This window comes from Drosophila rhopaloa, unplaced genomic scaffold, assembly GCF_018152115.1.
Source record: "Drosophila rhopaloa isolate 14029-0021.01 unplaced genomic scaffold, ASM1815211v1 contig_218, whole genome shotgun sequence".
Taxonomy (NCBI): Eukaryota; Metazoa; Arthropoda; class Insecta; order Diptera; family Drosophilidae; genus Drosophila; species Drosophila rhopaloa.
Window position 1 is genome coordinate 2,608,157 of NW_025335104.1, and position 144,179 is coordinate 2,752,335.

The window sequence follows — 144,179 nt, forward strand, 5'->3', positions numbered from 1 at the left end:
AAACTTTAAACCTGAAGGAATTGTCTCATTCTTACATTTTGCTTTAATACTCTAGCGCTGTCCTCCTCGATTCTCATAAAAGCATTATATATGCGCCCTGCATTTTTAACCTGAACGAATTGTCTGATTTTTGGACATGTTAATTGAACTTTCTTGATAGTACAGGTGCTCTTTTCCTCGATTCTCATAAAAACGTAGATCAGGGTAATAATAATAATGTGGTGAACTCGGTCCAAATTGTATATTTTTCAGCATATTTCGCACAGTGTATAAGCTAATGTCATCAATTTGCCAAGTCTTATTTATTTACGCATATCTTGATCAGGGTATCTTATAGCTTCAATAGGAAAAATTTTTATAGGCTGCGAAAATATCCCTTTTTTTTATTTTTATATGACATTTTTGCAGTATAAAAGCTATTGACATGACAGCTATACAAATCTAATTTATTTATGTATACCTTGCTCAGGGTAAAAGTTGTTGCCAATCAGACAAATATATACTACAGCTGCTATTTAAAAATGAAATTGATTACATATAGCTAATCTTTTTATACCCTTACAGAAGATATTATAATTTTGGTCAGAAGCTTGTAACGCGGTGAAGGAGACGTTGCCGACCCCAGAAGGAATATATATTCTTGATCAGGATCAATAGGAGAGTCAATATAGCCATGTCTCAGTTTAAAAGCTAGCGATCTGAACGGAGCGGACGTCTATATCCTATAGCTCCCATAGGAACAATCGGATATACCTTGCAAGAATTGAAGACATTTCGCGCAGTGTAAAAGCTACTGACATGAATCTATCCAAATCGTATTTTTTTATTCATACCAAAGCGCGTGCTGGTCGGACGTCTATATCCTATAGCTCCCATAAGAACAATAAGGTGAAATCGGTTAAAATTTAATGATTTTCAGGATATTTCCCGCAGTATATAAGCTATTGACATGAATCTTTCCAAATCGTATTATTTTATGCATACCTTAATCAGGGTATAAGCGCGAGTTACCGCTGATGTCTTCCTCATGACATCACCTCCACCTAAACCCCCTCGGGCATTATCCCACTAGCGGAGATGCCATTCAACCCGGACACCAAACCGCCGACACAGCAGACGGGATACCGAACCGAGTAAACAACTGGGCCACAGGCATCCGGCCGGGAACTGCTGACCTAAGGAGTTTCGCAATCTCAACATATGTACCCCACTCCCAAGTTAGCTCTCATTTGTATACTCAGAACAGAATAAAGTCAGTCTAAGAGTGACACTCGACCAGAGAAGTTTATTTTCATTGGAATATCAAATAAGCACCTATATCTATATCACTGTGACCAGCCACCTCCGGACCACAGACGTAATTGGCGCAGCCGGCATTTAAAAGAACAAAGGATGAAATTGACGAGGATCATCATTATAACCACCATGTAATAAATTGGGTAAGCCAAGGGGCAGAGTGAAAAGTGAAACAAAAGGGGCAAACGTTTTCGACAAAAGAAAAGTGAATAATGAAAAAAGAATAAATAAAACAACGATCTCAGTCAGCGAGTTAGTGAGGCCTAAAAGAAAAATTAATTATTATAGCAAAGTGTTGTGGACAAAAATCTTCCAACAGAAAATAAATACCTATTTTGTAACCGTCATGATAAATCCAAAATAATATACTAAACGAAATTCTATTTTCCTGCTTACTGTTAATCGCTGGGAATATGGCTAATTAAATGGGATCATTTTTCGTGTGTGTATCTATATCAATTGTGACCATCAATCGCTGATCGGCACAAAATGCATCGCGCATAAATGGATATATATAAAAAAAATCGTACGCTTAAAATTATATTTTTGCATCCATATCAAATTGTGATCATCAATCGCTGATCGGCACAAAATGCATCGCGCATTATATATATATATATAAAAAAAAAATCTTACACTGAAAATTATATTTTTGCATCCATATCAAATTTTGACCATCAATCGCTGATCGGCACAAGAATGCATCGCGCATTAATATGGATATTTAAATCAAAAAGAATTAATTATATATATGTACATGTGTGTTCATATCAATTGTGACCATTAATCGCTGATCGGCACAAAATGCATCGCGCATTATATGGATACATAAAAATCACAGTTCCAAAACAAAAAAAATAAACGAAAAAACGTACACCGGAAATTATATTTCTTTGCATTTATATCAATTGTGACCATAAATCGCTGATCGGCACAAAATGCATCGCGCATTATATGAATGCATAAGAAAAACAAGAGAGAACGCTATAGTCGGGTGCCCCGACTATCAGATACCCGTTACTCAGGTAAAGGGAGTGCGAGGGAGATGGAGATAGAAACTTTGATCACGCATAACTTTTTAACGAATGGTCCGATTTGAAAAATTTCTTCTACATTTCGATAGGTATTTATAAACATAATAAAACTTTTTTTACTTTTCCGAAATATTTAAATTTTGAAAATCGTATATAAGCGATTGTGGGCGTTAAAGGGGGCGTGGCACCTTTTTGAAACAAACTTGTGCTGCGTAGGAACTCCTCAAATCTACATGCAAAATGTCAATCTTCTAGCTTTTATAGTTTCCGAGATCTCAGCGTTCATACGGACAGACAGACGGACAGACAGACGGACAGACGGACATGGCTAGATCGACTCGGCTAGTGATCCTGAACAAGAATATATATACTTTATAGGGTCGGAAACGCTTCCTTCTAGCTGTTACATACTTTTGCACGAATACAATATACCCTTTTACTCTACGAGTACGAAAATGTATACAAATTTTATTTTTACGCACCCATATCAATTGCGATCATCTACAGTTGATTCACATTAAAAATGGATGCACTCATTTAAAATTTTTGGAGCCCCCACATAATTCACATCTGCATCCATACAAAAATGTGTATATTCATGGCCGGGTATTGTCTCCCTTTCCCCCGATACTTTTGGGTCTTAGACTCGACGAAGGGCAGCTACAATGTTGCAGGAAAAGAACACAAACTCAAAAACTCGCTGACTAGAGAAAAAAAACAAGGCAGAAAACTCATTGAAAAGAACACCTAAATTACCAACATTGTTGCCATTGCACTGCAAGGAAGAAAAAGAAAGAAAAGAGAATTAAAATCGAATAACAACTTTTTATAATACTACGTATTCCCCAGCGAACCCAATCACTTTGCCTCATGGTTGCAACGACACCACTATAAGACACACACACACACTAATATTGTCTGCATTACAGGTTATCAACATAATACAACGACACGAACAATAGTAACTAAATATGTATAATAAGCCTTATCTCTATATACCTATTTAGATTTACACTACATTATTACATATATAATAAGGAAAAAAACCTATTTTCTTAATACACTTTACCAAAAAAAAAAATACATTCCTAAGACAGCTACACTGAACAAAATTCTCACACGTGTAAACACTTAAACGGGAAAATTCTGATTAAAGCACATATATTGACCAGTATTTACAATTCAAAATCTTTTCGAAACCCTTAATTACGCAAAATCCTAGTACAAAAAACTAAATCTAGACTAGGCCTCAGGAGTAGTACCAGCTTACCTGAAATCAGAGAGGAGGAAATTGCCAATAGTGGCATTAACAATATAGGAAATGCCAGTACCATTTTTAACACGTCAACCACCACTACCCTAAATTCCACTCTAAACCCTACCGATATACTAGCTTTTGTCAGGCAATTACCTACTTTCGAGGGGATCCCGGGTACCCCTCAGAAATTTATTGTGCGCGTTGAGGAAATTATTATGTTGATAAGGGGTACGGACCAAACCCCATACGGACAGTTGCTATTAAGAACTTTGAGGAACAAAATTATAGGCAAGGCGGACGAGACCTTGAACATGTTAGACATTAAACTTGAATGGGACAGCATTACGGAAAACCTTAAACGCATTTATGCATGCAAAAAGACAGAACCGATACTCATCGCCGAAATTCAGAACCTCCCCAGTGGTTTGTCCCTGGGTAAATTATTCTTTGAGATCACCAGACTCCGTAGTGACTTGTTGTCACTCCTTGCAGACTCCGACCACGGAGTAAGTGCAGCATCAAAACGAGCTCTTTACGATGGGGTCTGTCTTAATGCCTTTTTAGTGGGGCTACGCGACCCACTCAGAACAGTCATCCGGGCTCGAAATCCGACAACGATCGAGACGGCTTATGAGTGGTGTCAAGCCGAGCAGAGTTTTATTTACCAAAAACAAAACAAATCGCAACTCGGACCGTAATAGGACCTACCAGAAGAGTTCGTATCAAAACAACCCTAGTGGCCGTAATAACTACTCTTCCAATACTCATGGGCAAGACTATCGGGGCAATTCTTATTCCTCGTCAAACCCATTCCGTCAACACTCGAACCAAGGCCAGAATCGTACCAATAACAACAGACAGAATAATGACAACAGAGCAGGGGATATAACACTGACCGAAATCCTTCACAAAGGTCTGCCTCCAACTTTAACAACATTGACGACAGCTCAAATTTTCAAAAAGAAGCCTCAACCGACAAGTCGGTTACATAAACAAACAAGAAAGGAAAGCTAACTTCGGGCGGAGCCGAATATATATCCTTGCAGAATATTCTATAAATTATATTCTCCAAAATTACTCATATGATGCATTCTTAATACTCATAAAAAGTCCCAACTTCTTAACTTTACAAACACCAAAGTTATGGCATTTCCGATCAATCAGTTTTATGGCGGCTATAGGATATAGTCCTCCGATCCTTATGAAATTCGGTAGGTCGGATTGATTAGCCAAAAATAAAACCCATAGAAAATCCCAACTTCCTAACTTTAAAAACACCAAAGTTATGGCTTTTCCGATCGTTCAGTTCCGACTTATATACTACCTGCAATAGAAAGACAACTTTTGGGAAAGTTTCAAACAGATAGCTTTAAAACTGAGGGACTAGTTTGCGTAGAAACGGACGGACGGACGGACAGACGGACGGACAGACGGACGGACAGACGGAGGGACAGACGGACAGACGGACATGGCTAGATCGACTCTCCTGGTGATGCTGATCAAGAATATATATACTTTATAGGGTCGGAAAAGTCTCCTACAATACGTTGCAAACTTTTGACTGAAATTATAATACCCTCTGCAAGAGTATAAAAAACGCACGGTCTGTCTCTTCCATATATAATTATCGATTTATCTAACTCTCCAGAACCACTAAAATTCCTCGTGGACACCGGTCCCACCTATTCCTTCGTGGACCCAACCCTTATTCCGCAAGGCGCCATACAAAAATTAGAAAATAATGTCCGTATCACAACAGTCCTGGAAAGCTGTTCACTGACCCGAACTGCTAATTTACCTATACCAGTAGAATTTAAAGAACAAGGCGAAATTCAGTTATTACTTTTAAATTCCACCCATACTTCGATGGCCTCCTAGGGATGGATTTCTTGACAGACCGAAAAGCGAAAATAAATATTGAAGAACTCAAACTCGAAACCCCATTTACATCGATTAACATTATAACGTAAATTAATAGAAGTACCGACGAACTTTTTATCCAGCCCCAAAGTAAAGCCATTATAAAACTACCACTCAACCTTAGTGAAGGCGATTTTCTCTGTAATTCTCTGGAGATAGACAGTAATCTTTCTGTTTCTGGGGGACTCTACACCGCCTCGGACGGACATAGCTTGCTGGAAATAACTTTGTCTCGATCAACCACTAAACGTGGAGCCATATAACAAGGAATGTTACGATCAGATAAACGGAGTAACACTTAATCCAAGTTACCAACAGATCAGGAGAAGCACAACCCTACGGACCATTTAAATGACGAAGAAAAGCAAGAATTGCTTAAAATTTGCAAAACATTTCAGGACCTATTTTACGACGACGGGACACCTCTCACATTCTCCAACACAGTTAAGCACCCCATCCCGACTACCGACAATATCCCCGTTCATGCTAAAACGTACAGATACCCTTATATAATATACATAAGGAAGAGGTCCGCAAGCAAATAGCAAAAATGCTCGCCATTCCCCTTGGGGCGCCCATGTTTGGGTAGTCCCTAAGAAGTCGGACTCATCTAGCCGAAAGAAATGGAGATTAGTAATAGACCAAAACCATCACGGACAGGTACCCAATCCCCAATATTAACGACCTTCTTGACAACATTGGCAGGGCAAAATATTTTTCCACCTTATATTCAGCTAGTGGGTTCCACCAAATTCAGATGGACCCTCGGGACATGGCCAAGACAGCTTTTTCGGTAGAGAACGGACACTACGAATTCATGAGAATGCCGTTCGGGCTAAAAAACGTCCCAGCTACATTCCAAAGGGTAATGGACAACGTACTAGGAGAACTAGTAGGGGACATTTACTTGGTCTATCTTGATGACATAATTATATTCTCTGCTTCCCTTCAGAAACACTTGATGGACATAAACTCCGTAATAACCCAGGACGGTATCAAACCAAATCCCGACAAAATAACAGCAGTAAAAAATTTCCCATGCCCAAAAACGACTAAGCAAATAAAATCCTTTTTAGGCCAGTTGGGCTATTATAGGAAATTTATAAAAGAATTTGCTAGAATTACGAAACCTATTTCCCGACAACTTAAGGGTGGCAAATCCGTCGTTATAGATGCAGAATTTATAGAGGCATTTGAAATTTGCAAAACCCTCCTAACGAACAACCCGATTTTACAACACCCAGACTTCCACAAACCATTTACCCTTACCACAGACGCCAGTAACTTCGCCATTGGAGCCGTTCTTTCTCAGGACCCCGACGGGTCCGACAGACCAATTTGTTTCGCGAGTAGAACCTTGAACGAGGCAGACAATAGAGAAAGAGATGCTGGCCATAATCTGGGCAGTTAAGTACTTTCGGCCATATGTGAATGGCAACAAGTTCAAGATCATTACCGATCATAAACCCTTAGTTTGGTTGCAAAATTTCAAGGGCCAAAACCCGAAACTCCTCCGATGGAAACTAACATGTTCCGAGTATGACTACGATATCGTCTACAAAAAAGGCTCACAAAACGTCATTGCGGATGCTTTAAGTAGAATCGAACCAAACACACTTATCAATGACGTTGACTCACATATTTTAGCCGGAATTTCGTTAGCTAAGAAGGTACTTAACACATTTAACATGCAGGTTATATTTGAAATCGGACAGACCTCCTCGGTCGCGGTAAGCACACCATTCAAAAATAAAAAACGGACACACATAACGGAACCTTCTTTTACCTTACAAAAAATCACAGATATTTTGAAACCCATTTTAATACCCAACAAAACCTTAGCCGTTCACTCGTCCGACGAAATTTTCGAAGTAATACAAGAAGCTTACTCAAAATATTTTGCGGACTCTCAACTGTATAAGGTTTACAGGTGTCTTATTGCTCTACACGAACCTGTTGACCCTGAGGAAATTAACAACTTGATAAGAACCCACCACTCTAACAACAATCATAGAGGGGTGGAAGAGATGTACCAGCATCTAAAAAGGGAAATCTATGTACCCCAATTAAAGTCTTTAATCTCCCAGAATATTCGGGATTGCGAAATATGCCTCACTCTTAAGTACGATAGGTGCCCACAGAAACCACCATTTGTACTGCCAGAAATACCAAATAGGCCACTGGATATATTGCACACAGACATATATACTTTTAATAATAATTATAACTTAACAATTATCGACCAATTCTCTAAATTCGCTCAAGCCTACCCACTCACCAATAGAAACTCCATACTTGTTACTAAAGCTTTCAAGACTTTCTTTTGCCAATTTGGAATCCCCAAAAAGTTAATACTTGACCAGGGAGCCGAGTTCTCTGAAGCCGTTTTTAAGGACTTTTTGGCACAATACAAAATAGAGCTTCCAACAATCAAGTAGTAACTCGACAGTGGAACGACTACATTCAACCTTACTGAAATCTATTGGATAATTCTGAGTAAGAGGAAGGAATTAAAATTAACCCTAGAGCATGACGAGATACTTTCCGAAACAATAATAACTTACAACAATGCGATCCACTCTAGTACAAATTTAACCCCCTTTGAACTTTTTAGTGGTCGCACACATATTTTCGACAAAACAGTTAAGTTCGACAATGAGCACGATTATTTACTAATACTAAACGAATTCCAAACTACCTTATATCCCGACCTAAACAGGCACATGGAGGATGCTACAAAAAACGAACAGACCGCCTAAATGAAAACAGGACAGACCCTTCTGACTTACCGGTTGGTATTTCTATCCTCCGCAAGGAAAATAGGAGAAATAAAATAACACCTCGGTTTAGTAAACACAAGGTTTTGCTAGATAGCGGGGTAACATTACGGACTATAAGAAAACAAAAACTGCACAAACAAAAAATTAGGAAAGCCACATTACAAACAGTTAACTCATAAACCTACTTTCGAGACTTGGACACTTTACTCACAATATAATTTTACAGATTGACCCTGGGAACTACTCAACGGTTCGTTAGTGAAATCCTGGACAATGATCAATCCCTTATAAAAATCAACTTGGGAACGGCGAGAGTGGTGAAGTCCTTTAAAATTTTTAATCTCGTCATTCACCTGAGCATATATGAAGACTCAGTAACTAAAATACACGAGGTGATAGGAAACTTACCCGACCAACAGGGCCTTGAAGAGCTGCAACATACATTATACCAAAAATTAGCTCAGGTTCAACAAAGATTAAATTCCTTGCTTCCTAACAATGGAAGAAGTAGGCCAAAAAGAGGATTAATTAATGGATTAGGCCATATAGTGAAAGTAGTCTCGGGGAATATGGACGCCTATGACGAGGCAAGAATAAACAAGGAACTAAGTCTCTTACGCGGAAATTCCGAATTTAACACTAATTTCCAGAACGAAACGCTTGTAAGATTCGAGGAGATAAATGAACATATTAACAGTGAACAGGTACTTATAAGCAACATTATAAACTCGTATCAAAATAAAATTTTTAAAGAAATAGATGAAGAACATGAGAACATCCAACTCATCCAACTCATCCAATATACAGATAGGATTAACTTCAATATAGACTTATTCTTCAATCACTTAAACAATATTGCGGAAAGCTTGCTATTTGCTAAATTAAAGTTATTCCCAAAATACCTATTAACTTCGGTCCAATTTGAAAAAATTAAAAATGTACTATCGGAACAAAAAATAGAAGTACAGCTAAAACACGAACTATACAATGTGCTTTCTTTAGAATCAATCACCCTTAATTAAACACTCATATTCCATATCAAAGTTCCAATTTTGTCAAAAGAATCTTATAATTTGTACCGTCTTATTTCACTACCACTAAACAAAACTATGTAAACTTACCCAATGTTATAATTAAGAACGACCTAGAAATTAAGATAATTGAGACACCTTGTATAAAAGTGGGAAGTACACACATTTGCGAGACTCCTCTGACACCCAATAATACAGAATGCCTTTACAACCTGCTGGACGATAAAGAAACGACCTGCAGCACAACGAACAGAGGCCACCAACCACAGATCTTCGTTCCTTTAAAAGGGTTGTTGGTGATCCTCAAAGTGGAGAATCTGAACATCACTTCCAACTGCATTTTGAGCAGGATCTTCAACGGTTCCATGCTTATAAAATACGATAATTGTTTTATCTCCGCCCACTCCGGCGGACCCCATTGTCACTCCCACCATACCTTCGTTATGGCCATGGTTCCATGCTAAGGGGGGAGGAGTTACCGCTGATTTTTTCCTCATGACATCACCTCCACCTAAACCCCTTCGGGCATTGTCCCACTAGCGGAGATGCAATTCAACCCGGACACCAAACCGCCGACACAGCAGACGGGATACCGAACCGAGTAAGCAACTGGGCCACAGGCATCCGCCCGGGAACTGCTGACCTAAGGAGTTTCGCAATCTCAACATATGTACCCCACTCCCAAGTTAGCTCTCATTTGTATACTCAGAACAGAATAAAGTCAGTCTAAGAGTGACACTCGAACAGAGAAGTTTATCTTTGTCTTTATTTCATTGGAATATCAAATAAGCACCTATATCTATATCACTGTGACCAGACACCTCCGGACCACAGACGTAATTCGCGTGCCGGTCGGACGTCTATATCCTATAGCTCCCATAGGAACAATAGGATGAAATCGGTCCAAATTTGATGTTCTAGAATATTTCGCGCAGTGAAACATAAATTGTTCCAAGTCTTATTTGTTTACGCATACCTTGCTCAGGGTAAAAGCTCTTGCCGATCGGACGTCTATATCTTATAGCTTCAGTAGGAAAAATTGTTAAGGGCTGCGAAAATATCCCTTTTTTCTATTTTTATATGACATTTTTGCAGTATAAAAGCTATTGACATGAAACTACGCAAATCTAATTTATTTATGTATACCTGGATCAGGGTAAAAGTTTTTGTTAAAAGTTGTTTTTTATGTATAATTACACAAAATTTGATTTTTTTTTATATTATTTGGGCCCTTTGCTGTTTACTTTGTTTATTAACGATCTTCCCTTTATCATAACACATTCTCGTGTACTAATGTATGCTGATGATGTTAAGCTTTGTTTATCATTTAATGATATAGCGTCGGGATTTAAATTACATTCAGATATTGATTGTTTTCATGGATGGTGTGAGTACAACCTTTGAAATTTGAACTGCCTTAAATGCAACATTATGACTTTTTATAGGGGTGCTCCTTTGTTTATCAGATACTTTCTTAAAAATACGCCACTCGACCGTATATATTCAGTTAACGATTTAGGTGTTCTTCTGGACCCTAAACTTAAATTTGACTGCCACATAATGTCCACTGTTAACAAAGCCATGAGTGTTCATGGGTTTATAAAGCGTTGGTCAAAAGAATTTGATGAGCCTTATACGACCAAATTATTATTTACCTCCCTTGTCCGTCCTATTTTGGAATATTGTTCGTCAATTTGGAGTCCACATTATCAAGTGCACATTGACCGTTTTGAGTCGGTACAAAATTACTCAAAAAATTGAAAAAAAATTAAAAAGGAAAAATAAATTGATTTTACTTTTTTTCTATTTATCAAAACATTTCTTTGAGATATAGTAATTATTTACTGTATCAGAATTACGCTTTTCGTTTTGTCAAAATCGGACAATAATATCATATAGCTGTCATAGAAACGATGGGAAAATATAGAGCAAAATCGACATAGCTTCATTGTTATTAGTAATATAGGCATAGAAATCGAAATGTTATAGTTTTGTAATAACTGCAAGGGTATATAAACATCGGCTTGCCGAAGTTTGCTTCCTTTCTTGTTTTACTTTACATTAACTTACTTTTTCACTGCTGCTTGCCCAAGCTATGTGTTTGAAACACAATAGATTAGAGTAAATAATCAGGTGTACAGGAGATCGACCTCGTTTTAGAGGTGTTTTTGTTGTTAAGAGTACTCGTATTTCTTGATAGACAACGGCCTTTCTAAATATATATTTCCAGAAACGGTATTACTTTTTTGAACATTTTTTATTTATTTTGTATTATTAAACACTTCCAATATAGTTGTGGTACTTTAAATAGCGCAAAGAACAAAAACTCGATGAGGCTAATTATAGAACAACCCAAACAAAGTTGACAAATGCCTCCAAAAGACACTGAAATGTGAAAGGGGAAAGTACTTTATCACTTCGGACAATTTTAAGAAAGAACATGGTTCTTCACATACCAATCAAGTCCACCCAGGTGTAAATTAAGTTTGTCTTGTACACCAGCATGGAAGGTTTCTTGAAGTACACGTTGAGCAGCATGCTTTCGCTTATGTTTGAGTTGGGTTGCAACCAGGGCTGTTGGACGCTCTTGCGCATATCAGTCATCAGGGTCAGGGACTTGCAATTGTGTAGGCACTCGCAGACTAGGCCGGACTCCTCCCTGTGCACGTAAGGATGCTCTCCAGGCTGCTCGAAGTTCTGCAACAGACGGTTGTGGGATGCCAGACAGGGCAGGTCCTTTAGCCGACAGGCGGCGTAGTCAGATGGCGGATAAAACAAGTCCAGGGAGCAGTTGCAGTATCGTAGCAGGTACCGCTGCTGGCACTGGGCCTGACAGTTCTCCAACATGTACTTCTGGCCTTCCAGGGTCTGAAAGTGCTCGCTGTCCTGTTCATAGTCCATAACACACCGCCGTCACCGCGACGGCATGCTCAATGTGCTCTCGTCGAAGTAGTGATATACCGCTGTGACAGCCACGTTAGTGCGGGAATGAGGCACCACCTCGATTGGGAACCCGAACCACACCGAGGATTCCACTACAGTCAGCTGTGAAATGTGATTAACACCACAGGCAACTTTAATTATCTGTGAGCACTTTTCCTAATTAGTATACCCTCATAGACAGTATTTTCATTTAAGTCAGAGGCTTGCAACGCAGTAAAGGACACATTTTCGACCGTCTCAATTTTATCTCTCTCTGGATGAAAATTTGTTCGTCTTTTGCAGGTAAAATGTACATCGGAAATGAAATCCAACGACTAAATCACATATCTTCCAAAGGATAGATCAAAATATTAACCGAAAATTATTTTTTATTTATAAACGAATATGCATAAAACGTGAGATAAGTTGCACAACTATAATATGTAACTGCCAAATAATGATCATAATATTACTTTTAAAATCATCACAGCCTCCTTGTTTAAAACCAGAATCGTTCGACCTGAGCAATAATAAAATTTTATGGGATCATTAAAAAAATTCACCCTAGATTTTTATCTCCATCAAATACTTTGTTATCTTTCAAAACAGTTATATAAATGAAAAAAGTTGGTATGTCAGCCCATTTGCCGAGAAGGCTTCTTTGTTTTAGTCTTCTCTTTATAATGGGTAGGAATGATTTAGTGGATCGGGAGTTTCTCTAGCGATCGAGATCGAGGGAAGAGCAAAATTTCCAAATGTAATTTATTTGTTCATATAAAAGTTTTGTATACCCTTGCAGAGGATGATATAATTTTGGTCAGAAGTTTGTAACGCAGTGAAGAAAACGTTTCCGACCCCATAATGTATATATTTTCTTGATCAGGGTCAATAGGGGAGTCGATATAGCCATGTCCGTCTGTCCGTCTGTTTCAATACCGTTTGCGAGCTCAGTTTAAAAGCTAGCGATCTGAAACTTTCACAGTCGTCCTTAAATCGGACGTCTATATCCTATAGCTCCCATGGCTCCCTATTGACATGAATCTTTCCAAATCGTATTTTTTATGCATACCTTGATCAGGGTAAAAGCGCGGGCCGATCGGACGTCTATATCCTATAGCTCTATATAGCTCCCATTGGAGCAATAGGTTGAAATCGGTCCAAATTTGATGTTTTTCAGAATATTTCGCGCAGTGTGTAACTTTCGTCAAAGTCTGCAAGGGTATTAAAACTTCGGCTTGCCGAAGTTAGCTTCCGTCCTCGTTTTAATATAAATTGAAGTGTAAATTGAAAATATATACAAGTAATAAATAAAAAAAAGCTTACTTTATTTTTACCAATAAAATTAAACGTTCAGAAAAGCTTTATAAATTCAAGAAATAATTTTCTTGATTTTATGGATCGGTCCATATATGGACATTTGTATACAAATATGTAATGAAATACCAAAAAATACACCAGAAAACTGTCATAATTTCGCTCTATATAGCTATTCAATAATAATTCTTGGCTGCTAGGGTATATAACTTTCGACTTTCCAAAGTAAGCTTTCTTTCTTATTTGAGTATATTTTAACCATTAATAAAGGAAGCAAACTTCGCCAAGCCGAAGTTTATATACCCTTGCAGTTATTACAAATCGACTAAATTTCGATTTAATTTTTTGATTGTTCTAATGGGAGCTATATGATATTAATGTCCGATTTTAATTTAATAGTATTTAAATATTACCGAATCCCAAAGATCAAAAAAAAAATTATAAACAACAAAGTTATACTTTTAATAATTTTGTTTCTATGGGAGCTACATGATATAGTCGCCCGATCCGGATCGATCAGACTTATATACTACCTGCAATAGAAAGACAACTTTTGGGAAAGTTTTAAGCAGATAGCTTAAAAACTGAGGGACTAATTTGCGTAGAAACGGACAGACTGACATGGCTAGATCGACTCTCCTGATGATGCTGATCAAAAAGATATATACTTTATGGGGTTTGCGTTGCAAACTTTTGTCTGAAAATATAATACCCTCTGCATGGGTATAATACAAATTTAAAAACATTTTATTTTGCTGTTTTTCTATTTATCAAAACATATAGTAACTATTTACTATATCAGAATTACGCTTTTCGTTTTGTCAAAATCGGACAACAATATCATATAGCTGTCATAGAAACGATAGGAAAATGCAGAGCAAAATCGACATAGCTTCATTGTTTTTAGTAATATAGGAATAGATGGAAATGTTATAGTTTTTTAATAACTGCAAGGGTATATAATTTTCGGATTGCCGAAGTTTGCTTCATTCATTGTTTTCATTTTTTTCCTATTAATATATGATATAGTCATCCGACGCGGTTTCTTCCGACTTATATACTACCTGCAATAGAAAGACAACTTTTGGGAAAGTTTCAAACAGATAGCTTTAAAGCTGAGGGACTAGTTTGCGTTTGCGGACGGGCGGACAGACGGACATGAATAGATCTGTAATTATAATACGCTCTGCAAGGGTATAAAAACATATCAGTTTGGCCATGCGGGGATACCCACCAAGAAGCCTTTTGATGCTGGATTACCCGGAGCATGATGTGCTTCTTGAAGTAGTAGTCTAAGAAGCAGCCCCGTGTTAATGCCAGTCTCTGTGCCACGACGCTGCTCTAGCTCATTGAAACCCAGACAATACCCAAGGGGCAGGCGTCGGTGTCGAAAAAGCTTGCAGCAATTCCGAGGCACTGTCTGCCAGACACAATCACCTAGGATTTCATCACATCTCCAGGACATCTCAGTAACAATTTGCGTGAAATTCAGGTGATTGAGATCTTCCAAGGGCTCACCTTGCAAGGAATCGAATACGTTGAATTTCTGAAAACTTAACCCATCGTAGGCGGTAAGAATACGATCAAAAAGTCGATCGTGGTCCGCTGTAATTTTATATTTCCTTCTAATTTCAGGTAGCCGAGACCAGTTTAGTCGGTTCTTGTTACAGATGATGACCACTGGAAAGGAGATACGATGAATGGAGGCATGCGAATGGGCGACAATTGTCTTGAAATGTTTATTTTCGTATCGCTCCCCCAACAAATAGCTAACGTATAGGAGAACACTGCACGCGCATATCAAAGCTATGAACCACAGAATCCTATCAAAAAGAATTAAATTATTCAGAACACTGTCTTTATTAGAAACTCTCACCGCATACGTCGCCGCATTGTCGGTAAAAAGAGTAAATACAATCCGTGTATGTGCGATCTGGATATGTAGAAATCGAGCAGGACAGTCCAATGAGTTTCGTTGTTCGATTTTAAATTACTTCCCGTTAAAGCTTCTGGACTTTGCCGTCGTGCACCAACTGGCACAACTAGCTTGACTTTACCAATTGGACGGGAAAACATTTTGTCGATTAGTCATATATAGGTGGGGCAATGCTTTTATAGCCATGCTTGAAGAGTTTCAAATCTTTAAGGGTTTTGGACATACACAAAAAAAAAATCGGCATTAGTATGCCTCTGTTTCGACATAAATTGTTTTAATAGTTTTAAAGAGATGATTATCTTAGAGACATCTTTCTAAACTATCAACGCTGTAAATAACAAGCGTTCCTTGGATATTTTCAATATAACATTATTTTATTGAATATTTATTTAATAACGTGTACGGAATATATTCTGTTATTCTTGTTTGAGGACTTTTTTATCTGATCTAAAATATATTTTATTTTAAATTTGAACTGTTTGAACTGAAATGAACAATTTTGGCAAACCAAAGTGTCAAAAAAAAAATATTTAAGTATTAAAAATATATAATATTAAAAACAGTACGCATAGCACTGACCATACATTTTTTGATCTTTCCTGGCAGATTATACATTTACATGTATATATTTACATATATTGTGATTCTGAAATTGATTATAATTACAAATTAAATTATTGTCACAATTTTGTTGATTATTGACACTCACTCAGTATCCCGGTGTGACCAGAACATTTATTGTAGGTATATTGGCATTTTAAGCCACACTTATTAGTTTGCGACTCACATTTTTTTTTGGTGTTTGTAAATAAAGAGTCACTAAAGCGGACCAATCCGAACCTATCATTGATTGCAGCCATCTAACTTACATTAAGTCGACATTAAAAATCTATGGATATTTGTAAGAATCGGACGGAAGCTTACTTGGGCGAGTCGAAATTTACATACCCTTGCTGCTAGGAGAATAATATGTTCTTATTTACATATATAAAAAAACTTTTTCAGGTGTTCAAAACATTGGGTTTGTTTACGTTTAAAGCCTAGTATCCACTTCGACGTAAACCGTACGCCAGTCATGAGAGAGAGCGAGAGGCAAACAGCTGGCGTTCACTTTTCGTCGGGCCTTTTTTTCACGTCAGTCTCCTGATCGACGAAAAAAATACCAGAAAATTCCATAGCGTTGCCAGTCTGCGGAAACGTGAACCCTAGCGAAAAGATTAAAAAATTTAATCTTTTGGCGTGCGCTTCTCACTGAACATTATAAGAAATGGAGGGAAAAACTCAAAAAACTCGCAAAAGTCGATTGCAGGTGTTTATATGTGAGGACAAAATAACATTAATACTATCTGGGGTGCCTCTTGTCAGAGCAAAATGTTTTTTAGGTCCAGAATGTACGAAAAAACACAATAAAAGTGCAGCTATGAACTTTAAATTAGCAAATAATTATCAGTACATTAAAAAAAACAACTGTTAAATTTAAATTGTATTGTTTTTTAATTTCTTTGTACAGCGGAAGACTTGTTTTGCCAAGGTAGTTGATAATATCTTTTAAAGGCTTTTTCCCGCAAATACGATGTTTGAATTTTAACTGCTTGTCAACAAGCCCAGCTGATTGACAGTACGACCATAGCACGCTTAAATCTGATGAACTCTCAAACTTTTGGTCACACTGGAAAGATTAAAGTTTTTACGCTAGCGTAATCGTTTGTCGATCTGGATACTAGGCTTAAAGAACAAATTTCGTAGCAATTATTTTTTTTGAAAAAAAGTTGTTTATACAAGAATTTATTAGTTAAGACTCTTAACTTAAGAGTTATTGAAAAGAGCCAATTCCAGAAAACAATATTATATATATTTTAATAATAATAAGGCTGTAATATTCGCTTTTGGATCTGCATTGTAAACAACGTAATCTTATTGGTATTGCATACAAAAATTGTAAACACTACAAATTTTTAATTTAATTAATTTTTATATTCCTTGGCTATCTTTTATAGTTTTTGGGATCTAATAAAATCGTTCTTTTATCTCTTTACTTTTAAAGAAGTACAATATTTGTTTTTAAACGCTACACATTACTTTTTGACTCTCCATAAAAAAGCTAAAATTAGTAAACATTTAAAAAATCTTAATTTTTGTTTTTATAAAATGTAAATTTAATAATAAACAAGAAATGAAGCAAACTTCGGCAAGCCGAAGTTTATATACCCTTGTAGTTATTACAAAACGACTACATTTCGATTTCTATACCTGTATTACTATAAACATTACAATGTCGATTTTGGGCTGCATTTTGCCATCGTTTCTTTGGGAGCTATTTTATATTGTTGTGGGATTTTGATAAAAATAAAGCGTAACTCTGATATAATATATAGTTACTATACTTATATATATACTACCTGCAATAGAAAGACAACTTTCTATAAGATACTAGTTTGCGTAGAAACGGACAGACGGACGGACAGACAGACGCAAAGACGGGCATGGCTATATCGACTCTTCTAGTGATGCTGATCAAGAATATATATACTTTATAGGGCCGGAAATGTCATCTTCACTGCGTTGCAAACTTTTGACTGAAATTATAACACCCTCTGCAAGGGTATAAAAATAACAAAATAACATTGACTGGGCTGCGGGTTAAACTAGTTATTAGGTCGCTGGTTAAACAAACTATTTTTAGCATCGGCTGAGATGATTAGCCATTTTAAAAAAGCAAACCCTTAAATAATTTTTCAAGTCGAAAATTTTCCTATTAAAAGAAAACTTATTTTTAATATATTATTAATTACATATTCAAAATGTAACATTTAAAACAGTCTCAAATAAGGTTTTTTTTTGTATAGACTATTAAATTTTTGATTTAGCTGCAAGGGTATAAACACGTAGGCTTGCTTTTTTGTTTGGGCGCAGGGTTCACACGCCCCATACCCACAACCTACTCCCTTCACATTGGATTGTGGGTCATTTTTAATCACTGTGTGCAAATCAATTGCGATTAATGGCATTCAATTGAATTTAATGCTAATTAGCTTTACACCTTAACATAGAGTTCAGACCCGTTCAGCCCGAAAAATGTTCGATTTTGTTCTTATCCTATAATATTGATATTATTTGGAATTAATAACATTTTTATATTTTATGTAGTCCTCGAGATATATGAGGACGTTCAGAACCATACCCCTAAAACTTGCACTACTACTTGCAAAACCACGTTTTGAAATGAACATCTTTCAGAATCGAGAAATTATATAGTTAGCTTAAAAGTTTAGTTTAGCTTAAAAAAGGTTTGACTTTAAAGTCAAAGCTTCAGCAGGCCTCTGCAGCTTTACAAAAATTAAATATTTTATATTTTATGCGCCTCCTTAAATTTTATGTTTTTAGAATCTTTTTGAATTCTGGAAGTTTGGTTTTTTTTTAATTTTTCAAATGAAGGCTTCTGGATGGGAATCCCCCTAAGGTGGCCATTAGCTGCAAATCAGGTTAAATCGTATGGGAATAAGCAATCGATTTATTTGACCTTTTGGTGACAGTTTGCTTAGCCATCGGGCTAATAATGGGCTGCACGTCAACGGCGTTTTGTGGCACGACAAGGCGTTAAATAGCACCCAATTAGCGCTGCATTTCAGCACGCACCAGCTCGAAATGGTATAAAAACCTGGCGTGCTCCTTGACCAGACTCAGTGGCTCAGATACAGACATGACGCTGTCTCACTTTTCCCCGCCAAAGCCACAGCCATCGCTTTGCTCAGTCCGCTTGGCAGTTGGCCTTGCGATTCGGCAAACGAACTACCATACATGGCCTGGATAGGCTCCTCAGTGCCCGGGCAAGTAAGTGGGAGCGCTTTGTCTGGCTGTGCACCTTTGTAAGTGCGTTCTTGGGAGCGGTTTACGTGTGCCTGATACTCTCGGCCCGCTACAACGCCGCCCACTTTCAGACGGTGGTAGACAGCACTCGGTACCCGGTGTACCGCATACCTTTTCCGGTGATTACGATCTGCAACCGCAACCGCCTCAACTGGCAGCGCTTGGCTCAGGCAAAGTCAAGATTCATGTCAAACATCAGCGACTCTGCCCAACTGTCCCTCTTCGAGCACATCGTGGGCAGCTACGACGATGCCTATTTTGGCCACTTCCAGTCCTTCGAACGGTTGCGCAACCAGCCGACAGAGCTGCTGAACTACATCAATTTTAGTCAGGTGGTGGACTTTATGACCTGGCGCTGCGATGAATTGCTCTCAGACTGCCAGTGGCGGCACTACGCCTACAACTGTTGCGACATCTTCTCGAAGCGGCGCAGCAAGAACGGACTGTGCTGGGCATTCAACTCCCTAGAAACCGACGAAGGCAGGAGGATGCAGCTACTCGATCCCATGTGGCCTTGGCGCACAGGATCGGCAGGTCCCATGAGCGCTCTCTCCGTAAGGGTCCTTATCCAGCCCTCTAAGCACTGGCCGGGAAACAACAAAAAGGCTGAATTAAAGGGCATCGACGTTATGGTAACCGAACCCTTCGTGTGGCACAACAATCCATTTTACATTCCCTCGAACACGGAAACTACCCTAGAGATTGAACCGATCATCTACTTCTATGATAATGACACGCGAGGTGTTCGCTCCGACCAGCGACAGTGTGTGTTCGATGTGAGTTAAAACCAACTGTAACTTGATTCACGTCAATCCCTAACATGCAGTTATTTCCGCACTTTGAATGCCCAAAGGATGAGCACAACAGTAGGGATTTCAAGTCCCTGCAAGGCTACGTATACATGATTGAGAATTGCCTTTCGGAGTGCCACCAGGAGTACTTGGTGCGCTACTGTAATTGCACAATGGACTTACTTTTTCCACCGGGTAAGCAAAATTGGCCAACAACTTTAGCTTATTGAATAATTGATATTTTGGCCAGGCCAATATCGGTCGTGCCGGGCGCAGGATTTGCTCTGCTTGGCGGAGCACAATGGTTAGTAGAGCCCGAACATTTCCAGCAAAGGCCCTATACTAATCATTATCACATATCTATATACAACCAGACCTGCTTCTTTACTCGCACCAGCCTGGCGAGAAGGACTTTGTGCGCAACAACTTCGAGGGCATGTCCTGTAAATGCTTTCGCAACTGCTACTCGCTTAACTACATCAGCGATGTCCGCCCCGCATTTCTGCCGCCGGACGTTTATGCTAATTCCTCATATGTGGATTTGGATGTTCATTACCGCTTTGAGACCATCATGGTCTATCGCACAAGCCTTGTCTTTGGCTGGGTAGACTTAATGGGTCAGTATGCCAAATAAAATCTCACTCTTCTGTTGTATTCCAATAAAAAGGTAATATTTCATATTCTAAAAGCACTAATCAGTAAGCTAGCCCTTATTTGAAGGCTTCCATGTCGTGTCGCGAGTTCTTGCAGAAAAATTTATATTTGAAAATTGCTATTGACTGTAAGCCAAATGCGGCTGGTCTTTACATTCAAAAAATTATTTATTATAGTAAATGTATGTAGGAATAATTCGTCGTTTTAGGTGGTGTGTCATAAATAATTTGTTGGCAATACGAGTTTGCCTGGTAATTCTGGCAAAGTTTGCTTGGCATCGGGAGAAAAAAGCCTTATAAAACCCTCCTACAACAGCTGAACAATTATTGTCTGGGAGCCACGTGATCAATGTGGTATGTACCCTGTGATTTTTGGATTTTGTCAATTGACGTCATTCTGCTTTACTCTTGACTGACCTTTCCATCTTTGCTCCACAGTTGCCTTCGAGATGTGCTATTCTGGTTATGTCCTCTTGCATTGATTCTGGAAAGACTAAAAGCTCTTTCGCAACATCATTGTGGAGTATGTTGCTTTAACGAAAAGTAATTTTTTAACTGCTTTAATCCAATCGTCCCAGTTCTGAGCTTCTCTTAGTCGATATTTTGCGGAATCTTCGATAAGAATGCAGTTTGGGGGCTGAGCGTATCTACATGTTTAATCTAAGCACCTCCTCTGTGTTGAACGGAAACCTAAAACTCCATAGACCGACGGGCGACTCTTAGTTGGACATCTTGTTTTTCATGTTCATTGCAAATTCCTTCATCGGTCACGATTGTAAAATTGGTTTATAAAAGGCATACACCACTTTTTAACGGAATATAAAGCTGACAAAACTATTGGTCATACGCGCTGTATTTCTCCTCACACTGGGTAGATTCCTACTCATGAATTCTACTGCACTCATACCAAAATTAACCCTAAAAACAAGAAAGGAAAGCTAACTTCGGGCGGCGCCGAAGTTGATATACCCTTGCAGAATATTATGTACATTATATTCTCCAAAATTATTCATATGATGTATATATGATCTAATGTTATATGATGTAACACTCCAGTAATAACGCGTGCTTTTCGGTTTAATATATTTATTTGTTCAGTCGTTGACCGCTCGCTCTCGTTGCCTATCTTCGACTCCTCCTTGAACTCAACATACGATGCAATCCACATTGCGTCGTGGTGAATTTATGGTTCCCTTGTTGGGCTCGAATTCCGAAACCCTGGTACAGGTTCCCACATCTCTCCTTTTTTTTCAGACGCAGTTTTAGTCCTTCCTGTGGCATCTGTGAGGTGGGCTCCGCATCAATTTGTTTGGCTGAGGATGATTAATCAGTCCTTTTCGGGGATTGGCCCTCCTCCGACTGAACTGCAGCAGAGGATTCGACTTTCTTGAGATGACTGACGTTCCTTGAATATGACTTTTTATTTCCGGTTACCTGAGCCACATCCCCGACTCTGCTGGTCACCTTGTAAACCGTTGGATCGAAAGTTGGTGTTAGTTTGTGGGGAAAAATAACATTTTTAATTAGAACCCTGTCACCTACAGTTAATTCAATATCTCCTGCTCTTCGAGCTGCATCTGTTATCTTCTTCCCTTTTTCTTTCTGGTACATATCCCTATCTCTTTCCTCCAAGTCCACACCATGATCCGAAATATCCTGAATTCCGGGAATTTTATCTCGTATCGTCCGATTGTACATCAGCTGCGTTGGAGTTGCACCCGTTGTACTAAGTGGTGTTACATTATACATTAGAACGAATTTTTGCAACTCATTCTTGTTGTTACTTCTGCTCGCATATGCGATTTTGAGACGTTTAACGAGTGATTTATTCATATTCTCCACCTCTCCGTACGTTTGTGGCCAATATGGAGGAGTTGTACGCAACTCGATCCCGTTTGTTGTACAACATTCTTTGAATTCCGCGCTTATGAACTGTCGACCGTTGTCTGCTGTTAATGTATGGGGAAAACCTAGCCTTGCGAAAACATTCTCCATCTCGGTTATTATAACCCTTGATGTGATGCTCCTCGTTATTTTGTACTCCATATATCGAGAGTAATAATCGATTAGTACCAAAATGTATTCTCCGTTTGGTAGCGGGCCTAACAGATCGGTTGTCAAACACATCCATGGGCCATTTGGAAACGAGTGCCTCTTCATTGGGGCCGGACGTACCGGAGCAGACACCAAAATGCAGCTACGACAGGTTTTTACGAATTCTTCAGCCTCTCTATCCATTCGTGGCCACCATACTTTTGAGCGGAGTCGCCGCTTCATTGCATTCTCGCCTGGGTGACCCTCATGTGCTAACTCCAACACTTTCCGTCGCAGATCTTTCGGAATCACTAGCTTTGTTCCTCTTAGCAGAATATTACCGAGCGTAGATACTTCAAATCGAAACGGATAGAATGGACTCGATGTAGCTAGCTTCTACGAATCCTCCTTTAGGCACGTCATTGCATCTATTATTTCCTCATCATGAGTACTACTTTCAGCTATCTCTGAGATTGATAACGAAACTGGTATTGAATTTGAGACGATATGAAATATGTTTTACTCCCCCTGCCAATCGAATTAGTTTGACTCGGTTTCCTGGGACAGTCTCGACATTGAGTCTGCGATGTTGGCTTATACACAACTCGGAAACTGTACGATTGTAGGCGTAGGAGCCACCTTTCGATGCGGGCTGGAGGTCTAGAAGTGGGCTTAAATATGGCCTCATGAGGCTTGTGGTCCGTTACTAGGTCAAATTCTAATCCGATCAAATAAAAATTAAACTTTTCTACCGCCCAGACTAACGCGAGACTTTCCTTTTCTGTTTGAGACTATCTTTTTTCTACATCTGATAAACTCTTGCTGGCAAACGAGATAATACGATAATACAATACGATACCAATACCGCACCTAAGGCTACTGGACTAACGTCCGCAATCAATTAGTCCGATCCGTTAAGGTAAAATAGGACAGCATGGGGACTACCGAAACCTTTTTCTTTAACTGATTAAAGGCTAACTTCTGCGCCTCACCCCATATGAATTTCTCGTTTAATTTGATCAATGCTCTCAATGGTTCTGTCGTATCCGCCAAATCGGGTATAAACTTTCCCACATACGTGACCAAACCCAAAAAACTGCGGACCTCTTCCTTATTTTTGGGTTCTCTAAAGTTTTGTATAACCTCAATCTTATCTGGATCCGCCTCAATCCCCTTGTCGGAGAGGATATGACCAAGAAATTTTAGTTTAGTTGTCCGCCAAACACACTTCTCCTCGTTGAGTAACACATTACGTTCCACAAAAACATTTTTCACCTTGCTCAGCGCCGTGTCGTGCTCATCGAGGGTATTGCCAAACACTATAACGTCATCAATATAGTTTATGGCATTTGGGCACTGTGCCAGCATTTCCTCCATCAGCCTCTGGAAAATCTCCGGAGCTGAGTTCACTCCAAATGGCAACCTCTTATACCTGAACAGCCCACGATGTGTAATGAATGTCGTTATCTCACGGCTCGAATCGTCAAGCTCAAGTTGGTGATAAGCGTTCTTTAGATAGAGTCGAGAAAAGTTTTTAGCGTTCTTTAGTTTGGTCATCAATGAGTCCAACGTCGGAAGAGGATAATTCTCCCTTCTTATGGCTTTATTTGCTCTGCGCATGTCCAAACACATTCGAATATCTCCACATTCTTTAAATACGATGACAATTGGCGATATCCAAGCGCTCGGCCCAGTCACTGGCTCTATAATATCAAATTTTAGGGCTTCTTCTAGTTTTGTGTTTACCTTGCGCTCCAGCACCGTCGGGACTCGCCTCATGGGTTGTTTGACAGGCACCACCGTTGGATCAATTGAAAGCCTTATCTGAACATCTTTCCATTTGGGGAACGCATCAATCTGCTCAACTCGATTTATGTTTAACCCTCGTTTTAAAACATTGAGTTGTATCGCGGTATCACATCCTAGTAGTGATTGTCTGCTATTTTCTATAAAGTAAAACGTAGCAATCACCTCCGGGTCCCTTCTTACACCAATCGGAACTTCAAATACCCTCAATATTTTGAGAAAGAACGGAACTGGTTCGATGATTTGGTGCGGATGTTGAAAATGGTTGCCTGGTCGTCGATTAGTTTCTGCCAATCTGCTTGACTGCATAGATTGTGTTTGGAACCAGAGTCGATAACCATTTCCATTATCCTGCCGCCGATTTTGCATGGAATAATATCGTCACTATCCCCTTTGGTGGCTACTTGAAAACAATCAGTGTTTACTGACTTTTCACCGTCGTGCACAGACTCACAATTAACCAGCCTGATGTGTGTGTCCGTACGCCGTGGGCGATTCGCCCTAGGCCCGTCCACGTCGTGGTTGGCCGCTCTTATTTTTGTCTTGCATCTCCGTGCAAAGTGTCCAATCTTGGAGCATTTCCTGCACGTGGCGCTTCTTGCTGGGCAATCTGGGCTGTTCTTCCGGTGTCCCTGTCTTCCGCATCGTCCACAGTCTTGCAGAGTATCAGGGTTTCGCGTCCTTTGGTGTGAAGCTCTCTGAATTGTGCTTTGTTGGCCAGCTGCACCCATCGTTTCCGTCTGCCTGTTAACTTGCTCTTCGATGTGACACATCTTTATAATTTCGTTTAAAGTGAATTCGTTCTCCAAGAGCTTCCTTTTTAAGTCCATCGGCGCCCAGACATCTATGATTTTGTCTTTGATACAAATCTCCTCAATTTCTTTCTTGGTTTCGTCGAAAGAGCATTTCGCAACTTGCCGACGCAAACGCATTAAAAATTCGGTAAAGCCTTCACTTTCTACAGGAACCATAGTTCGAAACAGGTGCCTCTCGAAAACTGAGTTCCGTTGTGGAGAAAAATACTCGGTTAATTTCTCCACTAGAGGTGTAAAAATGTCATTATTGGCTTCCTCGTCGAAAGGAACAAGTGCACCGGGTAAGTTGTACACCACTGCCTGCAACTGCGGTCCACCACCACTTCATTCTTTTTTTTCTTTTCGTGGTGTGTTTCGTCTCTTAAGATCTGCAGGAATTTAATCCGCACACTTGCTTTACCCACCTTTATTTCGTGGCGTGGTGGAAACTTTTTCCGTTTCCGTTTCCTTATTTCTTTTCTTTTCTCTTCTTTTCTTTTCTTTTCTCTTTTCTTCTTTTTTTTTACTTCATCAGCCTGAATTTAATTTACTCGTTTTGTGGCGTACCAAGCTTACATACACATTCACACATGTACTTACAACTGCACATCGCCTGTACATTTCGCACGTGCGTGCAGAAATATATATATACATATGTACCTCTATTCCCTTTTCACTTGCTTATGCATTTTCTCTTTACCTGTATTCTTCGGCAGCCGTCGTTTATTTTATTAATACTTAGTTTCCTTCCTTATCCGTCAGTAGTTCCGTAATGGTCTTTTATCCTCGTCGCCAATGTAACACTTCAGTAATAACGCGTGCTTTTCGGTTTAATATACATATTTATTTGTTCAGTGGTTGACCGCTCGCTCTCGTTGCCTATCTTCGACTCCTCCTTGAACTCAACATACGATGCAATCCACATTGCGTCGTGGTGAATTTATGGTTCCCTTGTTGGTCTCGACTTCCGAAACCCTGGTACAGGTTCCCACATGATGCATTCTAAATACTCATAAAAAATCCCAACTTCCTAACTTTAAAAACACCAAAGTTATTTCATTTCCAATCGTTCAGTTATATGGCGGCTATAGGATATAGTCGGCCGATCCTTATAACATTTGGTAGGTCGGATTAATTGGCCAAATATAAAACCCATAGAAAATCCGAACTTCCTAACTTTTCAAACAACAAAGTTATGGCTTTTCCGATCAATGGCAGCTATAGGATATAGTCGGTCGATATATGGCAGCTATAAGATATAGGAGGCCGATCCTTATGAAATTTGATAGGTCGGATTGATTGGCCAAACATAAAACCCATAGAAAATCCCAGCTTTCTAACTTTACAAACACCAAAGTTATGGCATTTCCGATCAATCAGTTATATGGGGCTATAGGCTATAGTCGTCCGATCCTTATTTTTGGGTTCTCTAAAGTTTTGTATTACCTCAATCTTATCTGGATCCGCCTCAATCCCCTTGTCGGAGAGGAAATTTTAGTTTAGTTGTCCGCCAAACACACTTCTCCTCGTTGAGTAACACATTACGTTCCACAAAAACATTTTTCACCTTGCTCAGCGCCGTGTCGTGCTCATCGAGGGTATTGCCAAACACTATAACGTCATCAATATAGTTTATGGCATTTGGGCACTGTGCCAGCATTTCCTCCATCAGCCTCTGGAAAATCTCCGGAGCTGAGTTCACTAAAAATAGCAACCTCTTATACCTGAACAGCCCACGATGTGTAATGAATGTCGTTATCTCACGGCTCGAATCGTCAAGCTCAAGTTGGTGATAAGCGTTCTTTAGATAGAGTCGAGAAAAGTATTTAGCGTTCTTTAGTTTGGTCATCAATGAGTCGAACGTCGGAAGAGGATGATTCTCCCTTTTTATGGCTTTATTTGCTCTGCGCATGTCCAAACACATTCGAATATCTCCACATTCTTTAAATACGATGACAATTGGCGATATCCAGCGCTCGGCCCAGTCACTGGCTCTATAATATCAAATTTTACGGCTTCTTCTAGTTTTGTGTTTACCTTGCGCTCCAGCACCGTCGGGACTCGCCTCATGGGTTGTTTGACAGGCACCACCGTTGGATCAATTGAAAGCCTTATCTGAACATCTTTCCATTTGGGGAACGCATCAATCTGCTCAACTCGATTTATGTTTAACCCTCGTTTTAAAACATTGAGTTGTATCGCGGTATCACATCCTAGTAGTGATTGTCTGGTATTTTCTATAAAGTAAAACGTAGCAATCACCTCCGGGTCCCTTCTTACACCAATCGGATCTTCAAATACCCTCAATATTTTGAGAGGTTGATCTGAAGCATAAGAACGGAACTGGTTCGATGATTTACTGCGGATGTTGAAAATGGTTGCCTGGTCGTCGATTAGTTTCTGCCAATCTGCTTGACTGCATAGATTGTGTTTGGAACCAGAGTCGATAACCATTTCCATTATCCTGCCGCCGACTTTGCATGGAATAATATCGTCACTATCCCCTTTGGTGGCTACTCGAAAACAATCAGTGTTTACTGACTTCACCGTCGTGCACAGACTCACAATTAACCAGCCTGATGTGTGTGTCCGTACGCCGTGGGCGTTTCGCCCAAGGCCCGTTCACGTCGTGGTTGGCCGCTCTTATTTTTGTATTGCATCTCCGTGCAAAGTGTCCAATCTTGGAGCATTTCCTGCACGTGGCGCTTCTTGCTGGGCAATCTGGGCTGTTCTTCCGGTGTCCCTGTCTTCCGCATCGTCCACAGTCTTGCAGAGTATCAGGGTTTCGCGTCCTTTGGTGTGAAACTCTCTGAATTGTGCTTTGTTGGCCAGCTGCACGCATCGTTTCCGTCTGCCTGTTAACTTGCTCTTCGATGTGACACATCTTTATAATTTCGTTTAAAGTGAATTCGTTCTCCAAGAGCTTCCTTTTGAAGTCCATCGGCGCCCAGACATCTATGATTTTGTCTTTGATACAAATCTCCTCAATTTCTTTTTTGGTTTCGCCGAAAGAGCATTTCGCAACTTGCCGACGCAAACGCATAAAAAATTCGGTAAAGCCTTCACTTTCTACAGGAACCATAGTTCGAAACAGGTGCCTCTCGAAAACTGTGTTCCGTTGTGGAGAAAAATACTCGGTTAATTTCTGCACTAGAGGTGTAAAAATGTCATTATTGGCTTCCTCGTCGAAAGGAATAAGTGCACCGGGTAAGTTGTACACCACTGCCTGCAACTGCGGTCCACCACCACTTCATTCTTCTTTTCCTTTTCGTGGTGTGTTTCGTCTCTTAAGATCTGCAGGAATTTAATCCGCACACTTGCTTTACCCACCTTTACTTCGTGGCGTGGTGGAAACTTTTTCCGTTTCCGTTTCCTTATTTCTTTTCTCTTCTTTTCTTTTCTTTTCTTTTCTCTTTTCTTCTTTTTTTTTACTTCATCAGCCTGAATTTAATCGGCTATCGATGAACGGACGCTTTACCCACTTACTCGTTTTGTGGCGTACCAAGCTTACATACACATTCACACATGTACTTACAACTGCACATCGCCTGTACATTTCGCACGTGCGTTGTGCGTGCAGAAATATATATATACATATGTACCTCTATTCCCTTTTCACTTGCTTATGCATTTTCTCTTTACCTGTATTCTTCGGCAGCCGTCGTTTATTTTATTAATACTTAGTTTCCTTCCTTATCCGTCAGTAGTTCCGTAATGGTCTCTTATCCTCGTCGCCAATGTAACACTTCAGTAATAACGCGTGCTTTTCGGTTTAATATACATATTTATTTGTTCAGTGGTTGACCGCTCGCTCTCGTTGCCTATCTTCGACTCCTCCTTGAACTCAACATACGATGCAATCCACATTGCGTCGTGGTGAATTTATGGTTCCCTTGTTGGTCTCGACTTCCGAAACACTGGTACAGGTTCCCACATGATGCATTCTTAATACTCATAAAAAATCCCAACTTCCTAACTTTAAAAACACCAAAGTTATTTCATTTCCAATCGTTCAGTTAAATGGCGGCTATAGGATATAGTCGGCCGATCCTTATGAAATTTGATAGGTCGGATTGATTGGCCAAAAATTAAACCCATAGATAATCCCAACTTCCTAACTTTACAAACACCAAAGTTATGGCATTTCCGATCAATCAGTTATATGGCGGCTATAAGATATAGTAGTCCGATCCTTATGAAATTTGGTAGGTGAGACTTAGCCAAAAATAAAACCCATAGAAAATCTCAACTTCTTAACTTTAAAAACACCAAAGTTATGGCATTTCCGATCGTTCAGTTATATGACAGCTATAAGATATAGGAGGCCGATCCTTATGAAATTTGATAGGTCGGATTGATTGGCCAAACATAAAACCCATAGAAAATCCCAGCTTCCTAACTTTACAAACACCAAAGTTATGGCATTTCCGATCAATCAGTTATATGGGGGCTATAGGATATAGTCGTCCGATCCTTATTTTTGGGTTCTCTAAAGTTTTGTATTACCTCAATCTTATCTGGATCCGCCTCAATCCCCTTGTCGGAGAGGAAATTTTAGTTTAGTTGTCCGCCAAACACACTTCTCCTCGTTGAGTAACACATTACGTTCCACAAAAACATTTTTCACCTTGCTCAGCGCCGTGTCGTGCTCATCGAGGGTATTGCCAAACACTATAACGTCATCAATATAGTTTATGGCATTTGGGCACTGTGCCAGCATTTCCTCCATCAGCCTCTGGAAAATCTCCGGAGCTGAGTTCACTAAAAATAGCAACCTCTTATACCTGAACAGCCCACGATGTGTAATGAATGTCGTTATCTCACGGCTCGAATCGTCAAGCTCAAGATGGTGATAAGCGTTCTTTAGATAGAGTCGAGAAAAGTATTTAGCGTTCTTTAGTTTGGTCATCAATGAGTCGAACGTCGGAAGAGGATGATTCTCCCTTCTTATGGCTTTATTTGCTCTGCGCATGTCCAAACACATTCGAATATCTCCACATTCTTTAAGTACGATGACAATTGGCGATATCCAAGCGCTCGGCCCAGTCACTGGCTCTATAATATCAAATTTTAGGGCTTCTTCTAGTTTTGTGTTTACCTTGCGCTCCAGCACAGTCCGGACTCGCCTCATGGGTTGTTTGACAGGCACCACCGTTGGATCAATTGAAAGCCTTATCTGAACATCTTTCCATTTGGGGAACGCATCAATCTGCTCAACTCGATTTATGTTTAACCCTCGTTTTAAAACATTGAGTTGTATCGCGGTATCACATCCTAGTAGTGATTGTCTGCTATTTTCTATAAAGTAAAACGTAGCAATCACCTCCGGGTCCCTTCTTACACCAATCGGAACTTCAAATACCCTCAATATTTTGAGAGGTTGATCTGAAGCATAAGAACGGAACTGGTTCGATGATTTACTGCGGATGTTGAAAATGGTTGCCTGGTCGTCGATTAGTTTCTGCCAATCTGCTTGACTGCATAGATTGTGTTTGGAACCAGAGTCGATAACCATTTCCATTATCCTGCCGCCGACTTTGCATGGAATAATATCGTCACTATCCCCTTTGGTGGCTACTCGAAAACAATCAGTGTTTACTGACTTTTCACCGTCGTGCACAGACTCACAATTAACCAGCCTGATGTGTGTGTCCGTACGCCGTGGGCGTTTCGCCCAAGGCCCGTCCACGTCGTGGTTGGCCGCTCTTATTTTTGTCTTGCATCTCCGTGCAAAGTGTCCAATCTTGGAGCATTTCCTGCACGTGGCGCTTCTTGCTGGGCAATCTGGGCTGTTCTTCCGGTGTCCCTGTCTTCCGCATCGTCCACAGTCTTGCAGAGTATCAGGGCTTCGCGTCCTTTGGTGTGAAACTCTCTGAATTGTGCTTTGTTGGCCAGCTGCACGCATCGTTTCCGTCTGCATGTTAACTTGCTCTTCGATGTGACACATCTTTATAATTTCGTTTAAAGTGAATTCGTTCTCCAAGAAATTCCTTTTTAAGTCCATCGGCGCCCAGACATCTATGATTTTGTCTTTGATACAAATCTCCTCAATTTCTTTTTTGGTTTCGCCGAAAGAGCATTTCGCAACTTTCCGACGCAAACGCATAAAAAATTCGGTAAAGCCTTCACTTTCTACAGGAACCATAGTTCGAAACAGGTGCCTCTCGAAAACTGTGTTCCGTTGTGGAGAAAAATACTCGGTTAATTTCTGCACTAGAGGTGTAAAAATGTCATTATTGGCTTGCTCGTCGAAAGGAACAAGTGCACCGGGTAAGTTGTACACCACTGCCTGCAACTGCGGTCCACCACCACTTCATTCTTCTTTTCCTTTTCGTGGTGTGTTTCGTCTCTTAAGATCTGCAGGAATTTAATCCGCACACTGGCTTTTCCCACCTTTATTTCGTGGCGTGGTGGAAACTTTTTCCGTTTCCGTTTCCTTATTTCTTTTCTTTTCTCTTCTTTTCTTTTCTTTTCTTTTCTCTTCTTTTTTTTTACTTCATCAGCCTGAATTTAATCGGCTATCGATGAACGGACGCTTTACCCACTTACTCGTTTTGTGGCGTACCAAGCTTACATACACATTCACACATGTACTTACAACTGCACATCGCCTGTACATTTCGCACGTGCGTTGTGCGTGCAGAAATATATATATACATATGTACCTCTATTCCCTTTTCACTTGCTTATGCATTTTCTCTTTACCTGTATTCTTCGGCAGCCGTCGTTTATTTTATTAATACTTAGTTTCCTTCCTTATCCGTCAGTAGTTCCGTAATGGTCTTTTATCCTCGTCGCCAATGTAACACTCCAGTAATAACGCGTGCTTTTCGGTTTAATATACATATTTATTTGTTCAGTGGTTGACCGCTCGCTCTCGTTGCCTATCTTCGACTCCTCCTTGAACTCAACATACGATGCAATCCACATTGCGTCGTGGTGAATTTATGGTTCCCTTGTTGGTCTCGACTTCCGAAACCCTGGTACAGGTTCCCACATGATGCATTCTTAATACTCATAAAAAATCCCAACTTCCTAACTTTAAAAACACCAAAGTTATTTCATTTCCAATCGTTCAGTTAAATGGCGGCTATAGGATATAGTCGGCCGATCCTTATGAAATTTGATAGGTCGGATTGATTGGCCAAAAATTAAACCCATAGATAATCCCAACTTCCTAACTTTACAAACACCAAAGTTATGGCATTTCCGATCAATCAGTTATATGGCGGCTATAAGATATAGTAGTCCGATCCTTATGAAATTTGGTAGGTGAGACTTAGCCAAAAATAAAACCCATAGAAAATCTCAACTTCTTAACTTTAAAAACACCAAAGTTATGGCATTTCCGATCGTTCAGTTATATGACAGCTATAAGATATAGGAGGCCGATCCTTATGAAATTTGATAGGTCGGATTGATTGGCCAAACATAAAACCCATAGAAAATCCCAGCTTCCTAACTTTACAAACACCAAAGTTATGGCATATCCGATCAATCAGTTATATGGGGGCTATAGGATATAGTCGTCCGATCCTTATTTTTGGGTTCTCTAAAGTTTTGTATTACCTCAATCTTATCTGGATCCGCCTCAATCCCCTTGTCGGAGAGGAAATTTTAGTTTAGTTGTCCGCCAAACACACTTCTCCTCGTTGAGTAACACATTACGTTTCACAAAAACATTTTTCACCTTGCTCAGCGCCGTGTCGTGCTCATCGAGGGTATTGCCAAACACTATAACGTCATCAATATAGTTTATGGCATTTGGGCACTGTGCCAGCATTTCCTCCATCAGCCTCTGGAAAATCTCCGGAGCTGAGTTCACTAAAAATAGCAACCTCTTATACCTGAACAGCCCACGATGTGTAATGAATGTCGTTATCTCACGGCTCGAATCGTCAAGCTCAAGATGGTGATAAGCGTTCTTTAGATAGAGTCGAGAAAAGTATTTAGCGTTCTTTAGTTTGGTCATCAATGAGTCGAACGTCGGAAGAGGATGATTCTCCCTTCTTATGGCTTTATTTGCTCTGCGCATGTCCAAACACATTCGAATATCTCCACATTCTTTAAGTACGATGACAATTGGCGATATCCAAGCGCTCGGCCCAGTCACTGGCTCTATAATATCAAATTTTAGGGCTTCTTCTAGTTTTGTGTTTACCTTGCGCTCCAGCACAGTCCGGACTCGCCTCATGGGTTGTTTGACAGGCACCACCGTTGGATCAATTGAAAGCCTTATCTGAACATCTTTCCATTTGGGGAACGCATCAATCTGCTCAACTCGATTTATGTTTAACCCTCGTTTTAAAACATTGAGTTGTATCGCGGTATCACATCCTAGTAGTGATTGTCTGCTATTTTCTATAAAGTAAAACGTAGCAATCACCTCCGGGTCCCTTCTTACACCAATCGGAACTTCAAATACCCTCAATATTTTGAGAGGTTGATCTGAAGCATAAGAACGGAACTGGTTCGATGATTTACTGCGGATGTTTAAAATGGTTGCCTGGTCGTCGATTAGTTTCTGCCAATCTGCTTGACTGCATAGATTGTGTTTGGAACCAGAGTCGATAACCATTTCCATTATCCTGCCGCCGACTTTGCATGGAATAATATCGTCACTATCCCCTTTGGTGGCTACTCGAAAACAATCAGTGTTTACTGACTTTTCACCGTCGTGCACAGACTCACAATTAACCAGCCTGATGTGTGTGTCCGTACGCCGTGGGCGTTTCGCCCAAGGCCCGTCCACGTCGTGGTTGGCCGCTCTTATTTTTGTCTTGCATCTCCGTGCAAAGTGTCCAATCTTGGAGCATTTCCTGCACGTGGCGCTTCTTGCTGGGCAATCTGGGCTGTTCTTCCGGTGTCCCTGTCTTCCGCATCGTCCACAGTCTTGCAGAGTATCAGGGCTTCGCGTCCTTTGGTGTGAAACTCTCTGAATTGTGCTTTGTTGGCCAGCTGCACGCATCGTTTCCGTCTGCCTGTTAACTTGCTCTTCGATGTGACACATCTTTATAATTTCGTTTAAAGTAAATTCGTTCTCCAAGAGCTTCCTTTTTAAGTCCATCGGCGCCCAGACATCTATGATTTTGTCTTTGATACAAATCTTCTCAATTTCTTTTTTGGTTTCGCCGAAAGAGCATTTCGCAACTTTCCGACGCAAACGCATAAAAAATTCGGTAAAGCCTTCACTTTCTACAGGAACCATAGTTCGAAACAGGTGCCTCTCGAAAACTGTGTTCCGTTGTGGAGAAAAATACTCGGTTAATTTCTGCACTAGAGGTGTAAAAATGTCATTATTGGCTTCCTCGTCGAAAGGAACAAGTGCACCGGGTAAGTTGTACACCATTGCCTGCAACTGCGGTCCACCACCACTTCATTCTTCTTTTCCTTTTCGTGGTGTGTTTCGTCTCTTAAGATCTGCAGGAATTTAATCCGCACACTGGCTTTTCCCACCTTTATTTCGTGGCGTGGTGGAAACTTTTTCCGTTTCCGTTTCCTTATTTCTTTTCTTTTCTCTTCTTTTCTTTTCTTTTCTTTTCTCTTCTTTTTTTTTTACTTCATCAGCCTGAATTTAATCGGCTATCGATGAACGGACGCTTTACCCACTTACTCGTTTTGTGGCGTACCAAGCTTACATACACATTCACACATGTACTTACAACTGCACATCGCCTGTACATTTCGCACGTGCGTTGTGCGTGCAGAAATATATATATACATATGTACCTCTATTCCCTTTTCACTTGCTTATGCATTTTCTCTTTACCTGTATTCTTCGGCAGCCGTCGTTTATTTTATTAATACTTAGTTTCCTTCCTTATCCGTCAGTAGTTCCGTAATGGTCTTTTATCCTCGTCGCCAATGTAACACTCCAGTAATAACGCGTGCTTTTCGGTTTAATATACATATTTATTTGTTCAGTGGTTGACCGCTCGCTCTCGTTGCCTATCTTCGACTCCTCCTTGAACTCAACATACGATGCAATCCACATTGCGTCGTGGTGAATTTATGGTTCCCTTGTTGGTCTCGACTTCCGAAACCCTGGTACAGGTTCCCACATGATGCATTCTTAATACTCATAAAAAATCCCAACTTCCTAACTTTAAAAACACCAAAGTTATTTCATTTCCAATCGTTCAGTTAAATGGCGGCTATAGGATATAGTCGGCCGATCCTTATAAAATTTGGTTGGTCGGATTAATTGGCCAAATATAAAACCCATAGAAAATCCGAACTTCCTAACTTTTCAAACAACATAGTTATGGCTTTTCCGATCAATCAGTTATATGGCAGCTATAGGATATAGTCGGTCGATATATGGCAGCTATAAGATATCCTTATAAAATTTGATAGGTCAGATTGATTGGCCAAAAATTAAACCCATAGATAATCCCAACTTCCTAACTTTACAAACACCAAAGTTATGGCATTTCCGATCGTTCAGTTATATGACAGCTATAAGATATAGGAGGCCGATCCTTATGAAATTTGATAGGTCGGATTGATTGGCCAAACATAAAACCCATAGAAAATCCCAGCTTCCTAACTTTACAAACACCAAAGTTATGGCATATCCGATCAATCAGTTATATGGGGGCTATAGGATATAGTCGTCCGATCCTTATTTTTGGGTTCTCTAAAGTTTTGTATTACCTCAATCTTATCTGGATCCGCCTCAATCCCCTTGTCGGAGAGGAAATTTTAGTTTAGTTGTCCGCCAAACACACTTCTCCTCGTTGAGTAACACATTACGTTCCACAAAAACATTTTTCACCTTGCTCAGCGCCGTGTCGTGCTCATCGAGGGTATTGCCAAACACTATAACGTCATCAATATAGTTTATGGCATTTGGGCACTGTGCCAGCATATCCTCCATCAGCCTCTGGAAAATCTCCGGAGCTGAGTTCACTCCAAATAGCAACCTTTTATACCTGAACAGCCCACGATGTGTAATGAATGTCGTTATCTCACGGCTCGAATCGTCAAGCTCAAGTTGGTGATAAGCGTTCTTTAGATAGAGTCGAGAAAAGTATTTAGCGTTCTTTAGTTTGGTCATCAATGATTCGAACGTCGGAAGAGGATAATTCTCCCTTTTTATGGCTTTATTTGCTCTGCGCATGTCCAAACACATTCGAATATCTCCACATTCTTTAAATACGATGACAATTGGCGATATCCAAGCGCTCGGCCCAGTCACTGGCTCTATAATATCAAATTTTAGGGCTTCTTCTAGTTTTGTGTTTACCTTGCGCTCCAGCACCGTCGGGACTCGCCTCATGGGTTGTTTGACAGGCACCACCGTTGGATCAATTGAAAGCCTTATCTGAACATTTTTCCATTTGGGGAACGCATCAATCTGCTCAACTCCATTTATGTGTAACCCTCGTTTTAAAACATTGAGTTGTATCGCGGTATCACATCCTAGTAGTGATTGTCTGCTATTTTCTATAAAGTAAAACGTAGCAATCACCTCCGGGTCCCTTCTTACACCAATCGGAACTTCAAATACCCTCAATATTTTGAGAGGTTGATCTGAAGCATAAGAACGGAACTGGTTCGATGATTTACTGCGGATGTTGAAAATGGTTGCCTGGTCGTCGATTAGTTTCTGCCAATCTGCTTGACTGCATAGATTGTGTTTGGAACCAGAGTCGATAACCATTTCCATTATCCTGCCGCCGACTTTGCATGGAATAATATCGTCACTATCCCCTTTGGTGGCTACTCGAAAACAATCAGTGTTTACTGACTTTTCACCGTCGTGCACAGACTCACAATTAACCAGCCTGATGTGTGTGTCCGTACGCCGTGGGCGTTTCGCCCAAGGCCCGTCCACGTCGTGGTTGGCCGCTCTTATTTTTGTCTTGCATCTCCGTGCAAAGTGTCCAATCTTGGAGCATTTCCTGCACGTGGCGCTTCTTGCTGGGCAATCTGGGCTGTTCTTCCGGTGTCCCTGTCTTCCGCATCGTCCACAGTCTTGCAGAGTATCAGGGTTTCGCGTCCTTTGGTGTGAAACTCTCTGAATTGTGCTTTGTTGGCCAGCTGCACGCATCGTTTCCGTCTGCCTGTTAACTTGCTCTTCGATGTGACACATCTTTATAATTTCGTTTAAAGTGAATTCGTTCTCCAAGAGCTTCCTTTTTAAGTCCATCGGCGCCCAGACATCTATGATTTTGTCTTTGATACAAATCTCCTCAATTTCTTTTTTGGTTTCGCCGAAAGAGCATTTCGCAACTTTCCGACGCAAACGCATAAAAAATTCGGTAAAGCCTTCACTTTCTACAGGAACCATAGTTCGAAACAGGTGCCTCTCGAAAACTGTGTTCCGTTGTGGAGAAAAATACTCGGTTAATTTCTGCACTAGAGGTGTAAAAATGTCATTATTGGCTTCCTCGTCGAAAGGAACAAGTGCACCGGGTAAGTTGTACACCACTGCCTGCAACTGCGGTCCACCACCACTTCATTCTTCTTTTCCTTTTCGTGGTGTGTTTCGTCTCTTAAGATCTGCAGGAATTTAATCCGCACACTTGCTTTACCCACCTTTATTTCGTGGCGTGGTGGAAACTTTTTCCGTTTCCGTTTCCTTATTTCTTTTCTTTTCTTTTCTTTTCTCTTCTTTTCTTTTCTTTTCTTTTCTCTTTTCTTCTTTTTTTTTACTTCATCAGCCTGAATTTAATCGGCTATCGATGAACGGACGCTTTACCCACTTACTCGTTTTGTGGCGTACCAAGCTTACATACACATTCACACATGTACTTACAACTGCACATCGCCTGTACATTTCGCACGTGCGTTGTGCGTGCAGAAATATATATATACATATGTACCTCTATTCCCTTTTCACTTGCTTATGCATTTTCTCTTTACCTGTATTCTTCGGCAGCCGTCGTTTTTTTATTAATACTTAGTTTCCTTCCTTATCCGTCAGTAGTTCCGTAATGGTCTTTTATCCTCGTCGCCAATGTAACACTCCAGTAATAACGCGTGCTTTTCGGTTTAATATACATATTTATTTGTTCAGTGGTTGACCGCTCGCTCTCGTTGCCTATCTTCGACTCCTCCTTGAACTCAACATACGATGCTATCCACATTGCGTCGTGGTGAATTTATGGTTCCCTTGTTGGTCTCGACTTCCGAAACCCTGGTACAGGTTCCCACATGATGCATTCTTAATACTCATAAAAAATCCCAACTTCCTAACTTTAAAAACACCAAAGTTATTTCATTTCCAATCGTTCAGTTAAATTGCGGCTATAGGATATAGTCGGCCGATCCTTATAACATTTGGTAGGTCGGATTAATTGGCCAAATATAAAACCCATAGAAAATCCGAACTTCCTAACTTTTCAAACAACAAAGTTATGGCTTTTCCGATCAATCAGTTATATGGCAGCTATAGGATATAGTCGGTCGATATATGGCAGCTATAAGATATCCTTATGAAATTTGATAGGTCGGATTGATTGGCCAAAAATTAAACCCATAGATAATCCCAACTTCCTAACTTTACAAACACCAAAGTTATGGCATTTCCGATCGTTCAGTTATATGACAGCTATAAGATATAGGAGGCCGATCCTTATGAAATTTGATAGGTCGGATTGATTGGCCAAACATAAAACCCATAGAAAATCCCAGCTTCCTAACTTTACAAACACCAAAGTTATGGCATATCCGATCAATCAGTTATATGGGGGCTATAGGATATAGTCGTCCGATCCTTATTTTTGGGTTCTCTAAAGTTTTGTATTACCTCAATCTTATCTGGATCCGCCTCAATCCCCTTGTCGGAGAGGAAATTTTAGTTTAGTTGTCCGCCAAACACACTTCTCCTCGTTGAGTAACACATTACGTTCCACAAAAACATTTTTCACCTTGCTCAGCGCCGTGTCGTGCTCATCGAGGGTATTGCCAAACACTATAACGTCATCAATATAGTTTATTGCATTTGGGCACTGTGCCAGCATCTCCTCCATCAGCCTCTGGAAAATCTCCGGAGCTGAGTTCACTCCAAATAGCAACCTTTTATACCTGAACAGCCCACGATGTGTAATGAATGTCGTTATCTCACGGCTCGAATCGTCAAGCTCAAGTTGGTGATAAGCGTTCTTTAGATAGAGTCGAGAAAAGTATTTAGCGTTCTTTAGTTTGGTCATCAATGAGTCGAACGTCGGAAGAGGATAATTCTCCCTTTTTATGGCTTTATTTGCTCTGCGCATGTCCAAACACATTCGAATATCTCCACATTCTTTAAATACGATGACAATTGGCGATATCCAAGCGCTCGGCCCAGTCACTGGCTCTATAATATCAAATTTTAGGGCTTCTTCTAGTTTTGTGTTTACCTTGCGCTCCAGCACCGTCGGGACTCGCCTCATGGGTTGTTTGACAGGCACCACCGTTGGATCAATTGAAAGCCTTATCTGAACATCTTTCCATTTGGGGAACGCATCAATCTGCTCAACTCCATTTATGTGTAACCCTCGTTTTAAAACATTGAGTTGTATCGCGGTATCACATCCTAGTAGTGATTGTCTGCTATTTTCTATAAAGTAAAACGTAGCAATCACCTCCGGGTCCCTTCTTACACCAATCGGAACTTCAAATACCCTCAATATTTTGAGAGGTTGATCTGAAGCATAAGAACGGAACTGGTTCGATGATTTACTGCGGATGTTGAAAATGGTTGCCTGGTCGTCGATTAGTTTCTGCCAATCTGCTTGACTGCATAGATTGTGTTTGGAACCAGAGTCGATAACCATTTCCATTATCCTGCCGCCGACTTTGCATGGAATAATATCGTCACTATCCCCTTTGGTGGCTACTCGAAAACAATCAGTGTTTACTGACTTTTCACCGTCGTGCACAGACTCACAATTAACCAGCCTGATGTGTGTGTCCGTACGCCGTGGGCGTTTCGCCCAAGGCCCGTCCACGTCGTGGTTGGCCGCTCTTATTTTTGTCTTGCATCTCCGTGCAAAGTGTCCAATCTTGGAGCATTTCCTGCACGTGGCGCTTCTTGCTGGGCAATCTGGGCTGTTCTTCCGGTGTCCCTGTCTTCCGCATCGTCCACAGTCTTGCAGAGTATCAGGGTTTCGCGTCCTTTGGTGTGAAACTCTCTGAATTGTGCTTTGTTGGCCAGCTGCACGCATCGTTTCCGTCTGCCTGTTAACTTGCTCTTCGATGTGACACATCTTTATAATTTCGTTTAAAGTGAATTCGTTCTCCAAGAGCTTCCTTTTTAAGTCCATCGGCGCCCAGACATCTATGATTTTGTCTTTGATACAAATCTCCTCAATTTCTTTTTTTGGTTTCGCCGAAAGAGCATTTCGCAACTTTCCGACGCAAACGCATAAAAAATTCGGTAAAGCCTTCACTTTCTACAGGAACCATAGTTCGAAACAGGTGCCTCTCGAAAACTGTGTTCCGTTGTGGAGAAAAAATACTCGGTTAATTTCTGCACTAGAGGTGTAAAAATGTCATTATTGGCTTCCTCGTCGAAAGGAACAAGTGCACCGGGTAAGTTGTACACCACTGCCTGCAACTGCGGTCCACCACCACTTCATTCTTCTTTTCCTTTTCGTGGTGTGTTTCGTCTCTTAAGATCTGCAGGAATTTAATCCGCACACTTGCTTTACCCACCTTTATTTCGTGGCGTGGTGGAAACTTTTTCCGTTTCCGTTTCCTTATTTCTTTTCTTTTCTCTTCTTTTCTTTTCTTTTCTTTTCTCTTCTTTTTTTTTTACTTCATCAGCCTGAATTTAATCGGCTATCGATGAACGGACGCTTTACCCACTTACTCGTTTTGTGGCGTACCAAGCTTACATACACATTCACACATGTACTTACAACTGCACATCGCCTGTACATTTCGCACGTGCGTTGTGCGTGCAGAAATATATATATACATATGTACCTCTATTCCCTTTTCACTTGCTTATGCATTTTCTCTTTACCTGTATTCTTCGGCAGCCGTCGTTTATTTTATTAATACTTAGTTTCCTTCCTTATCCGTCAGTAGTTCCGTAATGGTCTTTTATCCTCGTCGCCAATGTAACACTCCAGTAATAACGCGTGCTTTTCGGTTTAATATACATATTTATTTGTTCAGTGGTTGACCGCTCGCTCTCGTTGCCTATCTTCGACTCCTCCTTGAACTCAACATACGATGCTATCCACATTGCGTCGTGGTGAATTTATGGTTCCCTTGTTGGTCTCGACTTCCGAAACCCTGGTACAGGTTCCCACATGATGCATTCTTAATACTCATAAAAAATCCCAACTTCCTAACTTTAAAAACACCAAAGTTATTTCATTTCCAATCGTTCAGTTAAATGGCGGCTATAGGATATAGTCGGCCGATCCTTATAACATTTGGTAGGTCGGATTAATTGGCCAAATATAAAACCCATAGAAAATCCGAACTTCCTAACTTTTCAAACAACAAAGTTATGGCTTTTCCGATCAATCAGTTATATGGCAGCTATAGGATATAGTCGGTCGATATATGGCAGCTATAAGATATAGGAGGCCGATCCTTATGAAATTTGATAGGTCGGATTGATTGGCCAAACATAAAACCCATAGAAAATCCCAGCTTCCTAACTTTACAAACACCAAAGTTATGGCATTTCCGATCAATCAGTTATATGGGGGCTATAGGATATAGTTGTCCGATCCTTATTTTTGGGTTCTCTAAAGTTTTGTATTACCTCAATCTTATCTGGATCCGCCTCAATCCCCTTGTCGGAGAGGAAATTTTAGTTTAGTTGTCCGCCAAACACACTTCTCCTCGTTGAGTAACACATTTCGTTCCACAAAAACATTTTTCACCTTGCTCAGCGCCGTGTCGTGCTCATCGAGGGTATTGCCAAACACTATAACGTCATCAATATAGTTTATGGCATTTGGGCACTGTGCCAGCATCTCCTCCATCAGCCTCTGGAAAATCTCCGGAGCTGAGTTCACTCCAAATAGCAACCTTTTATACCTGAACAGCCCACGATGTGTAATGAATGTCGTTATCTCACGGCTCGAATCGTCAAGCTCAAGTTGGTGATAAGCGTTCTTTAGATAGAGTCGAGAAAAGTATTTAGCGTTCTTTAGTTTGGTCATCAATGAGTCGAACGTCGGAAGAGGATAATTCTCCCTTTTTATGGCTTTATTTGCTCTGCGCATGTCCAAACACATTCGAATATCTCCACATTCTTTAAATACGATGGCAATTGGCGATATCCAAGCGCTCGTCCCAGTCACTGGCTCTATAATATCAAATTTTAGGGCTTCTTCTAGTTTTGTGTTTACCTTGCGCTCCAGCACCGTCGGGACTCGTCTCATGGGTTGTTTGACAGGCACCACCGTTGGATCAATTGAAAGCCTTATCTGAACATCTTTCCATTTGGGGAACGCATCAATCTGCTCAACTCCATTTATGTGTAACCCTCGTTTTAAAACATTGAGTTGTATCGCGGTATCACATCCTAGTAGTGATTGTCTGCTATTTTCTATAAAGTAAAACGTAGCAATCACCTCCGGGTCCCTTCTTACACCAATCGGATCTTCAAATACCCTCAATATTTTGAGAGGTTGATCTGAAGCATAAGAACGGAACTGGTTCGATGATTTACTGCGGATGTTGAAAATGGTTGCCTGGTCGTCGATTAGTTTCTGCCAATCTGCTTGACTGCATAGATTGTGTTTGGAACCAGAGTCGATAACCATTTCCATTATCCTGCCGCCGACTTTGCATGGAATAATATCGTCACTATCCCCTTTGGTGGCTACTCGAAAACAATCAGTGTTTACTGACTTTTCACCGTCGTGCACAGACTCACAATTAACCAGCCTGATGTGTGTGTCCGTACGCCGTGGGCGTTTCGCCCAAGGCCCGTCCACGTCGTGGTTGGCCGCTCTTATTTTTGTCTTGCATCTCCGTGCAAGAGTATCTTGCAGAGTATCAGGGTTTCGCGTCCTTTGGTGTGAAACTCTCTGAATTGTGCTTTGTTGGCCAGCTGCACGCATCGTTTCCGTCTGCCTGTTAACTTGCTCTTCGATGTGACACATCTTTATAATTTCGTTTAAAGTGAATTCGTTCTCCAAGAGCTTCCTTTTTAAGTCCATCGGCGCCCAGACATCTATGATTTTGTCTTTGATACAAATCTCCTCAATTTCTTTTTTGGTTTCGCCGAAAGAGCATTTCGCAACTTTCCGACGCAAACGCATAAAAAATTCGGTAAAGCCTTCACTTTCTACAGGAACCATAGTTCGAAACAGGTGCCTCTCGAAAACTGTGTTCCGTTGTGGAGAAAAATACTCGGTTAATTTCTGCACTAGAGGTGTAAAAATGTCATTATTGGCTTCCTCGTCGAAAGGAACAAGTGCACCGGGTAAGTTGTACACCACTGCCTGCAACTGCGGTCCACCACCACTTCATTCTTCTTTTCCTTTTCGTGGTGTTTTTCATCTCTTAAGATCTGCAGGAATTTAATTGGCACACTTTTTTTACCCACCTTTATTCCGTGGCGTGGTCGAAACTTTTTCCGTTTCCGTTTCCCTATTTCTTTTCTTTTTTTTTCTCTTTGTTTCTTTTTTTTTTTTTACTTCATCAGCCTGAATTGGCTATCGATGAACGGACGCTTTACCCACTTATTCGTTTTGTGGCGTACCAAGCTTACATACACATTCACACATGTACTTACAACTGCACATCGCCTGTACATTTCGCACGTGCGTTGTGCGTGCAGAAATATATATATACATATGTACCTCTATTCCCTTTTCACTTGCTTATGCATTTTCTCTTTACCTGTATTCTTCGGCAGCCGTCGTTTATTTTATTAATACTTAGTTTCCTTCCTTATCCGTCAGTAGTTCCGTAATGGTCTTTTATCCTCGTCGCCAATGTAACACTCCAGTAATAACGCGTGCTTTTCGGTTTAATATACATATTTATTTGTTCAGTGGTTGACCGCTCGCTCTCGTTGCCTATCTTCGACTCCTCCTTGAACTCAACATACGATGCAATCCACATTGCGTCGTGGTGAATTTATGGTTCCCTTGTTGGTCTCGACTTCCGAAACCCTGGTACAGGTTCCCACATGATGCATTCTTAATACTCATAAAAAATCCCAACTTCCTAACTTTAAAAACACCAAAGTTATTTCATTTCCAATCGTTCAGTTAAATGGCGACTATAGGATATAGTCGGCCGATCCTTATAAAATTTGGTAGGTCGGATTAATTGGCCAAATATAAAACCCATAGAAAATCCGAACTTCCTAACTTTTCAAACAACAAAGTTATGGCTTTTCCGATCAATCAGTTATATGGCAGCTATAGGATATAGTCGGTCGATATATGGCAGCTATAAGATATCCTTATGAAATTTGATAGGTCGGATTGATTGGCCAAAAATTAAACCCATAGATAATCCCAACTTCCTAACTTTACAAACACCAAAGTTATGGCATTTCCGATCAATCAGTTATATGGCGGCTATAAGATATAGTAGTCCGATCCTTATGAAATTTGGTAGGTGAGACTTAGCCAAAAATAAAACCCATAGAAAATCTCAACTTCTTAACTTTAAAAACACCAAAGTTATGGCATTTCCGATCGTTCAGTTATATGACAGCTATAAGATATAGGAGGCCGATCCTTATGAAATTTGATAGGTCGGATTGATTGGCCAAACATAAAACCCATAGAAAATCCCAGCTTCCTAACTTTACAAACACCAAAGTTATGGCATATCCGATCAATCAGTTATATGGGGGCTATAGGATATAGTCGTCCGATCCTTATTTTTGGGTTCTCTAAAGTTTTGTATTACCTCAATCTTATCTGGATCCGCCTCAATCCCCTTGTCGGAGAGGAAATTTTAGTTTAGTTGTCCGCCAAACACACTTCTCCTCGTTGAGTAACACATTACGTTCCACAAAAACATTTTTCACCTTGCTCAGCGCCGTGTCGTGCTCATCGAGGGTATTGCCAAACACTATAACGTCATCAATATAGTTTATGGCATTTGGGCACTGTGCCAGCATATCCTCCATCAGCCTCTGGAAAATCTCCGGAGCTGAGTTCACTCCAAATAGCAACCTTTTATACCTGAACAGCCCACGATGTGTAATGAATGTCGTTATCTCACGGCTCGAATCGTCAAGCTCAAGTTGGTGATAAGCGTTCTTTAGATAGAGTCGAGAAAAGTATTTAGCGTTCTTTAGTTTGGTCATCAATGAGTCGAACGTCGGAAGAGGATAATTCTCCCTTTTTATGGCTTTATTTGCTCTGCGCATGTCCAAACACATTCGAATATCTCCACATTCTTTAAATACGATGACAATTGGCGATATCCAAGCGCTCGGCCCAGTCACTGGCTCTATAATATCAAATTTTAGGGCTTCTTCTAGTTTTGTGTTTACCTTGCGCTCCAGCACCGTCGGGACTCGCCTCATGGGTTGTTTGACAGGCACCACCGTTGGATCAATTGAAAGCCTTATCTGAACATCTTTCCATTTGGGGAACGCATCAATCTGCTCAACTCCATTTATGTGTAACCCTCGTTTTAAAACATTGAGTTGTATCGCGGTATCACATCCTAGTAGTGATTGTCTGCTATTTTCTATAAAGTAAAACGTAGCAATCACCTCCGGGTCCCTTCTTACACCAATCGGAACTTCAAATACCCTCAATATTTTGAGAGGTTGATCTGAAGCATAAGAACGGAACTGGTTCGATGATTTACTGCGGATGTTGAAAATGGTTGCCTGGTCGTCGATTAGTTTCTGCCAATCTGCTTGACTGCATAGATTGTGTTTGGAACCAGAGTCGATAACCATTTCCATTATCCTGCCGCCGACTTTGCATGGAATAATATCGTCACTATCCCCTTTGGTGGCTACTCGAAAACAATCAGTGTTTACTGACTTTTCACCGTCGTGCACAGACTCACAATTAACCAGCCTGATGTGTGTGTCCGTACGCCGTGGGCGTTTCGCCCAAGGCCCGTCCACGTCGTGGTTGGCCGCTCTTATTTTTGTCTTGCATCTCCGTGGCGCTTCTTGCTGGGCAATCTGGGCTGTTCTTCCGGTGTCCCTGTCTTCCGCATCGTCCACAGTCTTGCAGAGTATCAGGGTTTCGCGTCCTTTGGTGTGAAACTCTCTGAATTGTGCTTTGTTGGCCAGCTGCACGCATCGTTTCCGTCTGCCTGTTAACTTGCTCTTCGATGTGACACATCTTTATAATATCGTTTAAAGTGAATTCGTTCTCCAAGAGCTTCCTTTTTAAGTCCATCGGCGCCCAGACATCTATGATTTTGTCTTTGATACAAATCTCCTCAATTTCTTTTTTGGTTTCGCCGAAAGAGCATTTCGCAACTTTCCGACGCAAACGCATAAAAAATTCGGTAAAGCCTTCACTTTCTACAGGAACCATAGTTCGAAACAGGTGCCTCTCGAAAACTGTGTTCCGTTGTGGAAAAAAATACTCGGTTAATTTCTGCACTAGAGGTGTAAAAATGTCATTATTGGCTTCCTCGTCGAAAGGAACAAGTGCACCGGGTAAGTTGTACACCACTGCCTGCAACTGCGGTCCACCACCACTTCATTCTTCTTTTCCTTTTCGTGGTGTGTTTCGTCTCTTAAGATCTGCAGGAATTTAATCCGCACACTTGCTTTACCCACCTTTATTTCGTGGCGTGGTGGAAACTTTTTCCGTTTCCGTTTCCTTATTTCTTTTCTTTTCTCTTCTTTTCTTTTCTTTTCTTTTCTCTTTTCTTCTTTTTTTTTACTTCATCAGCCTGAATTTAATCGGCTATCGATGAACGGACGCTTTACCCACTTACTCGTTTTGTGGCGTACCAAGCTTACATACACATTCACACATGTACTTACAACTGCACATCGCCTGTACATTTCGCACGTGCGTTGTGCGTGCAGAAATATATATATACATATGTACCTCTATTCCCTTTTCACTTGCTTATGCATTTTCTCTTTACCTGTATTCTTCGGCAGCCGTCGTTTTTTTATTAATACTTAGTTTCCTTCCTTATCCGTCAGTAGTTCCGTAATGGTCTTTTATCCTCGTCGCCAATGTAACACTCCAGTAATAACGCGTGCTTTTCGGTTTAATATACATATTTATTTGTTCAGTGGTTGACCGCTCGCTCTCGTTGCCTATCTTCGACTCCTCCTTGAACTCAACATACGATGCTATCCACATTGCGTCGTGGTGAATTTATGGTTCCCTTGTTGGTCTCGACTTCCGAAACCCTGGTACAGGTTCCCACATGATGCATTCTTAATACTCATAAAAATCCCAACTTCCTAACTTTAAAAACACCAAAGTTATTTCATTTCCAATCGTTCAGTTAAATGGCGGCTATAGGATATAGTCGGCCGATCCTTATAACATTTGGTAGGTCGGATTAATTGGCCAAATATAAAACCCATAGAAAATCCGAACTTCCTAACTTTTCAAACAACAAAGTTATGGCTTTTCCGATCAATCAGTTATATGGCAGCTATAGGATATAGTCGGTCGATATATGGCAGCTATAAGATATAGGAGGCCGATCCTTATGAAATTTGATAGGTCGGATTGATTGGCCAAAAATTAAACCCATAGATAATCCCAACTTCCTAACTTTACAAACACCAAAGTTATGGCATTTCCGATCAATCAGTTATATGGCGGCTATAAGATATAGTAGTCCGATCCTTATGAAATTTGGTAGGTGAGACTTAGCCTTCTTAACTTTAAAAACACCAAAGTTATGGCATTTCCGATCGTTCAGTTATATGACAGCTATAAGATATAGGAGGCCGATCCTTATGAAATTTGATAGGTCGGATTGATTGGCCAAACATAAAACCCATAGAAAATCCCAGCTTCCTAACTTTACAAACACCAAAGTTATGGCATTTCCGATCAATCAGTTATATGGGGGCTATAGGATATAGTTGTCCGATCCTTATTTTTGGGTTCTCTAAAGTTTTGTATTACCTCAATCTTATCTGGATCCGCCTCAATCCTCTTGTCGGAGAGGAAATTTTAGTTTAGTTGTCCGCCAAACACACTTCTCCTCGTTGAGTAACACATTACGTTCCACAAAAACATTTTTCACCTTGCTCAGCGCCGTGTCGTGCTCATCGAGGGTATTGCCAAACACTATAACGTCATCAATATAGTTTATGGCATTTGGGCACTGTGCCAGCATCTCCTCCATCAGCCTCTGGAAAATCTCCGGAGCTGAGTTCACTCCAAATAGCAACCTTTTATACCTGAACAGCCCACGATGTGTAATGAATGTCGTTATCTCACGGCTCGAATCGTCAAGCTCAAGTTGGTGATAAGCGTTCTTTAGATAGAGTCGAGAAAAGTATTTAGCGTTCTTTAGTTTGGTCATCAATGAGTCGAACGTCGGAAGAGGATAATTCTCCCTTTTTATGGCTTTATTTGCTCTGCGCATGTCCAAACACATTCGAATATCTCCACATTCTTTAAATACGATGGCAATTGGCGATATCCAAGCGCTCGTCCCAGTCACTGGCTCTATAATATCAAATTTTAGGGCTTCTTCTAGTTTTGTGTTTACCTTGCGCTCCAGCACCGTCGGGACTCGTCTCATGGGTTGTTTGACAGGCACCACCGTTGGATCAATTGAAAGCCTTATCTGAACATCTTTCCATTTGGGGAACGCATCAATCTGCTCAACTCCATTTATGTGTAACCCTCGTTTTAAAACATTGAGTTGTATCGCGGTATCACATCCTAGTAGTGATTGTCTGCTATTTTCTATAAAGTAAAACGTAGCAATCACCTCCGGGTCCCTTCTTACACCAATCGGATCTTCAAATACCCTCAATATTTTGAGAGGTTGATCTGAAGCATAAGAACGGAACTGGTTCGATGATTTACTGCGGATGTTGAAAATGGTTGCCTGGTCGTCGATTAGTTTCTGCCAATCTGCTTGACTGCATAGATTGTGTTTGGAACCAGAGTCGATAACCATTTCCATTATCCTGCCGCCGACTTTGCATGGAATAATATCGTCACTATCCCCTTTGGTGGCTACTCGAAAACAATCAGTGTTTACTGACTTTTCACCGTCGTGCACAGACTCACAATTAACCAGCCTGATGTGTGTGTCCGTACGCCGTGGGCGTTTCGCCCAAGGCCCGTCCACGTCGTGGTTGGCCGCTCTTATTTTTGTCTTGCATCTCCGTGCAAAGTGTCCAATCTTGGAGCATTTCCTGCACGTGGCGCTTCTTGCTGGGCAATCTGGGCTGTTCTTCCGGTGTCCCTGTCTTCCGCATCGTCCACAGTCTTGCAGAGTATCAGGGTTTCGCGTCCTTTGGTGTGAAACTAGAGAGAATTGTGCTTTGTTGGCCAGCTGCACGCATCGTTTCCGTCTGCCTGTTAACTTGCTCTTCGATGTGACACATCTTTATAATTTCGTTTAAAGTGAATTCGTTCTCCAAGAGCTTCCTTTTTAAGTCCATCGGCGCCCAGACATCTATGATTTTGTCTTTGATACAAATCTCCTCAATTTCTTTTTTGGTTTCGCCGAAAGAGCATTTCGCAACTTTCCGACGCAAACGCATAAAAATTCGGTAAAGCCTTCACTTTCTACAGGAACCATAGTTCGAAACAGGTGCCTCTCGAAAACTGTGTTCCGTTGTGGAGAAAAATACTCGGTTAATTTCTGCACTAGAGGTGTAAAAATGTCATTATTGGCTTCCTCGTCGAAAGGAACAAGTGCACCGGGTAAGTTGTACACCACTGCCTGCAACTGCGGTCCACCACCACTTCATTCTTCTTTTCCTTTTCGTGGTGTGTTTCGTCTCTTAAGATCTGCAGGAATTTAATCCGCACACTTGCTTTACCCACCTTTATTTCGTGGCGTGGTGGAAACTTTTTCCGTTTCCGTTTCCTTATTTCTTTTCTTTTCTCTTCTTTTCTTTTCTTTTCTTTTCTTTTCTTTTCTTTTCTTTTCTTTTCTCTTTTCTTCTTTTTATTTACTTCATCAGCCTGAATTTAATCGGCTATCGATGAACGGACGCTTTACCCACTTACTCGTTTTGTGGCGTACCAAGCTTACATACACATTCACACATGTACTTACAACTGCACATCGCCTGTACATTTCGCACGTGCGTTGTGCGTGCAGAAATATATATATACATATGTACCTCTATTCCCTTTTCACTTGCTTATGCATTTTCTCTTTACCTGTATTCTTCGGCAGCCGTCGTTTATTTTATTAATACTTAGTTTCCTTCCTTATCCGTCAGTAGTTCCGTAATGGTCTTTTATCCTCGTCGCCAATGTAACACTCCAGTAATAACGCGTGCTTTTCGGTTTAATATACATATTTATTTGTTCAGTGGTTGACCGCTCGCTCTCGTTGCCTATCTTCGACTCCTCCTTGAACTCAACATACGATGCAATCCACATTGCGTCGTGGTGAATTTATGGTTCCCTTGTTTGTCTCGACTTCCGAAACCCTGGTACAGGTTCCCACATGATGCATTCTTCATACTCATAAAAAATCCCAACTTCCTAACTTTAAAAACACGAAAGTTATGGCATTTCCAATCGTTCAGTTATATGGCAGCTATAGGATATAGTCGGCCGATCCTTATGGAATTTGGTAGGTAGGATTTATTGGCCAAATATAAAACCCATAGAAAATCCCAACTTCCTAACTTTACAAACACCAAAGTTATGGCATTTCCGATCAATCAGTTATATGGCAGCTATAGGATATTGTCGGCCGATCCTTATAAAATTTGGTAGGTCGGATTGATTGGCCAAATATAAAACCCATAGAAAATCCCAACTTCCTAACCTTACAAACACCAAAGTTATGGCATTTCCCGGCCGTTCCGACATATATACTGCATGCAAGGGAAAGAAGGGTGTGTGCAAAGTTTCAATTCGATAGCTTTAAAACTGAGACTATAGTTTGCGTAGAAACAGACAGACGGACAGACGGACATGGCTATATCAATTCAGGAGGTGATCCTGATCAAGAATATATATACTTTATAGGGCATACTTTATAGAGATGTCTCCTTCACTGCGTTTCACACTTTTGACCAAAATTATAATACCCTCTGCAAGCGTATAAAAACAAGAAAGGAAAGCTAACTTCGGGCGGACCCGAAGTTGATATACCCTTGCAGAATACTCTGTAAATTATATTCTCCAAAATTATACATATGATGCATTCTTAATACTCATTAAAAATCCCAACTTCCTAACTTTAAAAACACCAAAGTTATGGCATTTCCAATCGTTCAGTTAAATGGCGGCTATAGGATATAGTCGGCCGATCCTTATAACATTTGGTAGGTCGGATTAATTGACCAAATATAAAACCCATAGAAAATCCCAGCTTCCTAACTTTACAAACACCAAAGTTATGGCATTTCCGATCAATCAGTTATATGGGGGCTATAGGATATAGTCGTCCGATCCCGGCCGTTCCGACATATATACTGCGTGCAAAGGAAAGAAGGGTGTGTGCAAAGTTTCAATTCGATAGCTTTAAAACTGAGAGACTAGTTTGCGTAGAAACAGACAGACGGACAGACAGACGGACGGACGGACAGACGGACGGACAGACGGACGGACATAGCTAGATCGACTCTCCTGGTGATGCTGATCAAGAATATATATACTTTATCGGGTCGGAAATGTCTCCTTCACTGCGTTGCAAACTTTTGACTGAAATTATAATACCCAGCAAGGGTATAAAAATAGAAAAATATTTCTTGAAAGTAGGCATCTAACCATAAATTTTACGGTATTTTTTCTAAAAATTAGAAAAAATGTGCCTACATTCATTCATGATGTAATTTTAATTCAGGATTTATGGATATTTATGTATGTGTATTACATATGTATATAATTTAAAGCACTTCGCTTTTCATTTAGAAAAGTTTGTATTAGTATTGCACTAATGAATTGCCAATATCGATTTCAAATGTAATTCTGTGGGGAAGAGAGAAATTGTGTACAATAATGATTACTTTCAGTTCTTACAAGTAAAATCCGATAAGTATCTTATCCGAAAAAACTTATAATTTTATTCGTCCGTCGGTGGGATTCGAACCCAGGTCTCCCGCGCGTGAGTGCAAATACATTGAAGACATTCGCGGTCACGCGCGAAGAACGCACGGCAAATTAAAGACTATATGATGGGGCGTTTGCGAATATTAGTTTAAAAAAGTTTTTAGAACTCGTTAAGTCGCAACTTTGAAAGTCAAAATATTTAAAATAAATTTTCTAAGATGATATTTCATATGACAACAAATATTTTTATTAAATTTTCAATAAAGGCTAAAACCTTTAGTCGTTCTAAGCATTACTTCTCATGTGTGTTTATAACACAAGTAAAAAAAAAGAAAAAAAGAAAGATGTATGGCCCGAGGGCAGCTGAAATTGAACTTGCGGCGTTTAGATTTCTGGTCAGACGTTCTAACCCCTAGGCTTCTCGGACAGGGATATAACAATTTTATGGTCAGGGTGTGATATTTTAGAAAATGTTTCCTATGTTATAGAAAATATTTATAAATTTTGGGATTTATTTTTATTTTTTAGAAAATATTCTATATTTAAGAAAGCGTTTCCATTTTTTAGGGTTATCTATTTTTTAAGGTTAATTTGAGAACATTTTTCTATTTTAGGGTAAATAATTTTTTAGGTCAGAATTCCTATTTTTAAGAAAAAAATTTATAAAAACAAATACCATTTTTACTGAAATATAGACATTCTTTCTTGGATTTAGGGCGAGTTTAGTTTATGGCGACAATTTCTACATTTGAGAAACACTTATTGATTCAAGAAAAGTTTTCTAGTTTTGAAAAAAAAATTCGTTAAAAATAGAAATGTTTTCTTGGATATAGAAAAAATAAAGTTTTATGGCGAATTTCTAAAATTTAGGGTTAATTTTGCTATGAGTATACCCTTGCAGTTATTACGAAACTACTAAATGTCGATTGATATGCCTATATTACTAAAAACTATGAAGATATGTCGATTTTGCGCTGCATATTGCCATAAATTCTTTGGCAGCTATATTGTTTTCCGATTTTAATTTAATTAAAACCGTAGCTCCATAATATTAAAATATTACCAAGTCCCAAAGAACAACAACAAAATTAAAAACAACAAAGTTACAATTTTTATACCCGTTACTCGTAGAGTAAAAGGGTATATTGTATTCGTGCAAAAGTATGTAACAGGTAGAAGGAAGCTTTTCCGACCCTATAAAGTATATATATTCTTGTTCAGGATCACTAGCCATGTCCGTCGGTCCGTCTGTCTGTCCGTATGAACGCTGAGATCTCGGAAACTATAAAAGCTAGAAGATTGGCATTTTGCATTTAGATTTTAGGAGTTCCTACGCCCCCTCTGACGCCCACAAGCCACAAGCTGTGGCCACAGTTTTGATGCTATTATGAAAATTTTAATTGATATGTATTTGTTTCGTCAATACCTATCGATTGGCCTAATAAAAGTTAGCCACGCCCACTCTAACGCCCAAAAACCCATTAAACGCTTAAGCCTGGCTAGCGCCTACATTTCCGCCTTTCATGGCCCGTGGTACCAATGTCTTGGGGTAGATGGCGCAATACAATAGCGCCATCTAACGGATGACTTTGGTACAGCTGGCCAAGGTGCTCAACAGAGTCAACGTTAATTCTCGATAAGGATTTCTATTAAAGGATTTTGCGATGGTTTTCATTTGTCAATACCGAACTATATCCCAAGAACTATGCAAATCAAATCCAGTTAGCCAAATTGGAGCTCTGAGTCAAACAATGGCGTATGTATGAATGTATGTAAGCGTATACCTATGTATGTATTTAATTCGAGCGGCGAAAAACATACAAGAAGGCATATTTATATTAAGTTGTTTAGCTTAGTAACGGGTATCTATTAGTCGAGGCACTCGACTACAGCGTTCTCTCTTGTTAAGAATTATTTTTCCGATTGTTCCTATGGGAGCTATATGATATAGTATACGGCTCGTTCCGACTTATATACAATATATGCAATAGAAAGACAACTTTTGGGAAAGTTTCAAGCAGATAGCTTTAAAACTGAGGGACTAGTTTGCGTAGAAACGGACGGACGGACGGTCAGACGGGCGGACAGACAGACGGACATGGCTAGATCGACTCTCCTGGTGATGCTGATCAAGAATATATATACTTTATAGGGCCGGAAATGTCTCCTTCACTGCTTTGCAAACTTTTGACTGAAATTATAATACCCTCTGCAAGTGTATAAAAAGAACGATTTTTTTTTAATTTTCGAAAAATTTTGGGATTTCTCAGTTTTTTTTTTTTTTGTGCGGGAGGCGGCTAGGAGCGCTGTAATTTTCTTTCTACTGCTCAAATCTCTATGAAAATTTGGGGAAATGTTCTCAAGAAGTTGTTCTTTAAGATAAAGCAAAAAAAATTTCCAATTTTTTGAAAATGAAAAAGGAATATAATCCCTTAAGGGGGGTACAGTTAATTCAGCGCAAAATCGGTCATTTTTGGATTTTGCATGTGATAGGGCAACATTTAAACAACATGTGTGAATTTTGTAATTCAAAAAAATTAAAAATTGAGTGAGATACAGGCAATCTCCGGCGGCGCCTCGAAGAAAGCACGTTTTGCGGTATACACGATAACTGGTCACAGAATCATTTGAACGCTATAGTCGAGTGCCTCGACTATTAGATACCCGTTTCTCAGCTAAACAACTTAATATAAATATGCCTTCTTGTGTTTTTTTTTGTTTTTTTTTTTTAACATAATGTGAATTATAGTGACCACAGGAAAAAAGGACAAACAGTTCAAATAATCAATTTGAATTCGGCGATCTCTTAGTGCTGGCAGCTTTACAGCACGAGCATCAGCACCAGCGCTGCTTTAGCGCAGGCCTGCACCAGCAGCTGTGTTTATGTTTATGTTTTTGAGTGCAATAAATTGACTAGAAATATTAAACATACATACTTATATTAGCTAAACACATACATTCTTAAATAATATTATGTATATTAAAGTCTAAATGTTTGCACAACACGAGTAACGGGTATAGCGAATAGCTTTCTTTGAAAGGAGTTATCTTTGCCGGGCAATTGCAACTGTGTACAATGTAAATACATACATATGTATATGCTTACATACATACACACATACGCCATACATACCTTTGCACGAATACAATATACCCTTTTACTCTACGAGTAACGGGTATAAAAATCAAAATGCGTTAGTTAAGGGCGGTACGTGTTAAAATTTTTCTTTTGCCTATTTTTATACCCTTGCAGAGGGTATTATAATTTTGGTCAGAAGTTTGTAACGCAGTGAAGGAGACGTTTCCGACCCTATAAAGTATATATATTCTTGATCAGGATCAATAGGGGAGTCGATATAGCCATGTCCGTCTGTCCGTCTGTTTCAATACCGTTTGCGAGCTCAGTTTAAAAGCTAGCGATCTGAAACTTTCACACTCGTCCTAAAACATGTGTACGCAGATCAAGTTTGAAAATCGCCCCGATCGGACGTCTATATCCTATGGCTCCCATAGGAACAATCGGATATATCTTGGACGAATTGATGATATTTCGCGCAGTGTAAAAGCTATTGACATGAATCTTTCCAAATCGTTTTGTTTTTAGGCATACCTTGATCAGGGTAAAAGCGCGTGGCGATCGGACGTCTATATCCTATAGCTCCCATAGGAACAATAGGGTAAAATCGGTCCAAATTTTATGTTTTTCAGAATATTTCGCGCTGTGTAAAAGCTATTGCTATAAATTTTTTCAAATCTTATTTTTTTATGCATTCCTTCATCAAGGTAAAAGCGCGTGCTGATCGGACGTCTATATCCAATAGCTCCCATAGGAACAATCGGATATAACTTTCAAGAATGGAAGATATTTCGCGCAGTGTAAAAGCTATTAACATAAATCTTTCCAAATCTTATTTTTTTATGCATGATCAGGGTAAAAGCGCTTGGCGATCGGACGTCTATATCCTATAGCTCCCATAGGAACAATAGGGTAAAATCGGTCCAAATTTTATGTTTTTCAGAATATTTCGCGCTGTGTAAAAGCTATTGCTATAAATTTTTTCAAATCTTATTTTTTTATGCATTCCTTCATCAAGGTAAAAGCGCGTGCTGATCGGACGTCTATATCCAATAGCTCCCATAGGAACAATCGGATATAACTTTCAAGAATGGAAGATATTTCGCGCAGTGTAAAAGCTATTAACATAAATCTTTCCAAATCTTATTTTTTTATGCATGATCAGGGTAAAAGCGCTTGGCGATCGGACGTCTATATCCTATAGCTCCCATAGGAACAATACGGCGAAATCTGTTAAAATTTAATGACTTTTAGGATATTTCGCACAGTATATAAGCAATTGACATGAATCTTTCCAAATCGTATTTTTTTATGCATACCTTGATTAGGGTAAAATCACGTGACGATCGGACGTCTATATCCTACAGCTCCCATAGGAACAACAGGGTGAAATCGGTCCAAATTTGTTGGTTTTCTGAATTTTTCGCGTAGTGTGTAAGCTACTGACATACATTTTTCCAAGTCTTATTTATTTACGCATATCTTGATTAGGGTAAAAGCGCTTGCCGATCGGACGTCTATTTCTTATAGCTTCCGTAGGAAAAATAGTTAAAGGCTGCGAAAGTATCCCTTTTTTTCCATTTTTATATGAAATGTTTGCAGTATAAAAGCAATTGACATCAAACGACGCAAATCTAGTTTATTTATGTATACCTTATTCCTTTCGCTACTTTTTCAGTTTTGGCAATTTCGTCAAAGTCTGCAAGGGTATTAAAACTTCGGCTTGCCGAAGTTAGCTTCCGTCCTCGTTTTTATTTTTTTTCTGAATGCACAACATTTGAAGAATATTATTTTAGATTGATCCGAGTAAAACTTCAGACGTTATAGGTAGTTGAACGTAGGTGAGTTAGCTCGATTTGTATTTAATTTTTGGGTGTCTAAAAACTTTAAAACGCTCTCCTGAAAAGTTGCCATTTCAAAGTCGGTGAAGACGATCCTGTAAGATCTATTGGACGAATCGTTTGCAAACTATTTCTGTACCCAAATCCTCAGATACTGACGTCGAGTTTTTTATTTACTAATTATTTTTCATTTTATAATAACTAATATATCAAATTTGTATGCTAAAATCACGTTTCTTCAAAGTGTTACCAAAAATCCAAAAATTGAATAAAAAACAAGAGAGATCGCTATAGTCGAGTGCCTCGACTATTAGATACCCGTTACTCAGCTAAACAACTTAATATAAATATGCCTTCTTGTATGTTTTTCGCCGCTCGAATTAGCTCCCGATTTTTATGTTAAAATCGGTACCCAGGGAGAATTAATGTTGACTCTGTTGAGCACCTTGGCCAGCTGTTCCAAAGTCATCCGTTAGATGGCTCTATTGTATTGCGCCATCTACCCCAAGACATTGGTACCACGGGCCATGAAAGGCGGAAATGTAGGCGCTAGCCAGGCTTAAGCGTTTAATCGGTTTTTGGGCGTTAGAGTGGGCGTGGCAAACTTTTATTAGGCCAATCGATAGGTATTGACGAAACAAATACATATCCATTAAAATTTTCATAATAGCATCAAAACTGTGGCCACAGCTTGTGGCTTGTGGCAAAATGCCAATCTTCTAGCTTTTATAGTTTCCGAGATCTCAGCGTTCATACGGACAGACAGACGGACATACGGACATGGCTAGATCGACTCGGCTAGTGATCCTGAACAAGAATATATATACTTTATAGGGTCGGAAACGCTTCCTTCTACCTGTTGCATACTTTTGCACAAATACAATATACCCTTTCACTCTACGAGTAACGGGTATAACAAAATCAACGTTACCTATAAAAACTAACAAAAATTGTTTTTTTGTTTTTTCTGATGATCCAGTATCGAGTTATGCTGTTCACCGCAAAAACTTTTTTCTTGGAGGCGCCTGCGGAGCTTGACTGCGAACGCCTCATTTATTTTTCGATGAAAATTTGTGAAAACATAGTTTAAATGTTGTACTTTGATACGCTTATAAAATAATTAATCTGACATTAACCGTGTCGTGTGACAAAATTCATGAAAATAGGCCTTTTTTTTGGCCGAATTAAAAATCCATCCGTCCGTTTCTACAAACTAGTCCCTCAGTTTTAAAGATATCTGCTTGAAAAAGTTGTCTTTATATTGCAGGTAGTACATAAGTCGAAACGAGCCAGATCGGGAGAGTATATCATATAGCTCCCATAGGAACAATCGGAAAATAAAAATTCCAAAAAATGATCACTTTTGTGGTTAATATTTAAATATTATGGAATTACGATCTTAAATAAATTAAAATTGGACAACAATATCTTATAGCTGCCATAGAATAAATGGCAAAATGCAGCGCAAAGTCGACACAGCTTCATTGTTTTTAGTAATATAGGCGTAGAAATCGAAATGTAGTCGATTTGTAATAACCGCAAGGGCTTATAAACTTCAGATGGAAGTTTGCTTCCTTTCTTGTTAGAAAAAAATTCATTGAAACTAGAAATGTTTTCTTGGATTTAAAAAAAAACAAGAGAGAACGCTATAGTCGGGTGCCCCGACTATCAGATACCCGTTACTCAGGTAAAGGGAGTGCGAGGGAGATGGAGATAGAAACTTTGATCACGCATAACTTTTTAACGAATGGTCCGACTTGAAAAAGTTCTTCTACATTTCGATAGGTATTGATAAACACAATAAAACTGAATTTTTACTTTTCCGAAATATTTAAATTTTTAAAATCGTATATTAGCGATTGTGGGCGCTAAAGGGGGCGTGGCACCTTTTTGAAACAAACTTGCGCTGCGTAGGAACTCCTCAAATCTACATGCAAAATGCCAATCTTCTAGCTTTTATAGTTTCCGAGATCTCAGCGTTCATACGGACAGACAGACGGACAGACAGACGGACAGACGGACAGACAGACGGACAGACGGACATGGCTATATCGACTCGGCTAGTGACCCTGATCAAGAATATATATACTTTATAGGGTCGGAAACGCTTCCTTCTAGCTGTTACATACTTTTGCACGAATACAATATACCCTTTTACTCTACGAGTAACGGGTATAATAAAGTTTTTGAGCTAATTTAGACTTTATTTGCACGAGAATTCAAAAAAATCCGTAGTTTCTCGCTCGGCTCGTAAAGTTTCAGAAATGGTGGGGTGTTTAAAATGCTTTTTATGTTTTCGAAGCTGAATAAGCACTGATCATTTAACTGAATGTTTTTTTTCTCTCGCGACATGTCTGTTTTATGAAGAATATCATTTACAGTTTTCGCTGCCAGAGAGTAGCCTTTCATGGATCAACGCAAATATGATGTTAGGCCCAAAAATCATTCAAGTGTCTTTCTGCTTTGCGCTACTGGGTAGTTGAAAACATCTTTGACTTTATCTTCTGTGCTTTCTCGATTACGTACCCTGGGAATGTAAGTTTTCGCCTTAAAACCTGGTCTTTTCCCTCAGCGCAGCCCTACTAAATGACCTGTATTCTCATCAATTGTTGGTATCCATAATTTTATTGGTCTTTATTAGGTCTCATAGTAGGGCTCCTAAATTACGATATAATACTGAACATGTGTTAACTCATATTGGCCATCGTGTCTTGTGTCCAAGGCAGTAAACTTTCTGGACTCTGCTTCGACTGGCACGTGAAAAAATTCGATGGCTTAGTCTAAAGTAGTAGGGACTTTTGAGCCTTGCTAGCGATCTAGCACGTCATCAATTAATACCATTGGAAATTCTCTCTCTTTATCTTTAAATTATCTTCCTCAAGCATGCGAATCGGTGCTGGTCGGGTCGTCCAGTATGTCGTACGGAACTGTGGGTAGATCTGTGGGCGAAACCCTAAAATACGTGCGCACACGTATGCGGAGATACAAGTTTTAAAGCGGCATATTAGTTATACGCAACGAGTGTCAAAACAATTCAGTTTCAGTTAGTTGACGGTGATGAAGATGGCTGTACATGAAAGAGATCAATTTAATTAAGACATTGCCATTAAATTATTTAAACAGCTGTTGAATTAAAAGTTGGCTTGGCTTAATAACATATTTTTAGTAACCCTTATTAAAAAGTTAATAATCTAATTCGGAGCAAACCACAACTAAACCAAATGTTTCATTTTTAATTTCCGCATGGCAGACCAAACGGTAGCACAAAAGTTTCTGAAAACATAACATTTCCATGCCATAGAAAACTGAAGAGCTTTATGTCTGCATGCACCTTTTGGCCAGCGTTGCAATTATAATGAACTATTCTGCACTCGCCAAAAAATAAACAATTAATAAAAGAATAAGTACGGAATATAGACATAGCTTCATTGTTTTTAGTAATATAGGCATAGAAATCGAAATTTAGTAGATTTGTAACAACTGCAAGGGTATATAAGCTACGGCTTGCCGAAGTTTGCTTCCTTTCTTGTTTTCTTATGGCTTTCAATATCCTTTACTGGCGCAATTTTTTACTCACACACAATGTGACTTTAAAGTCTTCATGCCATACTCGTTTCGAGCCATCTTTTTTCGACACAGAAGATGCGTACTCTGAGCAGCTAGGAATAACGATCCCTGCATCTAGCCATTCGTAAATTGCTCTTTAATTTAAACCCTGTTCTCGAAAGATGATCGACGCGGATGTTGAAATATTGGGACATCATCCAATATTATTTTCATTTCGATTGACGAGTTTATTGACTGTTTCGGTTTGTATTCCGGGTTTTGGACCTCAGTATTTTTAAACATTTCTAAGTGATTTAAATCGATTCTACCTACTGCTTTTTGTTTCTCGAGAATTCGGACTCCGTTTGCTCTTAACAAAATGTCTTCCTTCTGCTGTGTATTATTTCCAACAATATATACTGTAATCTTCCCCTTTAACTACTTGAAAGATTATTGTAAAGCTTATTTTGACAGCGAAAACGTCAAAACTTCCTGTAGTCCTCAATTCACCTCTTCCAATGCCTTTAAGATGTTAGATATTATTTTTATACCCTTGCAGAGCGTATTATAATTTTGGTCAAAAGTGTGCAACGTAGTGAAGGAGACATCTCCGACCCTATAAAATATATATATTCTTGATCAGAAAACTGAAGAGCTTTATGTCTGCATGCACCTTTTGGCCAGCGTTGCAATTATAATGAACTATTCTGCACTCGCCAAAAAATAAACAATTAATAAAAGAATAAGTACGTGTCCCAAAATAAAAAGATCCTGATGATGAACGCAAGAATGGATACATTTTTTTTATTTTGGTTAGATTTTAGTGTCTTCGGATTTCCGAGAACGTTCCGTTAAGTTTAGAAAAAGGATTTTGCATAAAAATGGATTTTCCCATTTATCATTTTTATACCCGTTACTCGTAGAGTAAAAGGGTATATTGTATTCGTGCAAAAGTATGTACCAGGTAGAAGGAAGCGTTTCCGACCCTATAAAGTATATATATTCTTGTTTAGGATCACTAGCCGAGTCGATCTAGCCATGTCCGTCTGTCTGTCCGTCTGTCCGTATGAACGCTGAGATCTCGGAAACTATAAAAGCTAGAAGATTGGCATTTTGCATGTAGATTTTAGGAGTTCCTACGCAGCGCAAGTTTGTTTCAAAATGGTGCCACGCCCCCTCTGACGCCCACAAGCCACAAGCTGTGGCCACAGTTTTGATGCTATTATGAACATTTTAATTGATATGTATTTGTTTCGTCAATACCTATCGATTGGCCTAATAAAAGTTTGCCACGCCCACTCTAACGCCCAAAAACCCATTAAACGCTTAAGCCTGGCTAGCGCCTACAATTCCGCCTTTCATGGAACGTGCTACCAATGTCTTGGGGTAGATGGCGCAATACAATAGCGCCATCTAACGGATGACTTTGGAACAGCTGGCCAAGGTGCTCAACAGAGTCAACGTTAATTCTCGATAAGGATTTCTATTAAAGGAAATTGCGATGGTTTTCATTTGTCAATACCGAACTATATCCCAAGAACTATGCAAATCAAATCAAGTTAGCCAAATTGGAGGTCTGAGTCAGAGAATGGCGTATGTGTGTATGTATGTAAGCATATACATACATATGTATGTATTTACATTGTACACAGTTGCAATTGCCCGGCAAAGATAACTCCTTTCAAAAAAAGCTACATTTAGACTTTAATATACATACATAATACTTTTTAAGAATGTATGTGTTTAGCCAATATAAGTATGTATGTTTAATATTTCTAGTCAATTTATTACAAGAAGGCATATTTATATTAAGTTTTTTAGCTAAGTAACGGGCATCTAATAGTCGAGGCACTCGACTATAGCGTTCTCTCTTGTTTTTAAAGTTATTAGTTTCCAAATTGATTTCCACAATGCGCAACACTTTATTATACCCTTGCAGACGGTATTTTTAATTTCAGTCAAAACTTTGAAATGCAGTGAAGGAGACATTTCCGACCCTATAAAGCCATGTCCGTCTGTCCGTTTCTATCTGCTTGAAACTTTCCCAAAAGTTAACTTTCTATTGCAGGTAGTATCAGGGACTGAAGAGAACCGGTACCGGTACCGGTACCGAAACCGGAACCGGAACCGTTTCCTTTTACGGAACCGGAATCGGAACGAAACCGAAATTTTAATTTTCGATGGAACCGGAACTGGAACCGGAACCGATTATTTGGCATACTGTGGAACCGAAACCGGAATCGAAACCGATATTCTTTTTTGAGAATGAGTCTCGGATTTTAAATCATAAAATATTTCATCTTAGTACAGTTCTAACAGTGCTCGCCATAGGGCAATTGATGAATATATACATATGTTGTCGCAATTACTTTTCTACACGATTATACATTAAAAAAAATGGAACCGATACTGGAACCGGAACCGATTTGTAATATTTTTTAGAAACTGGAACCGAAACCGGAATCGTTTTGCGATTTTTCTTAGGAACCGAAATTGGAACCGGAACCGCCAACAGATTTTTATAGGAACCGAAACCGGAATCGGAACCGGTATTCCAATCGGTTTCAGTCCCTGGGTAGTATATAAGTCACTCGGAAAAAAAAATTTAACAAATTATAACTTTTTTTTTTTTTTTTGTTCCGGTATTTCGATTTGGTAATATTTAAATATCATGGAATTACGGAATATAGACATAGCTTCATTGTTTTTAGTAATATAGGCATAGAAATCGAAATTTAGTAGATTTGTAACAACTGCAAGGGTATATAAGCTACGGCTTGCCGAAGTTTGCTTCCTTTCTTGTTTTCTTATGGCTTTCAATATCCTTTACTGGCGCAATTTTTTACTCACACACAATGTGACTTTAAAGTCTTCATGCCATACTCGTTTCGAGCCATCTTTTTTCGACACAGAAGATGCGTACTCTGAGCAGCTAGGAATAACGATCCCTGCATCGAGCCATTCGTAAATTGCTCTTTAATTTAAACCCTGTTCTCGAAAGATGATCGACGCGGATGTTGAAATATTGGGACATCATCCAATATTATTTTCATTTCGATTGACGAGTTTATTGACTGTTTCGGTTTGTATTCCGGGTTTTGGACCTCAGTATTTTTAAACATTTCTAAGAGATTTAAATCGATTCTACCTACTGCTTTTTGTTTCTCAAGAATTCGGACTCCGTTTGCTCTTAACAAAATGTCTTCCTTCTGCTGTGTATTATTTCCAACAATATATACTGTAATCTTCCCCTTTAACTACTTGAAAGATTATTGTAAAGCTTATTTTGACAGCGAAAACGTCAAAACTTCCTGTAGTCCTCAATTCACCTCTTCCAATGCCTTTAAGATGTTAGATATTATTTTTATACCCTATAATTTTGGTCAAAAGTGTGCAACGTAGTGAAGGAGACATCTCCGACCCTATAAAATATATATATTCTTGATCAGAAAACTGAAGAGCTTTATGTCTGCATGCACCTTTTGGCCAGCGTTGCAATTATAATGAACTATTCTGCACTCGCCAAAAAATAAACAATTAATAAAAGAATAAGTACGTGTCCCAAAATAAAAAGATCCTGATGATGAACGCAAGAATGGATACATTTTTTTTATTTTGGTTAGATTTTAGTGTCTTCGGATTTCCGAGAACGTTCCGTTAAGTTTAGAAAAGGATTTTGCATAAAAATGGATTTTCCCATTTATCATTTTTATACCCGTTACTCGTAGAGTAAAAGGGTATATTGTATTCGTGCAAAAGTATGTACCAGGTAGAAGGAAGCGTTTCCGACCCTATAAAGTATATATATTCTTGTTTAGGATCACTAGCCGAGTCGATCTAGCCATGTCCGTCTGTCTGTCCGTCTGTCCGTATGAACGCTGAGATCTCGGAAACTATAAAAGCTAGAAGATTGGCATTTTGCATGTAGATTTTAGGAGTTCCTACGCAGCGCAAGTTTGTTTCAAAATGGTGCCACGCCCCCTCTGACGCCCACAAGCCACAAGCTGTGGCCACAGTTTTGATGCTATTATGAACATTTTAATTGATATGTATTTGTTTCGTCAATACCTATCGATTGGCCTAATAAAAGTTTGCCACGCCCACTCTAACGCCCAAAAACCCATTAAACGCTTAAGCCTGGCTAGCGCCTACAATTCCGCCTTTCATGGAACGTGCTACCAATGTCTTGGGGTAGATGGCGCAATACAATAGCGCCATCTAACGGATGACTTTGGAACAGCTGGCCAAGGTGCTCAACAGAGTCAACGTTAATTCTCGATAAGGATTTCTATTAAAGGAAATTGCGATGGTTTTCATTTGTCAATACCGAACTATATCCCAAGAACTATGCAAATCAAATCAAGTTAGCCAAATTGGAGGTCTGAGTCAGAGAATGGCGTATGTGTGTATGTATGTAAGCATATACATACATATGTATGTATTTACATTGTACACAGTTGCAATTGCCCGGCAAAGATAACTCCTTTCAAAAAAAGCTACATTTAGACTTTAATATACATACATAATACTTTTTAAGAATGTATGTGTTTAGCCAATATAAGTATGTATGTTTAATATTTCTAGTCAATTTATTACAAGAAGGCATATTTATATTAAGTTTTTTAGCTAAGTAACGGGCATCTAATAGTCGAGGCACTCGACTATAGCGTTCTCTCTTGTTTTTAAAGTTATTAGTTTCCAAATTGATTTCCACAATGCGCAACACTTTATTATACCCTTGCAGACGGTATTTTTAATTTCAGTCAAAACTTTGAAATGCAGTGAAGGAGACATTTCCGACCCTATAAAGCCATGTCCGTCTGTCCGTTTCTATCTGCTTGAAACTTTCCCAAAAGTTAACTTTCTATTGCAGGTAGTATCAGGGACTGAAGAGAACCGGTACCGGTACCGGTACCGAAACCGGAACCGGAACCGTTTCCTTTTTACGGAACCGGAATCGGAACGAAACCGAAATTTTAATTTTCGATGGAACCGGAACTGGAACCGGAACCGATTATTTGGCATACTGTGGAACCGAAACCGGAATCGAAACCGATATTCTTTTTTTGAGAATGAGTCTCGGATTTTAAATCATAAAATATTTCATCTTAGTACAGTTCTAACAGTGCTCGCCATAGGGCAATTGATGAATATATACATATGTTGTCGCAATTACTTTTCTACACGATTATACATTAAAAAAAATGGAACCGATACTGGAACCGGAACCGATTTGTAATATTTTTTAGAAACTGGAACCGAAACCGGAATCGTTTTGCGATTTTTCTTAGGAACCGAAATTGGAACCGGAACCGCCAACAGATTTTTATAGGAACCGAAACCGGAATCGGAACCGGTATTCCAATCGGTTTCAGTCCCTGGGTAGTATATAAGTCACTCGGAAAAAAAAATTTAACAAATTATAACTTTTTTTTTTTTTTTGTTCCGGTATTTCGATTTGGTAATATTTAAATATCATGGAATTACGGAATATAGACATAGCTTCATTGTTTTTAGTAATATAGGCATAGAAATCGAAATTTAGTAGATTTGTAACAACTGCAAGGGTATATAAGCTACGGCTTGCCGAAGTTTGCTTCCTTTCTTGTTTTCTTATGGCTTTCAATATCCTTTACTGGCGCAATTTTTTACTCACACACAATGTGACTTTAAAGTCTTCATGCCATACTCGTTTCGAGCCATCTTTTTTCGACACAGAAGATGCGTACTCTGAGCAGCTAGGAATAACGATCCCTGCATCGAGCCATTCGTAAATTGCTCTTTAATTTAAACCCTGTTCTCGAAAGATGATCGACGCGGATGTTGAAATATTGGGACATCATCCAATATTATTTTCATTTCGATTGACGAGTTTATTGACTGTTTCGGTTTGTATTCCGGGTTTTGGACCTCAGTATTTTTAAACATTTCTAAGTGATTTAAATCGATTCTACCTACTGCTTTTTGTTTCTCAAGAATTCGGACTCCGTTTGCTCTTAACAAAATGTCTTCCTTCTGCTGTGTATTATTTCCAACAATATATACTGTAATCTTCCCCTTTAACTACTTGAAAGATTATTGTAAAGCTTATTTTGACAGCGAAAACGTCAAAACTTCCTGTAGTCCTCAATTCACCTCTTCCAATGCCTTTAAGATGTTAGATATTATTTTTATACCCTATAATTTTGGTCAAAAGTGTGCAACGTAGTGAAGGAGACATCTCCGACCCTATAAAATATATATATTCTTGATCAGGATCGCCTCCTGAGTTGATATAACCATGTCCGTCTGTCCGTCCGTCCGTCTGTCTGTCCGTCTGTCTGTTTCTACGCAAACTAGTCTCTCAGTTTTACAGATATCGAATTTAAACTTTGCACACAACCTTATTTCCTTTGCACGCAGTATATAAGTCGGAACGGCCGTGATTGGCCGACTATATCCTATAGCTGACATATAACTGAACGATCGGAAATGCCATAACATTGGTGTTTGTAAAGTTAGAAAGTTGGGATTTTCTATAGGTTTTATTTTTGGCCAATCAATTCGACTTACCAAATTTCATAAGGATCGGCCGACTATATCCTATTGCTGCCATATAATTGAACGATTGCAAATGCCATAACTTTGGTGTTTTTAAGTAATGAAGTTGGGATTATTTATGAGTATTAAGAATGCATCATATGCATAATTTTAGAGAATATAATTTATAGAATATTCTGCAAGGGTATATCAACTTCGGCTCCGCCCGAAGTTAGCTTTCCTTTCTTGTTAACTTTCAGCCCATCGAATTTCTTGAACACGTTATCCTTCTTGAGACTTAAATCGCTGCCAGAATCTATCATTGCGGTAAAGTAAATTTATGTACGCCAAAGTTTTTGTAAATAGCCCTTCCTCAATTACATTTTTTTCTTCCTTTTCTGCAGTGGCGGATCTAGGGTTGCTGGCGCCCGGGGCAAAGCGAAATATTTTGCCCCCTCCCTATTTGCTGTACGAATAACATTAGGAGTATTTTAAGTGTAAATAGGTTATTAATTATTAAAAGCTTATATGTTTGAAGAATTGTATTTCATATCGATTCTTTTGTCAGTTACAACGGAAAAAACATTATTATTTGTGTTTTTGCAAGACAAAAAAATATTACCTTTAGAATATTACTTTTCTGGCCTTGATTTCCGCAAATTCAGCAATAATATCATTGTAGTCGAGTGATGCTGCTACTTCATTTTCGATAGATAGTATAGCTAAATTTGACAGCCTGTCTTGGTTCATGGTTGTGCGGAGATAAGATTTTATCAATTTCAGTTTACTGAATGATCGCTCACACGAAGCCACGGACAATGGTAGAGTCAGCAAAATTTTCAATGCCGTCACAATAGTATAACCTAACACGTATACTGCTCGCTCTCTCTCTCTCTTTCTCTCTAAGCAAGAAAGTTTATTATGACGTTTCGAGCGTCCCTTTTCCTTTTGATCACATCATAAAACACTTACACTTGTATTCTATAGGGGATATGAATTCTCGAAACATATATTGCTAGTCGGACTCGATTTAGCGCCTCTTAGATTTGGCGCCCGGGGCGCTTGCCCCTTTGCCACCCCCCCCTAGATCCGCCACTGCTTTTCTGGGGAAGACTATTTCATTTCATCACACTGCTTAGCAATGTGACCAGATTTATGGCGATTGCAGAATATTACTTGTGTATTAAATGTGTCCAGTTTTTTGGGAAATGTTCTTTCTTTCCGCAGTTGTAGCACATTCTAGTCGAACTACTATGTATTCTCTTAGATTGCTTTTCTTCTTTACTTAGAGTATTTCCCCTTACTTTCTCATACATTTATATTTAAGTTTTTAGTTCTAATACGGATTTACCTCTTAGAATCTTGTTTTTATACCCGTTACTCGTAGAGCTAGAAGGAAGCGTTTCCGACCCTATAAAGTATATATATTCTTGATCAGGATCACTAGCCGAGTCGATCTAGCCATGTCCGTCTGTCCGTCTGTCTGTCCGTCTGTCTGTCCGTCTGTCTGTCCGTCTGTCTGTCCGTCTGTCTGTCCGTATGAACGCTGAGATCTCGGAAACTATAAAAGCTAGAAGATTGGCATTTTGCATGCAGATTCTAGGAGTTCCTACGCAGCGCAAGTTTGTTTCAAAAAGGTGCCACGCCCCCTTTAACGCCCACAATCGCTTATATACGATTTTAAAAATTTAAATATTTCGGAAAAGTAAAAATGCAGTTTTATTGTTTTTATCAATACCTATCGAAATGTAGAAGAAATTTTTCCAATCGGACCATTCGTTAAAAAGTTATGCGTGATCAAAGTTTCTATCTCCATCTCGCTCGCACTCCCTTTACCTGAGTAACGGGTATCTGATAGTCGGGGCACCCGACTATAGCGTTCTCTCTTGTTTTTCTTTTTATTCCCTTGCAGAGGGTATTTAAAGTTTAGTCAAAAGTTTGCAACGCAGTGAAGGAGACATTTCCGACCCTATAAAGTATATACATATATTCTTGATCAGCATCACCAGGAAAGTCGATCTATCCATGTCTTTCTGTACGTCCGTCCGTTTCTACGCAATATGGTCCCTGAGTTTTAAAGCTATCTGCTTGAAACTTACCAAAAGTTGCCTCGACCATATATCCGGATCAAGCGACTATATCATATTGGTCCCATAGAAATTTCCGTTAAAAATTTTTTTTTTTTAATGTGTTTTGCCGTTTTTTATATTTATCAAAATATTGCTTTGAAATATACACTGCTGGTCTTTGGTTAGACGCACTCAGTTTTCCACAAAAAATTTTTTTATATTTATTTTTTTAATGATTATTAAAAAAAAGTTAATATGCAAAAACCTTGGTTATTTAATAATACTTCAATTATAATAATCAAAATATTATAAAAATATAACATAAGTTGTGTTTTCAAACATTTTATTCAAGCAACTTAAAATAAGGCACATTTTTCTTGGTATATTTTTTTTTTTTTAAAAGAAGTATCTTATTTTTAACTTAAATTTGTAGTTGGTGTTAATATTTATTATTATTTAGTAATAACTTCATAAGAATAAGGTTTTGACTTGAAATAAACGACCTTACTACTCGAGCGTTATGAATAGGAGCATTGTCTTGTTGAAAAATCCAAGGAATTGGTCCAAAGAGATCATTTAATTTTGGAAATACGGACTCCAACAATGTTTTGAAGCGACCGCCGTTCATCTTCTGATCGATACAAATCAAGTCAATTGTTCCATAAAACGTGATGGCACCCCACACCATTACTCCACCTTCTCGACTTAAATATAGCTCATATTTTCGCAAATCGTGATAATAATATTGAAAGTCATCGGGGTCATCTAAATTAAAACGTTTTTCATCAGTAAAAATAACAGAACGCCAATCATTAAGCCGAGTGTCAGATTGATTCTTTCGCGAATCTTTGCGTATTGCATTCAGAGGAGGTTTTTTCTTGATTTTTAGACGCTTAAGGTGTTCTGCATTTCTGATTGTACGCTGAACAGTTTAAAGGCTTGCTTTTACTCAGGCTAATTCCTTAATGTTAGCTGCGGACTTAGTCGAATTTGATGCAATTCTAACAATTTTGCGTACTGCTGGTTCAGATAGTGCTTTTTTTTCCTTTGAAGTTTTTTCCATATTCCTCTGGATCTTCTAAATATCTATCAACAGTCCTGGAGCTGAGACTTATCTTTTTGGTAATGTTTCGATTGGACAGTCCTTGCGAGTGAAAAAAGTCTGCTTTTTGACGTTTAAGGGAACCTTCCCCATTCTCAGTTTCAAAAAAATTTCAAAAACTGTTGAAGATAAAGCCGATTTTTTTTTGGAAGCCTCAGGCGAAGGCCATAGCTTTTCAAAACTTTAAACGCGTTTTTCTCGAAACAGTATTTTTACGACTGGCGTAGGAGATTACTTAAAAACTATTAATCCAATCGGTTCCAAATTTAAATACGTTTTTCTATGCATATATAGCTATAGCATGATCTAGGATAAATCAAATCGGTGAAGATCTTCTTTTCTTTTTACCTTGATTTGTGGCTGAAAAAATTAAATTTTTTTCTTATTATTTAAGTCTTTAAATAAATGGATGCAAAGTTGCAAGCCTAAAAAATAATATATGTACATTTTCCAACCCATTGAAAAACGTCCAAATTTAAAAACGAGAATGAGGGGTCCCTTTAAATATAACTCTAAAACAATTTATTTGTTTCTTTTTAATATTTTCTCAATACAAAAAACTGCACTTGATTACGCCAGACAAAGAAATCTAAAGTGCGTATATTTCAATGACCAACGCGTGATTGCCATAAAAATTTCTAAAATCTTCGAAAGTACAGTTATTTTTTCGCAAATCAAACAGCTGTAAGCACATATTTTTCGAACAAGATTCGAACTCTGATAAAAAAAGCTTTTTGGACAATTAGAATAAGCATTATTATAAATATAGCCTTTTATTTAAAATAAAAGTTGGTGCGTCTAACCACTAACATATAGACTGGTCATTTCATACAACGAAAATGGACACAAAAATATTTTCGCGGGAGGCCCCAGGGCTTTTAGCGGCAGGCCCCGGACACTTTGTGTGCCTTAGGGTTTTTTTCGCTCACATTCTTATTCTCATTTTGATGCTCGCGCGCTCATTGCACGAGTTCGGTCGTTCAGTCGCAGAGAGGCGCATTTTGAAGAAGGTTGCCCTGCGCTTGAATTGGTCTTTGTATGTATGCGTGTTCATGCTTTCTCATACAGGGGTGCATGTGTGCGATCATTTCATTTCGATGCAGCACGAATATTTTGTCTTTTGCTACTTTTCTGACTTCGTACCCTAACAATATGGGCGTATTCACTATTGGGTTTGTTCGCGCACTTTGCGTTTTTTTGAATTTTGTTAACTAGTGTAAGGCGGGAGCGGGAGCACAATAAAGACTTAATCGCTCTCGCGAATTCGCCCCGTCTCTCGCGCCTTCGTTAAGTTAGGTTTAAGCGTCTATATATTGAAATTAAATGTCAGTTGTTATATGAACATCGTTCTGAGCTAACTCCTTTTCGTCGCCATCGCCAATAAAATAAATTTCCCCGCGTTCACAAAGTTTCGCGTTTTCATTAATAAAAAACCGTATTAGTTTTTCATGGTGACCCCGACGTGATCTGCAGTGGAAATCGAGTGTTTTTTGGTGAAAAATACAAAATTAAAACTAAATAAATCGCGCCGGCTTTAAACATTGAAGTTGTTGTTGCCGCTGCTTTAATTTATACTGTAATTCGTCGTTGCTGCCGCTGGACAATTTGACCGCTGCATTTCGTTAACTGGACCAGAAGTTGTTGTTGCCGCTGCTTGTCGCCAGTTGCTGCCTTTAGGAAGGGACATGGATTTAAAGAGGGAAGTTGCCGACGGATGTGTATCGTCCCACCAGGTATAGAGTGTTTAAAGTTGAAAGTTAATCTGTGGCGTGTCCTAAATTGTGTTTTGGCCCATCTTTCAACTTTTTGCATTCGTGTGAAAAATTCGGTAGATAGCGAGCATTCTAACCAAGAAATAAATAAAACTTGCATGTACTAACGATTATAATTCTGATATATACATCCATACATATTTACATACATATTTCGAATTATACATACATACATACATAAGTGAATCGCTTTGGACCAAAATAAAATAAATATTTGTCGGCATCCTGGTTTTTTTAAAAAATAAAATTCCCCCATTTCTCGTCGTAGTGAACACCAATTATATGTAGCTGTGCAAAAAATTAAAAAGGCAAAAGTTGAGAATTGTGAAAAGTTATAATTCGAGAATTAAATCCCCGGCAAATTTTCCGCCGCGCATTTTCTTCAAATTTCCCTTGCTTTTCGCCATTTCCCGCGCTTTTAAGCGTCAGGTTTATATATTTGTTGCCCTTAGTTATCGGTCAGTGCATCAGCCTCCGTTAGCATTGCGTTGAGCACCGCCAGCCGTACACACATACACACACACATAGACAGCGCAGCCCGGTTCTTTAGAGTTCTCTTTCGTCGTTTCGTTTTCGATCGCTGGAACGGTGCAATCGTTGCCGCTGCCTAAACGTTTGTTCGTTTTTTGGTGTTCGAGCTTGGCGTGTGCTCCCCTACACTACGTGCGCTCGGCATATTATATTTAATTATTAAATAATTTAGGATTCCTTAAATTAATTCTTTAATTCATTTTAAAAAACTCCCCTACACTGCTTGCGTTCAGCTTATTCCTCTCGTTGGTTATTATTATTTAAATTTAATAAATTTAAAAACAAAATTTTTTTGTACACACTTACATATAATTAAAAAAAAAAATAAATAAATAAATTAAATTTAAAAATCTTCGATACCAAAAAAAAAAAAAATGCCAAAATCAGAAAGCAACAACCAGGAAATCGAAGAGTTGAAAAACCAACGAGATGGATATATGAGGAGTATAGAGCGAACGCAAATATATTTAAATGAGGGTCGATTCTCTTTAAATACGGTTGAGTTAGAATGTCGATTGGAAATCCTAAATACGCACATCGAAAATGCTTCGCTTATACAAAATAAAATTGAAGCGAAAGATGGAGATGATGAGTACCGCGAAGAGTTCGAAGAGACTGCGATAATAGCAAAATCGTTGCTAATTTCCCTAATTGCGGAAACAAAGCGTAAGAGCGTTGACAATTCCGCTCCGCCGGCAACGCGCACACCCCAATGCCGTTTGCCGAGCGTCGCTCTTCCAACCTTCAGCGGAAAACATTCCGAATTTAAAAATTTTATAAGCCTTTTCGAAACTTTTGTTGACAAAGATGACACGCTGCACGATATCGAAAAATTCAACCATCTAGTATCGTGTTTGGCTGGAGACGCGCTAGGAACAGTCAGGGCATTCCAAGTTACCGCGGATAATTATCCAAAAGCTCTGGCTAGCCTAAGGCGGGTGTACGATAATGATTGTTTAATTTTCTTTGACAATATATCGACACTGTTTAATCTGCCAAAGATTTCCCAGCCATCAGCTACCGCCTTGAGAAACCTGATCGACACAGTCACAGCGCTGTACGACTCTCTTTTGTCCATTGGGGATGACAAACGTATTACGAATGCCATCCTCATCCATCTAGTAATGGGCAAAGTCGATGCAGGAACTAAAAGAAAATGGGAAGAACAATTGGATTATACCTCGCTTCCTCTTTGGAGCGAGTGTGAGTCGGCCCTGAACAAGCGCTATCAGCATATGGTTGCCGAAGAAGCGTGTAAGCCAAAAATTGTTCAGCAGAGCCAGGCTTATCCAAAGAAGAATGGAAACAGGAGTTTTTTGTTTGTTGCTGCCATGGACGACCGCGAAGTATGTGTGTTTTGCAACTCAGCAGAACATCAAGTAGGAAATTGCACTGCTTTTGCTGCCCTAACAGTTCAGCAAAGATTCGATTTCGCAAAAAAGGCTCCCTTGTGCATTAACTGCCTTCGTAAGGGCCACACGGTAAAAAGATGCAAATCGAAGAGATGCAGAGTGTGTAAGTCTTCACACCACACATTGCTGCACATTTATTCGCCATCAAATCTCGCGTTGCCACCTCCTCCTCAGCCCACGCTCTTGCAGAATACTCCATCCACTTCGCATGTTTTGCATGCGACTGCATCGGATAGAGTTATTCTTGCCACAGCCATCGTGAGCGTCCAAACAAAAAGTGGCGAATTAGTTTTGGCTCGAGCGTTGCTCTATTCTGGTTCACAAGTAAATTTTGTGACCGACGAGCTCGCTCAGAGACTTCAGATTAAGAGAGAGGACGTGTGTTTGAGCTTGCGGGGCATTGGTGGAACTAGTGCTCAAGCAACCAAGAAAATACACACGATAGTCAAGTCGCGAGTGGGTAGCAGTCAATTGTCGTCCGAATTTTACATACTAAAAAATATTTCTGGTTATCATCCGGATCAAACGGTGAACACCAGCGGCTGGAGGGTGCCTGAAAATATTCAATTGGCAGATCCATTCTTCTTCAAGCCCCAAAAAATAGACATGCTTATAGGCGCAGACTCGTTCTTTGAACTATTGTCAGTCGGCCAGATAAAGCAAGGGCCTGAGTTTCCCATTTTGCAGAAAACAGTTCTCGGCTGGATAGTGTCAGGGAGATGTGCCTCAGAAAAAATAAGAAATGCTGAAAAGTTGGTACATCTCAGCTGCCAGGAGGAAGTGTTGGAGTCAATAGACACAACCCTGCAGAAATTTTGGTCTGTGGAGGACTTGCCGCCCAAGGCCAAGGTCCATACTCCTGAGCAGCAACTTTGTGAGCAACACTTTGAGAAAAATACTCAAAGATTGTCGTCCGGAAGATTTTCGGTTCGTTTGCCGTTCAAATCTGACCCAAACACTCTTGGTTCATCATATGAAGTTGCGAAACGTAGATTTTTGTCGCTTGAAAGAAGATTATCCAAAGATCCTTCTTTAAAAAAGATGTATCTGGAATTCATGGAAGAATATGAAGCCATGGGCCACATGTCTTCCACTGACAATAAAATTCCAGACAGTTCGCACTATTTCATTCCGCACCAATGCGTGCTGCGACCTCAAAGCACCTCGACAAAGTTGAGAGTGGTATTCGACGCCTCGAGCCGTACATCGACGCAGGTCGCGTTGAATGACATCTTGATGGTTGGCCCCACCATTCAAGAGGAGCTGTATTCGACCCTTCTTCGGTTCAGACTGCACAAGTTTGCGCTTGCAGCAGACGTAAAAAAGATGTATCGTCAAGTAATGGTTGACGAAGCTGACCGAAACTTTCAGCTCATAGTGTGGAGACGAGATCCATCTGAGTCTCTAAAAATCTTCAAGCTGAACACCGGGACTTATGGAACTTCGCCAGCACCCTATCTGGCGATTCGGTGTTTAATGCGGCTTGGAGAGATCGCGCAGGATTCGTGTCCAAAAGCCGCTAAGGTCATTCAGAATGACATTTATGTTGACGATTTGTTGACTGGCGCCAGATGCGTTGAGGACCTGCTAAGCCTTCGAGACGAATTTTCTCAGGTATTGCAAGAGGCAGGATTTGAATTGGCAAAATGGTTTTCTAACTGTCCAGAGTTGTCCGCATCTGAAAGCGCTGTCATGCCGCTAACGGCAGACTCAGACGTAACTAAAACACTTGGCGTGGTTTGGTTGCCGGGTAAAGATTACTTTCAATTTCGGTTGGATGACTCTTTCCTGGATCTTCGTGCGATAAAACGAAACATACTGTCGGTGACTGCCCGACTTTTCGATCCGCTTGGCCTATTGTGTCCTCTAGTGACTAGGGCAAAAATGTTGTTGCAGGAACTGTGGCTTCGAAAGTTAGACTGGGACGAGTCGCTGCCGATGCAACTGCAGACATCTTGGGAAGCTTTCAAGAGAACGCTGTTGCAGCTGCCCAAGATCAAGGTATCGCGATTCGTTCATACAGACGCCAAAGTCCCGGCAGAAATACATGGTTTCGCTGACGCTTCCATGCGAGCATATGGAGCGTGCATCTACGTTCGAACTAGTACCGCTGAAGGTTTAAAAGTATCTTTATTGACAGCAAAATCCAAAGTAGCTCCCCTCAAGACGAAAACTTTGCCTCGCCTTGAGTTGTGCGCAGCTCACCTTCTTGCGGATCTTTATAATCGTGTAAGACCATTGCTCAATTTTCCGATTACAAAAGTGTTCCTCTGGACGGATTCGGAGATCACTTTGCATTGGATCAAAACGCATCCTTCGTCGTTGTCAGTTTTTGTCTCAAACCGAGTGGCGGAGATTCAAGAGTGGTCGGAAAAAGCAATCTGGAGATATGTCCCCACGAAAGTAAACCCAGCGTGACGTTGAGGAACTTACAGCCTCCATTTGGTTCGCTGGGCCGTCGTTTTTGCTCGATGCAGAAAAAGATTGGCCTGTAAATCGACACTTCGAAGTACCTGCTGATGTCGTGTCGATGGAATTACGCAAATCAGCATTGGCGCTTGTGGTAATTCCAGAGCCCAATTATGTGCTTCAGAAAATAGAATCCTTTTCGTCGCACATAAGGCTTCTAAGGGTTTTCGTGTGGGTCTTACGGTTTATTCAAAGGTGTAAAAAAGTGTCGCAGCCCTTTGAAAAAAGTATTACACCAAGAGAACTGAATTTTGCGTTTGAGAAAATAGTGGAAGTGATCCAATCTCACGAGTTCAGTGACGACATGGGTAAAATTCGAAAAAATAAACCGGTAGCAACGAATATACAAAAACTAAGCCCTTTTCTTCAGGAGAAAAAATTAGATTGGTGTTCCTCGACATTGCTGCGAGTTGGGGGTCGGTTATTGAATGCTCCTATCCCGTACGAAGCCAAATTCCCGTTGTTGTTGTCGAAAGGCTCACAGTTTGTTAAAACGTACGTGTCCTACCTGCACGTTACAAATTGTCATGCGAGCTCTTGTAAGTCTGTTGCGAGAAAAGATATGGTTGGTTAATGCGCAGGAAGTTTTCCGCAGAACAGTTCGTTCTTGCATTCGTTGCTTTCGGTGCAAGCCGCAACTCTTGACGCAAATCATGGGGAACTTGCCATCAGACAGACTTCGAGCTCTCCGCCCTTTTAATATCTGTGGTGTTGATTTTTGTGGCCCATTTAACACAACGTATCGTATCCGTGGCAAGCCACCGTACAAATCATACGTGGCATTGTTTGTATGTTTTGCGTCCAAAGCGGTCCACTTAGAGTTAGTGTCTGACCTCACCACTGATGCGTTTTTGTTGGCATTCCAAAGGTTCGTGAGTCGACGCGGGATTCCGGAGAAGGTGTGGTGTGACAACGCGACGAACTTCGTCGGAGCCGATCGCCACATGAGAGAGTTCCGGGCCCGTCTGGAGGAGCAGGGGGCGGTATCGCAACATTCGCATTAAGAAAAGGATGCGAGTTTGCGTTCATACCGCCCAGAGCACCTCACTTCGGCGGACTTTGGGAGGCAGGTGTGAAGTCTGCAAAGCACCTGTTCCTTCGGACGGTCGGCGAAGACATCCTGACCGCGGAGGAGCTCGGAACTCTCCTCACCAGCGTGGAGGCCGTGCTCAACTCCAGGCCCCTCGGAGCGATCTGCACGGATCCCAACGACGGCGAAGCCCTAAGCCCAGGCCATCTCCTGATCGGCGGGCCCCTCCTTGCTCCACCCTCAGCAGCGCTCCCGGACCAAGTCAGCCCAACCTGCTTACGACGATGGCGCAGTGTCTCGTGTCTCAGGCACAGGTTTTGGCAGCGTTGGTCCCGGGAGTACGTCTCGAGCCTCCAGGCGAAAAACAAGTGGCACCAGGAGGTCCAAAACGTCGAAGTGGTAGCTCTCGTCGTCGTCGCCGAGGACAACCTTCCGCCGCAGCAGTGGATGACCGGGCGGATCGTGGCGGTGCACGTCGGCGCTGACAGCAAGGTCCGAGTGGCGGACGTGAAGACGAAGGATGGGACGTAACGGCGAGCGGTGCATAGGCTGGCGGTGCTTCCTCTGCCATGCTGAAGACGGCGGTCCTTCAGAGGGGGCGGTGTTCGCGCACTTTGCGTTTTTTTGAATTTTGTTAACTAGTGTAAGGCGGGAGCGGGAGCACAATAAAGATTTAATCGCTCTCGCGAATTCGTCCCGTCTCTCGCCCCTTTGTTAAGTTAGGTTTAAGCGTCTATATATTGAAATTAAATGTCAGTTGTTATATGAACATCGTTCTGAGCTAACTCCTTTTCGTCGCCATCGCCAATAAAATAAATTTCCCTGCGTTCACAAAGTTTCGCGTTTTCATTAATACAAAACCGTATTAGTTTTTCAGGGTTAATGATAAAAATAAGAATATTATATGTTATATATTTTTTAATATTTCAGCATAAATTTAATATTGGTTTACAAATTCATATCAGTGGTAGCAGTAAAATGTTTTTCATATATATCAATCTACTGAGATACGAACAGGGCATATCGCAGTCGGTGTCTGCGCTTAGAGGTTGAGAAAACTTCAAACCAAATCAGCTTTGGTTGTTGCGGATGGTGCCTGCATACCCTACAGACGATAGAATTTTAGGGCGGACAGAGACAAGAACAGCGTTTTCGCCGCTCGAAAAAATATAGCATAGGAAAATTATCCATTTTATAATGCTATCCTACCAATAACAAAATTGGATAAATAAACTTGTATATTGTTTTAGTTTTCGATTGAAATTTAAATATATAAAAATCATTAAAAGCTAACTTCTTGATTTAAAATAGTAATACAAATTTCAGAAAATCACTTCGAATATTTTTGTCTGTACTTTATAGTGATTAAACAATTTGTTATTTTCCAAGATTAAAATTATACGATTATTATATAATATGTATGTATATTTATCGTTAACTAATCCGGACGGCGACTTTCAAGAATAAGCATACATAAAAAATTATATACAACATTAAATAACAACATCAAACAAAATTACCCTGCGAATCAAAAACAAAAATCAACCAAAGCTCATTAAACATAAAATTCAAAACAAGTTTCCTAAAAAATGTAAGCAAAACAAAAGCCAAACAGCCGTTATTGTCTCTGTCCTTGATAATTACCTTATTTTTGCGTCTGTAATCGATACAAAATCGATTAGTTTTTACTGTCTGTGGCTCGTAGTTTGATATTAGTTCACGAACTACTGTTTGCGCACTCGCACTGACCGCTTTGTTTATATTTAGTTCAGTTTCGGACACTGCGTCGATATTTATCAGGTTCATTTCAAAATCTTCAGTGTTGGAATGCACTTTTCGAACGCTTAAACCATTGCGACCGGATAGAATGTCAGCGTGTAAGCATAGTTCTTCTCCGATTATTAATTTTATATCGAAAAGTTTAGAAAATATTAATTTCCGTCGATTTCAATTGAAGGCATGAAGTGACCGATAAAGCTAATTTTGCTGTTAATATTACCGAAACCGATTATAAAAATGGCAAAGCTTTCGAGTTTGGCTTGTTCATCTCGATATACTAGTCTTCGCGTTTGATGTTAAACTTGCTGGACGTATCCAATGGAGCTAAACATTTTTATACCTTGGCAGAGGGTCAGAAGTTTGTAACTCAGTGAAGGAGACGTTTCCGACCCCATAAAGTATATATATTCTTGATCAAGATCAATAGGGGAGTCGATATAGCCATGTCCGTCTGTCCGTCTCTTTCAATACCGTTTGCGAGCTAGCGATATGAAGCTTTCACAGTCGTCATAAAACATATGTACCCAGATCAAGTTTGACGTCTATATCCTATAGCTCCCAAGGAACAATCGGATATACCTTGCAAGAATTGAAAATATTTCGCGCAGTATATAAGCTATTGACATGAATCTTTCCAAATCGTATTTTTTATGCATACCTTGACCAAGGTAAATGCAGTGCCGATCGGACGTCTATATCCTATAGCTCCCATAGGAAAAATAGGGTGAAATCGGTTACACGTCCGCGATATTTCGCGCAGTGTATAAGCTATTGACATACATTTTTCCAAGTCTTATTTATTTACGCATACCTTGATCTGGGTAAAAGCCGATCGGGCGTCTATATATTATACCTTCAGTAGGAAAAATTGTTAAAGGCTGCGAAAATATCCATTTTTTTATATTTGTATATGATATTTTTGCAGTATAAAAGCTATTGACATGAAACTATGCAAATCTAATTTATTTATGTATACCTTGCTAAAACATGTTGCCAATCAGACAACTAAATACTACAACCGCTATTTAAAAATGAAATTGATTTCATATAGCTAATCTTTTTTATACCCTTGCAGAGGCTATTATAATTTTGGTCAGAAGTTTGTACCGCAGTGAAGGAGACGTTTCCGACCCCATAAAGTATATATATTCTTGATCAGGATCAATATGGGAGTCGATATAGCCATGTCCGTCTGTCCGTCCGTCTGTCCGTTTGTTTTAATACCGTTTGCGAGCTCAGTTTAAAAGGAAGCGGTCTGAAACTTTTACAGTCGTCCTAAATCATGTGTGCGCAGATCAAGTTTGAAAACCGCCCCGATCGGATGGCTATATCCTATAGCTCACATAGGAACAATCGGATATAACTTGCAAGAATGGAAGATATTTCGCGCAGTGTAAAAGCTTTTGACATGCATCTTTCCAAATCTTATTTTTATACCCTTGCAGAGGGTATTATAATTTTGGTCAAAAGTGTGCAACGCAGTGAAGGAGACATCTCCGACCATATATAGTATATATATTCTTGATCAGGATCACCTCCTCAGTTGATATAGCAATGTCCGTCTGTCCGTCTGTCTGTCCGTCTGTCTATTTCTACGCGAACTAGTCTCTCAGTTTTAAAGATATCGAATTGAAACTTTGCACACACCCTTCTTTCCATGCACGCAGTATATATGTCGGAACGGCCGGGATCGGCCAACTATATCCTATAGCTGCCATATAACTGATTGATCGGAAATGCCATAACTTTGGTGTTTGTAAAGTTAGGAAGCTGGGATTTACTATGGGTTTTATATTTAGCCATATTTTTGGATCGGCCGACTATATCCTATAGCTGCCATATAACTGAACCATTGGAAATGCCATAACTTTGGTGTTTTTAAAGTTAGGCAGTTGGGATTTTTTATGAGTATTAAGAATGCATCATATGAATAATTTTGGAGAATATAATTTACAGAGTATTCTGCAAGGGTATATCAACTTCGGCTCCGCCCGAAGTTAGCTTTCCTTTCTTGTTTTATGCAAACCTTGACCAGGGTAAAAGCCCGTGCCGATCGATTGACATCAAATGCCACTTATTTGCTAGTGATGTCGTTCTTGGGTTGGACACGGTTCATATTGGATTTATTTTCAGCTGGCTTTTCTTTTTTCACATAGTTTTTCGAAATATGACCGAACTTGTTGCTTTGGAAGCACTTAAGTCCCTTTTTGCTGTTGCAGTCGTTGGAAAGGTAGCTTTTTACTGGACCGTTTTGGTTTATCATTGAGCTAACTTTCGATTTTCGATTTCGATTTTTGTTTATCACTTTCCGTTTGGTAGTCCTTGAGTTTATTTTTGAATTCACTTAAATTTCTTGCGCCGTACAATATTGATTTACTAACCGATAGTTCTTCGATCCCATCAATGCCGTACTGCATAAGCGCTTCTTTTAGACACTCCCACGCGAGGCGATGTCCTTCATACTATAGAAATATTCGACTTTGCGGCGTTTGGTTTCATCTAATTGCTTGTGAACTTGCTTGAAGCTTACATTAGACTGGAATTCATCAAGCGATTTTTAAGCGATTCCCATGAGTTTAAACCGCGTTCGTTGCTGGCAAAAAGTTTGGCTGTATCTTTTATCGATTTTTGAGCGAACACTAATTTTTGTAAGTCGCTCCAGCACATTAGAGTGCCGTATCGTCGAATTCGCGCAACCGTTCTCCACAGGTAAAACATCGGTACCATAAAAGACCATAAAATTGCAAAAGTAGCTATGTATGTAAAATAAACCCGTAGTCTTTTTAAAAAAGGCCAAAGAACAAATATGCTAAAAACTTTTTCGGGAGTCACCACACTCCCTCACCAGCGACCTTATTAATCCAATGAGAAACGGTAGATCGGACAGTTTTGTACCTGTCAAGAGTATTAATCCTCTATATTTTATATACGACCATATGGACTTTCCGTGGATTTTTCTTTATATTGTACGCCAAATTCCAAGCCCTTGTATTAAATATAATCTTTTGTTACTTACAGCTGTTTTAACAGCTTACTTACATACTAATGATATTACGTATATTAAACTATTTTAAAGTTATATTTTATATAACTTGTAGAATATTATTAATTTGATAAACAATTAACTTTAATATTGCACGCCAATTTATGCGCCAATATTAAATATATTATTATAAGGTTCTCAGCCCTTTAAATCTATACATAGGTAAAGTTACATACTTTACATAAAATACGTAAACACATTCCAATCGCGTTATATTATGCGCTGTAAATTTGCATTTTCTTTTTGACTAGTTCCCCCGATTAGAAATAATTTCATCGCCGTCCAAAAGTTTCCGAATTCGTGTTCCAGATTTCTACGCCAATATTAAATATAATCTTTTGTTATTTACAGCTGGTTTAACAGCTTACTTAAATACTAATGAAAGGCAGTGTACGTTTATTAAACTATTTCAAAGTTCTATTTTATATAACTTGTAGAATAATATTAATTTGATTAACAATTAACATTAATATTGTGCGCCAAGTTCCATGCCCTTGTTCTAAATTTATAAGCCAATATTAAATATATTATTATAAGCCTCTCAGCCTTATATATATATATATGTACATTGGTAAAGTTACATACTTTACATAGAGTAATGGAATATATATAGTTTGTGGATTAAAAATAATTCCATTGCATACTTCGGGTTATATTTTATATAACTTGTAAAGTAATAATATTTGGTTTATTCATATAATAATTCGCTACTAACTAATTATTTTTTATACATTTAGCCCAGGTAGAGCAAAATTCCGTCGTGATGACTGTAATGAGACTCATAAACGAAAGCTCTTAGTAAACAAAAATTTTAAAATGCCCAATCTATGCTCGTGTTTTGTTTCGTTGTTGAAACTCGTTCCAAAAGCGCCGTGAAGTCTAGTTCAGTTAGCTTCCTTTCCGTTACGGCTTCACTGGTTGAGCGGCATATATTAAAGTCACCCAAAATGACTATTTGATTTCTTACGCCTAACTCCTGCTCTATGCAGTCTACAAGTGCATTCCTTAACTTTGACACTGAATATGAAGGATTTCTGTATAATAATACATATATGATTTGAAGGTGTTTCAATAGTTCGGTGAAAAATTACTTTAATGTTAATTTCGCAATCCTCTTCGTTAAGAGTCCAACTTTCGACATCAGCCATCCGCAAATGTAATCCCTGAATGTTTTGATAGTAAACTATAATTTTCTCTTCGGGATTGTTGAAGATTTGCTTGTGAAACGGTATAAGATTCTTCTCAGTTCTGAGGCTTTTTGGCTCAATATAAACTAAATCTGTTTCTTCCATTTTCTTGGGGGAGAAAATTTTCCAATATTATATAGACGTGATTATTATATAGAGAGACCAGGCAACGGAAAGAGCCGCTCGGCTTATTCGATTTTCTACATTCATAACCACTTCGCTATATGTCGCTCCTTGAGTCTTGTGTATCGTTATGGCTTTAGCAGGTACCACTGGAAACTGGAATCGCTCTATCATAGTTCAGTTACTATTACCATGAAATGGAAATTTTTTGAAATTGAAATATTCTTAAAATTCGCTCTATAGGAGTCCAATTCGGGTGTGATTTGTTTGCTTTTTTGTTCGAGCTTCGGATCGAACGGATGACTCTATAAATTGTATCCAAAGAGTCGATACCGATCCTCTTGGTGTTTGGTCAATCTGCCTAAGTTCACCACTCCATTTACTAATCCATCACTCGTGTCAATATTCACTGTTATCATATATTTTGCAGAAGTTTTTAAGGTTAATCAATATGGGAGTCCTTAAGCATCCGACGTATGCCTTAACTTCTCCTAAATTTATTTTCAGTAGAATCCGAAGAGCCTTTCACTGTATCCTTTGTTGTTGATATAAACTTTTGTGTATCAATTTGCTCCAGTCTTAAGGGGGTATATACCTTTTTTATTTTCAAAAAATCGAAATTTTTTTTTGCTTTATCTTAAAGAACAACTTCTTGAATATATTTCCCAAAATTTTCATAGAGATTTGAGCTGTAGAAAAAAAGTTACAGCGCTCCTAGCCGCGCGCCTCGTCCCCGCCCAAACCCAAACTTGAAACTTTAAACGCAAATATCTCGAAATGGTTTTTTTTAAAAATGACTTTGCGGTGATATGGATTGGCGAAAAACTACTAAACCGATTTTCTTCAAATTTTTTTTTAAATGTTCGTAATGAATTTTATTAGTACTTGAACGATCGTTTTTTCATGTAAAAATTTTTATTTCGCCGAAATAAATAGTTTTGTACGAATTTTTGCGTCCAAAAACGTCATTTTTTGCATTAAACGATCCCGAATGCACAAAAAAAAAATTTTTTTTAAAACGTTCGTTCAAGTACAGGATACTACTTTAAACTAATGAAATATTTTTAATTTTTCGGTATCAGTTGACCCATTTGTCCTGGGGAATTATCACCGCAAGGCTCTTAAAAAAAAAAGGCGTTTAAGGGAAACAGCCACACCTTAAAAACTATTAAATATTTTTTCAAAAATTTTTGCATAAACATTGTCAACAATCTAAACTTTCAGAAAATATAATCATTCATTTAATAAAAACAATAGTTACATACATAAAAAAATCCAAACTTTCCTATTTTTTTCGACAAAAAAAGGTATGTACCCCCTTAAGTTATTATATGCGTTTGAATATAATAGTCGAATTACCTTTGAATTGTTTCCAAATCTCTGGAATAAATCTCTTTCTCATTTATTAAAGCAATGTCGCTATCTGTCATATTTCCCTCCGACATATTATTCACAGTTTCACGTTGTCTCATTATGTCCGTCAATTCAAAAAATTTAAACAAATCCCATAGCGGTGTTCCAATAATTCCAATTTACGTATCTTGTGTTGGGTTTTAATATCCATTTGTCACCAACCGGCTGAAGCTGATTAAGGTCTCCAAAAACTATTATGGAAATTCCTCCAAAATATTGGTCTGTTCTATAAATTTTTTTTAACCGGCAATCCAAATATGATTGCACTCTAGTTCCCACCATCGATATTTCATCAATTATAGTCAATTTTACATTCATAAGTTTCGAATTCTGTCCAATCCAGCAGAAGACTGGTTAATCACTTCGGGTAACGAAAACAATGAATGCGATAAATGTTCGAAATAATTCGACTCTTTCCAACTCCTGCTCCCCCTCCACTTTACCTATAAAAAATGTTCTTTTGATTCATATTATGCATTAAATCGGCATAATATTGACGTTGTTTACTATTAGAGATCGCACTAAACTACTAACGTCATCAACAGGAATCAATGGAGGAAATTTTAAGAGTCTTGGAAGATCTTCATTAGAGCTGGGATCAGTAGAGTTTTCTCGAAACACATTCGGATTCCGTTCATCTTCCTCTTCATGCTCCGCATACTCATCTTCTTCATTTGTTGTTTTGCAGACTTTTCGATCGTAGAGAGCGACAAAATCCGCGAGATATACTTGCTCAATACTTTCCGGCCTAAGTGTACGAATCATTTAATCCTGCGACGTATATATCTGTAGAGTCTGACGCTCCAACTCCTTTTTTGACTTGACTATTCGTACTCTTTGATCAGGAAGCGAGGTATTTATGAGCTTGCTTCTGTTACTGGTTTCTGACAAATGTAGCCCTAAAATATTGTAAACAGCTTCCTGAGCTGATATTTCGGTTTCATTTATGAATTTATTTCCAGAGTTTCTCCTTTATAGACCTATCGCGATGCCCTTCAAATAAATATTCAAATACTCAATGGTAGCAATTGTCCGGACGTGTCTCGAAAAAAAGTTGAATTGCGGTGCCCCTCATAACTCGGTGCTTGATCATATGAAATCAAAAAATTCAATTTCATCCGTTAGATAATAGTTTGCTCCTGGTAACGCTGTCGAGTTTTTTTTTTTAAATTCAAATTTTTTAATTTTTTCGAAGACTTGGAAGTAAAATTTTTTGGGAAAAAATCGGCTAATTAGTCATTGTAAAATCAAAATTATGAGCAAAAAAAAAAAACTCGACGGCTTTACCTTGTAAAATATGTACAGAAATAGTGTTTAAAATTTCAAAAGGATCGGTGCAGGAGTTTTGAAGTTATGAATGGCACCGACTTTGAAATGTGAACTTTTCAGAAGAGCGATTTAAAATTTTGGACACCCAAAAATCGAATACAAAACGAGCTAACTTACCTACGTTCAACTACCCATAACTTCGGAAGTTTTAACGCAAAAATTTTCTTCAAATGTTGTGCATTCAGAAGAAAAAAAAAATAAAATAAAAGGCAAACAAAAAATTGTAATACCTTACCCCCCTTAAGCAAGGAGGCACTTCAGGTAAGTCGAAGCCCTCCGATCAGCATAAGTTTGGTAATTTGCCTTTTGATGATGATGATAACCTAGAGGCTTGAATTTCGAGCTTTTTTTAACAATTAATAAAAAAAAATCGAATAGATATTTTTATTATCCGTTTTTATCATTTGATTATTAAACTTAAAGGAGTATTTGAGTACAAAAAAAAAAATTAATGAAAAGGAGGCTACTCAAAGAAAAAAGTCGATTTTTTTACTAATTTTTCCATTTTGTCGAATTTTTAAAAATATTATAAATTTAAAATTTTAATTTTTTGTTGGTTCCGGCGATAGAGATATATTAGATATATTATTAGATCTTGAGATATAGTGGCGACCGCATCAAAAAAGTAGTTTCGAGAAAAACGCGTTTAAAGTTTTACGTTAAGTTTCGGGCAGCGTAACTGATAGAATATTACGTATAAATTACATTCCCTTATCCCAGCTCCATACAATGATCTTCAAACGATTAGTGTAGTATACTGAAAATAAGGGTATTGTTATAGAAAGAAGGAGAGAAAGTTATTCATACTAAGGTAGCCCGGGCTTCCAGCCATTTATTCGTTCGCTCAATCGGTCTTGTGGCCACGTCACTAAAACGGCTTTCACATTGAAAATAATTTGAGTTTTGAAAAATCCTTTTAGGGAGATATTTATACCCGTTACTCGTAGAGTAAAAGGGTATATTGTATTCGTGCAAAAGTATGTAACAGCTAGAAGGAAGCGTTTCCGACCCTATAAAGTATATATATTCTTGATCAGGGTCACTAGCCGAGTCGATATAGCCATGTCCGTCTGTCCGTCTGTCCGTCTGTCCGTCTGTCCGTCTGTCTGTCCGTCCGTATGAACGCTGAGATCTCGGAAACTATAAAAGCTAGAGGATTGGCATTTTGCATGCAGATTCTAGGAGTTCCTACGCAGCGCAAGTTTGTTTCAAAAAGGTGCCACGGCCCCTTTAACGCCCACAATCGCTTATATACGATACATTTAAATATTTCGGAAAAGTAAAAATGCAGTTTTATTGTGTTTATCAATACCTATCGAAATGTAGAAGAAATTTTTTAAATCGGACCATTCGTTAAAAAGTTATGCGTGATCAAAGTTTCTATCTCCATCTCCCTCGCACTCCCTTTACCTGAGTAACGGGTATCTGATAGTCGGGGCACCCGACTATAGCGTTCTCTCTTGTTTTGAATATCAAAACTATAGAATTAGAAAAAAAAAGTTCCGATTTTCTCAAATTTCTAGACTAGAAGACCACCTAAGCGCGACATTTTGATAAAAATTCGTCTGAAATGTTTTTTCAAATTTAAGATATAGATTTAAAACATGAAATGTAGATATATATATATATATATATATAATATATAAGATAAAGAAACTTATAAATAAATCTGAAAAAAATATGTAATAGATTATGTTATGTCTACAAATGCAAATATTAAGCAAGAGCACCTATCTTTTAAAGATGAAGAAGTTGATAAATCCAAATCCAATCCGGTTTCCAATGACGTCTTGAAGATGACTGAAGGGAACTTGAAATCGGTTTTTTTTCCGGTATAATTTTATTGCCCAACCCCCTACGTTTTTATTAGAATCGAGGAGAAGAGCACCTGTATCATCAAAAAAAAGTTCAATTAACTTGGGCAAAAATTAGACAATTCCATCAGGTTTAAAATGCATGGCGCATATAAAACGCTTTTATGGGAATCGAGAAGGACATCGCCAAACTATAAAAAAATTGTAAAAATGAGACAATTCCTTTAGGTTTAAAGTTTTTGGCGCCCTAATAAAGCCTTTAAACGTACATATTGAAACCTTTAAAAAAATATTATGATTGGAGCGATTCGAAAAATTTTGGGAATGTTGAATTTACAAATATAACAACAGTGAACGCTATATTCGGGTGCCCCGACTATCAGATACCCGTTACTCAGCCAAAGGTCCGATTTGAACAATTTTGAATGCGTATATGGGTATTGATTTACATTTTCACAAAATCGTTTGAAATGTGTCTGCGTTGAAGTAAAAATGGTATTCATACGCACTAGTAGAATGTGTATGAAGCATTTTTACTCTCTCTCTTTAAAAATGTGGTTGCCAGAGCAACAGTTTCCGATTTTTAAATAAGCGCTATCTATTGGGGAAAACTTTAATTGGTTGTAACTCATTAAAAACTTATGAACAATTAATTTGAAAAATATTTGGGTGTTAAATGGAGAACTAGACAGACCTTAGCGTCGTAAGCTATTGTGGGCGTGGCACATTCGCATAAAAAACTTGCGCTAAATGGAAAGCAGCTTATAGCTTCCGAGATCACAACGTTTTTCAAAAAAATGTTCATGATGGTCAAAAATTAGGGCATTCCTTCAGGTTTAAAATGCATGACGCATATATAACGCTTATATGATGTTGCATTTCATGTTGCAATCGGCTGGAGGAAATAAGAAGGAGGTATTCGTTTTTGGTATCGATAAAGTTGGAGAGTGGCAACCCTTACTGAAGTGGCGCCCCCTTCTGCTCATGCCCTTGGCTATCTAGCTATTTAAACTAGCCCGGTTCGCTCTGGGTATGGCTAGGATGGCCTTGGATTCGTCCACAGACCCACTTTTGGGAGAGGGAAAGGGAAAATGGCGTGATGAGCATGACATTGCGTAGGTCAGGGATAGGGTTCAGCTGCTGCCAGACATCGAAGCCATGTCGACGTGATTTTTCTATTTGTTATCTTAGAATAGCCCAAGAAAAAGTGAGAGTGCGATTAGTGCGAGTGAAGTTAGGAAATAAAGTGCAAATTTATTTATTTTAGGTCCACTGGGGACCCTAGTACATAGGTCCATGGCAGTTTTCTTCGGTTTTCTTCTATTTGCGCTATTTTCCTCTCGGAGGAAGGGCAGCAGAAACACCTCGTGGTAGTGCTCAGCCACCAACAGCAGCAGACAGCAGCAACAGCCGCAGGCAGCAGCAACAGCCACCGGCAGCAGCAACAGCCGCAGGCAGCGATAGCCAGCCAGGTGGAGTAGCAACCGCCGCCGGCAGTTAGGTTATTTAACCACAACAAAATTCCACGTTACCTGGGAAAGTCCGTTCCGGGCACGTAGAACGCGAGCAGCACAGGGTCGCGACCCCGACCGTGCTCCTTCACCACGCGGCCTCTATAACGTCGCGGTCCACAGTGGCCAAAAGAGGCGTGGTATCGATCTCCGGACCGCCAACACCACACCTGCAAAAACACACATAACTAGCTATTTAACAATCTTTCATTTGTTAATTGTACTTACCGTTGTCAATCAATGCGGATTTACCTGCGTCCGTCCTTCTCGCCCCTCGTTACGTTCAGCTAATTTGGTCGCGGGAATCCCTAAAAGTGAGGGAAACACTCAGATCCATAGGCATTTATATCATATACTTACGCACGTCCCTTCTCATCCCTCGGAGCTCCCCAGGATCAGGTGGCCCCAAATGGTGCAGCAGTCCCAACAAAGCCGGCGCGAAGATTTGGTTTCGCGGTGACCGTAGCTAGTTTCCCGACCTTGTCGGTACTACCGCTGTGACCCCTTAATTAATTTCCAAAACGCTGGTGCGTTTAGGGTCCCGCATTTAAAGAAGCATCCTTACCTGAAATGAAAACAAGTTGTAATTATTAAATTTTAGGAAACAAATTTAAAATTATGGAGTAAGTTATTTACCTGTTGGGGGAGATGGGCCGGTCGTAGACCGCCTGGCAGTGATTCCGGCCGCTAACAATGCGCTGTGGCAACCACATTCAATGCTACTTTTCCGTCGTATTTGTCCCGATTTGCTTATTTTGGTTTTTTTTTATTTTTGGTATTAAGTTACTCTCAACCTCGAGCAGCTGAGAGAATTATTTGGCCTCCTCGTCTAAAAACGGGTTAACGCCATCTCCTATGTGTGGTAAAAACAATTGTAGGCGATGAATATCGAATGATTGATTGTATTAAATATGTTTGTCGACGGTCAAACATTGTGATCAATAGGTAGAATAAGTATTGTAAGAGAAATCTAGTATTTGTTAATTTATCCGAACTTGTATGGATTTCGTGGCCCTTGAAATGTGGGCTTACTAATCTCGGTAACATGGATGCCGCCACAAATTGTGCTTATCATTGTCTTGTGAATTGTAGGAGGGCACACTGCGGTAAGCTTAAGTTAGTTTGAAATGTATAAGTCTGATTTGAATTATTAACAGAATAAAACGCGCAACTGCCACACACAACCCGGCGCACGCCGCCCCTGAAGTCACCCTCTCTTCGGACCTACGCGTGTGGGGTAGCCGTTAAGAAGGCAACTCCATATGATGCAAGACAACTCTTTTTATTCGCAGTCCTAGGGAGACTGCATGTGCAACTTGCGCTGGAGGACGGTATGACGACCAGCTAGAGAGTTGCCAGGAGCAATACCCGTACCAGTAGAGGAGTCGCAGACAGCGACATAGAGGAGCGCAGCCAGCGCCGAACACTGGGTTCGGAGGGAGACGCAGACAGCGTCAGTTACGGAGTCGCAGACAGCGACAAGGAAACGCAGACAGCGTCAGTGAAGGAGACCGCAGGCAGCGGTCAGGAGGCGCAAGGAGCGCCAAGCAACGGCAGCCGCAGGCAGCGGCCAGAAGGCATAGGTGCCGCCATTTTGGAGAGCGCCGAGGAGCGCCATATTTGGACCTTGGGATGCAGAATTCCCCCAAGAGGAGTACGCGGCTGAAAGGAGGGGAAGCCACCCCTACAGCAGCGCGAGCGGATCAGTAGCCAGTGAGTAGTGGAGCAGAAAACCGGCCGCCATCTTGGAGCGGGCCACATCTAACGGTGAGGCCTCAACTAACGGGGTCGGGCCGGTCCCACAAAGCGGTGTCGGTGCGAGCAGTGCGGCCTGCACGCTGCCGCCATCTTGGAGTGGACCGCCATTGCTAACGACTAGCAGTCATCATGTGGAGCCACTGTGTGCTACAAGTGTTGCGCAGACAGCGCATGGATTCGTGCTACCGGGCGGGAGCATCCACAACGTGGCAACAGCATCGCCATTTGTGGGATCCTACGCCTCGATGACGCCGAATGGAATCCAAGGATCGTATGGGACAAGGAGGCTTCCGGACCTGCCTGTATTTGGAGGGCAGCCCGAGGAGTGGCCGATTTTTAATTGTGCGTTTGTGGAGACGACCCAAGCATACAACTGCACGGACTTGGAGAACAACCAGAGGTTGTTGAAGGGGCTGAAAGATGAAGCACGCGAGACGGTGAAGTCGCTGCTGATTCACCCTGGGAACGTCAGCGCCGTGATGGAGCAGCTGCGCTTTAGGTTTGGCCGACCGGAGCAGCTTATACGCAGCCAGCTGAACAGTGTGCGAGAGGTGCCGCCGATTTCGGAGCAGCACCTGGCGAGGATCGTTCCCTTCGCAACCCGAGTGAGTAACCTCACGGCCTTCTTGCAGTCAGCGAAGGCGGAGCAGCGCCTGTGGAACCCAACGCTAATGGAGGAGCTTGTGGCAAAGCTACCTACGAGCAAGCGAGTGGACTAGGCCAGGCACGCTGCATCGATCGAGCCCTTTCCCTTTACAGGAGTACGCAAACGTTGTGTGTACGGTTTTGGACGTCGAGGGAAAGGAGCCGAGGCGACGAGTTCTGCATGCGAGCGACGACCAGAACGGATGCGATCAACAGGATGATCGGCATGGAAGTTGTCCAATTTGTGGAGGGCAACATGGTGCGACGAGCTGCAGGGAGTTTATTGGAGCTTCGCCACCAGACAGAAGGAGCATGGTGAGGAGGCATTGGCTCTGCTTCACATGCTTACGGAGTGGACATACGACCAGATCCTGCGATGCATATGGCGAGTGCCAGGTCAACGGATGTCGTAAATTGCATCACCGTCTGCTACATGGCGCGGACGAGGAGCGAAGATGGCCGGCACGAGGTGGCTTTAGGCGCCACAACGGAGGAAACCAGCAGTCAGCAGTTTCCCGACGCGGCCCGGATAGGAGATCTTCGCCACGAGGTGGTTACAGGGACCACGAGGGGAGCCTGCAGTCGGCTGTCCTTAGAAACAGCGTGGAGAGAAGGGCCCCGCAGCCAGCGGAGGCGCCCGTGCAGAGGAATTTAAGCTGCGTTGACGCCGAGGGAGGCCGACTCTTGTTCCGTATACTGCCAGTAACGCTGTACGGAGCTGGTCGCCAGGTGGACACATACGCGCTCTTGGATGAGGGATCCTTACGGAGGGTTCTGGGAGTGCGAGGCGATCGTCGACAGCTGAACATTCAATGGTTCGGAGGAAGGGCCAGTAGAGAGCCCAGTAACGTGATGAGTCTGGAGATAAGTGGAGCTGGGAAGCCCACTCGCCACGCGTTGAGGAACATGTACTCTGTTTCGAGCCTGAGTCTGCCGATGCAGACGTTAGGCCGACGAGATGTCCAAGGCGTGCATAAGGATGCGCGTTTGCCGATGAAGCCCTATACCAATGTGGTGCCCAAGTTGCTCATCGGACTGGACAATGGACATTTAGGATTGCCACTTAGGACGAGGCGGTTTGCCAGAGAGGGACCGTATGCGGCCGCAACCGAACTTGGATGGGTTGTTTTTGGGCCAGTAAGTGGACAATCGACTACGCCGTCACCGAGGTCCTGCCTACTTGCCGTGTCAATGGACGACACGATGGAACAGATGGTGGAGGACTACTTCGAGATGGAAAGCTTTGGTGTGAAGCTCGCGCCACAGGTCGCAGGCAGCGATGACGCGCGGGCACAAAGGATCCTCGAAGACACCACGGTGAAAGTAGGGCGTCGCTACCAGACGGGATTACTCTGGAAGGACGACTACGCTGTGCTGCCACGGAGCTACGAGATGGCGCACAGACGGCTGATCAACGTAGAAAAGAAGTTGAAGCGCAACAGGCAGTTGGCGCTGGAATACAATCGTATCATCAAGGATTACGTAGCCAAAGGATATGCGAAGAAGCTGCAGCATGATGAGGTCGCGGTGACGAGCGACCGGCTATGGTATTTGCCACACTTTGGTGTCGAAAACCCGAACAAGCCCGGTAAGGTCCGGCTTGTGTTCGATGCTGCAGCCAAGGTTGGAGGAACCTCTCTAAATTCGGTGCTGGACAAGGGGCCTCAGCATTACAAGCCCTTGCCAGCCGTGCTCTTCCACTTGAGGGAAGGAACAGTCGGAGTCTGCGGTGACATCAAGGAGATGTTCCACCAAGTGCTGATCCGACCTGAGGACCGATGTTCCCAACGATTCCTTTGGAGAGATGGTGACGACGATAGAGACCCGGATGTGTACGAGATGAACGTAATGACGTTTGGAGCAGCCTGCTCGCCGAACGCTGCGCATTACGTGAAGACGGTGAATGCCCTGAAGTTTCGGGATTCACATCCGAGCGCAGTTAAGGCCATCATCGACCACCACTACGTTGATGACTATGTGGACAGTTTCGCTACAGAGAGCGAAGCTATCAGTGTATCTACCCGAGTGAAAGAGATACATGCGGAGGCTGGATTCGAGTTATGCCAGTTTTCATCCAGCTCACCCATCGTGGAAGCAGCGTTGGGACCACCTGGACGAGTCAAGAGCGTCGGATGGGGTGAGGCTGAGCAGAAGATCCTTGGAATGCGATGGCAGGTAGCCACGGATGACTTCAGGTTCAAAGTGGAGTATCACCGAGTGCCAAGTAGCGTTCTAAGTGGAGATAGAGTACCTACAAAGAGGGAGTATTTGAGCCTGCTGATGTCAACGTTCGACGCTGCTGTTGAGAGAGATCTGGAGGCAGAAGATCCAGTGGGACGAACCACTACCAGAGGAGATAGGCAAAGCCTTTGCAGCCTGGCGCAGGGAGATGGACGCCGTGGGCCAGTAAGTGGACAATCGACTACGCCGTCACCGAGGTCCTGCCTACTTGCCGTGTCAATGGACGACACGATGGAACAGATGGTGGAGGACTACTTCGAGATGGAAAGCTTTGGTGTGAAGCTCGCGCCACAGGTCGCAGGCAGCGATGACGCGCGGGCACAAAGGATCCTCGAAGACACCACGGTGAAAGTAGGGCGTCGCTACCAGACGGGATTACTCTGGAAGGACGACTACGCTGTGCTGCCACGGAGCTACGAGATGGCGCACAGACGGCTGATCAACGTAGAAAAGAAGTTGAAGCGCAACAGGCAGTTGGCGCTGGAATACAATCGTATCATCAAGGATTACGTAGCCAAAGGATATGCGAAGAAGCTGCAGCATGATGAGGTCGCGGTGACGAGCGACCGGCTATGGTATTTGCCACACTTTGGTGTCGAAAACCCGAACAAGCCCGGTAAGGTCCGGCTTGTGTTCGATGCTGCAGCCAAGGTTGGAGGAACCTCTCTAAATTCGGTGCTGGACAAGGGGCCTCAGCATTACAAGCCCTTGCCAGCCGTGCTCTTCCACTTCAGGGAAGGAACAGTCGGAGTCTGCGGTGACATCAAGGAGATGTTCCACCAAGTGCTGATCCGACCTGAGGACCGATGTTCCCAACGATTCCTTTGGAGAGATGGTGACGACGATAGAGACCCGGATGTGTACGAGATGAACGTAATGACGTTTGGAGCAGCCTGCTCGCCGAACGCTGCGCATTACGTGAAGACGGTGAATGCCCTGAAGTTTCGGGATTCACATCCGAGCGCAGTTAAGGCCATCATCGACCACCACTACGTTGATGACTATGTGGACAGTTTCGCTACAGAGAGCGAAGCTATCAGTGTATCTACCCGAGTGAAAGAGATACATGCGGAGGCTGGATTCGAGTTATGCCAGTTTTCATCCAGCTCACCCATCGTGGAAGCAGCGTTGGGACCACCTGGACGAGTCAAGAGCGTCGGATGGGGTGAGGCTGAGCAGAAGATCCTTGGAATGCGATGGCAGGTAGCCACGGATGACTTCAGGTTCAAAGTGGAGTATCACCGAGTGCCAAGTAGCGTTCTAAGTGGAGATAGAGTACCTACAAAGAGGGAGTATTTGAGCCTGCTGATGTCAACGTTCGACGCTGCTGTTGAGAGAGATCTGGAGGCAGAAGATCCAGTGGGACGAACCACTACCAGAGGAGATAGGCAAAGCCTTTGCAGCCTGGCGCAGGGAGATGGACGCCGTGGGACAGTTTCGATGTCCTCGCCAATATTTTGGGCATGGAGCGGTTCGGACCATCGAGTTGCACGTGTTCGTGGATGCAAGTCAATCTGCATTCGCGGCGGTGGACTATTGGAGGGCCACGTACGAGGATGGAAACGTGCTGGTTAGCTTCGTGTGCGCAAAGACGAAGTGCGCGCCCATGAGAACCATGTCGATCCCAAGGCTAGAGCTGCAGGCAGCGGTTCTTGGAACCAGACTGATGAACGCTGTCAAGGAGGAGCACAGTGTGGACACCAGCGAGACGGTGTTATGGACGGACTCAAAAAAGGTGCTGAGATGGATCGGCAGCACCCACCGCCGGTATAAGCAGTTTGTTGGCAACCGAGTGGCGGAGATTTTGGAGTCGTCGAAGGTTTCCCAGTGGAGATGGGTAACTACAGCTGACAACGCAGTGGATGATGCGACGAGGTCGCAGAACAAGGCGGACCTTAGCCCGGAATCGCGGTGGCTAAGGGGACCCGCATTTTTGAGGCAGCCTGAGAGCGGCTGGCCGGCGCCAAAGGAGGGGAACTAAGCGTGTTCCAGATGCGCCTGATGAAGAGGAGAGGCCCAGTGAGTTTGCATTGGTGGCCACAAATGAATTTGTCATTCCGTTTCAGAGATACTCGAGCTTCAGTCGCCTGGTGAGGACCACAGCCTGGGTCTTAAGGTTTGCGCGCTGGTGCCGCAAGCAGAGAAGCGAGCTCGAGGAGTACGGACTCACTGCAAAGGAGTGTGAGAACGCGGAGAACCTGTTAGTCAGACAGGCCCAATTGGAGTCGTTCCCCGACGAGATGAGGTCGGCGGAATGCGGAAAGAACGTCGCCAGCTCGAGTGAGATTCGAGGTCTGGCGCCCTACGTGGATGAACACGGAGTTCTGCGAACTTATGGAAGAGTTGATGCCGCGCTGTGCATGCCGTACAGTGCGAGGAGGCCCATGAAGCATCAAAATGTGGATGCGACGATTGCTCAGATCCGGACGAGATTCTGGGTAACAAAGATGAGACGAGAGATGAAGGAAGTAATCTCGTCGTGCAACGAGTGCAAGTTGCAGCGAACGCGGCCGATGCCGCCGATAATGGGACCCCTTCCAGAGGATCGATTGGAAGCGGTGGTTGGCCATTCAAATACGCCTGAATTGGATGCGGAGCTACCCAAGGAGGGTTCTACACGAAAGCAGTGGAGGATTGCCCGCATGCTGCGAGACCGTTTCTGGAGGAGGTGCTGGAGTACCTGCCTACGCTTGTGCGCCGAGAGAAGTGGTGCCGGAGAACGGAGCCCATCCGCCAGGGCGATATGGTCTTCGTCTGCGATCCGGCCTTGCCCAGACGAGAGTGGCGCAAGGGCATCGTGGAGGAGATATACAGCGGAGCTGATGGAGTCGTCAGACGCGCTACAGTGCGCGTGAACGACAATGGCCTATCTCGGACAATGTTGCGGCCCGTCTCAAAACTCGCGGTTTTGGATTTGAGTGAAGCGGTTCTTCACGGGGTCGGGGATGTCGACGGTCAAACATTGTGATCGATAGGTAGAATAAGTATTGTAAGAGAAATCTAGTATTTGTTAATTTATCCGAACTTGTATGGATTTCGTGACCCTTGAAATGTGGGCTTACTAATCTCGGTAACATGGATGCCGCCACAAATTGAGCTTCTCATTGTCTTGTGAATTGTAGAAGGGCACACTGCGGTAAGCTTAAGTTAGTTTAATATGTATGAGTCTGATTTGAATTATTAACAGAATAAAACGCGCAACTGCCACACACAACCCGGCGCACGCCGCCCCTGAAGTCACCCTCTCTTCGGACCTACGCGTGTGTGGTAGCCGTTAAGAAGGCAACTCCATATGATGCAAGACAATGTTGATGAATTTTAGTGATGATGTTTAATGAGTATGAGTATCGAATGATAGTTTGTGTTAAACATGTTGATGAATTTTGGTGATTGATGTTTAAGCCTAGTATCCAGATCGACAAACGATTACGCTAGCGTAAAAACTTTAATCTTTCCAGTGTGACCAAAATTTTGAGGGTTCATCAGATTTAAGCGTGCTACGGTCGTACTGTCAATCAGCTGAGTTTGTTGACAAGCAGTTAAAATTCAAATATCGTATTTGCGGGAAAGAGCCTTTAAAAGATATTATCAAATACCTTGCAAAGAAATTAAAAAACAATACAATTTAAATTTAACAGTTGTTTTTTTTAATTTTCTGATAATTATTTGCTAATTTAAAGTTCATAGCTGCACTTTTATTGTGTTTTTTCGTACATTCTTGACCCAAAAAACATGTTGCTCTGACAAGAGGCACCCCAGATAGTATTAATGTTATTTTGTCCTCAATTGTAAACTCCTGCAATCGACTTTTGCGATTTTTTTTTTAGTTTTTCCCTCCATTTCTTATAATGTTCAGTGAGAAGCGCACGCCAAAATATTAAATTTTTTAATCTTTTCGCTAGGGTTAACCCAAAGTTCATTTCCGCAGACTGGCAACGCTATGGAATTTTCTGGTATTTTTTTCGTCGATAAGGGACCGACGTGAAAAAAAGGCCCGACGAAAAGTGAACGCCAGCTGTTTGCCTCTCGCTCTCTCTCATGACTGGCGTACGGTTTTCGTCGATCTGGATACTAGGCTTTAGATTCGATGGGTTCTTTATCAAAGAAACGATAAATATCATTGTAATTCCTTAGTGTTGGAAAATGAGTGCGTGTATTTAAAAAGGCGGGACAATTAAAAATAAGGTGAGATGCATCTTCTGGTACGTTGCATGTGTCGCATAGATTATTGTTAATGACTTTCATTTTAGCTAGTGAGCATTTGTCAAAGCCATGACCCCTTAATAGACGGTTGATTTGCTTAATTTCTAACCGATTAAGGTTACATTTTTATCCTTAAACCAAGGCTTTGGAGTAACATATGTAAAAAGGCGAGTGAAACCTTTATCCCTTCCGCTGCAGTATAAATTATATTCATTTTCCCATTCCATGTGAATTTGATTGTATATATAAGTAATAGTGTCCTTCAAAGGCCAGCGAGCAAAGAAGAAAACACCATTGTCCTTGGCATTTTTAGCGGCAATGTCAGCTAATTCGTTATCTTCTATATTAACGTGGCTTGGAATAAAATGCATTTCTATTGAAAATAAAAATTTGGCGTTTTCGATTTTTTTTATGATTTGCTTAGCGATGTAGTTATCTGGATGAGATTTTTTCAACGATAAAACCCCATTGAGACTATCAGTTAAAATAGCAATTTTAAAGTATTGGTTATCTATGGCAAAATCGATGGCTTTATCTATGGCGATTAATTCAGCTGTGAGTGATGATAATTTTTTGTTTGTAAAGAAACTTTTACTGGTTTCTGAGCTTTTATGAACCTGTAAAATTTTCATTTACAGAGCCGTCAGTATAAAATAATTAAAAATTTTTGGATAATAGATAATTAATTTTTTCCTGGATATTTATTGGTATTTATTAGGGTAGGATTTGCTGATTTTTTATTTAAACAAGAGCCTTTAAAAAAGTCTGTGTCAGTTGTAATCTTGCGCGTTGAAATTAAAACATTGTCCAAAGGCACGATGGCGTCAAAGATGTATTTAAATTCGGAATATATTCTAGCATAGCTTGTGTTTTTAGCAATAAAATAGTTAGACAAAAGAGATGCTATAGGTAAACCGTATGCAAAAGTTTTGGCTAACTCTTTAGCAGTTAAAAATTTTTGTCTGAACTCCGGGGGAGTTCAGACGCTAAATTATAAATTATATTTATAGGAGTTGATTTTATTAAGGGGGTCTTCTAGTCTAGAAATTTGAGAAAATCGAAAAAATTTTTTTTTCATAATTCGATAGTTTGGATATTCAAAAATATCTCAATAAAAGGATTTTTCAAAACTCAAATTATTTTCAAAGTTATTGCCGTTTTAGTGACGTGGCAACTAGACCAGTTGAGCGAACGACTGGAACTTTAAACGCGTTTTTCTCGAAACTACCTTTTTTGATGCGGTCGCCACTCTAACTCAAGTTCTAATCAGTCGATTTACTTGAAATTTGGCATGAATATTCTTTAAATATATCGCTATCGCATGAACCAACAAAAAATACAAATTTTAAATTTATAATATTTTTAAAAATTCGACAAAGTGGAAAAATTAGTGAAAAAAATCGACTTTTTTCTTTGAGTAGCCGCCATTTCTTGAAAAAAGATTTTTTTTTTTGGTGGTTCATGCCATAGCGACATTCGTACTCATTAAGAATCTATCATTGTTTTATTTTTCAGATAATTACAAGCATAGATATCATGGCGACGCGGACACGGCCTCTTTTTTTTCCCCTCTTCTTCAAGAAGGAATAACTCAATGAAACCTAATTTTTTTTTTGAAATTTATTTTATGTACTCCTTTAAGTTTAATAAACAAATGATAAAAAAAACGGATAGTAAAAATATCTATTGATTTTTTTTTATTAATCGTTAAAAAAAAAGGTCGAAATTCGAGCCTCTAGACTAGAAGACCCCCTTAAACCAAGAGCACGTCGCAAATAAAAATTTATATGCACTTTTATCTTTTTAGAAACAACAGTAGAAATATTAGCAAATGATGAACATGAATACTCTAATTTAGAGCGTACAAAGGCTTTATAAAATAAAAGCGATTTATTAGGGTGAGCACCAAAATGACAACCACTGAGCATTTGCAGAAACATATTAGTTTTATTGGCTTTAGAAATAATCTGATCAATATGATTAACTGAGGAATTATTAGCATTAATAATTCTACCTAAATAGTTGACTTTTTCTACTTCTGATATTGCAATGTTATCACAGACTATGTTTGCAGGCTGTCTTCTTTTATTGAAATGTATGATTGATGATTTATTGGAATTAAAAGTAAGATTGTTGATATTGCACAAGTTATTGAAAGCATTTATCTTAAGTTATATATCAAGCTTTTGTAAACTGTCTATCATAACACACTAAAAAGAAATCATATGCATACTGGAAGAGTATACAGTTTTCGTCATTGATGGAATGAAAATCTATAGTATAAATATTAAAAAGAATGGGACTCAGACAACTACCTTGACATGCACCTTTGTTTACAACTATTTCTTGGTTATTACTTACTAAAACTCTTTTTTCTAGAAATTTTATTATGAACCCTATATATGCACTATCAAAATTATAACTTGTTAGCTTTTGACAGAGCAAAGGAATATTTACTGCGTCAAAAGCTTTACTTATGTCCAATACAGCGGCTATAACTTGCATTCTTTTTGCTTTAAGATTTGCTATATTATTTATTACGTCATTAATACACTGGGAAGTCGAATGATTTTTTCTAAAAACGTAAGATCTATCAGGTAACAGGTGATTAAAATTAATAAAAGATTCAAACCGCACTTTAATCATACCTTCTAAGCACTTAAATAAAATACTAAGAAGGCAAATCGGTCTATTGTTTGACACAATAGAGGCGTCTAAATTTTTTTCGGTACTGGAACCACTTTTATTTTGCGCCAACTATCAGGGATAGTCCCGCTAATAAAAATTTCATTTAAAAGGGATAATACATTTTCCAATTGATTATTGGGAAGGCTCAGAATCATTTTGTAAGAAATGTTGTCCAATCCTTAAGCTGAATTTGGGTTTCTAGTTTTAAGAAAAGTTATAAGATCATCTAAATTAAAGTTAAGACTAAAATTAGGAAGATCACAACTCGTTGGAATCGTGGTTTGAGCGCAATTTGTGGTATTTGGAATATTTGCTATTTGATGCAAAAATTCCTTATGTTTTGCTTCGTTCCAAGAGCTTTTAACCGGCTTAATTTGTTTATACATTTTAAGGTTTTTTATCTTTTGCCACATATCTTTTGGTGATGTTGGATTAGACAAATCGTCTGATAGATCGTTCATATTCAATTTTTTTACTTTAAAAATATAATTGAATTTTTTGAGTTTTTCCGGCTCGAGGTCAACAATTGAAAAATGTTATAAATAAAAGTTTTTAATTTTTATTTTTTATTATTTCCAATATATTTCGGTTGCACTTCGGCAACCGTCTTCAGGGCAACTATAATCAACATAAAAACATAAAATAACATAAATTTAGACAATATAAAACACAGCTTTAAAAATTATTACACCTACATAATTTTACACGTCTGCACCGTCGGACGTGGAGATTAATACTAGTTGTTATTAAGTAAGTGTCTGTAAATGTGAGCGCAATTTTCAACGTCTGTTTTGTAGTTCAGTCTTATGCTTGTGTGTTTGTTATATGTAACATTTCTATGGTGAAGCGTTTTTTGTAATGTTGTTCTTGTTCCAAAATAGTCGTTGCTTCAAAATTTGGTGAGTGACCGCTGGTTTTACAGAGGGCCATAAGTGCTGTTTTTTGTATATTAGCTTGGTGTCTTAATTTGAAGTCTGATCTGTGTTGTGATATTCGAGTTTTTAGTTTGGATTTAGTTGTTCCTACATATATACTGTCACATTTTTCATTTATATCTCCATTGCATGGTATTTTATATACCACATTGTTTTTGTCAAACATTTGTATTTTGGACTTGGTCTTGTTGAATATTGGTCGTAGGGTATTGTTGGGCTTGTGTGCTATTGTTATTTTTTGTTTATTGTAAAATTCTGACTTTTTAAGGCGTTCTGATAGTCTTGGTATATATGTTACGGTCATGTATTGTGTAGGTTCTCTACATTTTGTTTTTTGTTCCATGTTTTGGTGTCTTTTAATTAAAGTTCTAATTAGATGGTTTGGGAAGTCGTTGTCCTTTAAAATTTGTCTTATTTCATTTTTGGTTTCTTCATGAAAAATGTTGTCCGAAATGGCTAGCATCCGTTGTATACAACCTACCGCTGTACTGATTATCATTGTTTTAGGGTGTTTTGAGTTAAAGTTTATGATTCGTCCTGATGCATCAGCACCTACACAATACATGTCCGTAACATATATACCAAGACTATCAGAACGCCTTAAAAAGTCAGAATTTTACAATAAACAAAAAATAACAATAGCACACAAGCCCAACAATACCCTACGACCAATATTCAACAAGACCAAGTCCAAAATACAAATGTTTGACAAAAACAATGTGGTATATAAAATACCATGCAATGGAGATATAAATGAAAAATGTGACAGTATATATGTAGGAACAACTAAATCCAAACTAAAAACTCGAATATCACAACACAGATCAGACTTCAAATTAAGACACCAAGCTAATATACAAAAAACAGCACTTATGGCCCTCTGTAAAACCAGCGGTCACTCACCAAATTTTGAAGCAACGACTATTTTGGAACAAGAACAACATTACAAAAAACGCTTCACCATAGAAATGTTACATATAACAAACACACCCACAAGCATAAGACTGAACTACAAAACAGACGTTGAAAATTGCGCTCACATTTACAGACACTTACTTAATAACAACTAGTATTAATCTCCACGTCCGACGGTGCAGACGTGTAAAATTATGTAGGTGTAATAATTTTTAAAGCTGTGTTTTATATTGTCTAAATTTATGTTATTTTATGTTTTTATGTTGATTATAGTTGCCCTGAAGACGGTTGCCGAAGTGCAACCGAAATATATTGGAAATAATAAAAAATAAAAATTAAAAACTTTTATTTATAACATTTTTCAATTGTTGACCTCGAGCCGGAAAAACTCAAAAAATTCAAACATACATCAAAGGTCGCCTACAAACAAAATTACAAAAAACGGAAGGCACGCCGTACGTATACACCAACACAAACATGGGATATACGCATATTAAAAACCACTATAACAACTACAAGGACATAATAAACAAACTCCAGACAACATATAAAAAACAAGTAAAATTAAAAGCTGGTATTATCTTTTTGTTAAAATGTAGAAAGTCCCAGTTAATTCCAAATTTTTAAAGAATACAACTAAATGTAATAAGCTATTTATATTTGACAATGACGCACATCCAGACATTAGAAGAGCCTTAGCTAGACATTCACATATATTCCACAAGAAAGTACTAAACATTATAATAAAACACAAACATGACTTAATGAAGAAACTAAACAAAAGGGTAAAGGAAACCAAAGAAATTCTGGAGAGGCAGTTAAACTCAGCTGACTTACAAATGTTTATGAAGAGCGAGAGAAACGTCGCGAATAAACTAACAACAACATTGAAAGAGAGACATGAGAGGAAGTATAGAAGACTACAAAAGGAACGGAATAATATATTCACGAACAACAACAAAACGAACGATTGGTTTGTCAACAAAACGAATGTGGAGTTCCCGCCAGACGTGAAAGCACTTCTTGCAAAGGGTCCAAAGTTCGCGATACCAATAGAGAAGAAGAATTTCCCTCTCTTCAAGTATATAGCGGACGGAGAGGAATTGGTGCAAACTCTTACAGGTAAAGAGCAACAAGAAGAGTCACGCACTAAATTCTCTTTACTTATTAAAGATTATATGACGTCGGTTCGGGAAAGTGCAATAGATCGCGCAATACTAGACATAGTGGGGCAGACACGAAAATTTTTAAAGGAAAATGACGAAATACTAATTTTAACTTCTGACAAAGGAAACAAGACAGTTGCTATGGACAAAGATACTTACAATCAAAAAATGAATAACATATTGGAGGAAAGGAACACATATCGGATTTTACGAAAGGATATAACATCGAAACTTCAAACAAGAAACAATGAATTAGCGGAAAATCTATTAACAAAAGGACTTATTTCACGGAGCGAAAGGAATAAGTTAGTCACGACAACGGCATTACCACCACGCATATACGGACTACCAAAAATCCACAAGGAAGGGACTCCATTAAGACCCATATGTTCATCTATAGGATCACCATCACACGGACTTTGTAAATATATTTCAAACATATTAAAGAACATCACCATAGACTCCAACTACAACATCAAAAACTCAGTAGAATTCAAAGAAAGAATCAACAACACTTACATCTGTGATGATGAAAAATTAATATCATTTGATGTAGTCTCACTATTTCCCAGCATACCTATAGACCTTGCACTAGACACAATTAGAGAAAAATGGACAAAAATAAAAGAACACACAAATATGCCGAAAAAAATGTTTATGGACATAGTACAATTTTGCATACAAGACAACAGATATTTTAAATTTAATGACGATATATAGGAATGCCGATGGGATCCCCTGCTTCACCAATAATTGCAGACATAGTAATGGAAGAGCTATTAGACAACACTTTGAAAAAACTAGGACACAAACCAAGACTTTTGACGAAGTATGTGGATGATTTATTCGCAATAGTAAAAGAAGACGAAATACAAAACACACTTGACGCTTTAAACTCTTTCAATAAAAATATAAAATTCACACTGGAACAGGAAGAAGATGGAGGACTAGCATATTTGGACTCAATGGTTCACAGACAGGGGAACATTCTAAAACTAAAGTGGTATAAAAAACCAACAGCATCAGGACGAATCATAAACTTTAACTCAAAACACCCTAAAACAATGATAATCAGTACAGCGGTAGGTTGTATACAACGGATGCTAGCCATTTCGGACAACATTTTTCATGAACAAACCAAAAATGAAATAAGACAAATTTTAAAGGACAACGACTTCCCAAACCATCTAATTAGAACTTTAATTAAAAGACACCAAAACATGGAACAAAAAACAAAATGTAGAGAACCTACACAATACATGTCCGTAACATATATACCAAGACTATCAGAACGCCTTAAAAAGTCAGAATTTTACAATAAACAAAAAATAACAATAGCACACAAGCCCAACAATACCCTACGACCAATATTCAACAAGACCAAGTCCAAAATACAAATGTTTGACAAAAACAATGTGGTATATAAAATACCATGCAATGGAGATATAAATGAAAAATGTGACAGTATATATGTAGGAACAACTAAATCCAAACTAAAAACTCGAATATCACAACACAGATCAGACTTCAAATTAAGACACCAAGCTAATATACAAAAAACAGCACTTATGGCCCACTGTAAAACCAGCGGTCACTCACCAAATTTTGAAGCAACGACTATTTTGGAACAAGAACAACATTACAAAAAACGCTTCACCATAGAAATGTTACATATAACAAACACACCCACAAGCATAAGACTGAACTACAAAACAGACGTTGAAAATTGCGCTCACACTTACAGACACTTACTTAATAACAACTAGTATTAATCTCCACGTCCGACGGTGCAGACGTGTAAAATTATGTAGGTGTAATAATTTTTAAAGCTGTGTTTTATATTGTCTAAATTTATGTTATTTTATGTTTTTATGTTGATTATAGTTGCCCTGAAGACGGTTGCCGAAGTGCCACCGAAATATATTGGAAATAATAAAAAATAAAAATTAAAAACTTTTATTTATAACATTTTTCAATTGTTGACCTCGAGCCGGAAAAACTCAAAAATTCAAACATACATCAAAGGTCGCCTACAAACAAAATTATAAAAATATAATTGTTTAATGTTTTGTTGGCTTTCAGAAAATAATTTTGTTTTATAATACTTTTGGCGACTAGCGTTTCTTAATCTAAGCAATCTATCACAGGATTCATCCCAATATTTCTTAGGAGTGTATTTATTGTTTTGCGAAATATGTAAGGTGGTTTTAGAAACAATGTTCTTAGTTGTACTATACAGGTTGTCAAGAGTTGAGATATGAATTTCCGAGAAATCCGAGAGTACCTTCTCATGTAAAATTTTATGCTCAGTAATGGAGTTATTATTAAAAATTTCAATTATTACTGGGAAATGATTACTATTAGTTATTTTTGTGTTGATTGTGGACCAATTAAAATTGTAGTTGATTCTATTTACTAAAGATATATCAATAGCGGATGAATAGTTGGGATTTGTTGAAAAAGTTGGCGAGCCATTATTAATACAGGAAAATTCCGAATTTACTAAAGACCTTTCTAAAAAGATTCGTTTAGAATTATTAGATTCATTACCCGAAACTATTGATTTAGCATTAAGATCACCTCCTATCAAAGAAGTACCGTTTAATGATGAAACAAAAGTTCGAATATTATTATAGCTAAGCTCAAACGTATTAAGGTCCACATTGGGAGCAGAATATACACCGAAAACATTTATGTTACGACTTAGATTTAGAGTTCTAATACCAATTAATTCAATATTAGTGCTAAGATTTATTATTTCAAAACGTATATTTTTCTTATGTATATTCCAACTCCTCCATACCCGTCATTTCGTTCTCTACAGACAAAATTGTAATTTAAAAGGCTACACATTGAATTATCTTTGACCCAAATTTCAGATAAAATTGCAATATCAATATCATTATTTACCAGACAAATTTCTAGCAATTGTTTATTATTTTTAGAAGTAAGACTTTGTATATTATATTGTAGAATTTTCATTTTCAAGAAATAATAGTTGAAGAATTATTAGTTTTTGTTATAGAGAAAATTAAAATAATGGAAAAAAAGAAGCTTTAATAAAAAATATAAAATTTTAAATTATTTATTAATTTTAATTAAATCAATTCTGCAATTTGTTTGCGCAATTTTAGTATTTAATTCTTCAAGGAATTTTCTTGAATTAACATTGTTAACTTCGTTGTTTAAGTTTGATAAAAATTTGGAAATTTCAGCATGTAAATTATTTAGACCAGACTCAGCAGTTTCGAGAGCAGACTCGAACTGTGACGGTCTATTATTTTCAATTGGTGTAAAACGTTCAGATGAAATATATTCGTTTTCTTTCAGAGCACTTGTACAGGCTGCCATCTGTGCGTTTACATTTTCAGCTTTGTGGTTTTCCATGTTTCTAACTATTTTAATAAAAGGTTTATAAGAGTGGATTGTTTCTGCTGTTGATTTTGTGTTGTTATGCATTGGCGAGCTCTCATTACTTACTTTTTGCCAGAAGGGCTGAGGAAATGCAGTATGATCAAATGAATCAACTGTTTCAAATCTACCAAAAAGAGATGGATACCTAGCTTTAGCTTCCATTCTAGATAAATTTTCTACTGTCATACATTTTTGAATTGCAAATTCACGCTGTCTTGCTGGACAAGAACGCGAAGTCGAAACATGGTTTCCCTTACAATTAACACAGACAGTATTACTACAAATAACAGTGGAGGGATGCACTATGGAACACTTATAACATTTTTGCTCGTTTTGTTTGCAATGTTGTGCAAAGTGTTTAAATCTAAAACATCTATAACATTGATTAAAAGGAACAAAATTCGAAACAGGAACTTTTGTATATAGGAGAGTTATTTCAGAGGGAATTTGATTGCCTCTAAATAATAATTTAACTTTGCTGGTAGGTACTAAAATCTCTTTATTATTTTTATCTGTGGTGTTAATTCTAATCACCTCTTCGATAGGCATTGAAGAAATAATCGACTCCTTAATCATTTCAGTTGTAAAAGAGGTTGGAATTTGATATATTATTCCAGTTTTATAAATAAAGTGCTTACAAATTTTCGGTTCATATCCGTATTTGTCAAGATCGGAATTAACTAATAAATTCGCCTCTTTTGCTGATTTAAATTCAATTTTGCAACGCCCAAAGCCTATCTTTTGCACTGCGATAATACCAATCATTTTATTTTTGACTAAAATCCCGCTTAGCTCCAATGGGTTAATCGGCACTCTACACTGTTCTCCACTTGTTCTCTTCTTGTCCACATATACCATAAACGGTCCCTTATGATCACCGTCATATTCCATTTTCATTGCATGCTCTACTTGCTTGTTTTCCATCTGAATTCCAGATACCGTTTGGTTAGGGGTTATTGGCCTGACTTCCATTGGTTCTTCTACCATCTCTTCGTCGTTTCCTCCATTTCTTGTCCTTCTTTCAAATTTAGGTTTTTTGGCTTTACAAGCCACTGCATCCGAGGCCAGGAATTTCTCCTTGGCCGTGGAGGACATGGTGTTTTTTTTTTTAATTAGGCTCCTCGTATTGAGGCCTTTTTTTTTCAGCACTCCAGAAAAAATAAGAATTAGATCAAATTTTTTTAAAACTTTTATTCCACACTTTTAAATAATTTAAATCACACCGATCCAAAAGACATCTATTCACCACGAGGGGACAATCGATTCTGTTATTTTGGTTTTGTTTACTTTTTCGTTATTAGAGATGTTAATATTTGTAGAGTGAGACGTCGATAGTAATCGATATTGAATGTTGTGTAAGCTGTAGGGATATTGGGGGTACTCCTTCCGGAGCTAGCCGGAGCGGTCCCTGGACGATGCAGTTCCGTAACAATGAGAATTAAGAAGGACGGCACATGTACGATAGAAAATACATAATCAACAATGTACCCATTTCCCCTTTAACCCTGATCGAGGTATGGATAAAACAAAAAAAGAAAGCTAATATCGGGCGGAGCCGAAGTTGATATACCCGTGCAGAATATTCTGTAAATTATATTGGTTGGCCAAAAATAAAACCCATAAGAAATCCCAACTTCCTAACTTTAAAAACACCAAAGTTATGGCATTTTCAATCGTTCAGTTATATGGAAACTATATGATATAGTTGTTATAAAGGTAGGTCGGATTGATTGGCCAAATATAAAATCCATAGAAAATACCAACTTCCTAACTTTACAAATACAAAAGTTATGGCATTTCCGATCGTTCAGTTATATGGCAGGTATAGGATATAGTCAGCCGATCCCGACCTATATATTGCGTGCAAAAGAAAGAAGGGTGTGTGCAAAGTTTCAGTTTGATATCTTTTAAACTGAGAGACTAGTTCGCGTAGAAATAGACAGATTTGAAAAGATTCATGTTAATAGCTTATATACTGCGCGAAATATCCTGAAAAACATCAAATTTTAACCGATTTCACCCTGTTGTTCCTATGGGAGCTATAGGATATAGACGTCCGATCGGCACGCGCTTTTACCTCGATCAAGGTATCATAAAAAAAAAGATTTTGAAAGATGGAAGTCAATGTCTTCAATTCTTGCCTTCACGGTTACTTATGTTTTCGTTAATATAAGCAAATTTGCGCCTGTATTCATCACTTTCTTTGCTTATTTAAAAACCACTAAATGCGCACAGCCTCTTTCGGTTGTTTTCGTCTCCTTCACTTCCGAACACAAAATTGTGTAATGCAACAATGCTAGATTTGCTGCTCGATCTTAGAGTTCCGGCTATAATTCCTTTTTATTTAAGTTTTGACAAAAATTTGCGTCGTTTTTCGATTCACTTTTGCGATACACACACAATTCTGAAATACAGAAAAAGTGTTATTTTTCTCCCAGAGAGCCTCAAAATGTGGGGTTTTGGTTAAAATTTAATATAATAGTTAATTAAGGCTTAGGATAATTGATTACAGCTTCTTCAAATACAATGTCTAGAGGTTTTAATAGGTTTTATTTAATAACGAACGTCGTTGCTCTCGTCTTGATGCGTCGTCTTCGGCTTCCTTCATCAAACTCTCCGCTCGTCTTTTTGCCGCTTCATCTCGTCGTCTCGTCTTTTTGCTCTCGTAATCGTCTTTCTCTCTTAATTTGCGCACTCCTTTTCACCCCTCTTTAGGTTTTCCCTTTGCTGTTAAACTTATCGTTAGCTTGTCGTTACATTTAAAATAAAACTGTTCGTTACTTTTTAAATGGAAAATGTACTACTGTGGGCAAAAAGTAAGGTGAATTTGTTTGTTGTAGTGTTATTGGTTATATTTTAATTTCTTCTATAACACAACGATTTATTCCACTTAACATTGTTTGTAAGGTGAAAATTCTTTATTTATTTTCCTGAATCAATTTCATCCCCTTCAAAGTAATCCCCTCCCGATAAAAAAAATTATGCTAACGTTTTTTCAAATCCTCGAAACAGGCCAAATAATCCCTTTCCGGTATAGCCATGAGCGCCCTCGTCGATTCCGCTTTTATCTCTTCAATCGACTCGAAACGCGTTCCCCGGAGTGGTCTCTTGAGTTTTGGTAATAGCCAGAAGTCACACGGATCCAAATCAGGAGAATATGGTGGTTGCGGAACGATATGCGTCGAATTTTTGGCGATTTGGTCACGAAGAACGAGTGCAGAAATTGATTGTTTTCGGTACCAAACGAGATTTGACTTTTCGTAGGCCCAAACGGTCTTTCAAAATGGTTTTCACAGATCCTTCTGATATTCCGATCATATCAGTCAACCGACGATTTTTGAGCACTAATTCCTTCACTTCATTGACGTGTTGGTCATCTGTCGTCAACACGTTCCCGACCCTCTTTGAAGTCTTTGTACCACTTGTAAACATTTTTCAGGGACATGGTAGAATCACCAAAGGCCTTGCGCAACATCCTCAACGTTTCCGCAGCCGAAATTTCATTCCGCAAACAAAATTTGATGCTACTTCTCTGCTCAGTTAAATCAGACATTGTAAAAATCGACTAATGCACTCTTGATCCTTTGGTAAACACAAGCGTAAATACTGATACTGACATTGACATGAAATTACCGCCAGATGTCATCAACAGTCCTGCCAACTCAAGAAAAAAAGAACTAGTCCGCCATCTTAAGCCCGCGAATGTTTAATTGAAAATTCACCTTACTCTTCACCTACAGTAGTACATCAGACACACGCGCTTTGCAGGGGGCGCAGAGCTGCTTCAGAGTTGACTTCCGCTGCAGAGGCTTCCAGATCAGCGGGGTCCACATCCTAAGACCTTTACAAAGTAAAAACTAAAGAAAAACAAGAAAGGAAGCAAACTTCTGCAAGCCGAAGTTTATATACCCTTGCAGTTATTACAAATCGACTGCATTTTCCCATCGTTTCTATGGCAGCTATATGATAGTGTTATCCGATTTTAATTTAATTAAAACCGTAATTCCATAATATTTAAATATTACCAAATCCCAACGAACAAACAAAAAAAAATTAAAAACAAGAAAGGAAAGCTAACTTCGGGCGGAGCCGAAGTTGAAATACCCTTGCAGAATATTCTGCAAATTATATTCTCCAAAATCATTCATAATGCATTCTTAATACTCATAAAAAATCCCAACTTCCTAACTTTAAAAACACCAAAGTTATGGCATTTCCAATCGTTCAGTTATATGGCAGTTATAGAATATAGTCGGCCGATCCTTATGAAATTTGATATGTCGGATTGATTAGGCAAAAATAAAACCCATAGAAAATCCCAACTTCCTAACTTTACAAACACCAAAGTTATGGCATTTCCGATCAATCAGTTATATGGCAGCTATAAGATATAGTCGGCCGATCCTTATGAAATTTGGTACGTCGGATTGATTGGCCAAATATAAAACCCATAGAAAATCCCAACTTCCTAACTTTACAAACACCAAAGTTATGGCATTTCCGATCAATCAGTTATATGGCAGCTATAAGATATAGTCGGCCGATCCTTATGAAATTTGGTACGTCGGATTGATTGGCCAAATATAAAACCCATAGAAAGTCCCAACTTCCTAACCTAACAAACAGCAGAGTTATGGCATTTCCGATCAATCAGTTATATGGCAGCTATAGGATATAGTCGGCCGATCCCGGCCGTTCCGACTTATATACTGCGTGCAAAGGAAAGAAGGGTGTGTGCAAAGTTTCAATTCGATATCTTTAAAACTGAGAGACTAGTTCGCGTAGAAACAGACAGACGGACAGACAGACGGACAGACGGACAGACGGACAGACGGACAGACGGACAGACGGACAGACGGACATGGCTATATCAACTCAGGAGGTGATCCTGATCAAGAATATATATACTTTATAGGGTCGGAGATGTCTCCTTCACTGCGTTGCACACTTTTGACCAAAATTATAATACCCTCTGCAAGGGTATAACAACAAAGTTACCATTAAAAATTTTTTTTTTTTCGATTGTTCCTATGGAAGCTATATGATATAGTCGGCCGATCCGGCTCGTTCCGACATATGTACTACCCGCAATAGAAAGAAAACTTTTGGGAAAGTTTCAAGCAGATAGCTTTAAAAGTGAGGGACTAGTTTGCGTAGAAACGGACGGACGGACGTACAGACGGACATGGCTAGATCGACTCTCCCGATAAAAAAGTCCGCATAAAAAAGTCCGTTAAATTTGGATGGGGAACTAACTGGGAATTTTCGGAACGGCAAAACCTTATGGACCATCCGTTCAACGGATGGTGGATGGATCTCTGTGGGAATACGCTTTTAAATGTATTCTGTAAATAAATTTACCCTTTTTTTCAGTTAGCTTTGGTGGAATTGCCGGCTTGTTTCTGGGATGCTCCTTAATAAGTGGCATGGAGCTGGCGTACTTTTTGTGTATTGAGGTGCCGGCCTTTGGAGTGGATGGGCTGCATCGATACTGGAGGACCCGTCAACAGATGGATACGGAAATGACCACTCCAACGTTAAATTTCCAGCAAAACACACCCAGTCGGCTAATGGAGAACTACATTATGCAACTAAAGTCGGAGCAGGCGCAACAAGAGAAGCTTAAACAGAAGTCAAGCTTTTACAACTGGCAACGAAATACATTTGCTCAAAAAAATGTTATTAGAAAGTAAAAAACGAATTCAAAATGTATTTTCATGAAATAATTACGACGAGGGCTGTGGGTGAATGGAAAACGATCCAGATTCAAATAAATTAACGAATAAATACGTCGAATTCGTAATGCTGCCAGTTTACACAGCCGTTGCCTTGGCCTTGTCACAAAGCTTCAACGTGTGACATTGTTAATTCAAATTAAGCTTGTGCTCCCAAAGCGGGTTACCACTCCTGAAAAACCTGAGCCCGAAAGTAATTGGTAAAAAAATATCTCAAATAAGTAGCGTTAAGGCTTGTCGACCTTGAAAAGTAAATTATTATATCATCCAAAAAAATAATCAAGACTCTTAAGTCAATACACTTGCTGCCAAGATAGTCAAGCAGCCAGATAAAGACAGCAATCACAGTTTATAGGACAATTAGTGTAATCACCCATTACCAATATTGCAAAACAACAATAAATGCATTTCCTCTTTTAACCTTCTGTAAGCCTAAACTAAATCCAGTCAAATGTTTGCAACGCAGTGAAGGAGACATTTCCGACCCTATAAAGGAGTCGATCTAGCCATGTCCGTCGGTCCGTCCGTTTGTACGCAAACTAGTCTCCAGTTTTAAAGCTATCTGCTTTAAACTTTCCCAGAAGTTGTCTTTCTATTGCATCGAGCCGGATCAGTCGCCCGATCTGCCCGATCCGGGCTATTATTAACTCCCATAGGAACGATCCTGCAAAACCTTCTGGACGAATTGTTTTACAATTTTGCTAAATTCTAACGCTGTCGAGTATTTTTGTTTTTGGGAAAATGTATTATTTTAAAAACAACAAATAACTCGGAGTTTTGGGCAAAAATCAAGGCTTTTGACTTTCAAGTGCATTTAAAAATCGAAAAAAATTTAAAAATAAAAACTTGACAGCGTTAAATAGTGCAAATTGATTTTTTCAACTCAGATGATTCTGCGATTAGTTACGATGTACAGCGCAAACCACCTTTTATTCGAGGTGCCGCCAGAAATTGCCTATATTTCACTTACTTATTAATATTTTTGAACGCAGATTTTCACATATATTGTTTAAATGTTGTATTATCACATAGGATAACTCAGTTAGTTTTTATGAGTAATACTTATTGATTATTATTCATTCGAAGAAAAATGCTCTCCAGTGCGTCTGCTTATTTCACATACCTTTTTTGCTTTCCTTATCCGTCGAGAAAACGCGCAGTACGGCTGCCAGGAGGAGGATGTCTTGGCATAAATATCCTGCAAGAGTGCAAATATGAATAATTTTAATAATAATAATCTCTCACAAAGGCTTGTGGTTTTCGAAGACTGCTTGCAATAGTTGTTTCCAGAATCTGATATTCAGATTTTACGTAGACAACTTTTCTACTTTCAGTTTAAAACTTTCCTTCTTTCAACGTCACGCTTGCATCTGAAAATATAATCCAACTGTTATTTAAAAAACGGAAAGAATTGAAATAAAAAACAAGAATGGAAAGCTAACTTCGGGCGGAAGTTGATATACCCTTGCAGAATACTTTGTAAATTATATTCTCCAAAATTATTCATATGTTGCATTCTTAATACTCATAAAAAATCCAAACTTCATTGCATGCATTTCCAATCGTTCAGTTATATGGCAGCTATAAGATATTATGGGCCGATCCTTATGAAATTTGATAGGTCGGATTGATTGGCCAAAAATCAAAACCATAGAAAATCCCGTTCCGACATGTATACTGCGTGCAAAGGAAAGAAGGGTGTGTGCAAAGTTTCAATTCGATATCTTAAAAACAGAGAGACTAGTTTGCGTAGAAACAGACAGACAGACGTACAGATGGACAGACGGACATGCTTATATCAACTCAGGAGGTGATCCTGATCAAGAATATATATACTTTATAGGGTCGGAGATGTCTCCTTCACTGCGATGCACACTTTTGACCAAAATTATAATACCCTCTGCAAGGGTATGAAAACAGTTGCCAATAAATTTCTTCAATACTCTAGATTTTAATTCAAAAATAAAATATATGTTTATGTGAATGATTAAAAACTTTAGAGCAACAAAAATTAAATAATTAACACGTTTTTCTTTTTATGTAATGTATAATTTAGTAAAGTCCTTGCACTTTCCCATGACGGTGCAGGACTATTGTTATTAGTTGATGTAGTAGTAGTTTCCACCCAAAGTCCAGACTTAGAAATTTAAGAAGGCTTAGACTTAAATGTTAACGCAGTATTTTAATAGGGAATATTAACATGTTTATTAAACAAAAGCGATTTTCGTAATCATAAAAACAAAACAATTATTTAATAAAAACAAAGTGTACAGGCTTTTTTCATGCCGCAGCTTATTTCGTGCAGTTCATTCTACTTAACTTATAATTGGTAATTTAAAAATTTTCGATCACATTTAAATTTGGAGACTGTGCTGGCGTTATGAAGACATGAGGACAGTTTCAGACAAGTTAAACCTTCACAATTCCTGATGAATGCTTCGGATCGTTGTCCTGGTAAAATCGAAATCGATCGCGTATGCCCAGTTTTTCAGCAGTTTTCAGCAGGTTTTCCTTTAAAATCTGTAGGTACATCTTGGCCATCCATGATCCCGTCAATAAAAACGAGGTTGCCCCGCCAGAAGCTGCCATACAGGCCCGAACCATAACATGATCCCCGTCATGATTGACTGTAGCTTATAGGTGTTTGCTCTCTAGCTCTGTATTAGGAACAAGGGAGCATATTCTTCTTCCGATTTCTTTTTGGAATGACGTGTTATTTGCAGACGAGTCAAAATGTAACCTTTTTGGTTTAATATGTTTGGCGGCGACCTAACACAGGGCTCGAAAACAAACTCTTAAAAGCTACATTCAATTAAATGCTTAAAATTCATTTTGTAACATTTTCTTAAAATAAAATAATAGAGGAACTTCTTTGTCCAGTCATCGAGTAACATGTTCTTAAAATAAAATAATAAAGGAACTTCTTTGTCCAGTCTTGTAAGTATCTTTTAAGATCAGAATATTACATTTAATTATATTTACTAGCCTTCTTCGTCAGAGCTGCTTAGATTAAATTTATTGAGGTATTTACATAACATTTTTTCATTGGGCTTCAAATTTCGTAAAATGTTGTTTAGGTCCAGAATGTACGAAAAACACAATAAGAGTGCAGCTATGAACTTTAAATTAGCAAATAATTATCAGTAAATTAAAAAAAACAACTGTTAAATTTTAATTGTATTGTTTTTTAATTTCTTTGTACACCGGCAGACTTGTCTTGCCAAGGTATTTGATAATATCTTTTAAAGGCTCTTTCCCGCAAATACGATATTTGAATTTTAACTGCTTGTCAACAAACCCAGCTGATTGACAGTACGACCGTAGCACGCTTAAATCTGATGAACTCTCGAAACTTTGGTCACACTGGAAAGATTAAAGTTTTTACGCTAGCGTATTCGTTTGTCGATCTCGATACTAGGCTTAAAGGACAAATCAGAGAATAACGCTTTACTTTACAACAACTACCACAAAGGACCGTTTGTGGCTTACATCGACAAAATTGGTACAACTAACGCTGACAACAAATACACAAGAGCCCCAATAAATCCGCTAGAGTTAAATGCAGTACTGGTCAAACTAAAAATTAATGATATTATCTCGGTTAGCAAAATTGGCTATGGACGCTGCAAAGCTGAGTACAGATCAGCGATGGCAGCAAACAACATATTATCTTCCGACCTAAAAAATAATGGCTACGAACCCAAGATTTTTAAACAATTTATTTTTAAAATGGGCAATATTTTTAATATTTCCGAGCAATTTTCTGACGCTGAGTTCAAAGAGTATATTTCCTCACCAGTGCCGATTCACGACGTCATTCGTGTAAAGACGAGAGATAGGGAAAATAAAGAGAACTTTATTAACACTTCAAGAGTGAAAATTTTATTTAAGGGAGCCCAAATCCCAAATGAAATTGTGTTTTTGTACACAAAAGGTAACGTTAGTCCGACTGCAAGCAGCAACATATAGCGACCTCCCTCGAATGCCCAGCACGAAAGAGAGCGTACGCTATCCAAAAGTGCATGACATTAGAAAACCTCTCTCGTAATGAAACTAAGATTAGATACCCCTCCCTATTCCAAATTCTTGACGAAGTTGACACGAATGATGTAACTCAATTCCCACAACCGAAATGGCAGAGAAAATCTGCGATCCCCACTCAGCAAAATAATACTAAAATGGTAGCACAACATATTTACGCGCAAAATCCCTTTAGCAAAGTAGTTAGGAGTTCTCTTAACAGAACATGTGTACCTACCTAGTTTTACATCTCCACACGCTCCAGCTAGTCATGCAAGTACCGACAACGCAGCTCTTGAAGCTGTAGAGTTTAGCTTAAATACATAGATATTTCATCATTATACCCTTGCAGAGGGTATTATAATTTCAGTCAAAAGTTTGCAACGCAGTGAAGGAGACATTTCCGACCCTATAAAGTATATATATTCTTGATCAGCATCACCAGGAGAGTCGATCAAGCCATGTCCGTCTGTCCGTCCGTCTGTCCGTCTGTCCGTCCGTCCGTTTCTACGCAAACTAGTCCCTCAGTTTTAAAGCTATCTGCTTGAAACTTTCCCAAAAGTTGTCTTTCTATTGCAGGTAGTATATAAGTCGGAACGAGCCGGATCGGGCTACTATATCATATAGCTGCCATATAACTGAACGATCGGAAATGCCATAACTTTGGTGTTTTTCAAGTTAGCAAGTTAGGAAGTTCTATGGGTTTTAGTTTTGGCTAATCAGTCTGACTTACCAAATTTCATAAGGATCGGACGACTATATCCTATAGCTGCCATATAACTGATTGATCGAAAATGCCATAACTTTGGTGTTTGTAAAGTTAGGAAGTTGGGATTATCTATGGGTTTTATTTTTGGCCAATCAATCCGACCTGCCAAATTTCATAAGGATCGGCCGACTATATCCTATAGCTGCAATATAACTGAACGATTGGAAATGACATAACTTTGGTGTTTTTAAAGTTAGGAAGTTGGGATTTTTTATGAGTATTAAGAATGCATCATATAAATAATTTTGGAGAATATAATTTACAGAATATTCTGCAAGGGTATATCAACTTCGGCTCCGCCCGAAGTTAGCTTTCCTTTCTTGTTTTTAGTTAATAAATCTTCAAACCTAGTACCTGAAGCAAGAAACTTTTTAGAAAACTTAAGAAAAATAATTGCAATGACCAACTCAAAAATAGATTTCTTTAAAATAAATCAAGCTATTTATCATTTTTGATATTTATATTTATATTTTTGTTTTTTATAATTTGTCAATTTCCTTATCCGTCGAAAAAACGCGCAGTACGGCTGCCAGGAGGAGGATGTCTTGGCATAAATATCCTGCAAGAGTGCAAATATGAATAATTTTAATAATAATAATCTCTCACAAAGGCTTGTGGTTTTCGAAGACTGTGAGAATAGTTGTTTCCAGAATCTGATATTCAGATTTTACGTAGACAACTTTTCTACTTTCAGTTTAAAACTTTCCTTCTTTCAACGTCACGCTTGCATCTGAAAATATAATCCAACTGTTATTTAAAAAACGGAAAGAATTGAAATAAAAAACAAGAAAGGAAAGCTAACTTCGGGCGGAGCCGAAGTTGAAATACCCTTGCAGAATATTCTGCAAATTATATTCTCCAAAATTATTCATATGATGCATTCTTAATAATCGTTCAGTTATATGGCAGCTATAGAATATAGTCGGCCGATCCTTATGAAATTTGATATGTCGGATTGATTGGCCAAAAATTAAACCCATAGAAAATCCCAACTTCCTAACTTAACAAACACCAAAGTTACGGCATTTCCGATCAATCAGTTATATGGGAGCTATAAGATATAGTCGACCGATCCTTATGAAATTTTGTAGGTCGGATTAATTGGCCAAATATAAAACCCATAGAAAATCCTAACTTCCTAACTTTACAAACACCAAAGTTATGGCATTTCCGATCAATCAGTTATATAGCAGCTATAGAATATAGTCGGCCGATCCTTATGAAATTTGGTACGTCGTATTGATTGGCCAAGTATAAAACCCATAGAAAGTCCCAACTTCCTAACTTAACAAACAGCAGAGTTATGGCATTTCCGATCAATCAGTTATATGGCAGCTATAGGATATAGTCGGCCGATCCCGGCCGTTCCGACTTATATACTGCGTGCAAAGGAAAGAAGGGTGTGTGCAAAGTTTGAATTCGATATCTTTAAAACTGAGAGACTAGTTCGCGTAGAAACAGACAGACGGACAGACAGACGGACAGACGGACAGACGGACGGACGGACAGACGGACAGACGGACAGACGGACAGACGGACATGGCTATATCAACTCAGGAGGTGATCCTGATCAAGAATATATATACTTTATAGGGTCGGAGATGTCTCCTTCACTGCGTTGCACACTTTTGACCAAAATTATAATACCCTCTGCAAGGGTATAAACAAGAATGGAAAGCTAACTTCGGGCGGATCCGAAGCTGATATACCCTTGCAAAATACTCTGTAAATTATATTCTCCAAAATTATTCATATGTTGCGTTCTTAATACTCATACAAAATCCCAACTTCATTGCATGCATTTCCAATCGTTCAGTTATATGGCAGCTATAGGATATTGTCGGCCGATCCTTATGAAATTTGATAGGTCGGATTGATTGGCCAAAAATCAAAACCATAGAAAATCCCGTTCCGACATGTATACTGCGTGCAAAGGAAAGAAGGGTGTGTGCAAAGTTTCAATTCGATATCTTAAAAACAGAGAGACTAGTTTGCGTAGAAACAGACAGACAGACGTACAGATGGACAGACGGACATGCTTATATCAACTCAGGAGGTGATCCTGATCAAGAATATATATACTTTATAGGGTCGGAGATGTCTCCTTCACTGCGATGCACACTTTTGACCAAAATTATAATACCCTCTGCAAGGGTATGAAAACAGTTGCCAATAAATTTCTTCAATACTCTAGATTTTAATTCAAAAATAAAATATATGTTTATGTGAATGATTAAAAACTTTAGAGCAACAAAAATTAAATAATTAACACGTTTTTCTTTTTATGTAATATATAATTTAGTAAAGTCCTTGCACTTTCCCATGACGGTGCAGGACTATTGTTATTAGTTGATGTAGTGGTAGTTTCCACCCAAAGTCCAGACTTAGAAATTTAAGAAGGCTTAGACTTTTGACGACGTTATAATTTTATTTATATTTATTTATTTATAAAATTAAATATAATGGTTTCGGTTGACTCCAGTCGCCGGCCAGATCATAAAGTTAGAATCTATATACAGTGGCTCGCAGCGTATTTCGTGCAGTTACCTAAAAAAAGTTAAAGTCGTTATTCCTGCTAAACTAAGAACAGACAAATGTTAACGCAGTATTTTAATAGGGAATATTAACATGTTTATTAAACAAAAGCGATTTTCGTAATCATAAAAACAAATCAATTATTTAATAAAAACAAAGTGAACAGGCTTTTTTCATGCCTTAACTTATAATTGGTAATTTAAAAATTTTCGATCACATTTAAATTTGGAGACTGTGCTGGCGTTATGAAGACATGAGGACAGTTTCAGACAAGTTAAACCTTCACAATTCCTGATGAATGCTTCGGATCGTTGTCCTGGTAAAATCGAAATCGATCGCGTATGCCCAGTTTTTCAGCAGTTTTCAGCAAGTTTTCCTTTAAAATCTGTAGGTACATCTTGGCCATCCATGATCCCGTCAATAAAAACGAGGTTGCCCCGCCAGAAGCTGCCATACAGGCCCAAACCATAACATGATCCCCGTCATGATTGACTGTAGCTTATAGGTGTTTGCTCTCTAGCTCTGTATTAGGAACAAGGGAGCATATTCTTCTTCCGATTTCTTTTTGGAATGACGTGTTATTTGCAGACGAGTCAAAATGTAACCTTTTTGGTTTAATATGTTTGGCGGCGACCTAACACAGGGCTCGAAAACAAACTCTTAAAAGCTACATTCAATTAAATGCTTAAAATTCATTTTGTAACATTTTCTTAAAATAAAATAATAGAGGAACTTCTTTGTCCAGTCATCGAGTAACATGTTCTTAAAATAAAATAATAAAGGAACTTCTTTGTCCAGTCTTGTAAGTATCTTTTAAGATCAGAATATTACATTTAATTATATTTACTAGCCTTCTTCGTCAGAGCTGCTTAGATTAAATTTATTGAGGTATTTACATAACATTTTTTCATTGGGCTTCAAATTTCGTAAAATGTTGTTTAGGTCCAGAATGTACGAAAAAACACAATAAGAGTGCAGCTATGAACTTTAAATTAGCAAATAATTATCAGTAAATTAAAAAAAACAACTGTTAAATTTTAATTGTATTGTTTTTTAATTTCTTTGTACACCGGCAGACTTGTCTTGCCAAGGTATTTGATAATATCTTTTAAAGGCTCTTTCCCGCAAATACGATATTTGAATTTTAACTGCTAACCGTAGCACGCTTAAAACTGATGAACTCTCGAAACTTTGGTCACACTGGAAAGATTAAAGTTTTTACGCTAGCGTATTCGTTTGTCGATCTGGATACTAGGCTTAAAGGACAAATCAGAGAATAACGCTTTACTTTACAACAACTACCACAAAGGACCGTTTGTGGTTTACATCGACAAAATTGGTTCAACTAACGCTGACAACAAATACACAAGAGCCCCAAAAAATCCGCTAGAGTTAAATGCAGTACTGGTCAAACTAAAAATTAATGATATTATCTCGGTTAGCAAAATTGGCTATGGACGCTGCAAAGCTGAGTACAGATCAGCGATGGCAGCAAACAACATATTATCTTCCGACCTAAAAAATAATGGCTACGAACCCAAGATTTTTAAACAATTTATTTTTAAAATGGGCAATATTTTTAATATTTCCGAGCAATTTTCTGACGCTGAGTTCAAAGAGTATATTTCCTCACCAGTGCCGATTCACGACGTCATTCGTGTAAAGACGAGAGATAGGGAAAATAAAGAGAACTTTATTAACACTTCAAGAGTGAAAATTTTATTTAAGGGAGCCCAAATCCCAAATGAAATTGTGTTTTTGTACACAAAAGGTAACGTTAGTCCGACTGCAAGCAGCAACATATAGCGACCTCCCTCGAATGCCCAGCACGAAAGAGAGCGTACGCTATCCAAAAGTGCATGACATTGAAAAACCTCTCTCGTAATGAAACTAAGATTAGATACCCCTCCCTATTCCAAATTCTTGACGAAGTTGACACGAATGATGTAACTCAATTTCCACAACCGAAATGGCAGAGAAAATCTGCGATTCCCACTCAGCAAAATAATACTAAAATGGTAGCACAACATATTTACGCGCAAAATCCCTTTAGCAAAGTAGTTAGGAGTTCTCTTAACAGAACATGTGTACCTACACTCCCTGTGAAAAGTTTGTGCACACTCACGCTGGCACTAGTTTTACATCTCCACACGCTCCAGCTAGTCATGCAAGTACCGACAACGCAGCTCTTGAAGCTGCAGAGTTTAGCTTAAATACATAGATATTTCATCATTTTTAGTTAATAAATCTTCAAACCTAGTACCTGAAGCAAGAAACTTTTTAGAAAACTTAAGAAAAATAATTGCAATGACCAACTCAAAAATAGATTTCTTTAAAATAAATCAAGCTATTTAAATCATTTTTGATATTTATATTTATATTTTTGTTTTTTATAATTTGTCAATTTACTTATTTGTTTTTATTTATTTATTTAATGTTTATTTTTAATTTTGTTTTATGTCTATTTTATTTTATTATTTTTTAATCAACTTAACATGTCTTTAAAAATGCTGAAATACAATATTCAGAGCCTAACGGCTAATAACAACAAACAACTGTTAGAAGTTACTGTTTTTTAGTTAATAATGACATAGACATAGCAATGCTATCTGAAATCTGGATAAATGACAATTCCATGTGCAGCTTAGCAAATTACAATTTTGTTAGTAAGCCACGTCCTGATGGATATGGTGGTGTAGGAATTTATTTGAAAAAACATATCCGACTCAAACAAATTAATTGCAATACAAACCTAGAAGCAATATGCATTTGCACGACTAATTTGAAGCACAATGTCAGCATTTTCAGCATTTATGCAGCACCAAATTCGGACAATAGTTCCTTTGAGCAAGGCTGTAATGATATTTTTAGCATTGAAGCTCAATCAAAGGGACTAGCTATCATAGGAGGTGATTTTAAAGCAAAATCTAGTATATGGGGGAATAGGGTGCATGATGCAAGAGGTGGTATTTTGGAAAATGCTCTACTTAACTCATGTTTCTATTGTCTTAATAATGGCTCTCCAACATATTCACACAACCCTACATATAGCTCTGCAATAGATTTAACGCTTTCAAACAACAACAATTTAAACTTGAAATGGACGTCATTTAACTCGAAAATTTCAAATAGCAATCATTTCTCTATTATAATCGAAATATATCAATTTTCCTCTTCTATAAAATCAAAAAAAAACCTGACCACAAAAAAATTATTGAAGACTTTTCAAAAATCCAAATTTCAACTATAGAAAACTTAATAATTACTTCTAAGACAATCTACTCCAACAATTTAATTGACATAGATTCAAACAATAAACACTTACCTAAAAAATACTGAGACGAGAACTGTGACAAACTCTTTAGATTAAGAAACGCGAGTAGGCAAAAATATTATAAAACCAAACTACATGAAGATGCTATTGATTATATTAATAGCAATAAAAAACTAAATAACTATTTTTATAAGATGAGAAAAGTAAATTTAAATAATTTGGCAGTCGAAATTTCAAACCCCTCCTTACCAAAGAATATGTGGAATAAAATTAAATCACTTAAGCTCTACAAACAAATAAAACCCTCCAAAAGTGCAATATCTGACTCTGAACACATTGAATTTTTAAACCAAATAGCCACAGCCCCTAACACTGCGGAATGCTCAGCGAGCCTCTTCCGATTTGATCTTCTCTATACATATAATGACTCCAACTTCACGACACATTAACTTCTTGACTTTCTAAACACACGTAATCCTGACTCTGCTAAAGGACTAGACAACATATCTTACAGAATGCTTCTAGCACTACCACTGGAACAAATAGCAACGCCGGTATCCCTGCTTAATGAAAAATTAGACAATGGTGATATTCCAGATAGCTGGCGGAAAACTAAAGTTATTCCCGTTCCAAAAAAAAATCTTGACTCTTTCATCATAACAAATAACAGACCTATCTGCCTACTTAATGTTGTTTTCAAGTGCTTAGAAGGCTTGATAAAACTGAGAATGGAAGACCACATTAATAAAAACGACATTATCCTACCCAGATCTTATGCATTTAGGAATAATAAATAACATAGCCAATCCATGTAACGGCAGCAGTTTTAGATTTAAGTAAAGCTTTTGACGCAATTAATATTCCCATTCTGGGCCAGAAATTAATAGAGTTGGGATTTAACCACTCTCACATTAAATTCCTTAATAAACGTATTCTAACTATGGGACAAGCAGAAGTCACAGTGAGCAAAGGGGTCAGTCAGGGAAGCTGTCTAAGCCCAATTCTGTTTAATATTTATACAGCTGAACTACATAGTTTAAGTATTAATCTTGACAGTATCCTATTTCAATACGCCGATGATTTCTTCTTAGTTTGTTATGACAAAGACTTTTCTTCGGCTCAACAGGTAGTACAAAATAAAGTAAATAGTTTTAGGGTAATGTGCAATAAAATTAACTTAACGCTCAATGCGAACAAATCATCGACAATTCACTTCAATCTTAGAAGAAGGCCATTAAGGGTCTCGTGCAATAATATTATATTAAAAAATGTAGATAGTGTTAATTACCTAGGGAGGATAATTAGTGCCAATAATTCCTCTGTCCAACACATTAAAAAAACGATATCAAAATCTAATCAGACCAACATGTTCCTTCAAATGTTAAGTGGCTGCCGCTTTGGGGTACATCCAATAAAATCTTTACTCTTTTACAAATCGTTTATCAGGTCCAGATATGAATACTCTAGTGCTCTAGGGCTTATCAGATCTAGGCCAACTAATATAATTTAAAGCCTAGCAGCTGAACTCCCCCCAGAGTACAGAATCAAATTTTCAACAGCAAAAGAGTTGGCCAAAACGTTCGCTCACGGATTACCGGCAGCGAGGCTACTGTCCAATTCTTTTGTAGCCAAAAACACTAGCTACGGCAGAGTATATTCCGAATTTAAAAACATATTTGATAGCATAGCTCTTGTAAGTCTTGTAAGATTGTTTTTGATACCAACTTTTTTTAAGGCACCAGTGCAAACAAAAAAAGAGAGAACGCTATAGTCGAGTGCCTCGACTATTAGATACCCGTTACTCAGCTAAACAACTTAATATAAATATGCCTTCTTGTAATAAATTGACTAGAAATATTAAACATACATACTTATATTGGCTAAACACATACATTCTTAAATAGTATTATGTATATTAAAGTCTAAATGTTTGCACAACACGAGTAACGGGTATAGCGAATAGCTTTCTTTGAAAGGAGTTATCTTTGCCGGGCAATTGCAACTGTGTGCAATGTAAATACATACATATGTATATGCTTACATACATACACACATACGCCATTGTTTGACTCAGACCTCCAATTTGGCTAACTTGATTTGATTTGCATAGTTCTTGGTATTGACAAATGAAAACCATCGCAATTTCCTTATCGAGAATTAACGTTGACTCTGTTGAGCACCTTGGCCAGCTGTTCCAAAGTCTCCTATAGCTTCCATAGGAACGATTTTCTCAGTGGTTGCGTTCACAGTCATAAATTCATTTCTTGTAATCATAATAAGCTGAACTTTTTAATGTAAGTTATTTACAAACTTGGAACTGATATATAAATGTAGTGGAGTGATTACTGACTCCACCTCCCACGCCCACCTTCCCACCCGCCTCGGAACGGACTCACCGGCGTGATCCTCAGTCGGCGGGATTGCGGGCCTGTTCACTGGACTGTGCTGCTATTGAGGTATGTACATATTTCCGTTTGGATGGTTGCCTCCTATGGGTTGCCGGTCAGGTTAAGGCCGACTTCTCCGCCAAAAAATAGTTGCTTGTCTCCGCCGAAAAAAATGTTACCGGGGCCCTTTTGATGGGTCCCCGGATAGCCTAAGAACATAACAGTAAATAAAACAAGAGAGAACGCTATAGTCGGGTGCCCCGACTATCAGATACCCGTTACTCAGGTAAAGGGAGTGCGAGGGAGATGGAGATAGAAACTTTGATCACGCATAACTTTTTAACGAATGGTCCGATTTGAAAAATTTCTTCTACATTTCGATAGGTATTGATAAACACAATAAAACTGCATTTTTACTTTTCCGAAATATTTAAATTTTTAAAATCGTATATTAGCGATTGTGGGCGTTAAAGGGGGCGTGGCACCTTTTTGAAACAAACTTGCGCTGCGTAGGAACTCCTAGATTCTGCATGCAAAATGCCAATCTTCTAGCTTTTATAGTTTCCGAGATCTCAGCGTTCATACGGACAGACAGACAGACGGACAGACAGACGGACAGACAGACGGACAGACAGACGGACAGACAGACGGACAGACGGACAGACGGACATGGCTATATCGACTCGGCTAGTGACCCTGATCAAGAATATATATACTTTATAGGGTCGGAAACGCTTCCTTCTAGCTGTTACATACTTTTGCACGAATACAATATACCCTTTTACTCTACGAGTAACGGGTATAATAACTAATAAAATGAGTGCTTCACCACTAACTTACTTTATTTAATTTACTTCGCGGGCGCGGTTTAAGCTGTCTCACTGATCCGCAATATGGCAGCTACTGACTTGCACTTTCAGTCTCGCCTACCTTCTTCGCCATGTTCCCTTTTCCTCTCCCAAAAGTGGGTCATTGGACGAATCCAAGGCCATCCTAGCTATACCCAGAGCGAACCGGGCTAGGTTAAATAGCTATATAGGCAAGGGCATCCGCAGAAGGGGGCGCCACTTCAGTAGGGGTTGCCACCCACCAAACTTGATCGATATCCCTACCAAAAACGAATACCTCCTTATTTCTTCCAGCCGATTCCAAATTGAAATGCAACACCCAGTAGCTTTTTGTATTCGGGTACCGATAAAGTGATATGTAGATCAAAATACCAATGTAGTAATGGATACTAAAGATGTTTTCCGTTAGTGCTGACCGAATGGTTTCTTCAACAATCATATTCACACTCTCTGAATCGAAGATGTAACAGAAAATCTACAACGGTGTTTCAAGTTCCTTTATTCAATCTGGTAGTGAAGAATCTCCCGGAAAAGCTACGTCGTTGACATGCAACTGGATCGATTGCTGCCGCCACGTTATCTTAGCCGGCACCTTGCTTATTGATGTAACACCTGTTCTTAAATAAATTTGTTGTTTGAGCACCATTCTACAATTAAGTTTTCTTACCGGCACAATGGAAACCACCAGAAGAAGGCTCAGATGTACACACTGAATGTTCATTTGTCGGCAGTGGTAAACAGGTCTCTTTACAGGATTTTGGGTAACTTCCAGCCCATGTACCTTATCTTTGACATTATCAGCGGTGTTGTCTATAAATAAAATAGTTTCGTCGTCCTCCAATGCTTCTACCAAATCCAAGCTGCCTTCATCGTCATCACTAAAGTTACTCAAGAGTCCCTAGTCCGTCTCAACTTCATTGAGTAAATCAAGCAACTGTTCATCGGTCAACTCGGACCATTTTAGACGTCTACACATTCGCACTGCCATTTCGATTTTTTCTCAATATATCTTCAAATAAAAAAGTTAATAAACAGAAACAAACACGAAAACTGCATGCAGTTGTGAAATAAGCGCTGCTAAAACAGTTTGCGTGGAGTCCCAAAAGTGGCTCAATTTTACCGCTGCATCGCACTATTTTTAATAAATTCCAACTTGACTTGGTCTATAAATTATCTTACCTTTAATAACAATAACTTTTATTTGGCTGATTTTTAATTTACTTCACTTTTATTAATAAACAGAAACACAATTCGAAGCACACCAAAAAAAGTCCCGTTGTAAGGCTTCTAAGTCCTTTCAAAGCTTCCACTCATAAGATCACTTGTTTATTGCTTTACCGCTATTATTTAAGTGATTGAAAAGCTTCTCGTTTTTTTGATTATACATTTATATAATATGTAAGTGCCTTGAGGCACTCTTGGGTATTAGGTTAACAGGTCTAAGCAGAAGATGGCTTTCTGTTTTCAAACGATCTGCTCGCCCAGAGCGTTGTTTATAACCACTTGCATTGCATTCCTACGCTTTTTGGAATCCATAATATAGGTTGAATTTCAATATCACATTTGGAATCCGACCCCATGGGGTACTGGTTGGCTTTCCTATGAATACACAAACTGCATATTGCTCCTAGGTGAAGGAGAGGGACGGTCACTGACGGCCGCGCTCAGATAGACAGGGCACCCGTTAGAGGTGGGGGAATTGCTTGCGTGGACGATCTCAAGTGTTCCGGCTGCTGGTGCCAGGAGGATAGGGGACATTAGTAGAGAAATAATATTAAACGAAAGAAGTCGGAGTTTGGATCGAGAGCGAATGCAAAATTATGTAAAACATGTTGGCGCAGCGGAACCATGGAACAAGCTCCACCAAATAGGTGCTGTGACAAACTTAATTATTGGCACAGCAAGCATGTTGAACTTTAAGGCTATTTTTTTTTTCTATGCTTATATTAAAATAAAACAAAATATTTTTAGATAGAATCATTAATTTTTTGTTAAATAAAATGACTTCATTGATTTATCTTTTATAAATAATTTATTAAAAATAACAAGAAAGAAAGCAAACTTAGGTAATGACTACACTCCTATGCCTATATTACTAAAAACAATGAAGCTATATCGATTTTGCGCTGCATTTTGCCATCGTTTCTATGGCAGCTATATAATATTGTTGTCCGATTTTAATTTAATTAAAGCCGTAATTTCATAATATTTAAATATTACCAAATTCCAAAGAACAAAAAAAAGTTAAAAGCAACACGGTTTGCATCTTTTTTCCGATTGCTCCTATTTGAGCTATATGATATAGTCGCCTGATCCGGCTCGTTCCGACTTATATATAGTATTGGGAAAGGTACAGTTTTTGTTACCTAGGCAAGGTAAGAGCTATACCAAAAATAAATACCTAGGTAAGGTAAAGGTACATCATTTTCCCAGTACCTAGGTAAAGGTAAACGGTAAAAATATTGTTTGTTTAACATTTATGATTTGTTTGTATTATTTATTTATTTTTTTTATTACATTGGCGAATCAATTCAACTTAAAATAAGACTAGATTTCATCATTTAGTCCTCTTAAAAATACGTAACATTTTCTTTTTATTTTCTTACAACAATCATAATTTAAATGTTGTCTTTTTTAACATATGTGAATAATGTGTCGAAAAACTCGTCTCTTCAGCCTGTTTCGTTTTAGGGTTAGACCTATTAGACCCTTATTTGACCTCCAAAACTAAATAATCTTTTAAGTGGCGAAGAGCTAGGCAGAACTGTATTGTATTTTAGGAATACATCCAAAATGCGTTTATATTTATGTAACGCTGTTAAATTTTTGTCATGCTTAACGTGAGATATTGGTAGCATCTCCGCCACGATGTAGTCGCACACTTTCTTATTTAACCTGCAAATATTTAAATAAACACACATTATTATTATACATTGAGTTATTAAATTTTGTTTTTCAGCCCAGGTCTGAATTTTAAATTATTTTGTTCCTTAGAAAGTTCCATATCCGTCTTAGCTTTCATGGCCTCGTACTCCGTGTAACTGCTTGGATGAACCCTCTAAAGTTGTGGTTTTTTTAATATTACGTCCAATTATTTAAAAATATAGGCTTGAATAATTGACTCGTCATAAACATATTAAAATTATATTGGTCTTTGGTAAAAGTATCTATGTATGTCCCAACACTGCCTGCAATAGAAGGAAAACTTTTGGGTAAGTTTCAAGCAGATAGCTTTAAAACTGAGGGATTAGTTGCGAAGAAACGGACGGACGGACAGACGGACATGGCTAGAAAGACTCTCCTGGTGATGCTGATCAAGAATATACATACTTTATAGGGTCGAAAATGTCTTCTTGACAGCGTTGCAAACTGGCGTTCACTTTTCCTCAGGCTTTTTTTCACCTCGGTACTCAGATCTAGAGGTTTACGCCGATGGCTTGGTCGTCGGCGGCGGCGTGGTGGTCAAGAAAAGCCGGCGGCGGCGGCGTAGAGTTAAAATGAAAACGGCGGCGGCAGCTAAGCCGTCGAATTTGTCGGCGGCCGGCGGCGTACGCAGTAAATACAAAATTTTTTTTAAAAATAAAAGTTTCCTTAATTTTTTCAACTTTTATTTTTTTTTCTTATTAAACATAATAACATAATTAAACAAACATAAGATTTCAAGAAATTAAAAACAAATTAACACTTCTTTTTCTGAGAGATGGAGCTGAGACAATATCGATTCTTTTATTCGATTACTTAAAAGCATCAAACAAAATGCTATTGCGCCGAACGCCGCGGCCGCCGCCGCCGCCGCGCCGATATTTTCGTGATTCGGCGGCGGCGCCTTAAGCCCAGTATCCAGATCGACGAAAACCGTACGCCAGTCATGAGAGAGAGCGAGAGGCAAACAGCTGGCGTTCACTTTTCGTCGGGCCTTTTTTTCACGTCGGTCCCCTGATCGACGAAAAAATACCAGGAAATTCCATAGCGTTGCCAGTCTGCGGAAATGAACTTCGGGTGAACCCTAGCGAAAAGATTAAAACATTTAATTTTTGCAGTGCGCTTCTCACTGAACATTATAAGAAATGGAGGGAAAAACTCAAAAAACTCACAAAAGTCGATTGCAGGTGTTTACATGTGAGGACAAAATAACATTAATACTATCTGGGGTGCATCTTGTCAGAGCAACATTTTTTTTAGGTCCAGAATGTACGAAAAAACACAATAAAAGTGCAGCTATGAACTTTAAATTAGCAAATAATTATCAGTAAATTAAAAAAAACAACTGTTAAATTTAAATTGTATTGTTTTTTATTTCTTTGTACAGCGGCAGACTTGTCTTGTTAAGGTATTTGATAATATCTTTTAAAGGCTCTTTCCCGCAAATACGATATTTGAATTTTAACTGCTTGTCAACAAACCCAGCTGATTGACAGTACGCTTAAATCTGATGAACTCTCAAACTTTTGGTCACACTGGAAAGATTAAAGTTCTTACGCTAGCGTAATCGTTTGTCGATCAGGATACTAGGCTTAAGTCAGGAAATTTGGCCACGGAGAAAAGTTAAGTTTGCCCTCGAAGCGGCTTAAATTTCTTTCTTAGCTTTCCGAGCTCCGAGAGGGAAAAAAGGGCCAGGTAAGTACAAATCAATAAAGTATTATCACTTCTGCTAAGCCAGACTTCGGATTTCAGCCCCTGAGTTGCGCAAAGCAACTTCCTTCCCGCCCACGGATTGCCCAGACGACCGTTAGCCGCGCAATTTGGACATTTCGGAGTCACTGTGTCTGGCCTTCCGCATCGGTAGCAGAACAACCGGCCCGCTCGGAATGTATTCCTGGCCTTCGCACGCAACTCATCCAACTACTCTGCAGTCTCGGTATCAGCTGCCTCGCTAGCCCTGGCCTTCTCCGCAGGAGGATATCGCACAGGGTGCGCATAGGCCGCACATCTTTGTCGTACAACATCAGCACATCCATTGCGTAAACGCGCAAGATTCGTTCGCTCTCTCTCATGCCCTTTTTAATAATCTTCACCATCTGTAGCTCTGGCATTGGTCTTTTTAGGCGAGAGGCTAACTGCTGCTTCGCATGGACATAGTCTACTACGGCTTCTGCAGAAACAGATGCATCCTGTCGTGCTCCGTCTGGTGGCTTCGAAACCTATCCAGCTGCGGCCATCTGTCTACCCTGCAGTGACGCACGTGTACCCGTTGATAAGGCTCCCGCTCAGGCAAACAGATGTGGTCTCTGCGTAGACCATAGATAAGAATCTCATGTTATTTACCTAAACATAGACTTTGTAAAATAAAATCAGTTTTAATTCAGAACTCAACGCATGTAGATGTGTTTTCTTTTGGGTTGTCATCTAACATTTTGGTCTTTGAACCGTTCCTTAAGTTTTCCGGTTGTAGGTAAGAAGTTTAGATATAAACAAGCGCCTTAAAGAAACTATCTGTTGTGGTTGGTCAAAATAAATTCAGCACCTTAAAGACTTTTTCCGTTCTGGTCGCTAAAAATAATTGACCCATATCCACCCCACCCGCGGTAACGGATTGAGTATAACAATTATAAACGACGATTGAGTATAACAATTATAAATGACAACATAAATAGTCTTTTATGTTTAAATAAAAAAAAATTCAAATTTATAATAACAATTAAAAAAAGTGATATAGACTTGGATGAACTTTAAAAAGGAGATAAGCATAAGCAATCATCTTTAACTTAAAAAACGTACCAAAATAAAATAAACAACAAAATAAATCATCTTTTCAAAAATCTAGCAAAAAGAATCTAATGGTCAATATGTGGTTACCATTCCTTTTAAAGAGGATCAGGTTCTGGGGTATTCTAGAAATCAAGGCATTTTATCCGGTTGGAAGGATCTCACTTTGGAGGTATTTGGGAAGCACGGGTTAAGTCCGTAAAATATCACTTTAAAAAAATAATTGGGGATAATATTTTTACTTACGATGAAATGTCAACTTAGCTATGTCAAATTGAAGCTGTTCTCAATTCAAGACCCTTATACACTACAGGGAATGATCTTGATGATATTGAAGTCCTGACACCTGGTCACCTTTTAATAGGTAGGTCGGATTCATTGGCCAAAAATAAAACACATAGAAAATCCCAACTTCCTAACTTTACAAACACCAAAGTTATGGCATTTCCGATCGTTCAGTTATATTGCAGCTAAAGGATATAGTCGGCCGATCCTTATAAAGTTTGGTAGGTCGGATTAATTGGCCAAAAAAAAAAGCCATAGGAAATCCCAACTTCCTAACTTTACAAACACCAAAGTGTTTGCAAAGGAAGGAAGGGTGCGTGCAAAGTTTCAATTCGATATCTTTAAAACTAAGAGACTAGTTTGCGTAGAAACAGACAGACGGACAGACGGACATGCTTATATCAACTCAGGAGGCGATCGTGATCAAGAATATATATACTTTATAGGGTCGGAGATGTCTCCTTCACTGCGTTGCACACTTTTGTCCAAAATTATAATACCCTCTGCAAGGATACAACAAAGTTCCACACCCAATTTTCAAGGTAGAGTTGGAGCCGGAAAGTATGCACTTGAAAAACAATGGAGCTCACCCAATCTTTAAGCTTCAATATCTATTGCACCGTAGGATCACCGTTATGGAACCCCATAAGCGGAATGCAATGCATGAATTGTCAGGAATACGGGGATGCACATTCAACTGAGGCCTGCCCTATAAACAAGGAGAACCGCTCTGCCAAAAAATGTAGTAATTGTGGGGGAAACCACACTGCAAATTACAGAGGTTGTCCTATCTATAAAGAGCTGAAAAGTCGACTAGGCCAACATATAATTGCAGCTCGAAATCCTGTAACCCGAAACCATTATCCATATATACCATCGACCCGGGAGTTTCTTTTGCACAGTCGTTAAGTTATAACAACGGGACTTATGCCTCAGCAGCTAAGCTGACAGGTCAGCAAACCACCGCTGATACAGTGCGGCAACCAATATTGAACCAGAATCCAGAAACTACTGGCCAACATACAACTGCAAACACACAATTGCCTAACGGCGTAGAAGCAATACTGGTAATTATAACCACCACAATGGTAGCAATACAGCAAACGCTGCAGGAACTTATGCGCTCTCAAAATCTGCTTTTGGAGCTATTAATCAAAACAGATTTGCTTAAATACAGAAAGTACGTAAGCACTCATATTGATGGCTTCCTAAACATGTACCAAAAGGAAGAGATTGACAGCTCAGTTAAAAAACTAGTGTCTGTTATGTCACTAGCTGCACAACACTCCACTCCTATTATACCGGCTTGTAATCCTGATAACAACTGTCGGGCTTCTGGGCATATTAACGAACTTTTACGCAATAAGCGAAGGCTTCGGAGGGAGTGGCAAGCCCATAGATCGCCTGTCTCGAAGGAGCGGCTTAAAACAGCAAACTATCTTCTACGCACAGCCTTAGAGGATGAATCTAATAGATCTCAATTATACTATTTGCAGCATCTCTTCCCAAACAGCAAATGACATCCACTGTGGAAAGCTAAATCAGGTATATGTCCACCAATCGAAAGTGAGTCGCCATTACACACACAAATAAGAGAATGGGCTCGCAGCAATGAAGAGAGAGCAAATGTATTTGCCGCACATCTAGAAAACGTTTTCAAACCACTCCCACCAACAAATAGCTTTGCGCTCCCAACAAACATCTTTCCAGAGGCTACCCTGCCTATCATATTCCAATCAAGAGAAGTGATAAAAATTATAAGGGCTCAAGAAAAAAATAAAGCGCCAGAGAACGATTTAATCTCCCCTAAAATGACTATAGAATTGCCGAACTGTGCAGTAAATCTTTTCACCACAACATTCAACAGCATGATGAAATTGGGCTATTATCCACAACAATGGAAAAAGTCTGTCATCACTATGATCCACCAAGCCGTAAAGGACAAGTCCCAGCCTTCATCATATTGGCCAATCAGTCTCCTGCCGTGCCTATCAAATATATTTGAAAAGCTGCTCCTGAATTGTATAAAGCAACACCTACAGTCCCATAATGCCATTCCAAACCACCAATTTGGTTTTCGCGAGAAACACGGAACCATTGAACAAGTAAACCAACTAACCTCCGAGATACGAAATACATTTGTAAATCGAGAGTATTGTTCCGCAGTTTTTCTGGATATCGCCCAGGCCTTCGACCGCGATTGGCTGGACGGCTTAATTTCTAAAATTAAAACCTTGCTGCCACAGAACACCCATACATACTAGAGTCATATCTTGAGCATAGAAGTTTCGCAGTGCGATGTAAAGATTTTCTCTCCGAATACCATCCAACTAAAGCTGGAGTACCTCAAGGTAGCGTGCTTGGACCAACATTGTATATAATTTACACAGCAGACCTTCCGACAACCAGTTCTAGAGAAATGGCTAGCAGATTGGCGCAAAAGGGTTAACGAGCAAAAGAGTAAACACGTCACCTTTACCCTAAACAGACAAACTGGCGCCCTACTATCTCTGAACAACATTCATATTCCACAAACAACTGAAGTAACATATCTTGGAGTCCACCTTGAAAGACGGCTTACTTGGCGAAAGCACATCGAAGCTAAAAGAACACAACTTAAATTAAAATTAAATAAATGCCCGTTCTCCGCTAAAATTGGAGTACAAGGTACTTCTGTACAATGCAGTTCTCAAGCCAATTTATAAATATGGCTCCAAGCTAAGGGGAAACGCATGCGTTAGCAACCTAGAAGTAATACAGCGAGATTAATCAAAGATACCGAGAACTATAACTGGTGCACCGTGGTAGATACTGAATGAAAACATTCACAGAGATTTAAATGTGGGGTCTGTTAAAAACGAAATCGACAATGTAAAATCAAAGTACACGATCAACCTGGAACACTAGCCATTCACGACTCAGGCGAAGAGATCTCCCCACCCAGCAACTATAGCTAGGGCCGTTCTCCTACACCCAAAAAAAAAACCGAAAGTGTAATTTTAATAAACGTGTATTAAAAAGAAACTATCGACAGTATTAAGGACTACGTATTAATTCAATACCTGAGAATATAACGCCTATACTTTTTAGTGTCAATTCTATACCGAAGAGTCTACAATTCTAATATGTGGTGTAATTTTTATACCACATACAAATAAGTTTTCAGATTAAAGTTAATACTCCTGCCTTCAAGAAAAAACTACATGAAATCAGTATTATTTTATCACCAAATAAAATTAAACCTATACTCAGTAGTAGTAATTCAACACCACGTATTATAAGGTCCATAAGCCTAGTACTCATATCGACGAAAACTGTACGCCAGTCATGAGAGAGAGCGAGAGGCAAACAGCTGGCGTACACTTTTCGTCAAGGGTTTTTTTCACCTCGGTCCTCAGATCGACGAAAAAATACCAGAAATTGCATAGCGTTGCCAATCTGCGGAAATGAACTTTGGGTGAACCCTAGCGAAAAGATTAAAAAATGTAATCTTTTGAACATTAATGGAGGGAAAAATTCAAAAAACTCGCAAAAGTCGATTGCAGGAGTTTACAATTGAGGACAAAATAACATTAATACTATCTGGGGTGCCTCTTGTCAGAGCAAAATGTTTTTTAGGTCAAGAATGTACGAAAAAACACAATAAAAGTGCAGCTATGAACTTTAAATTAGCAAATAATTATCAGTAAATTAAAAAAAAACAACTGTTAAACTTAAATTGTATTTTTTTTTTAATTTCTTTGTACAGCGGCAAACTTGTCTTGCCAAGGTATTTGATAATATCTTTTAAAGGGTCTTTCCCTCAAATACGATATTTGAATTTTAACTGCTTTTTAACAAGCCCAGCTGATTGACAGTACGACCGTAGCACGCTTAAATCTGATGAACTCTCGAAATTCTGGTCACACTGGAAAGATTAAAGTTTTTAAGCTAGCATACTCGTTTGTCGATCTGAGTACTAGGCTATACTCTGAAGTTTAGAATTTAAACCGAAGTTTTGATTCTTGTCCCTGGTGTGAAACTAGGACAAATGAAACTGTTTGAACTTAAAACGCGTTACCCCATTTTATTGATTTTCGTCGCGTTAGTGCCTTATTGCCGTCATCGGGTTTCTGCATTCTGGTGAAATTCGTGGAGGTTGCAGACGTATGTACATACATATGTACGTACACATCCAAGTCAATTAAAATTGTTTTAATAATAAGGGCCATACAATTTGGTCCTACTTCGTAAATTAAACATAAATAAACGTAAGTACATTAACGTTATAATCTAACTGTGCAAAAATCGAAAGCAAATAGTGGTGTTTACAAGTAATTTGCGCAGTCGTAGATATACATACATGTATGTATGTTTGTATGTGCTCCGCCAACAGACGTATGTATGTATGTATATATATTCACATGTTTGTATCTATACGCGTGCGCAAATCACTAAAGCCTAGTATGCACTTCGACGTAAACCGTACGCCAGTCATGAGAGAGAGCGAGAGGCAAACAGCTGGCGTTCACTTTTCGTCGGGCCTTTTTTTCACTTCGGTCCCCTGATCGACGAAAAAAATACCAGAAAATTCCATAGCGTTGCCACGTCTGCGGAAATAAACTTTGGGTGAACCCTAGCGAAAAGATTAAAAAATTTAATCTTTTGACGTGCGCTTCTCACTCAACATTATAAGAAATGGAGGGAAAAACTCAAAAAACTCACAAAAGTCGATTGCAGGTGTTTACATGTGAGGAGAAAATAACATTAATACTATCTGGGGTGCCTCTTGTCAGAGCAAAATGTTTTTTAGGTCAAGAATGTACGAAAAAACACAATAAAAGTGCAGCTATAAACTTTAAATTAGCAAAAAATTATCAGAAAATTAAAAAAAACAACTGTTAAATTTAAATTGTATTGTTTTTTAATTTCTTTGTACAGCGGCAGACTTGTCTTGCCAAGGTATTTGATAATATCTTTTAAAGGCTCTTTCCCGCAAATACGATATTTGAATTTTAACTGCTTGTCAACAAACCCAGCTGATTGACAGTACGACCGTAGTAGGCTCAAATCTGATGAACTCTCAAACTTTTGGTCACACTGGAAAGATTAAAGTTTTTACGCTAGCGTAATCGTTTGTCGATCTGGATACTAGGCTTAAGGTGACAACTATTCGTACCAGTAGAGCTGGGAAACTATTGATGGTGGTGCCATTCAATATTTTCGATGGTTTGGGAACAAAAATTCGATACTATCGATAGTATCGTTTTTTGTGCGGCTCTTTATAAAAATTTAAATTATAAGCCATCTCTAATGTATATTTCATATTTTTTATATATCTTATATATTGTGATTAATCCTATAACAGAAATAGAGATCAAAATAAAATAACATTTCAGTGTGAAAAAAAACAAAAATCTGAGATCAACTCAACAAAATAAAAATTATTCTATCCATGCATTTCTTTGCAAGAATGGTAAAATATCAACATTGTTCGCCTTAAGCGAAGCCCTCCGGTTACTCATTATAATTCCAGCCTTGCTGCACATTCGTTCGGACTCAGTCGATGTGGCGGGGACACACTAAAATTTTGGTACTACGTTTTTAATACCAGAATCATTTTGCTGAAATTAAATAAATGTTATTTATGTCTTTTCTTATGTTTAGTGCAAATTGGTAAAATTACCCTCCAGTATTATAGGGGATTATCAGTTTCATCAGAATGTTTAGAATTAAAATATTGCCGAAGGTCAACAATTGCGTCAATTGCACTTCTTTAATATTTTGTTGGACAAATTGGAATAGAGGTTGGCGGTTTTGAGTTGGTGGTGGTGGCTCTACAGCATGGAGTGCGGAATCGTCTGAGGAATTTCGGAAAGCGGTCATCTCATTTTCTAGAAACTTTTCGGCATGCAAATAGTTAAAGGGAGAACGGAAGCCTTGCTTTTTAAATCTAGGGTCTATCAACGTCGCAATTCGCGGCAACGAACGCTCTTCATATTTCGACAGCCTCATTGTGGTGTTGTCCAATAAAAAAGTGCAGGCTTCTAGACCTTCTCTAGACTTTAGACTCGACTTTATGGATTCCAAAGTGTGCAGGAGATTGGTATACATAATGATATCGTCACTGATGTATTAGACGATACTTGTCTCGTAGCACTTTCAAATGGGGAAAGTAACTTTATGAGGTCTGAAAGGATGTCTAATTCGTCCACAGTAAATGGTTGCGGTGCTTTTGATGTGCTTAGAAAAACTTTCCCAATAGCCTCATGCGTTTTCAAAATCCTCTCTATCATATAAAAAGCACTGTTCCATCGAGTAGGAACTTCTTGTTTCAGACTATATTTGGTTTCTCCATCTTGATAATCTTTCAGCTTTTTATATGATATGGCACTGGTTTTGAAATACGTCACAGTGCTCTTACATTTAGTAAGCACAGTGAGCAAACAATCTATTTTGAGACAGCCCTGCTCTACTAAATTGATGGAATGAGCAAAGCAGGGTACATTTCTTTTCTGAAGCCAATCACACGCTTTAATCATTGAGCTCGCATTATCAGTTACTATGGCAACAATTTTTGAAGATATGTTCCACTTATCAAAAACGGCTTGTAAAGTCTCTTGAATATTTTGTGCTGTGTGATTTTTTTCGCAAAGCAATTTATTTGTCGACAATACGGCAGTTTGCAGCTAAAATCATTTGTGACAAATGTGCATGTGACAGTAATGAATGCTTCATTAGCCTGAGATGTCCAAAGATCCGTTGTAATAGCGCAAAAATCAATTTTCTGCAGTATATTCATCAATTTAATTAGTTTTTTCTCATATAGTTCTGCCATTAGCACACTTTGCAACTTTTTACGAGATGGTAATTTATAGCGCGGATCAAAAGCCTTCAGCATTTTCACGAAATTCAGTGTCTTCTACAACTGAAAACGGACGCATGTCTGCAGCTATGTAGCTCATGCCTACCTTATCAAGTTCGGCTTTCCGACGAGAACTCGAATCATAGCTGGTACTGACAAAAGCGTAAATCTTCGATAAAGACACCGGCATATCTCCAACGTTTAATGTTGGATGTTGACGCTTTAAATGGTCAAAGAGATTTGAAGTGTTTCCGCTTGTCTTGTAGACTTTTTCACAAGAGACACACTTAGCCGACTTACCATCACTGGATTTAACAAAAAATGTCCACACTTTAGATTTTCCCAGTCTTGGTCTTTTTGCTACGCTCTTTTCCTCATCAGAGCTGTTATCTAAGGATACATACATAGTTAAATAACTATTACTTTTTTTTTATACTTTATTCTTATTTATTGGATCTTCTCTATTACTTAAGAGACTAACAATAAGTTTTCAAATCTTAATCTATGTTACGTTAATTTATGTTATTGAAGAGGGATGGGAAATCATTCCGCTGTAGACGGGAATGATAGCTTAGCCGGTTGAGTTGTCTGGCTAGCAGGTTTGGGTGATTTGATAATCTGGCTTCATATTTAATTTTTCTGGAAACAATTTCTTCTTTTACGGGATTTATATCCAGGTCTCTCTGGATGTTTGCGTTGCGGATGTACCAGGGGGCTCCAGTTATTGTTCGTAGGGTCTTTAATTGTACTCTTTGAATAATTTCTATATTGCTGCTGCTTGCGTTTCCCCAGAGCTCGAGTTTAAGCACGAGTTATACAGTAGTTCTTTATATTCGAGTGGAAGGGGGAGCGGTTTTTCATGAGCCAGTGAAGGCTGCTGGCCTTTAGTTTTAAATGGGTCTTCTTTGCTTCTATATGCTTTCTCCAGGTAAGCCTCCTGTCTAATTGTATGCCGAGATAGGTGACTTCGTCTGCTTGTGGATCCGGCTTGTTGTTTAGCGCCAGTGGTGGGCATTTCGACAAGTTTAGTGTAAACGTAATGTGCTTACAATTTTGCTCGTTGACTTTGATACGCCAGTCTGTGAGCCATTTTTCTACAGCTACCAGGTGTTCTTTTAAATGGGCTGTAGCTGTTTTTGGGCATTTCGAGCGGCTGACACTAGCAGTGTCGTCAGCAAAGGTTGAGATGAGGGTCTGGCGGCTTGTTGGAATGTCTGCCCTGTAAAGGATGTACAAGATTGGACCAAGCACACTTCCTTGGGGTACTCCAGCTTCGATGTTACGGATGGTTGAAGTAAAGGTTTTACATCTCACGGTGAAAACTCTGTTTCTGAGGTATGACTCAAGCAACTTGTGGGTGTTTTCCGGTAGGAGGGTTTTGATTTTGTATACCAGACCGTCGATCCAGACGCGATCAAATGCTTGTGATACGTCCAGAAATAAGGTACTGCAATATTGCTTGTGTTCGAAAGCCGTGCGAATTTGAGATGTTTAGCGGTTTACCTGTTCCATAGTTCCATGCTTTTCCCTAAATCCGAATTGGTGCAGAGGGATCGATCTGTTGTTTTGAAGATGTGTCACTAGATGAACAAGAAGCAGTTTTTCAAATTGCTTTGATAGACATGGGAGCAGACTGATGGGCCGGTACGAGGAAGGCTGGGATTTGTCTTTTCCTGGCTTCGGGATCATTGTAATGACAGACTTTTTCCATTGGTCAGGAAAGTAGCCCCATTTCAATATTGAGTTAAATATAAATGCGATGCATCTGACTGCGCATGAAGGTAATTCAATTATCATTTTTGGAGAAATAAAATCGTGACCAGGAGCTTTCTTTGGGTTTATATGTTCTTTAATAGCCTTAAGTATTGTGCTGGTTTTAAGGGTAACTGGGGAGGACGGCGACGCTAGCGAGACATTCGGTAGAGTGAATTGGTTGGATGGCGGGTGAGGCTTGAAGACGTTTTCCAAGTGATGGGCAAAAGTGTTAGCTCTTTTTTCGTCACTGCGCGCCCAGGCACCTGTTTGTGATCGAATTGGCCAATCAGGATCTATTGGTGGTTGCATGTTTGGGTGAGCTCTCCATAGTGGGAATTTATTACCCGTCCGGGATAGTTTCGCAATGTAGGCCCGTTGGGCCTGGTTCTTTTCGGTAGAGAGGGCCTTCGACAATTTTCGAGATGCTTCATTAAGTCTTCTCTTAGTAGCTGGGGACCGATGAGTCTGCCAGTCTCTGCGGAGTCTACGTTTTTCGAGTAGGAGAGACTCGATCTGGATACTTGAGCGTCCAGTTCTTAGCGGGTTTGTGGATGAGGGTTCTGGCGTAGAATGTTTGGCGGCAGAGGACATTACGTCCGTGAGGTGTTTAAGCGACTTATCAATGTCAGATTCAGAGGAAATTTCAGGATCAAGTTCGATGTGTGCACTTACATATTTTTTGTACTTCAGCCAGTTTGTTTTGTTTGATGTTAGATGTTGGGGGCGTTCCAGAAGCTGCGGCTGTTCAGATAGACAGAGGAGAACTGGCGAGTGGTCCGATGTAAGCTCTTCTAAGGTTTTTACTTTTATCAGCCTGTGCGAGACTCTTCTAATAACAGCGAAATCGATAATGTCAGGTTGTTCATTTGGATCTGTGGGCCAGTATGTAGGCCTAGCTGGTGAGACAAAGTCAAGCGTATTACCAGGAGTGATGATAGCGTTGTATAATTGGCGGCCTTTGGGGTTGATAAGACGAGATCCCCAGTGGGATGATTTGCGTTATAATCACCGGCAGCTATAAAGCAGCGTCCTTGTGAGTTGTAGGAATTCATAAACTCATTTTCTGCAATACTGAAGCGTGGGGGGCAATATATGGCGGATAGGGTAAGTGGGCCGCCAATTAGGTTTATACGTAGGGATGTGGCCTCCAGGTAGTTAGTAGCGAATGTCTCCAAGGGATGATGTTTATGCGTTGTTTTATGTGTATACCGGTACCTCCGTGTGCTTTACCGTCCGGGTGGTTGTTCGCGTAGAATATATATCCGATGATATGGAAGTAGTTTTTATTAGTTAGATGGGTTTCAGAAAGTAGCATGATATCGATATTGTGGCTGTTTAGGAACTGTAGGAGTTCGTTTTTGTGCCGGAAAACGCCGTTTGAGTTCCAGACTTTTGTTTGATCAGCAGTTCCATTAGAAGGCTCTGGTTTCGCAGTAGTTCTTGAAGGGAACTTTGAATCGTCATCATGACGTTTGCAAGAGTAGCTAGTGTAGATTCTAGACCGCTTAGTGTTTGTGGGGGAAGAGTTTGGTTTTGCTGCGTAGCAGGTTGAGTTGTTGTTTGGCCATTTTGGCTTAAGAGCGGAAAATCATTTAGGCTTGGTATGGGTGGCTGTGGACGCAATGCTGCAGGCTGGGCGGTAGATGTTTGTGAGATTCCAGGGTAGCGGAGTGCATTGGCAAAGGAGACACCAGGAGTGGTTGTTGATAGGGTGAAGATGTTTGGTTGAGCAGAGTGTTGAGCGGCGAATGGATTACTGCGTCTCTGATTTAGGCGGCTCTTGAGTTCTTTGTAGACGGGACAGCCCCGGTAGTTGGCAGTATGATTTCCCCCACAGTTACTGCATTTCCTCAGAGTAGAGTCTTCTTTGTTTCCCAGGCATGCTTCAATGCAATGCAAATCTCCACAGGCGACACAAACTGGTCGCAGGGTGCAGTAGGTTCTTGTATGCCCGAGCTCCTGACAGTT

The 144,179-nt window shown here is 39.2% G+C and overlaps 2 protein-coding genes and 1 long non-coding RNA gene across 3 annotated transcripts; 1 reads left to right on the top strand and 2 right to left on the bottom strand.

Annotated features, from left to right (window-relative positions):
* Positions 1–11,576: 11,576 nt before the first annotated feature.
* On the bottom strand, positions 11,577–16,186 carry LOC108048447 (pickpocket protein 19). Its single transcript, XM_017129115.2, is given in 5 exon segments — positions 11,577–11,704; positions 11,776–12,364; positions 14,790–15,378; positions 15,432–15,606; positions 16,076–16,186. Coding segments are annotated over 5 exon segments (1,512 nt in total). The 5' UTR covers positions 16,107–16,186.
* Positions 16,187–19,047: 2,861 nt separating this feature from the next.
* LOC108048448 (pickpocket protein 19) lies at positions 19,048–113,758 on the top strand. The gene is made up of 6 exons (XM_044460781.1): positions 19,048–19,067; positions 19,222–20,134; positions 20,212–20,344; positions 20,400–20,453; positions 20,524–20,766; positions 113,427–113,758. Exons 1-6 carry the CDS (start codon positions 19,048–19,050, stop codon positions 113,744–113,746), a joined length of 1,683 nt encoding a protein of 560 aa, XP_044316716.1. The 3' UTR covers positions 113,747–113,758.
* LOC108044268 lies at positions 90,084–90,832 on the bottom strand. Its single transcript, XR_001769292.1, has 3 exons — positions 90,725–90,832; positions 90,317–90,653; positions 90,084–90,258 (listed from the first exon to the last, which is right to left on the bottom strand). It is a non-coding gene; the product is annotated as an uncharacterized LOC108044268 (long non-coding RNA).
* Positions 113,759–144,179: the final 30,421 nt, after the last annotated feature.

What these genes read in the sequence shown, in the direction of transcription:
- LOC108048448 (XM_044460781.1), top strand. Translation starts at nt 19,048, where the DNA reads ATGGGCTGCACGTCAACGGC. An exon ending in ATGGGCTGCACGTCAACGGC is followed by an intron (nt 19,068 to 19,221) that starts GTTTTGTGGCAC and finishes TCCCCGCCAAAG; the next exon opens with CCACAGCCATCGCTTTGCTC. An exon ending in CTGCTTGGCGGAGCACAATG is followed by an intron (nt 20,454 to 20,523) that starts GTTAGTAGAGCC and finishes ATATACAACCAG; the next exon opens with ACCTGCTTCTTTACTCGCAC.